Below are 144,179 nucleotides of genomic sequence, written 5' to 3'. Positions count from 1 at the left end.
TAGTAATTCTTTTCATGTCAACCAAGGTTTATAGATTCCATATTTGTCCCAATTATTTTATAAATACTGTATTATTATTGTTGTTGTTATCATTATTTCTTCTCAGATTTCAAAGCTGTCCAAAGAGTTCTCATTTATTCTCAGAAAAGACTCCAAAGTAAGTAGGCTGAAAATAGTACAGATAGCTCTCGACTTACAGTATGACCACAAATGAGACCAACATTTATGTTGCTAAACAAGATAGTTGTTAATTTTGCCCCATTTTACAACCTTTCTTGCCTTAATTGTTAATAACACAGTTCTTAAGTAAATCTGGCTTCCCCCTTTGCTGCAGAAGGTCTCAAAAAGTGATCACATGACACCAGGACATTGCAAACATCACAAATGCATGACAGCTGCCAAGTATCTGAATTTTGATTGACCATGGGGATGTTGCAACATCGTAAATGTGAAAAACAACCATAAGCCACTTTTTTCAATGCTGTTGTAACTTCAAACAGTCATTAAATAAATGGTTGTAAAAAGAGTTTTACTTGTAATTTAACCATGATATTCATGGGTGAAAAGAGCTCTGATCTTTAGCTTTTATAACTTAAGTCTAACATTATAAATTGCTGTCTAATATTAACATTTGTCATCTCACATCAATAAAATGTGTGCATGGAATAATTTTAAGGTGTGGTTGACTGAAAAGAATTAATGATTCCAGATTAAGCCAATGGAAATGTCAGAAATTATTCATTTTAGTGCAATATTACTCATACCAAATTTCCATGGTTTGTTTCATTTTGGCTTTATATGTTCTCTGGACTCAGCCATTGTGATTTGGCAATCATGGAGTGTCCCTTAGTACAACATGTGAAGTCTGTCATTTAGTGAGATACTGTTAGCCGGTCTTTCGGATGTTCGTATTCCCGAGATACAAACCAACAAACATTGAGGTATGCAGTCATTTATTTCTACAAGTAACACACACCCCACCCAGCGATAACAGCTTGAATTCCAATCTAGGTTAGCGCTGGGGAGAATTTGCCTTCCAGCTATCTTTATAGCATCACCCCACCCCTCTAATCGCAGCTACCTCCTGCAGACCACCCTATTCTAATCACCCATGTATTCAACATTTCCTAATATGGCTAATTAGTTACTTAGTCTGTATTCCCGTACCATAGCCTAGTACCCTCCCTATCACTGATCCCCTCTACTTCTATGAACACCCCGTAACACCCGATGTATAAATCTATGAACACCCCATAACACCCAATGTATAGGTCCTCCCCTCACTAAAGTTTCATATATCGGAGCACCGCAGCCACACCATGGGAATTCCCATTCAGTCTTCCACTCCCAGGTAGCAGTGTGAGGCAGCATCATAGGGAATCTGCTTCATAGATTCAGTTCTTCATAGATTCAATTCATAGATTCAATTCATTCAATTCTGCATCATAGGCATCTGCTTCCCGCTGAACGGGACCGGCATTGCTTGTTGGAGAGATCCACGATTAGCATCTTGAATTACTGGCGGACATAGTTGAATATGGAGCTAGACAGGCTGCCCCCTCTACCACAGGTCTACCTGGAGAAGAGAGACAGATTGGTGAGAATACAATATTACTACTGTCCCCTACCTTCATAGGATATTTCCAGTGAAATTGGCTGCAGAGCTGAGGGGCATTCACATTGGTATGAACCACCAATGAGGCCTCCACGAGGGGATATCCTTTCTATCACACCAAATATTGCAACACATCCTTATGCTTCCGGGAGTCCAGAATGTCAGCAACCTCATAATGATCATTTCGTACTGGCCCCGGTGGTGCAATTCAGTTATCTGGTCGTTCTTTATTATCAGGTTTGATCAAACTAACATGAAAAATGGGATGCACCCATTTAAATTGTGAAGGTAATTTTAGCTGCAGAATGACAGGATTAATCACCTTCAATACCAGAAATGGGCCGATATACTTTGGACCAAGTTTTTTTACAGGGTAGTCCCATGTTTAAATATTTGGTAGACAGGTACACAAGATCCCTCCCTTAAAGGATTTAGTTTCTGCTCTCTTTTTATCCACCTGTTTCTTGTATGCCAAAAGTCTTGTAAGGATTTTTGTACTGTGTTCCATGTCTCTTTTATTTTTTTCTGACCATTTAGTCATAGTTGTGGGTTCCAGACTGTCATGTGGCTATTCTGGAATTGGGATAAATTCCATTCTGTTTACTATTCTGAATGGGGTCTGTCCGGTACTACTATGGGTGGTGTTGTTATACACCACCTCAGCAAATGGCAGTAATTCAGGCCAATCATTTTGCTAATTCAGGCCAATCATTTTGCAAATACCTCTCAATTGCTACATTAGTCATTCAGCAGCTCTGTTTGTGCTTGGGTGGTAAGCAGTACTTAAACCTTGGGACGAACCTATCAGTCGGATGAACTCCCGTCAAAACCGAGCAGTGAACTGCACTCCTCGATCTGATATGATCCTTCTCAGTACCCTGTGTAATTAATATATGTGTTTCAAGAAAAGGATAGCTAACTTCCGGCAGACGGAAGTCCGGCACATGGTATAAAGTGCACCTGTTTTGTGAAAAGATCAATGACTGTCAATATCACTGTATATCCATGGCTATTGGGTAGCTCCACTATAAAGTCCATGGCTATATCTTGCCATGGTCTATTAGGGTTTGACATTGTCTGTAATAAACATAAGAGCTTTCCAGGCCAGGATTTTGTAGTCACACATATTGTACCCTTTCACATTTTGTTCAATGTCTGACCTCATTGACGGCCACCAGAATTGGTGTTTGGCGAGGTGGAGTGTTTTAAAAAACCATAGTGCCCAGCCTGTTTAACATCGTGGCATCTTTGAAGCACCCTTTCTCTTAACATTGCTGGTATGTAGAGTTTTGTTCCTCTCCAAGCCACTCCATTCCTGATATCACACTGGGTTTGATTGGTTGCCTCGATTGAGTGGGCCTCTGTGCTGTCCAGCACCTAAATCACTTCGTACTTTTAAATGGCGTAGTCCAGAATCCAACTCAATGACTGAGGCATACCAGTCTTGCAATCGAGCAGGCAAGCCTCGATACAAACAAGCTTGACCTAATTCCCTATCCAACCCTTCCTGTTCAGGCATCCACTTCCCGCTGAACAGGACCAGCGTCGCTTGTTGGAGGGATCCATGATTAGTGTCTTTAATTACTGGCAGGCATAGTTGAATACGGAACCCGGCAGATACATGAACCCACCACTGAGTAGCACCAGTCATTTATGAGTCCTTTCAGCTCTATCTGGAGATGCTGGAAATTGAACCTGGGACCATCTGCATTGAAAATATGTGATCTGCTATTGAGCTACAATCTTCTTCTGGTATGCATAGGATACACCTTGTATGCCTGTGGCAGAGTGCAGATGTAAAATCTCTTAGAGTGACTTGTCATCATGGCACATTTGAAGATTATGGTAATAACCATGGGGAAAGAGCTTTCATGAAAGGCCTTTTGTGCTCATTCGATAACTGGGTTTCTGATTTAATGTATTGTTCTTCCGGTATAATCACATATATACACCAGGAATCTCCAAAATTAAATCTTCACTTTATTTAGCTATTTAAAACATTTATATAACTGCCCACCTTATATTAAAGTCCGGGCAGCTTCCATACATTTTGTACTTCTGAGATTATTTGACAGGGATTCATTTGTGTAGGTGTAAAGGAAGTCAGAAGCTTTCCCAAGCATTGGTATATTGGATTCATTTACTCATGACTTTCCTGTAATGTCTACAGACTGAATTTATTTATACAGACTTATTTTATTTTAAATTTTTTAGCCTTCTGAGGATTAATATTTAAAATGTGCTTATTGTGACCAAAAATAAAGCTAAAACAGTTTGTGTTACCTATTGTCACTAGAAAATCACCTATACGGACTCTGCTTTGGGAATATAGCATCCCCACTGGAAAATGTTGATTCTGTTCATATGATACACTTTCCCTTGATTAACCATGACCCTTTTGGAGGTTTCCATGGTTCACTAAACTATAAATTAACTGACTAAATTTGCCCAAGATTCTAGGGTAAAATGTGGCTCGTTAATTAATGCATCATATGAACAATCTTTGAATTCCATAGCAAATGTAAGGTCTCGGTCTTTCCCTTAAAAAGGTAAAAGAAAAAGAAAAACATGGAGTTTGGCAAAGTACTTCAGGAGGACAAGGGAGACATGTCTCTCCTGCCAGATCTGACGGGACAGGTAGTGTACATGGAAGCAGAGAGAGGGAGTTCTTCAAATAAATGAAATAATTCCCCAGTACCATAGTTGGGACCTATGAAAATAATTCCACATGTTCAATCAATAGGTAAAGAGGAAAATAAGGATCTTTTTTTTATCTCATCTTATTGTCAAGAATTAACTGAACCAAATTTTATTTTTCTATCATTGGATTCCCATCATACATCACTCTGCAAAAAAAGCAATAGACAAACATGATGCCTTAAACATTTATCATAAACATTCCAAAATGAAGTTATTAGTCCATAAGTCTGCAGTCGGGCAAAGTATCACTTTGTTCACCTAACTAACATTTGATTCATTCTTCCTTCAGATTCTGGTTTAAAATTCACGTATTCAAAGTTGCATCTGAAATAATCTCCTAATTAAACCAAATTCTATATATCTGAAAAAATGGCATATTTGTCTAATTATATTTACAGTCCACTCTCTTCTACTTTTAATCTATTCTCAGAACATAATCACTTTGGATCAGAAATCTCTCAGATCTCTGTCTTGCCAAATGCCAGTAGTGCAGGTGATAAAACTTCCTGCCTAGACTAAAAACAAGCCTTTTTATTGAAGCTCATAATTACCTTGTTTTTTTTTTTCTGCTTTGTATCAGTTATTTCTGCAGTGTCCCCTTTTTCTCTTCAAAATAGGAATTATTCCACTAGTGAAACAAAAAAACAAATAGTTGCATGGTAGTATAGGTAGTCCTCAATTTATAACAGTTCATTTAGTGACCGTTCAAATTTACGACGATACTGAAAAAAGTGACATGATGATTTTTTCAGACTTACAACCGTTCCAGCATCCCCATGATCGAAATTCAGGCGTTTGGTGATTGACTCATATTTATGACGGTTTCAGTGTCTTTGGGTCACATGATCTCCCTTTCCAACCTTCTGACAGGTAAAGTCAATGGGGAAGCCAGATTCACTTAATAACTGTGTTACTAATTTAACAACTGTAGTGATTCCCCAACTGTGGCAAAAAAAAAAGTCATAAAATGGGGCAAAAAGCACTTAACAACTGTTCTGTTTAGCAACAGAAATTTTGGGCTCAGTTGTGGTCATAAGTCAAGGACTACCTGTCATGCATGATAGTAATATAACTTGTCACATGTGGAGTGTAAGTTTGCTCTAGAAATGATTAGATGTTCCATAAATGTATCTTTTTAAAAATCATTACCTCTAAAGTTGAACACTAGGTGTCACATTTAGATAACCAGTTAACACAATGAACTTACCTAGGGTTATTCAGGAAGACATCTTGATAAACATTTACCAAGCAAGGAGTCACATAACTATTCGTTCCTGTTGCCTGCATATATTTATTTACAGATTTTGAGTTTCTGATGGATAATATCTACTCAATGTATAATTGCTATAAAAATACATTAAAATAATGACCATATTGCCAGTATCATGAGATCTTTATATCAGTGATCACACGTTATATATGTATATGTTGTATTCCTCAAAAAGGACAGATGCCTAAATTAGTGACTGACAAAGTTCAGCCTGTTACAGAGAAAGGCTGTAATATTTAGGGATTTCCCCCATAAAAATCAAATGAGCATTTTTTGGGGGAGATGCCAATAGAGGCATATAAAGTAATGTATGAACTTGAAAAATCAGATATGGAAAAAACATTTTCATAACACCAGAACCCAATGTAATTCATTTGATTGGCAGGGGATTTCAGAACAGATAAAAAGGAAGTACTTCATATGCTTAACTTGTGAAATGCACTACCACCACCAGATGGCCATCTACTGGGACACATTTTCAATGAGCAAATTCATTAGGAACAAAACTATCAGTCATCATTATTATTATTAATTATTGTGGCCACATGTTACTCTCAGTATCATAGACTTTATGTTCCTCAATACTGAGTATTGAAAAAAGAAGCTGCCACATTCCTACATTTGTCTGCTACTTAAGGGCAATCAAAATGATCCCATAGTCATTTTTATCTTAAACTGGCTTGAAATATGCATCTTATTGTGATTCTACTAAGTGCTTGCTAAATTTAAAGTCAATAGATGGCACTCTGTCCTTGAACTAGTAAGCTGTGACCTTATTAGCATTGTCTTCTTATATGAGAATTATTCTTTTTATAAGAAATGCTAAAGACATTTTTTGGTTTGGATGTATCACTTCTTATTGTGGCTAGTATATGTCAGAGTATATTCAGGAACTGGAATAGAGCTTGGTAACAAGGTCAGCCAATGAATAGGCATAGCAACTAAGTCAGCCAATGAGGACTGTTTGGAAACTGAAACTAGAATTAGCCTAGGCTGGAAACTGAAACTAAAAGTAGCCTAGGCCTGGCTCTATGTTAAGCTCTGAAGCTATGTTAAGCTCTGAGTCTGTCTATTGAAAATGAAACTGCTTCTCTCCTCTGCTTGCCTGCTGAACTAAAGTGAAACTGATGTGTTTCTGAGCTGCTGGAGTTACTGCTGAAACTCTGCACTTGTAACATGTCTACTGTTTGAGTTTGCTCCATGTTGGAGAAATCTACAACTGGATTGTAAAATCTGCTTATTATATTTATAAATATGTTAAATGAAGCATCAGCCATCTGTGTTTATTTTTCTGCCGCTGAATTAATGCTGCAAAACTCTGAATAGTGTAGAATACAAAGCAGAAGGGAACTACTTTTAAATCAGATGTGGTTTTTTTGCCAGTGAATTATTTAACTGAATTGCAAATTGAGGAAATGTAAAATGAAGCCAATACTTTTTAAGGTTAACTCTCTGGGTAAGTTTGGAATCTTATAAACCCTTCTCTGAGACAAATCCCTCTGAACATAACAGAATTTACTTCTGAGTAGACTGAGGTAGACTTGCCCAATACATCTGAATCTTCTAGCCTAAGAATTCACATTCAGCTACCTTGAACTTATTTTTTACTTTCAGATTCAGCATGAGGGTGATTTTTTTAGTTCTGTCCATCTAAAGCCCAATTGTGAAGTACAAAATATATCAACATAATTTATTAACCCCACAACTGAGCAATCCTTTAGTGAACACAGTGTGGGATTCAAAAAATTGTTTTACTACCGGTTCTGTGGGCGTGGCTTGATGGGCATGACATGGCTTGTGGGCATGGCTTGGTGGGTGTGGCAGGGGAAGGATACTATAAAATCCCCATTCCCTCCCCACCCCACTAACCTGCTTTCCAGCTACATTCTCCTGTGCAGGGCAACAAAAGAAGACCCAGCCAATCAGCTGGGACTCGGGAGGCAGAGAATAGATGGGGGCGGGGCCAGTCAGGTGGTATTTGCCAGTTCTCCAGAACTGGTCAGAACCTGCTGAATAGCACCTCTGAAGTGCCATCAAGGAAATACATCACAGCCTGAACATTGTTGCTCTAAGGATGGAACAACAACTCTCTGACAACTAATTTACCTGTCATTTGAAGATGTGCAGCATTTTCATAAGGTTTATTTATATAAGTATTCATTTTCCTACATGTCTCCAATACTTAAGGTGAAAAATATCAGGGTGAACCCATTCAAGTGCAAAATGTCCTTTTAATTCTCTAGTGTATGAGTGTCTTCATGCACATGTACCTTCAAATCACTCTTGAATTTTGGCAACTACCTGGACAACCCATGTAATTTTCTTGGAAGGATTATTAGAAGGAGTTAGCCCTTGGCTAACTGGGGCTGAGAGGCACAGAGCCAATCCACTGGGTTCATGTTTAAAGCATGGCTAGAACTCACAGTCTCCTGGTTTCCAGTCTGTTTCCTTTAACCACTAAACTAGCCTGGATCACTTTCTCTCTCTCCAGCATTTAAAATTAGTAAGTACTTAAAGGATTATTTCCATGGAGGCCTTCAAATAGGTAGTTCTCGACTTACAATCATTCGTTTAGTGGCCATTCAAAGTTACAGTGGTACTGAAAAAAAGAGACATGACCAGTTTTCACATAACTATTACAGCATCTACACATGGTCACGTGTTCAAATAACTATTACAGCATCTACACATGGTCACGTGATCAAATTTGGGCACTTGGCAACTGGCATGAGCAGGTAGTCCTCGACTTTTACTGATTGTTTGAAGTTTCAACATCACTGAAAAAAATAACTTAATGACCATTTTTCACAGTTACAACTATGGCAGCATCCTGTAATCACATCTTCAAAATTCAAAATATGCTTGGCAATTGGTGGTTCATATTCTGATGGTTACAGAGCCCCAGGGTCATATGATTACTTTTTGTGACCTACTGACAAGCAAAGTCAATGGGGAAGCCAGATTCACTCAGCAACCATGTTACTAACTGAACAACTGCAGCAATTCACTTAACAACTGTGGCAAGAAAGGCTGTAACATGGGGCAAAACTAACTTAACAAATGTCTCACTTAACAACAAATGTTGGGGTCAACAGTGGTCATAAGTTGAGGACTACTTATATTTATGACTGTTGCACTGTCCTGGAGTCATGTGACCATCATTTGTAACCTTCCCAACTGGCTACTAACTAGCAAAATCAATGGGAAAAGCCAGATTTACTTACTGACTGCATGAGTCACTTAACACCTGCAGTGATTCGCTTATCAATGGTGGCAATCAAAATTGAGTGGCTCAGCTCTAGTTCCTGCAATTACTTTTGTTTGAATGGTTAAAGAGCAGTTGGGATGTGGAAGTGCTGTGACAGTCCTTAAAGAAGGCAAATTTAATAATATTTATCGAAGTTTTTAAAAAGACAGTAATAAAAGAAACGACAAACAAAATTCAGAAAAGAGAGAACAGAAATTCCAGGAAAAGGAGGAGGGGTGGAAGAGAAAGGAAGAAGCAGTGAAAAATAAGCGAGCAAATCATTAACATTTTCATTCCTGGTTCATAAAGAGTTCTCAGAATTCTATAGAAACGTGTCTTATTTTAGCATTGGTCAAATAAACCAACATTGTACTTTTTCCTTTTGCTTCCAGGAATATTAATGTTTATTTCATTCAGATATTGTCGTAGGATTTGATCTCTCTTCACATTTTTTTTTCCATCTCAGAAGCTTCCTCAAGGCTCTAACAAACTTCTTTTGTAAAACGAATAAGGAATCACTATCCAGGTCATTTTCTTGGCTTATCATTTGTATTTCCACTTTAACTATCATCTCTGCCTCATAATCCACATTTTTTTCATATTCTAGTATTTATATTCTAAGCCTGGTCCAGTGGTGGGATTCAATTTTTTTTACTACCAGTTCCGTGGGTGTGGCTTGGTGGGCGTGGCAGGGGAAGGATACTGTAAAATCTCCAGTCAGAGGTGGTATTTGCTGGTTCTCCAAGCTACTCAAAATTTCCGCTGCTGGTTCTCCAGAACTGGTCAGAACCTGCTGAATACCACCTCTGTCCTGGCCCCCCATGTATGGCTTTAAAGTTAAAAACCATTACTATTCAACAGTCTTGTAAAGAAACATGACAAAATCATGAGATTAAATATTCCTTTTTTATAAGAATCCTACTACCTCTGGAAAGCTAGCTTATCAAGCAAAAAGATGATAGCCCAAGCTACTTCCTGAGGACTCTGTTTCCTTTCCTATTTCTAAAGATTCTGATTTTGCTTTTAAAAAAAGTTAGAGCTGCCTGGTATAAAATAAATATGTGCTATATTTATTCACAATCATCTTAATCATTATGGAGAAAAGGTACACTTAAAAAACCCTGTGTTAAGTATCCCTAATTCAGTCTCTATTCTTTCTGCTCCATTTATCCCACATGTGATTCAGGAAAATGCTCTTCCATTCAACAATGCAAGTTAAGCAAATTGTGCTTAAAAAAACACCTTTAAACTTGTTTTCTCCTTTTGTATATTTTTGGGAAATGCTACAGACTGAAGAGTTCTTCTGATGTGCACCTATGTGATTGTTCTGTCTGAGAGCCTATAACTGCTTTGAAGTTGATTATTCAATATGTAAGTGAAAGTGAACTAACTTTAAAGTGGTGGCAGCTCACTGGACTATCAGGAAGATAAAACTACTTTTAGTAGTCATTCTTGCATACCCCATAGTCTTGACTATATGAAATATATTTTTAGATTATATAATTTGTATTTATTTCATTTATATTCCACCTTTCCATCCAATACACACACACACACACACACACGTATGACCACAATACAAATATATCAATATTAAAATTAAACCAAAACATATCTAAATCCCCAGCTAAACAGGTAAAATTTAACTAATTTCCTAAAAGAAAGGTAAATGAAGTAAACTGAGGACCCAGATTGTTGGGGGCAATATGCTAACAATATGCTCCCAGAGAGTGCTGTAAACACTATGGAGCGGTATATAAGTTTAAGTGTTATTGCTATTGTTACTGTTAACAGAGTTTAGAAATATCACAAGAATATGTTTTATAATTTGGAGAGAAGGCAGGTGAAATCTGTCTACCATGTACTTAAGAAAAGACCTTTGAAAATGCAGATAGATAGGTAAATAAATACTTCACTGAGTATTTAAGTGCCCAGACAAGATAAAAATTGGAGAAGTAGTCTATCAGCTAGTCAATCCCTACACAATCTAAATTCTAAAGGCTACAATCCTGTGATTTGTACTAAGACAGCAATGAGAAACCAAAGCAGATTTTTCATCATAGCATGATTGGATCTCATCACTTTCATTTGATTGTTGACTTTGAGTTATCTAAAATTCCTGTACTTTCATCAAAGCAAGTCCTATGTGGAGTGAATTGTGATAGTCTATCAATGGAAACAGCTAAAACTCTAAATATAGTTTTCAAAATGTACTTCATGGTATCACCATCATCTGGAGATCCAGAAATAGTTGCAGTTCAAGGGTTATGTATAGACCATAGTCAACTATCCATTCATTTAGTAATGAATTTTAAAAGCATTTCAGTCAATGCTGCTCTAAATCAACAATTTAATAGCACACAAAACAGAAATGCACAATAAAGTTATGGTAAAAATTACAAGTTTATACTATTCCTGCAACTGGGAGTTCTACCGTACCTAAAGCCCAAAAACTTTCTTCAATAGCCATGTATTAACAAGTTCCTAGCAGGCCAGTTGGGTGGCCACTTGTTTCAAAGCAAGGGAGTCTCCATACAGAATGTCTTCTTTTGGCTCCCTCATATCATATCTCCTGATAGGTGAGGACCTTCAGCAATCATCTGTCCTTTGACAAATGCATCATCTATGTGTTACAGAAGGACTTGCAGTTAGATCTTCAAGAGGCTTTCTAGGGCTGAGCCATATACTATAAGGCTTTATAGGTGATATCTAGCACTGTCAATTTCTCTTTTCAGGGAAGTAGATCTTGATAGGGAATAATCTGAATTTATAGACCCATGGTTTCTTTCCAATAGTTTTCAGTGTTGTCTGAATTGCATTTCAGTTTTTCAATCTAATTGGAGCTTCTGGAAGGTTCAGACTAGAAAAATTAATAAGAAATTACTGAATGGTAACATATGTAACTCTGGCTTAAAATTATCACGAAACCCCTCTTTCTTTCTAAACATAAATTTATTTCTTTATATTTATGTACACTTTAATGAATACTGAGAACGGTGTTTCAACTGTGTGTCGGAAATGTGGAGGGGCTGACCCATCTCTCTCTTTCTCATTGTTTATATTCTTAAGCAAGTAGCATTTTGCAGATACGGGCATCTGACTTCCAAAACAAGGCTCTGTATTTGGAACATTGTGTTTGTTTTGATGACATTCCACCCATTGAATTATAAATTTCACCCTATGAAATCCATCATAAAGATACAATACTTGAGGAATTTCTTTTCCTTTGGTTTATTTTTCCAAACATTTTGAGAAAATGAGATGGCTATCTGCCGTTTCCTTATTTTTTTGCAGGAAAGCTAAGGGTTGTTGACTTCCTCTCCCCTCCCTTCCTTCCTTCTTTCTGAAGGTACAGAACTCATCTGAGAAAAGAAGAAAAAAAACAGAATGAAGTGATTGTTCCTGTTCTCTTTTTCTTAAGTCATTTGGAACACTGTCCCTCCACGTTTTCTAAATGCACTGCAGCTGGCACACGAGAAGTGACAACTTTGCCAATTAGGGAGCAATTACAAGCATTGGGTCACTACCACTGTCGGGTCAGCACCTGGTAAGTTAACCTTCCAAAATTTCTTAAGGCAGCATGTAAACTACTAACAAATGAAAGTTGAAAGATAAAATACATGCTTCTTTGTAGGTCCCAAGCAATTCAATTTGGCAGGAACTTAGTATGTGTGTTTATGTATGCATGTGTGTGCATTCTACAATTAACTATGCAGTACTCCATTTTCTAGATGCCAGATGAAACAGTCTGAAATTTAAGAAAGAGGTGACAATTTTTACAACTCCAGTAAACATTTTTAGTGCATTCTAAAAGCTGCAACCCTTTTGGTTTTAGTGCATTTCCCGATGCGAATGACATACTTCAGATCCTCATGAAATCGATGAATAATAATTCATCAAATTATAATAATTCATCTGAGAAATGCACTTACATGTGGTCCTGTAGCCAATTCATTTAGCCTAGGCTGCACAGGGGCTGGCCTGAATGATCTCTTTAAAATCTCCTATTTTTTAAGCAGAAGGTGGAGGCTATAATTATATGAACAATGCCATGTGTATAAAATGTTAATATCTTAAGTGCTTTCTTTCCTGAAAGTGTACAATACCAATGGACCAACCACTTTGCATTATAAGCAGCAAAAGATTCTGGGAGCTGTTTTATAAGCAAATACACCAAAATCTAGGCAACATTTCTGTTAAAGTAAATTCCAGTTACAAGGTTTGTTCTGCTCAGTCATGTATTGTGTCCTCCCAGTATCTTGTTGACTACAATTTTAGCTGTATTTTAAATTTTAGTTATACGCCAAGACACCTAGGAGTAAGCCTTGCTTTCACACTAAAGTGCCGTTTCCCTTCCCTTCCCTTTCCTTTCCTTCTGCAGGCAGAGCAATGTTGGTACTTAGAGGTTTAAATATGAAGTGTTCACAGCATATCAAAGACCCTGTTTTCTCACATCGAAGCTGTCTGGAAATTATATAATAGTGAGACATTTTAGAAATGTGTTCCATTGTACAAAATTGGTGTCATTTCTCAATAGGGACATGTTGTCACCAGCTTCAATATTTTAAGTGGAGAGACTCAAGCTCCAATCCTGTCCAGGCTTAGCATTGTTGAACCAATTGCAACAGTTCTGAAGAAACATACATAGAATTGTACTATGTACTATGATATTTGGGGATATCAGAATTGGGCTGCAAAAGTCTGAATCGCCACTAAACAAAGGGATACAAGCAAACTAACTGTACACTACTACTTAGTGATTGTCTAGATTTTTGCAGCCCAGACTTTCTGGCCTTAACTAAACCTGTGCTACTAAAATGAGTCCTTTTCCAGAATGCTTTTCATATTTTGTTGCTTGAAGTTTATCAAGCATTCATAACTGCCAATTTTAAAGACTTTGAAAATATTTTATTCACAACAAGAACACATCTCATTGTTCTGACTGAGATTTTATCTGAACTGTGACTTCTGTGCATTTTTAACAAGAGCTTTGCTGGGTGTTTGTTTTAATGTTAGTTTTGTTTGTAATTCTTTGTTTCTTTTATTTCATACACCATGGAAGAATTTTGCTCTTCCATGAGCAAATATAGAAATATTTTAAATAAATAAATAACACACCCCCGCCCCCAATTTTTTTTTTTTTAAATTTTGGACTTAATTTCAAGTCCATGGCAAAGTAGAGGGTTTTTTCACATATGACATTATATGCAACTTTCTATTATCTACAATACTTTAAGATATTTGTTGGAATTTTTAAAGGTATGTATGCCGATATAATTGATGGGCTTATTGGCTGTCTTTCTAATGAAATTTCCTCTGGTTGAGGTAAGCGATACAGGAGAAGCTAACATTCTCAGAAATATTATGACCTGAAGCATAATTCAAAATAACAGTAATCTTTGGAAAAGTTCATATATGGGTCAGTTAAGTACACAGTACTGAACCTATTAAGAATAATGTTAATTTTTAGATCATATTTTATATTTCTCATATTTAAATATAAAGTAAAAAATATTATAGCTAGTGCTTCAAGTGATTCATTCTGAAGGTTGTTTTAGAGTGAGAATTGACGATTTAATAGCAATCAAAATAGAAGTAAAAAAAACATTCCATTATTATGTTATAAGGAAAAAAATTAACTTCTTCAGGCAGACAGTTTGGTGTCTTTTTTGCTTAAACATGTACTATCATGTCTTTGTTCCTAAACTACAAAATTAGAAATTAAATAATGAACAAACATTGGAAACTATTAAATGAACAAAATGGTTCAGTACATAAATATTAGTTAAGATAAAGTCCAAAATACTAAGTCATGTGAAATAGCAGAGAGAGAGAGAATGTTCAGTATTATATGCAATATTTAAACGTTCAGTGAATGGAAAGGCTCTTTGAAACAATGTTGTCTTGCAGTTAATTCATACTAATTTTTAAAGATAGTGCTTGGATTTGCACATTGTAGTTAATGCTGCTTGAATAGTTTGGTCTTTACACATTGGATGAACCCAGCTGATTAAAACTTATTCAGTAAATTAGTCTTAAGCAAAATATAGTTTAGTATAATGTATAAGCCAGAGCAGTGGCAATCCCCAGTGTTCTTGATTATAGTTATTTATCATGTATTCCTTGTTAACAAGTCATAAGGAAATGAATAGTTTAATAATATGATAAAGCATTCTTAAAATTATTACAAGAAGATGATGGTTATAGTTCTCTGGAAACTTACACTGTTCATGATAAAATCTCTAACAATCCCATTTAAAATCATGATCAGCTAGTGTTATATATTGGACCTATGCAGAACTGTAGTAGAGAGTCTATTTTAAATAATTTGGCCTTGAGTCAACCCTGAAATGAATCCATTAAACAGAAAGAAGAAGATAGTGCTTAAAGGAAGAGGAAGATAAACCAAGAACTAGATGAGTTTTCATTAAAGTGAGAACCACATTTGGGGTTAAATTGGCAGATGTTTTAGGAAATTCTCTAAAGATCCATGTAAGTAATTACCTTCCCCTGAATTAGTCATGTTGGTAAGCAATAGATCTGCATCAGAGTATGAAGAGACTATGTCATTATGTCATTGCAGTCTTCTTTAGTGTTACCAAATCTGGACTGCAAAAATTCAGACAAATCCTGATTGTGAATAATATTTAAGAGGTGGAACTTTTTTAAACATTGGCAATGATGATATCTGGAGATCACAAATGCCATTGCATATGGAGACCAGGCAATCACAGCTATAATCAGTGATTGAATGATGGAGAGAAGTGATATATATGGTCTATGTGAGAAGGAGTAGTCATATAATAAACCTGGCCACAGGGCCAACCTCCGCATCCATGTGTTGACATAGCTGGCACTATGCCACAGCAAGAGGAAAAATACTGTTTTCATATTGGACTGCCTCAGGTAGGCTTTGGTGCACCCTGAGTGCCTAGCTGGTACAAGATGACCACTGCAGTGTGAAGTACAGTCATGCTTTCCATGAATATTAAGTGAGCTGTCCTTATGCCACAGCAGAATGGTTTTGTGGATTTTGCGTTAGTCTTCCTCAGAGTCTCCCAAGTTGCTACATAAATCTGAAAATTACGTCAGGCAGTACACAAGGTCCTTATAGAAATGGAACGTATGCTGTAAAACTCAGGCAAAAATCTTCCATACAAAAGGGAGACCGGGTGGGTAAATAATGAATATTCCTGTTTACTGCCTGTTTATGATTGTTAGTTTTCCTGTCATGGTTTTATACTTTTTTAAATGTGGAATTTTCCTGATTTTCTGCATAGCATTTTCTAAAAAGTAACTCTTTCCATCCCCTTAGCCGGAATAATACTTGCAAGCAACTCAATGGGGATCATGTCCTTAATATATGATATTGCAGTGTCAAACGAGGACAGTACCTTTTGTCCTTACTCTGAATTGTCTTTGTAACAATGGCTATATTAGGATAGGATGAAGTTGGTTGAGAGTGAGAGCAGTAATTTTCCATCTCTTGAACTTGGCTATATGGAATCGTCACAAAAACAAATTCTACTTCAAGGGAACAGTAGAAACATTCCTTTGCTTTGAATTGTTGTTTGAGATGAATCATTTCTGTGTCTGCCTATAACTCATTCTCCATAGATGACCAAAATACATTGTTTTGCGAGTTGTCTAAAAACGCTGAAAAAAGCCACATCATAGCTCAGCATGGCCTAGAGATGTCTGAAACATTATAGATTGTGGCTGGTAAATTCACTTTGTGTCAGTAGCTGTCCTTTCTAGAAGCAGTAAGGCTTGTATATCTTGAATATGGGTGATAGTTTTGCTCTTCTGCATATGGACCCAATGATGAACATCAGGGTGGTACAAAACTTCAGAACTGAAGACAGAAAGCTTCTGCATCTCTTAAACCAAGCTCACATTTTCCTATGAATAGGAAGCACTCTATTTGTTGAAGGTCACCAGGCAATTCCAGCAAAAGATGCAAGCAATTTAAAGAGTTGCAGACAGATGGTCCGGGAGCCCTAATATGCTCAGTATGTTCTAAAACAGTGGCCCTCAACCTTTTGAGCATCAGGGACCAGTTCTGTGGAAATAGGTTTTTCTCAGGGCCAGAGGAAGCATGGTATCCTGTGCTTTGCTTGTTTCCATGGCCAGGTTTCTGGCATGCAGGTCCACAGACCCAGGGTTGGGAACCCCTGTTCTAAAACACCCTTTTCCCTCTAAATTTAAAGCTCTGCAGAGCCCAAATTCATGTGATCATTGAATTGCCAAAGTAGTTATACATCTGATATAAATTTGACCATGTTCTATGTCAAACTTTAAAAGTTCTCAGATCTTCGCTTCCACTTTAGTAACTTATATATAAAGTAAAAGAAAAAGGGAAATGATTTATGCTGGGAAAATACTTTATGCTATAGCATGAATCAATACTTGAAGGTAATTTCCCATAGAGAACTGAGATGTTAGCTTTCCTATGTGCACATCTAAGATATGGCTGAGAGGTGGACTCCGTTGCTATTTCCAATTCATTTAAGATAATGATTATTGGCAGCAATCTACCAGCTTTTAAAGCAAAGGAGTCGAAGTAAGGTCATAAGCATACCAACTGTTTCACTTGGTAACTGCTTTGCTTAACAATAAAATTTCCAATCCTATTTATGGTCGCTGAATAAGGACTACCTGTAGTTTAAGACAATACAGACTAAGTTGCTGTGGGGGCTCAAATATGCTTATAACGCTTCATGTAAATATTTTTCAGTGATTTAGAAACATTGTTGAGTTATTACTTTGTCCATTTTTCCTGTCTTGTTATAAGATCCATGTATGCATTAAAGTACAAAATACCGTATAAAGTGAGAGGCAGTGATAAGGCCCATGTCCTCCACAGATGTTCATACACTGGGTGCAAATTCACCTGAGACTTTGTCATAATCAGGAACCCCAATGTAATCAGGTTTGTCATAATAAAGGATGCTTGGTCAACTGACTTATGGAGCCATTAGGATTACAGGTCCTCATTTAGCAACTGCCTTGTTTAGTGACTTTCACAATTATGATGGTGATGAAAAAATAATTTTATGATGAATCTTTGCTGTTACAACTTTTGTAGTTTTATAAAGCAAAGGCAAGCTGAAATAAAATTATAAGTACAATCATGGTTTCTCTTAAACATTGCCCCATTTAATGACTGAGTTGCTAGTCCCAATTAGGGTAACTAAAAAAAGATTGCCTATACAACCCCTCCTTCTGAATTTTCAGCCCTTATGTACAGTAGCTAAATGGCTAAAAATAGTTAAGTTTCTGATAAATCAGATTTAGAATTACTTCCTAGGAAGAATTCAGTATAGCTGTCTTCTAATGATATTTCTTATCCAAGAGCAGTAAGTGACTGGTGCCAATATTTTTATGGCTGCTAATGCAGAACACACTTCAATATGATAACACATACCTAATGAATGTGCATATCTGCAATTATTCTTATTTCTTTAGGGAAAATAGTATCTTTGCTGTCATCTTTACCAACTAGCCCTTGCTGGAAGAATTTTCTATTTTTTTTAAAAAAAAGGCTCAGGACAACACCTGGCTAACTTGGCCTGTATTGTGAAGCAAAGCAGCTTCAGACTTGGTTAATATTAAGGTGGGAAGACATCAGGAATTCTAACACTGCGCTATAGTCAGAAGTTGGAGAACATGAGCAAACCACATCTGAATTATTGAAAAGAAAATAAGAGTTCTTACGTTCATATATTCTCAGGCTGACTTGAGGTCAAATCAAGAACACAATTTTTAATTTGTTTAAATGGATGTAGGATATATCCATTCAGGATTACAGGTTCTGTGGTGGAATTTCAGACGAGGGACAGTGTAAAGCAGGGATGTCCAACCTTGGCAACTTTAAGACTTGTGGACTTCAACTCCCAGAATTCCTCAGCCAGCTTTGCTGAATTCTGGGAGTTGAAGTCCACAAGTCTTAAAGTTGCCAAGGTTGGACACCCCTGGTGTAAAGAGACAGTTTGTTGCTCCATGGGAGGAAGTGACAGAGGCCAGACTCTTGAAGCCTTTATCTGCCTGTTGCCGAGAGAATGCAGTTAGCCTGGTGAGATTCTTGTAAATAAATAACAATAAAGAAACTTCTTCGGCCTATTCACTGAGGTGTTTTAGTTCTTTGCACCTGACAGGTTCTTATTAGCAGTACCATATTACCATTAATTTCTGTAAACCTAGAACTCCTGACAAAAGTTCCAGGGGCTGTGGCCTGGGGAGGTGGGGTGAGAGTGGACATTACTTTGAAAATGAATGGAGATAGCTAGCTACTGTCCCAGTTCGAATTCTGGAGCTATTTTGCTCATACAGTTAGGGTGTTAACATCATTTGTCCGTAGCTTGCACAAAATGACTGAGAGTCTCTTTGGAGACTGGCAGAGACATTTTCAAAATTGAAAAGGATTTCCAAATAAAAGATAAAATTGGAGATGTCCCATATCTCAGAATGAAGGATGGGGGTACAAAAAGTCAAGATGGCATCTGTGACCACATGATCAAAGCTGTATTCCTTTACATGATTGATTGCGCATAGTGCCACAACATTAGCCATCTTCATCCCCTCATCAGACTCTTCCTTGTTCCATTCCATTCTGCTGGGAAAGGGATTAACAATTTCTCTTATGAAACAATGCTACCAATATCAAGCTACTCTTTATCGCTGCCACTTTGGTCGTGTTACTTTCCCTTGTTCAACATGCTTTCCTTGTTCATCAGTTTACAATGCAAATTTGGTTTTTTAAGGAAGCGTATGTTAGGAACAGTGCCATTAGTTTTGTGAAAATAGATGAGATAGGGAGAAAAAGATTAGGGTTTTGCTTTAATTTTGTATATTTCTCAGATTTGAATATTTTGAATTAAGCAAAATGTTATTTTAATAATGTACAAAATTATGATATTTATTACTTAATAATTAAGGATGCATTTTCTTATTCCTGGAAATTTGAGAGAGAGACAGAAAGGCTCCATTCCCTGTATAGCAGCTATTTATTTTGAATTATGTATTTAGTTCATGATTTAATCTGTTTCGAAACAACAACCGCAGAAAGAAGATAGAGGATGTGTGTTATTTTATGCAATGTCAGATACAAATGAATAGAGAATGTTAAGTTGAGCAACAGAAATAAGAGCATGAATATTCACATTCAGATCTGTTTCACCCCCTACTGAACCATAATGTAGTTTATTTGTAGGAGTCAATCAGTCTTGACTCCTAGCAACTGCCTCGATAAGGCCCTGTAATTTTCTTGGCAAGATTTTCTGAAACAGTTCGCTATTGCCTGCTTGCAAGCGCTAACAATATGTGAATAGCCAAGATTACCCAGCTGGCTTTGTGCTTAAGTCACGACAAGAACTCACGGTTTCCTGGTTTCTAGCCTGGTACGCGACACCAAACTAGCTCTTTTTATTTGTCTTCTTTTTTATATTAAACAAATGTAGAGATTGTGGTAGCATACACTTAATGTTATTTGTGCAATGCATTTCTATTCTGCTGTTTGTCTGGAAGTTCAAGGTAGCACAAAGAAGAGCTTGCTCAAGATCCTCACCATCAATTACCCTTAAGACAGCCTCAAAAAAATGTCACAGTTGCAGGACCAAATCTGTGTCCGTCACCGGAACCAGAGGTTTAATCTTTTGAGCTTTCAGACCAGTGGTGGTATTCAATTTTTTTTACTACTGGTTCTGTGGGCGTGGCTTGGTGGGCATGGTGTGGCTTGGTGGGTGTGGTGTGGCTTGGTGGGTGTGGTGTGGCTTGGTAGGCGTGGCTTGGTGGGCATGGCAGGGGAAGGATACTGCAAAATCCCCATTTCCATCTCACTCCAGGGGAAGGATACTGCAAAATCCCCATTTCCTCCCCACCCCACTAACCTACTTTCCAGCTCCGTTCTCCTGTGCAGGGCAACAAAAGGAGACCCAGCTAATCAGCTGGGATTCGGGAGGCAGAGAATAGATGGGGTCGGGGCCAACCAGAGGTGATATTTGCTGGTTCTCCAAACTACTCAAAATTTCCGTTACCAGTTCTCCAGAACCTGTCAGAGCTGGCTGAATACCACCTCTGTTTCGGACTAATGCTGGATCCCATCCTCAGGGACCTTCTCTCTACCAGAATGTGTGTGGCACATTCCGGTAGAGAGAGGTTCTCTGAGGATGGCTCCAGCACAAGTTTGAAAGCTTGCAAAATGAAGCCTCTTGTCCCTGTGACCGATCCAGATTGGGTCCTGCAATGTTATCATGGGACACGTATATTTGCCTTCGTTTGTTAAAGTCACAGTGATTCAGTATTGACTTTGCCTTCGTGTAAATTATTTACTACAATTGATATCTCCTTTATGCTTAGGTTAGGCTCAAGTGCATTGAGTGATGGCTTTAGAATTAAATGACTGAATTTCATGTAAAATGGACAGCAGGATTACTAACATAACATTTGATTTCTCATAGTAGTAAGCAATATAGAAAAAAAGATTCCTCTTCTGTATACTTCAGAAAACCTGAAACAAAAGATCACAGCATAGACTCTTGTATTTTAAATAGTTCTAGTGCAGATCAAGATTTTGGAGTTATGATCTTATCAAGAAGCGTAAGAAAAGCTGTTGTATTGCACTGCTCACTGTTCAAGGTACAGGAAGCTGGTTTTCTCTTGCTATTGCACTTGGCAGCCTATTTAGTATTTAATGCTTACTTCCTACACTTAGAAATAAGAACGTTGTGTACAAAAGGAGAGAATGGAGTTCCAGTCCTCTAAAGATGATAAATAATTACCTTTTCTTTTGAAACAGCATAATGGAACATTAAACTGGCAGCATTGAGGATAACTGGGAATCAGTGTAGGTGTACCAACATTTCCTTCTTGTCATCCAAGGTAAATGTGATTCATGCTGAAGTCAACTTATATTCCCACTTCTGTTGCATTGCTCATAGTTTAAAATGAATTAAAATTTAATTTGGATGATGCTATTGTTCTTTTAAAAGGATGACAAACCACACAAAGTTAAAAACAACTCAAAATTCATAAAAGCCATTCCTTATTTTGCACTTCTCTCTAACAACATACAAATACATAGATAAGCTCTCTATCCTGCAGCCTTGAAGGGCTAAACTATACACTATTAGGGACTTCACTTTGAGTGGAGATCGTCATCTCTTTCTCTCTCTTTCCATCTCAGAAAGCAACCGTAGAAAACATTGATTTGGATGGGGCTGTCAGCCCAAAGGACAGAAATTAAGGGTTTGCCCCAAAGTTAACATGGCAGAGAAAATATGCTAATATAAATACATATCAAACTCACCAAATCCTGGTGACTGCCTGGACAGGTCCTGCCATTTTTTTTGTCAAGATTTTTGGATGTTTTGCCATTGCCCTTTTCCTGGGGTTACCCAAGGACATCTGGCTGGCTTTCTGCCTAAGACAGGACTAAAATTCCAGTCTCCCAGTGTCTATTTTAATGTCTTAACCACTCTCTCTATTTCCTAATACTGTGTAAAGAATCGAATTAATGACAAACCTTGTCCTCCAGCTGTCTGTTGGGGTATATAATAATATAACAAAGAAAATAATATACTCTCTTCTATAAAAGCTCCAATTTATCATGAATAATATACTCTCTTCTATAAAAGCTCCAATTTATCATGAAGTGGAAGCAAATGCAATATCTATTTCAGAAACATGGTACAATAGTGAGAATCTTTGGTTACAGTAGTCACATCAGGTTTGTAATCTCTCTCTCTCTCTCTCCCTCCCTCCCTCCTTCCCTTCCTCTAGCTCAGGGCTGTCCAACCTTGGCCCCTTGAAGCCTGGCGGACTTCAACTCCCAGCTTTGCTGGCTGGGGAATTCTGGGAGTTGAAGTCCGCCAGGCTTCAAGGGGCCAAGGTTGGACAGCCCTGCTCTAGCTAGTTAACTAACTATCTTGAGTTAGGTAGCTATGTATCTCATATGTCTGTCATTTCTAAACAAGTGTCCTGAAATCTTTTTCCCAGTTATGCAGTAAACAAACAGCATGAAACCTTGAATTTGTGTCTCGACGTATTTAAATAATTGTCATTCTTTTCTCTGTGTCTTATGTACAGATGTCTGGAGCTCATGCAGATGCATTTAAAGCCCATTTGGCCCAAAGATGATGATTTAATGTGAGTACAGATGCTGCACTGTTGATCCTTAAAACTAAGGAGTATGTATTTGTTGCACATTTATTCAACAAACATTATAAAACAGGCTAAATAACTAATGGATATAAAGACTTGAATTAATTTGTATAGTACTGAAAGCAATATCCTAATGTTCTAAATTCTGAACACCAGTAGAAGCACATAGCACCAATCTTTCATTGTCTGCTTACTAATTTCTGCAGCTGGTAACAGCATGCAAAATCAATACTTAAGCACATAGGACATTATGTTTCACTGAATTAAGCTTTTGGTACATAAGCTTTATTGTGTCTCCCCAAATCACTAAACTTTAAATGTTACAGTGAGAGAGAAAAATAGAAATAATGACTTACATGGGGAATAAACACATAATACTAATGCCATTCATTTGATAGTATTGTTTCTGCCTGCTCAGTCCAATTTTTTTTTATTTTGGTCATGCATATTATTTGGGACTGTGATCTTCTACTCTTTTACCACTCAAAGACCAAAAGCAACCCACATAATGTGATGGCAGATCTTAAGGGGGTTCCAAGAGAGGTTTTCCCAAGATTTATCTGGAGATTGTAGCCCTTGAAATGTTCTGCATGCAAAACCAACAACTGGCTATGCATGAAACTTAACAGGTTCCAGGATATGCCTTACTTTCTCTGAAACTAGCATTACTGTCTAATCCACCAGCTAGCTACCAGTTAAACAGTTTAGTAATTAAGGCAAATTGCAACTGACCACACTAGGATATTTGAGTGTGATCTCCATCCCCAGAGCTGTGACACATTTTGCCACTGAATACTGAGTTTTAATTGATGGGTTAAGATAAGCTATCAACTTGAACTATATTTAATTAACTTAATTGCAATTGACATTTAATTTAATCAAATTGCCTTTGGACATTTTGTTCACCACAATCTTTCCACCGTGTCCCTAGAATAGTAGTTAGAGCCTAAGGGTGGTTCTTGACCCAAAAGGAATATACAGCATGGATTTGGGAGCAGGATGGTGGCCTAAACAGTTCGTTCCAATTATCTTAATGAACAGGAAGCTGAATATGTATGAACCCTTCTGACGTTGAAAAGCACGTCTAAATGCAGCCATAGTGGAGCAACAGAAATAGCCTTTATCAACCATGGCTTGTCCTCATTTTTAATGCATGGAAGAGTTAGACTGAATCCTTTCATGTGTGGTTACATGGTATACAGCTATAATAAATTCCTTGTCTGTCCAATCACACTTGGCCAATAAAGAATTATATTCTATTCTATTCTATAAACAACTGCATACAGTTGACCAGATTTTTCATTGAAAGCCACAAAGACTGACAAATGTCAGAACCCAAGATTTCTGGCCTAGAAAAGTAAACTTGGGGCTAAAAAGAGAAAGCAGACAAAACAGGATATAACACCATTGGACATTTTGTGTTAAACTGTCATTTAAGAGTTTCCACTCAGTTACACATCGTATCAAATAACAGCAAGCAGGAACAGGATTGGTTTTTTTTTAAAATGTTATTTATTATTTGAAGGAAGCTAGATCATCCAGGAGAACTTCAGTGCAATGAAGAAAGAGGAGACACATTGCAAGATGGACAATGTACAACCCTTTTCCTTTGCTCACTGCTTGGATCCAATTGTAAACACCAATATAGCTTCGCCCCTCAGTGAGGAATTCAGGACACAGCTTGCCCAATTTGGGTACAGCCCTCCCACAGACTTAGAAAACTTCAAAAGCTCTTTGGAAGGGGGGTCTCGTAAACGTAAAAGCATGCCAATGAAAGTGCCTTCCAGTGTCCCTCCAGGAGACCCCACATCTCCATTGGAGAAACCTGAAGAAAATGTTGACGGAGGTTCTCCCAGCCTCCCTTCAATATTTCAGCATGAATCCACACAGCCAAAATACAATGCTCACATGATCGACCTCTGCAACCTTGGCTATCACTTTTACAGGACTCTGGAGCACTTTGGGACACAGCCTATCAAAGAAGAACCAATAAAGCCCAAGGTTCTATGGCCTGGCCCTACCACTTTTCTGCAGACTCCCTATTCATACTATCCCAAAATTCATCCTACTCTAATGTTTCCTTTTATGATGCCCCCAGATTTGCATTTTAGAAATCCTTTCCCATTAAACAGGCCGCTGGAGCCTCCCTTCAAAAGGGTTGAGTTAAATGAGCAAGCTGAAAAGAAGCAAAAAGTGGAAAGAGTAGATGTCAACATTCAGATCGATGACAGCTATTACATTGATGTAGGAGGAGAGCAGAAACGTTGGCAGTGCCCTATGTGTGACAAGTCTTACACATCCAAATACAACTTGGTCACTCACATCTTGGGGCACAGTGGCATCAAGCCCCATGCTTGCTCCCGGTGTGGCAAGCTTTTCAAGCAGCTGAGTCATCTGCATACCCATATGCTGACTCATCAAGGCACACGACCTCACAAGTGCCAAGTGTGTCACAAGGCCTTCACCCAAACTAGTCACCTGAAGAGACACATGATGCAGCACAGTGACATCAAACCTTACAGCTGCAGGATTTGTGGAAGGGGTTTTGCCTATCCTAGTGAGTTGAAAGCTCATGAATCCAAGCACGAGAGCGGCAGAGAAAATATCTGCATTGAGTGTGGCCTTGACTTCCCAACTTTGTCTCAGTTGAAGAGGCACCTAACCACCCACCGAGGTCCTGTTCAATACACTTGCACCGAGTGTGACAAGATATTCCAGTACCCAAGCCAGCTGCAGAATCACATGATGAAGCATAAGGATATTCGCCCATATATTTGCACTGAATGTGGCATGGAATTTGTGCAGCCACATCACCTGAAGCAGCACTCCTTGACTCATAAGGTAAGCCAAGGCCAGGGATTCTCCAATAGTTGTGCTGATGACCTGCTAAAATGCAAATATTTTAAAGCACTTCTAAACTGAAAGTAACACAGAAGTCACTTCCAGATTACTACCATGTTTGCTTCTCCCTAAACTCAGAAATGCTTTCAGTCTCAGTAGCAATGACCCTCACTGTAACCAATCTTTAAATTTCAAGAACACCATGCTTCTTGTTGTTGTCCAATAGATGTCCACTAATTGACATCTGGCCAGGCCAGGTATTCGGCAATTTTTTTTTGAAACACCTGACTCTGCTTTTAATTATTTCATGAAAGGAAGCCATCTAAACTCAATTTATATATATATATATATATATATATATATATATACACACACACACACACACACACATATATATATATATATATATATATATATATATATATATATATATATATATATATATATATATATATATATATATTTGTTTTCTTAAGTTTTCAGGTACTTACATGTATGGTGTTCGCTTGGTTGGGTATTTCCCACGTCATTGTAGTTCTTTTAAAGTTGTAGCAACGTTTCAGCAGAATCTCATCTGCCATCATCAGGCTTCTGTATTGTGTCCGTCTGTGAGTCAGACTTTTACAGTAGTTTCAGATTTGAATTTGGGGCAGCCTATTGCTGTGCCAGAATGGTTTTTCTTCATCCTGATTGGTTGGGGGTCTTGGTCTGTGTTTATTGGTCTCGGAGTTTGCTGTGTTCTGCTTGATTGGTGTCTCTAATATCTTCTGTCTGTTTTTGGCTCTTTTTGTATCTTGATTGGCTGGCAGCATTGTGTTGCTTTAATGGAGGCCTTTAGTGCAGCTTGGCTTCGGGTAAATGGACGGCTATCATTAGTTAGGAAGCTGGGTTTCATCTGGGTGCCTGGTTGGGGTGTGTTTGAGCTGGAGGTATCAGGGGATCTGTTTGTGTCCAGGTGTTTGCCTGGCTTGTGGTGTGGAGATTTTTTTGTTTGTGAGTGCAGGCTTCCAAATGATTGACAGCCTGGTGGAATCATCTCTTCTGTTCATGCTTTCTGGTCTTTTTTCAATCTCTATGGCTTCTCTGATGATTCTGTGATTAGGGTTTTCTATAGTGGCCAGGGTTTTGGTGCCATTGAAGTTGATGCTATGACCTGTGGCTTCCATGTGTTGGACTAGTGAGGAAGTGTGTTCCAGATTTTTGACTGCATTTTTGTGTTCATCAGGCGGGTGCTTATTCTTCTATTGGTCTGTCCAATGTATGTGGCCGGGCATGATGCACAGGGGACTTCGTATATGCCTTGGTTTTCCAGGTCAATTTTATCTAGATGAACACTATACAGAAGCCTGATGATGGCAGTTGAGTTTCTGCTGAAACGTTGCTACAACTTTAAAAGCACAACTACAATGACGTGGGAAAATACCCGAACAAAGCCGAATGCCATATATATATATATGGCACAGCATCACAGCAACATGCTTGCTATGGGGAAAGAAGAGAATAAAGGAGCTCAAAGGTAGATAAAATAAAAGTTCCCTTAAAGGGAAGACATCTGACCCAAAACTCCAAGGTTTGCAAAGATATATTCCTTTTCCACTGTGGTTGAGCCAGTGAACCTCAGCTACCCAACAGAGGAGATGATCTGGCTCACAAACACAGCCAATTCAGGTTTGGCATAAATACCACATGTGGAAGACAGTTGAGGCTACAACTTTGCCCACGTATCTGGTAGGAAGTCTCATAGAAACTACAAGATCTGAACACGTCCCATTAAGATCCAGCAGAGAGGAACATGATTTACAAGTTTCATCTGCAAATACCATGAGTTCAGGTTCTGCCTTGACCATGAAAACCAGCTGGGTGACCTTGAGCCAACCACTCTCTCTTAGCCCATCTCACCTCATAGGTTTTTTGAGAAAAATAGAGGGCGTATTGCATATGTTTGCTCCGTTCAGTTATTTGTAAAAAGAATAAAGGTGGGATATAAATAAATATATAAAATAATAAAGGACCTACTTTTGATAAGTGTCAGGAAGTGGACCTTTTCTGCCTTGATGCCCACCTTATGGAATATTCTCCCTCCCAAAGCTAGGTTAGCTCCATCCCTATTAATGTTCAGGAAGACCCTCAAGGTCACTTCTGGGTGATATGGACAAGAGATGGAGGGGAGGGAGGGAGGAAGGGAGAGGGGGGAGGGAACACTGGAGGTATTATGTAATAATAAAGATAAATATTCATTATAGAAATAGGTAATTGTGAGTGACAATTAAATTGCTACATTTTGGGGTTTATAGAATAATTTTAAGGTAGAATTGATAGATTCATGTGAATTATTATATTATTTTCTAATTCTAGTTAGGTTATGCGTTTTTGAGCCAAAGCAAAAGTTTATTTCTTTGTATTGTATCTTTTGCACTCATAAATATAATAATAATAGCAAACAAAAATGAGCAGAATTTGAACTATTTTAGCCCAAAGATATCTGACACTCTTCCATACCGTGGGGAGTTTTATATCAAAATATATTTATTCCTTTTACTGTCTCCATCTTCACTTAAACATTAACATAATCCATGTTACTGAGATAATTGACAGTCAAGCTGAAATTAAGTTAATCAAGTAAAAATAGCAAAGGATGGTGGGATCTTTTACTCAGATTTCCTTAAACTCCCAAATAATTTATCCAGGTCTAGTACATATATGAAAGGAGAAAGTCTGTAAACACAGAGTTAATTAAAATGGTCTCCCAGAGGAATTGCACGTTCACAAGAATAAACATCATAGATGATATGTACCTACACATACCCACATCCGACAAAGGTCCACCCTAGAATCAGCATGTACACACTTTCACACCCAGAACAAGCTCCCCTATAAAACAACTCTTTTGTACTCCACTTTTCTGCAGCTGCTCTCACCTGTTTGCTTTTGGGAATAAATAATTCTTTTTTCTCACAGTTTTCTGGATTTCATTTTTATTTATTCTTGAGCAACCCCAGCTTAAGTTGGAACCCCAAATTATTCTTCTGAGAATATTCTACTTATTTTTCAGAAACTAAATAAACCAGCACCCATAATAGATAGCAGTCTTACCTGATCTGCCCTCCATAGTTGAATTACAACTCCCAACATCCCTAGCCAACCAGGCATAGTGGCTTTATGTGTATAGGTTCTGTAGTTTAACATTTCTTAAAGGTACCCAGTTTGGAAAAGTTGTTTCATGTTTAAGGATATATACAAATCGTTATAGTCTTGATCTCAAATGATGGCTGGGAAGCATTTTGGATCCATTTCCAAAATAATGCTTCAGGGTAATACAGGACACCAAAATCTATCATCAGAACTAGAAACATGTAAGTAAGAAGTCATGAAAAAGAAGCAATATCTTGATATATGTAATAGAATGAGTTATTAAAGAGTTGGAATTCTACACCAGTCAATTGGCACATCCAATTGACTGGTATAGACATACTTCTTAGTTCGTCAGTCCCCCCAAGTTATTATCATAGCAGACTAAAGAACAATCATTATCACAGAGGTTAAATAAAAAGCAACCTCAGCAAAAACCAAGATCAAATTTAAAATAGAAAAGGAACCAACACTTACCTCATTCTTATGTTTTTCAAGGGTGTGAAAGAGCACAAGTGTGGAATCTGTGGCCGGGAGTTTACGCTACTTGCCAATATGAAAAGACATGTCTTAATTCACACCAATATCAGAGCCTACCAATGCCATCTCTGCTTTAAAAGTTTTGTGCAGAAACAAACCCTCAAAGCTCATATGATTGTCCATTCAGACGTCAAACCTTTCAAGTGTAAGGTGAGTATTTCTTACCCTAGGTACATAGTCAAATGAATGAAAAGATATCAAAATATTTTGTTTAAGTCACTGGTGGAGAAGTAGTTGAGACATTCATTATAAGTTGCATGATAAACAACAAAAACAACTTGTCATAAATATTATGTCTGTGGCTAGCTGACTTTTGCACTAATAGAGATATGTAAATATCAATATTATTGAATTCGGAGCACACAGATGATTTAATAAGACCTCAAAATACCTCTTTTCAAACATCACCATACAAACCAGTATGATTCATTTTCATGATGCCCCATATCTGCTTTCTTACGCTTGCTGGTAAGTTTGACCCTTCTTTAATTTTAAAAGGAAAGAGATAAATTCATGTTTAAGAAAATTAGAGTGAAGACAGTTTGTTGAGCCATATCAAAACAGTATTTCTTTCCAAAAACTCCCAACCGATAAATGCTCCCAACTTTAAATCTAACCGATAAGTGCTCCACTTTGGTGTGAATTTGCAGTTTACAGGAATTACTGTACTTTCAAGTTCAGAGAAAGCTAGCCAATACCAGAACACTAAAAAGGCCAGCCAGTCATTGTTCACTTTTTGTCCATGCCTGAGCATCCTCCCTCCCCAACCACTTCCAGCACTCCCATAATCAACAAATAGACCCTCCCTCTTTTTTCGCAAAAATGAAAACAGATATGCGTTTGGTATATTATGGAGCTATTATTCTAGCAAGCCCTGAAAAATGTTTTCTCCAAGAAAATCATGATTATGGATCAAGCCAGCAAAGCTGCATTTGAAAATCCAAATCAGAGCTAAAGAAGCTTCTTGGATGAGAAGCGAAATGTCTTCAGAGAAAAATCAAAAAGTCCAGTTGCCTCTTGAAAAAGCACCATTGGAACAACCATGACCTGGATGACTGAAAATCTCTATAGACATCTAGTGGTATACTGCATTTGAAATCTTTCCCCAAAATGAATTTACTAAAACAGAATAAGATTAATCTGAAGATGACATTAAAAAGCTTTTTTCCTCTTCACATAGCACTGTGGAAACAGAACTAGAACATTGCAGCAGATCATTGTTAATTTGCTGTTAACATTGTGTGACAGGATAGAGATCTATAAAGCAACAGAAGCAGGAGAAAGTCAGTGCAATGCTTTCCAACCTTAGCAACTGTAAGACTTCAACTTCCAGAATTCCCCATCCAACATGGGACTTCATTTTTCATTATTTACTTATACCAGACCAGGATAATCCACTTGTTGCGGTTGTTGTCATTCAGTGCCAATCCACAGCTAAGGGTCAACAGAACAAGCAGTGGTTTATTTGGGGAATTTGATGAAGTTGCAAACAGCTGACATACATAATTTGACAGGTAAAGCCCCACTCCTATTCTGGACTGTTGCCTGACATTCAAATCTACAATGCAAGAAATGAACCTACATAGACATGGGCCTATACATGGTTATACTATTAATTTGGATTTCCAAAATATATTCATTTCTGGAGTACATGGGCAAAGAGAAAGATTATATACTACTTAGCATGATTAATAGATAGTTAATTTGTTATGTAGTTGATAATTGTTCTTTTTCCTCCTTTTCCAAAGATGAGGTACTTGGGACTGACGAAATAGAGCCATAGTTTCATAGTGTCATTCTTGGACTCTTCAGTTGCTGCACTAAATCAGCTTTCTCCATTCTTGTGCAATGTTGGGTTTGCTGTTCCCAGAATTATAGGCATTAAGGCCATGCTTGCTAGGTATTCTGGGAGCTACAGTTACAATATATTTATCAGATATCAAATAGGAGAAGACGGACTGAATTGAAGAAGCATTATAACTGGAATGTAGACTTTGTCTTCAAATTTGGTCTTATTCTTCATCTTGAGATTGCATTTCATAGCACTTAGTGTAATTGCTAGTCTGCTGATGATAAATATATCTGACATTTGTATTGTACATTTCATTCCAAAGGGAGGTCAAGGATATTTAACAATTTGATATACAGGCTAAACACATGAACCAGTCTGTGCATGTTGCCTTTTTTTAATCAATACAAAATATCAATTATGCCTACACCTAAAGATAGGAAATATATTAGCAACACTAGAGGAGACAATGTCACATTTTAAGTAGGATAATATTAATTGAATTCCAGCATAACTCGCACAACCGTGTCAAAATGAGTCTATTGAAAATGCTATTAACTTTTCAAGGAAATAGCTGAACCACCTGGCAAGCTGCAGAAGAACATAGTCAGTGGGTCCCTGTCTTCATTTTTCATCGTCAGCACCCTCTTGGATGGCAGCTGTTTCTAAAGACCTCTAGTGCCCTCCCCAAGCCCCTATTTATTGAATGAAGCAAAAATCCCTTTTACCTCAACTGTGAGCTCAAATTAAGATTGCTTTACCTTTTTTTCTTTTTTCTTTTTGCTCTTGAGAGGGCACAGGATCAGCACGTGGCTGCAAGAGGAAGTAAATATGAACTAGGGCATTGGTGACTCAATTTCATCATTTCTCTCCCTCAGGGAAAGGGGAAATACATTGCAGGAATGGAATTCTCATCAGGCTTTTGTGAGCAGACCAGACGTTGTCCCATGAAGCCTCCTTTGGCTCCAGAGACAACATTATTTCATGCCATCCTGAGGTGCAACAATCATTTTGTTGGTTCATTTCTGGCTTCTCCTCAGTGTCGTCTGTTGGTGGGAGGCCTCTGGTTTGCTCCTGGAAATGCTTTCTGGGTGAGCCTTTTTAAACTGGACTTGCCTTGGGAGGCCCCAGAAGTGAAGTGAAGATGAGCAAACCAGAACAAAGCAACCTCTAGTGAGTTTTTTAGCATGGTAGCTTTGACAAGTATATTTAATTCAAAACAGTAGGATGTTTTGTGTAGCAAAGTGATACAAAAAATGATAAAAGATATGTGATGATTTAATTGTGCAAATACTGCAATTATATATTTGCACCTGATCCTTACTGTTGCTCTAAAAACACCCATTACTTTTAGTCTTGTCAAAAGAAGTCACTCTTTTAAGTTTTACATAGGGAATCAGGCAATATAATGAATTACTCTTATCATATGTTAACACACCTTCATAACAGAATGGCTATAAGGTTGGGGAGGAGTGAACATTGCTTGCCTACCTCAAAAAATAGGCAGGACCAAGGCAAAATCTAAAGTTTATATGTAAATTAAATTAATTAAACATACAGGATTGATCTTCTCATGCCTAACCAATTCAGGGTATTAAAAATTGTACCATAAATTGGGAAAATAAAACTGTATTCTGCAGTGATCAGGTTCCTTGAATATTATATCCAGTGCTGTGCATCAAAGATAAGAAATGTTCAGGTACACTGGAGAAGGTGCAAAGAAAAGCCATGAAGATGATTAAGGACAGGAAGCAAACTTATGCAGGGAGCAACTGAGATAGGATAATAAAACAGCATTTTTTTTTCCAAACACCATATGGTGTCAGAAGTAATCCATGGCGTGTCTGCTATCATTCTGAAATGGGATAACAATTTTAATTACAGGAGGGCAAATTCAATCTGAATGTGACAGAAAAAAATACTAATAATGAAAAGAAGGGAATAGTGGGCTTTCTTTTGCTGGAGATGTTCAAGGAAAGGCTGAACAGCTGTCTTTAGAGATGATTTAAACCAGATTCCTGTATTAAAATGAGAACTAAAGTTCTACCTAAAGTCCTAAATACCCTTTTCCAAGGTTTTGATTCTATGATAATCACTCACACCTTGCAGGAACTTTAGAAAGCCATATGAAGCTCTGATGTTTGCCTTTGAGGTAGACAGGAAACAGAAAGCACATGATATACTGTAACTCTAGTTTACCGTATTGATAGAGGCAGAGTTTTCAAAGCCTGAACACTAAACAAGGTCATGAGTTTTTTTCTTGCACTTTTCTGTTTTCCTTGTCTGTTACCTACTTTTTTGAGGACATTTCTGTTCTCTGCTACACATGAAGTCACTGGCAATGTCTTAACTATAGAAAAACCAGAAAATAATGAGTATTTTCAATATATCTATATTGTACCAAGTAACTTTGTCAAATAATTAGGAAGGATGGTGGCTTATGCAGAGATAAAATGGATATCCAGTGTTTGGGGGGGGGGGTCAATTTCTGAGGCTCCAAAAACCTTGCACAGTCCATTCATAATACCAACCTGGAATCCACCTGTCTGTGCACTTTAAACAATGCCAGGCAGCTGGGCATAACCACTGCAGCTGTTCCATAGTGGTTTAAAGCAATACTATGGCAGGAATACTTTTAATTGGACTTTTAATTGGAGAGGGATCGAGATAGCCAACATTACTACTGCTATCAAAGTTATCCTTTGTTAGCAAACTCACCATGGTCTACTGGTATGAGAAGATGCCTATTATATCAATATCGATTCTTATCTAGAAGATCCTCAATCCTGGATTTGGAATAATGCTTCTCAAAGTATAATTTTATCACTTTAAAAACAATATTCTTTGTATTACTTCTTATGTAAGGTACTTATATCCTTGTGGAGAATGCACTGGATAAAGTAATCTATGCAGGAGGGAAGAGGGGTGTGATAGCTCAGTGGTTAAGATACTGGGTTTGTTGCTGGAAAGTTGACAGTCCATGTTTGAGACCCGAGCACTGCGCAACAGGGTGACCTCCCATTATGCACCAGCTCCTGCTCACCCAGCAGTTTGAAATCATACACATACGCAAGTAGATAAATACCGGTAGGTACCACTTTGGTGAGAAGGTAACAGTAGTTCCATGCATCTTGACACATAGTCATGCTAGTCATGTGATCCTGGAAGTGTCTTTGGACAGTGCTGACTCCCTTGGCTAAAAAAATGGGGATGAGCACTGCCCCCAGAATCAAGTACAACTGGACCTTTTTGCAGGAGGGAAAAAAGCATGAATCAGCCATCTGATCTTTGTTGCACTGAATGGTCAGAGAAATTAATGGAGATGGAGAGAAATTAAGATAGTCAATAGAAGGAAGGAAATCCAATGGGCTGATTTTAAACCCTGACAGTTTGTTCCTGAAGGGTTTCAACAGGCGGAGGCTGAAACTGGCCACTTGGAGAAGGGGATTGGCCTGCTTGCAAGAACCTCTGGAGAATTGGGGCTGTTTGGCTGGCCTTCAGCAAGTTCAGGCAGTGACCAGATAGCCGCTTTTTGGCACCATGCTCCTCCTGAACAGAAGGAAGGATATCGCTGTATGAGTTGCTTGCTTAACAATGGCTTGCATGTCCCCAGGGAATGGCCTGCAAATAGATTTCATCTTGCTTTCTCTTGTACTTTTCGGAGCTTCCTGTTTTCTCACGGCCCTTTTGGACACTTTGCAGTCTTTCTCCCTCTCCCTCTCTCTCTTACTTTCAGGAAAGGAACACCCTTCTTATTAAACTGTCTTTTAAAAAAGAAGAAAGAAAACAAGGGTAAGAGAGCACAGCAGTGGCCTTTCTACCTCTCTGCAGGCTTAGGCTTTCTTGGACTTGTTTCTCAGCACAAAAACAAAACAGCCTTTTTTCCTATGGAGCTGATCACAAAGACCAGATGTGGCCTGAGGGCAGAATAAAGTCTCTGTTGCTAATATTTCCTCATTACTGGGATTTTTTTTCTCTCCAACGAGCCATGTTATCTGCAGTATCTTATACTAATCCAGCTAGAGATTGCAGTGTTTAGCTTACAAATAATTACATAAATTTTGTTTCCAAGTTCAGCCATGTCGTTATTGCATGAATGTACTGAAACAGCTGTCCCCCATCCATGTCAACACACACACACACACACACACACACACTCATCTTAACTATTGACTCATCTTAACCGTTGTTAACATTTGGGATTCTTTGATTGCTGTTTGCAAAAGAATTATAGTTCCAAAGTATATATACTTTTAATTGGACTTTTAATTGGAGAGGGATCGAGATAGCCAACCTGACTCTTTATTTTATAGTTGCTAGACTATTATTTTTTAAAATAGAGTGCTGAATTATATTCAGCAATGTCCCTCGAATGTACTGAACAACCTGGGACAACTTTTACAATAACCACGGTGTTCCAACATACACTACTAATTTGTCCAAAATGTGCTTGGGTTAGTTTCAATGGTGAAGCAAAGTGAAGACTTCATAGTTTAGCATTTAAGAAGGGCCTCAAATGACCTTTAAGAGAATGGTAAATAATCAGGAAAGTAGCAGAAGATGGTGCCAATATTCACAAAGATATATCAAGTTATACCATGACTGATGTTGCTTGGCACACCATTTTCCCCCTTTCCTCCATTTTAAGCAACATTTCATAGCAATAGGACCAATTAGAATGGGTTGTCTGTAAGGATATTTAGGATGCCTAAAATTACCTAGTTGTACATTGCTTCATTTTGCAAAATGTGTACCAATCTGACAGTTGACTATTGAATTGTTTTAAAAATAATTAAAACACTACTGTTATACCGACAAACCTCTGCTAATCAATTTATCTGCATACCAGAACAACTACACACAAGAACAGTTTTTCCCCAAAAGCCATTACTCTGCTAAACAAATAATTCCCTCAACACTGTTCAACTATTTACAAAGTGTGCACTACTATTACTATTACTGCTAATCTTCTCATCACTCCTTATCCCCCATCCCCTCCCACTTGTGATTGTAGGACTGTAACTTTGTCGCTTGTATCCTTACGATTTATATTTACTGTTTCCTAGTATGATTTGATTGTTGATTGTACCCTATGACTATCATTAAGTGTTGTACGTTATGATTCTTGATTCTTAATGAATGTATCTTTTCTTTATGTATACTGAGAGTATTTACACCAAGACAAATTCCTTGTGTGTCCAATCACACTTGGCCAATAAAGTATTCTATTCTATTCTATTCTATTCTATTCTATTCTATTCTATTCTATTCTATTCTATTCTAGTAGAACAGTCAGTAGAACAGTCAACATATATTTGGGAGGAAATAAAACAAGACTTTAAAATGACAGAATTGCTCTGTCATGCCAGCAATTATGTTTTCTTTTTAAAATGTCTCAAAAGTTAACAAGCAAGCAATTCATATGAAGTATACAGCCTTTGTATGAACTACTCTCAGAATATTCCAACAGAAAAAGCCAAAATGCATTTCAGTGGCCAACTTTCCTCACTGAGCTAAACTGCTTTAGTACAATAATAGTTTTTCTTCTTTCCCTTTCTCCCTTCCCAGTAAATCCAGTTGTTTGCTAGAGAGAACAAAGAATCCATTAAATATTAGCTGGAAAGAAATATGAGCAAATCAAAGATTAAATAAGAAATAGAAACATGCTTGAAGAGGAAATACAGAACTTCCTCTTCATCTGTTTAGTTTTCCTGTAGCATTCCATGCATTTTCCCTTAAACAATAGGAATCCCAATTGTAAACACACACCATCTCCAAGAATGGTTAGCCTAAACTGACACATTCAGATACATTGCATTTCCATCACACCAGGGAATGGCAACTGGGCAGGTTGGAAGTGACAGTCCATTCAACCTTGAAGGAACAACTTCCAAGAAGGTTGTTTTAGAACAAGAGCAATCATGTGTGAATAATAAGCTTGTACAATTTCTCTCTCTCTTTTTTCAATAATTTTTATTGTTGTTTTCAACTTTTATACCTTTTAACATTAATATTAACAGTGCTGTGCCATCATTATTATATAAAGCAGTCTCATGTAAATATCTACATTTATATACATTCATATACATTTATTTATAATTTTCTTATCTCTATTTCTATTGTTATCTTTATTTATATTGTTCAACCATTTATACCAATTGTCCCAAATTAATGATACTCTGACTCTTCTTTATCTTTTAATTTTAATAACAATTTATCCATTTCAGAATTTTTTAAATTACTAATTCCTCTGAGGGCATATTATTTTGTTTCCAGCATTGTGCATATACTATCCTTGTTGCTGTCGATATATGTAGTAAAATGTATTTAATCTTTTCCCTATATTTCCCTTTAATTATTCCCAACAAAAACAACTCATGTTTAAATTCTATTCAATCTTCCACTATTTCTTGTATCCAACCCCATATTTTAGTACAATATTTTTCGGCTTCCAGGCATGACCACCACATATGATAGAAGGTACCTTGATTCTGTTTGCATTTCCAACATGTTGGATTTATGTTAGGGTACCTTTTGGCCAATCTCATTGGTGGCAAATGCCAACAATAAAACATATATTCTCTTTATAGGCCACTCATCTTGTTAATGTGTAATTTTTGTTCCAAATATTTTCCCAATCTGCTAAGTCTATATTATGTCCAATATTTTTTAAGCTTGTACAATTTCTCAAATAGGCCTAAGACAATTCAGAAACTACTCTGCAATAAATGAATTTGTCCTTATATTTACTCAGCCAGCCTCCAATATAAATACTTGCCTGCTATATTTATATTTTTAGGCTATAATTTTATTTCCAGCTCAAAGAATATTCAGTAATTTCTAAGCCCCCTATTCTATCCATTGTAGTGAGTACAATATTAAATTTGAATGAATGAAAGAGAAGCATATACAATTTAGCTATAGAGACATTCCTTTTCCTTGAAGACCTGTCTATTTGTGATGGTTGAATTTCATTCATTGTAGAATGAAATTAACTGAATTGTTTTCCAAATTTTGGATCTATACCCCAAAGTCAGCACTTAGATTCATATCTCAGACTTCATCATTTTTGGCCATGTCAAATCTTTCTTTACTAACACATTGTAAAAAATATACTTTGGAGTAATTTCTGTCAAGCCTCTCAGAACTAGAAGCTTTACAGGCACCAATTCAAGGACATAATTTTTTAATAATTCATTTTATTTCCAGAACTAGAAAATCCTAATCTGACAATTTAGACAGTTGTTCATTGTTTGATTGAGATTAAAAGGAGGCAGTAGAAGAAATGTAGCAGATTTATGATTCAGAAAGGGAAACTGCAGAACTGTGGAGAAGTTGACTCAATGTAAACAGGCTATATCTGAAAAAACAAAACAAAATCTCTTTGAAAAAAAGATGCTTCACTTTTATTCTCATTGGTCTTTCGACAGCTGTGTGGAAAAGAATTTAATCGAATGCATAATTTAATGGGCCACATGCACTTGCATTCTGACAGCAAGCCATTCAAATGCCTCTACTGTCCCAGCAAATTCACTTTGAAGGGGAACCTCACCAGACACATGAAAGTCAAACATGGAGTCATGGAAAGAGGATTTCGTTCTCAAGGTAAAAACTTGTAACTAGGCTTATTTGCATTTCATCCAATAATATAATGACATTATTTTGCATCTAGAAGTTGCTGAAGTTCATTTGTGTAGCAGAATCAGAATTAGTTGAACCAGCATTTGCCAAATAAGAAGAGGCTCCATGGCAGGTGTGTCAAACTCATGTCGTCACATTGTTGTCACGTGACATATTGCGACTTTCCCCCCTTCGCTAAAATGGGGGTCGGCATGGCCAGCGCATGACGCATCTGGCCCACAGGCCACAAGTTTGACACCCCTGCTCTATAGGGTAGCAAAGTCCAAAGTGGGAAGGCAAATCCTATTCACTGGGTTTATTATATTTAGCCATTGTTAGCCTAATCACATTGGTTAAATTGGCTGGTTTCACATACTGTACCAAGTCATAAACCGTGGTTTACAAATTATAATGAAATGGCTTGATTCACACATTGTGCTAAAACAAAACCAACAAAATTCAGTATGACTTAGTGCAGCGGGTTGAATCCAGAAATTGTAACCTGTTGAACAGATGAAAGATGAGTATGATGGAATATTTTGGCTAAGATCCAGGATAGTATTATATCTGAACTGAAAGCAGCTAATGACCTAAAACATGATTTGGTCTGAATTTTCAGATTCCCAGGTGATTTTCAGCGTTGTTGGAAATCAGTGCATGCAACAATTGCCTCATATTCATGATTATTGGAGCTACAAAGACATTAGTTCTAATGAGAAAAAAATAATAATCCTGCTCCATTAAACATGTTGAATCATCGTTCCTAGCAGTCATAGTTACCATGTTTACTAGGTCTCTTATTGGTAGTGAATATTGGGAATTGGAAAGGTAGTCCTGGACTTACGACCACAATTGAACCCAAAATTTCTGCTGCTAAGTGAGACAGTTGTTAGGTGAGTTTTGCCTCATTTTATGAACTTTCTTGCCACAGTTGTCAAGTGAATCACCGCAGTTGATAAGTTGTTAACACAGTTGTAAAGTAAGTCTGGCTTTCCCATTGACTTTGCTTGTCAGAAGGTCACAAAAGGTGAGCACATGACCCCAGGACACTGCAACCGTCATAAATATGAGCCAGTTGCCAAGGGTCTAAATTTTGATCATACGACCATCTTGGGGACCAGTGGTGGAATTCAAATTTTTTTGCTACCGGTTCTGTGGGCGTGGCTTGATGGAAGTGGCAGGAGAAGGATACTGTAAAAGCCCATTCCCTCCCTATCCCACTAACCTGCTTTCCAGCTCCGTTCTCTTGTGCAGGGCAACAAAAGAAGACCCAGCCAATCAGTTGGGATGCAGAAGGCAGAGAATAGATGGGGGAAGGGCCAGTCAGAGGTGGTATTCTGGTTCTCCAAACTACTCAAAATTTCCGCTACTGGTTCTCCAGAACTGGTCAGAACCTGCTGAATACCACCTCTGATGGGGACGTTGCAATGCTGAACAATGGTCATGTCACTTTTTCAGTGCCATGGTAACTTTGAATGATCACTACATGAATGGTTGTAAGTCAAAGACTACCTGTAATTCACTAACATTTGTAATTCACTAACAAATGAATTTTCCAATAATGTTTTCTCCATGAATTGTTGCAGTTATAAAACCAAGCTGTAGGGATATGGGCTATAATATGCAGATACAAATTAGATATGAGCCATAAACCGAGTTGTGTAATTTGATTCTCTTGCTACTTCATCTGAATTTATTTATATATTTACCCATCCATAAAATTACAAAGGATTTTATAAAATTATGATATTGAAACTGATTACAAAGGCCAATTATTTCCGAATGTTTTTTTTTTCCAGATTGTAGAATCATCCTAGATCATCCTGTTAGGGTGGGATTGCAAATATCCAAAATTATCTGAGAGTTAGGAATGTAGCATCTGTGGGCACTTAAGTAGGATTTCTAAAATTCCAAAATTAAATCAGATATACCTACAACTATGCTAAAATATTTGTGAGCTTACTTACTGCATGGTATTTTTGTATTCTTTCATGGAATCTTTTAAGATTTTAGGTTTTTAGATCTTATGAGAACATAAGGATGAGATTGCCAAAACATTGTGAGATTATACAATATATGTTTCTGCCTTTAAAAAATGTGAGTGTCCAATTTATCATGCAATGGTATTTAGCAACTAAAAAGGTAGCCAGCTAATTAAGCAAGGTCACACATGGTGAATGTAACTACCACATAGTCATCCTATTTCTTATATACAATAAAGTCTAAAATATATACAATTATCTAGAATTTCTACAATAGGCCAAACTAATCCAATATTTCTGCAATAAAAACTGTTCAAAATTGCCAAGAATGCCAAGGAACCCCTTTTTATCTTCCCTACCATAAATTGCAAAATAATCATGAGACACAAGTTAAAATATTCTGCACAAAGCTGAAGATCAGAGTTACTGTAATTACAAAACTGACATGGCATGGTAAATGGTAAATGTTAATGCATTTGTCTTCTTCAAAAACATCCTAGGTTTTACAAGGGAACAACTGAGACTATCACAAACAGATGCCTCAAGAAGCCTAGAACAAGAAGAACCTTTTGACCTTTCCCAAAAGAACCACAGGCAAGGACTTTCCTTTCATTCTGACAGGGAGACTGTGAAAGAAAATTCAAGCCATGATGAAGAAGACAATTACCACAGGGCAGAGCAGTATTCTCCTCGCATGCATGACAAGGGCAAGAACCCTAGCAGACTGCAGGATCCTCCAAGTCAAACAGAAAATAAGGTTAAGGGTTTCAGAGAGTCATACTGTGTTGAAAAAGAGAAAAAGTTCAAAAACACCATTGAGGACAAACAAGAAAACAAAAGGGAGCGAAGCCGGGTAGAGAGAGACTTTGTGAATAACAACGAGGAATATCACTTCGAAAATAATAGATTCACTCAGTCTCTATCTGACTATTTGTACTTTCAACATAGAAACAAGAGTTTGAAGGAGCTGCTGGAAAGTAAAATGGAGTCACAAGCTGCTTTTCTGGGGATCTAAATGGACATCATTGAACTTATCTTTGGGGAAATGAAGTGTTTTCAGAGTTTTGTGCTAACACGAACAATAAAATTGTAAGTGACTGGTAAATGATAGAAAAAATAAAAAAACCTAGCAAAAGTAATTTAAGACAAATATTTCCTTGTTCTTTCAGGTTTTCTGTTTTTACACAGTAATATTTTAGAGATTAATTTCTCTTCCCAATACTTTGTCCCAATATTTGGACCAGGTCTACATGTTCAACAGAACAAAGTGGAAGAGTCCTGAGGTAGTAAGTATAATAGATGGCATACAAGATAATCTTTTTTTATGTTTCCCTATGTGATGCGTTTTTTCCCATCACAACTTTTCCCAGGCTACACAATCCTTGCTTTTGTTTGTATAATTATTTTACTTGCAGAAATGAAGCACATGTGAAGCAGCCACCTGAATTGTCTAGTCTCTAACTCAAAATGCCACTATTTGCTTCTGCCAGCTCTGTAGCTCAGTCCAGGCTCTTAATATTCTGTCATACTGTGTGGCAAGGCCAAAAACCAAAAACTTAAGCAGTTCTGCCTGAGCAATAAGAAATGATGAAGAATCCAGTTTCTTATTCCAGACACTGAAAGAATAGGCTTAGCCTTTTTGTGGTGGTATCTGTTCTTGTTTCCTGTTTTTATACAGTAAAATTATAGAGATTAATCTTTCCAAACTCTTTCACCATAACCTGTCCAGGTTAATAACCTCATGCACTCTGCAGATAACCCTTGAAGGGCTACTTTTCATACAAAAGCTGTCATTTATAAAATTGCTCTTTACTAGATCAATATACCCTACCATGGGGGAACAAGAAATAAATTCAGTCTCTTGGTTTCTGGCTTGATGTCTGAACTAATATTACAGAATTCGCTGTGTAGCTTCAATAAATACCTAAATGGATTAGAGTGCCATTTCATATCTTCATAATAGTCAAGTCCATTCAGTGACATACATATCTAGAAAAGCAGCCAAGGATGGAAGAATGCTGTATCATTGCACCAACTGAATATTATATTGTAGTAAAGGTTTTAATTATTTTCTCCTTACTGAAAGATGCATCCCAAAAAATTTTCTTGATAGATTAACAAAAATAAGCATTTTTATGTAATCTTCTGATACAGAGGTGATCTTTATGTTTCCATAGATACTTTTATGTGGAGATCACTACATTGTTCTTTATGTGGGATATGAAGAAGTATCTAAAACATCTTCTAGGTTGAATTGCCCTTTTAATAATTTTAATAGGCTGTTTGCTTTACTTGTAGACTATGCTATATTTTTACTGTTGTTATTAAGGACAATAAAATCTCAGCATGGGTTTAAGTGTCCCATGTTTAAACTACATTAGCTAAAGACCTTATTCTACTCTTCAAAAATATTATCAAGGCAACTATTGACTAGATCTGCATTACAACGTTACAAATCACTGAATGTGCCGTGAGTTTATATGGACTTTATGCTGGACAGTAGAGCTATGTGAAGCATTCAAAACAGACCCTTTGCAGCATCTGAATGTGCAAGCGAAGCACCCTTATTCAAATAATTAAAGGAGGTTTGTCCTCTAGAAAGTTTGCCACAGCTGCATTGAAGACTGTCCTTGATGGTTTGCGTGTACCTGTGCAGACAACTTCTGTGGAACTGTCAGTGAAGGGAAGTGACAGACAACTGTGACAGACATGAAAGCAGCTGCACAGGCCTTCCAAAAGATGCAACTGCCTTAATGCTTTGAGGAGAGATGCATCATACATGCTAGCATACCTTGCAGAGCACAATTTCAAATGGTTTGTACAGCTATACTGGGAAGAATAACTCAGTGAGACAGATAACACACAAACATACACAAGAGCGTTGCCCTATTAAAATAATTTTAAGGGATCTCTGGACAATAAAATTTACTGATCTCATGCTTATTATATGAATGAAGGAAATTCTATCCTTTTTTGGTGACTGATGATTATAAATATCAGATAAGGAGAAACTTGCACACAAATCTCTGTTGAAAGTAGAATTATCACATTCTTTCAAATTGTGCAAAACCTAGCCATAAAAAGGGCAAATGTTCTTTAGCTGAATTAATTCAGATGTAGTAATTAGAAAGTGAAAATAAAACAATGAGCAGATTTTCCCATGTATTTAAACTTCCCATTTTATGAAGGCAATCTTTACCAGTGGCCTTATAATCTCTAAAGTCTCATTTCTCCTCCTTAGTAATAATTCAATCCTGCCACAATATGATCCCCAAGTGGTGGAAATAATGAGGGAATTCAAGAACACTTTCTCTTCTCCTTTACAGCAATTGATTGCATTAGTGTGGAAATATTTTCAACAACAGAAGACTCAGAAATACGGTCCTATAACTAAATGTCTATAACTAAATCCAGGTCACGGTTGTCCCAAATGTGCTTTTTCAGGAGGCAACTGGACTTTCTTGGTTTTTTTTTTTTTTGTTGTTGTTGTTTGTTTTTTCATCTTCAAAAGAAAAAACAAAGTCCAGTTGCCACTTGAAAAAGCAATTTTGGGATATGGTCCTATAAGCTTTTTTTTTTTTTTTTTTTAGAAAATGAAAATGTTGGGCAGAGCATTATTTGGAAGTCTGCCCGTGTGGCTCCTTCTCCAAGATAATTTGGCATAATAAGGTGCAATTTACTGGATGGTATAGAAGAGACGATAGTTCGTGGTACTCTGGTGTTTGTAACTGCTTATATTGCCCATAGCAGCCATCTTAAGAAGTTCCCACGAACAGTATTTTGCAAGACTTCCTGCAACATGATCTTGAAAGGTTGGATAGAGCTGTTGTAGTGATTGCAATTCTAACGCTTCAGCCATTTAGCATTCTCAAGACATTTTATTCATATATTGTTAGCGTAGGCATCTGGGTTAATAGGTAAACCAGAGGAGGACAAGTGACAGACTATGTATTATGTCAGGGTACAAATTCTGCCTCTAAAATACTTATTACATATTACACCACAATGCAAATAGAAAGAATAGAACTTGGAACATGACATCACAGAACACATCATCACTTAGGTGTCACTATGTTTAGGATATTATAGAAGCCTATGGCTATTAGGACTTGGGAAGTAAGTCACACAGGTTCAGTTGACTACTTAGGAAAAACTAGAAATTATGTGGTGCTAATACATTTCCTCTCCATTCAAATATCTTCAGAAAAAAGGATTTCCCTGGTAATGGCAACAGGACAAGGAAAAGTAAATTCATTTCTCTGTTTAACTTGTGAACCTAAAAATCATCAACTCACCCACTCAATTCTGTTTGCATTTTGAAAAATCTATACAGTATTTATTTGTAAAGCTACACGTAGTATCAGGGCTAATTTGGCATTTGCTTCAAAGCACAAAAATGAGAATAATGGTATGCCTTGCAGACATTATGTAAGTATATGTGCATATGATTATGGCCTTAGTTTAGCTTATGGCAATAATATGATTTGCATCTTATTGAATCCTAGTGCTTTGATATTAAAATGAGAACATGTATGTGAAAAGGTCAACAATAAACAGCAGGCATGTTTCTTCTGTTTCATTGCATGCAAGTTTGAAAACTTTATTGTACAGATCTATACTGGCTAAGGGGATGTTCAGACGTAGTGTTCAATTAGGATTGTATTACTTTTTGGACAAGTGGAGATGGTATTTGGCCTTTGGTCATTGTGCCTGGAGATGCGCTCTAATAACAAGCAGAAGACAAATAAAGACCAAAATAAATTTATCATGGTGGTTTATCACTACATATATAATAATTTTCAATAAAGCATTACATTAACATTTCAATTTGGCAGAAAAATCTCAGAGGTTGTACATGGCCCTGGAAGCTCAGCTTAATTCCTCCATTAAGTAATATGGAATCTCACTAGCCTGAAATTAAAGTGTGATAAATTTGCTTACGATTTTATTCATAAAACAAAAACAATCCTCCTGGCTAAATTGCACAAGTTTTCTATACAGACTGACCTCTTGCAAAGAGGTGAGATCTCATCTTATGCTAATTTTCTTGTCATGTTCCTTTTGATCCTTGGTAATTGTAGTTTTTCCATGTATTCTGTAACAGGAGTATATTCACAAATCTATAGTTGCAGCATTCTTTATAGTAAATCTTAAAGGTATCCCTAAAAATTAATATACGTTATTTAAGGACAAGCAGTACCAGTAGTCCCTGAAAAGTTGCTTAATGACCATTCAAAGTTACGAAGGTCTCAGAAAAAGTCATTTGTGATCCATCTTTGACATTTTGACTATGACAGTCACATGATCTTATTTCAGGCACTTGGCAACTGGTTATAGCATCCCGCAGTCACATTGTTTTGTGGTTTGTTTGTTTTTTGCCATTTTCTAGCAAAAAAAAATGCCCATTAGATAAGCTGAATTTGAACTTATGACCACAGGATTGAGTTAATGACTGAAGTGATTTGCTTTACAACTGTCATAAAAATGGTTGTAAATCAAGTCCTGTCACATGATGACTGAACTTAGAACTGCAATGACTAACAACCAAAATTCTGGCTCAACTGTGATTACAATTCAAGGGTTACCTGCATGAGGTACAGGGATTCTGGAGAGCTGTATAGAATTCTGCAAGATGCAGAAGTATATAGCAGGCAAGTGAAAATTTGGAAAGAAATATTGATTGCCTCTCATCATAAGTGGATATAACTAAGACAAGAAACAGCATCAAACAGCATGATGATCAATTAACAAAATGGTATTGGTCTCAAAACAGCAGACCTTGGAGAGCTCAGATATATTCAGAAAGTGGCAAAAAGAGAGTTCCCAGTTAATGCATAATATGAAAGATGGTTCCTATTTTGGTATCTCAAATCTTTTTGGTTGTCTAGCATAAGATTGCAATTTTATTTTCACTATTAAGTATTTAGGGAGAATGGTACCGTAGTGAATTAAATAAGTTAATTAGATTTTGATAGTTATATATCTATATAATTTTTCTCAGCAACCAGGTGATTCCTGTTTCTGCATCCCTTTATTCCGTTGAAATATTTGCCCAGGGATATCATCTCTGACATCTTACTGCTTCATGGTGCTGTTCCATTTTGAGGCTGATGGTGCAAATCCTGAAAGTGTAATTTGAAATATAATATTTATATTAGGCCTATATTATGTTGGATAGAATTCTGCTATTTGTTCACTGTCTTGTGTTTAACTAAGCCAAATAAGGTGTAACATTAACCATTTATATTTTATCTGTGTAACGATTAATGTGATCTTGTAAATAGAATCCAGCCAAAGTTCCAATTTACTCTTGATATCTAATAATTCATTTCAGAATTGCATGTAAAATATATTTTGTTAATTTAAATAAAATAAAAAATAGACATATCAATGTTGAACTGTAATTTCTGTCAAGTAGATACAGAAATATCAGTGATATCTTTCAGATATACCAACAGGTTCAATTATGATGTCCCATATTGCTTTCTTCAAGAAGTAAACAAATTCAGAGGCATCTTTTACTTGCCTTTATCTTTTATCAGTGAAATTAGCACTGGAGATGTAGGAGATTATGACAATCTTTTAGTTCATTTATGAACACATAAACTGGAGGTAGGTGGAGACATGAAGCAGTGCTTCTACAAGCGAGAATTATACTGTCCATCTAAGATCTGTACAGGGAAGTCTGCACCAAAGTTCTCTCTCAGCCTTTCTACAAAAGTTTCTTTTGTTTCTAAAAATGTTCCTATTGTTTTTTTCTGCAAATAGACCCCAAATTGAGCCTTTGCTGTGGGGGTGGAAAAGCAAGAAGGAATGAGTCATCTTCTCCACTATAGCTCTTACATTCCAAGCATTAGAATGACTTAAGAAAATTGTTGACCCACCTATGAATAGAACTGATCATTCTGTCTACATCATTACTCTGTTCAGACGCCAGTATTCTTCTGGGAAAGTTAATCAGTCTCTCTGTGTGTATGCAGACACATGTTTATGAATATTTTTGATGGGATCATTGTAAAGATACACAGATCTGATTAATTTACCACGCTAAGACATTTGTCTAACCACTGTTTGTTAAATGTTAACAGAGGACTGATGAAATATTGAGGGAGCTCCAGTAAAATAAACATGTGCTATAAAATTATAAAAGGCACAAAACTAAAACACACAATACACACACACACATTTTAGTAATATTAATACTTGTCTATATATTGTTATGTTTGTATACATCTCACTTGTTTGTGAGATGGGCAGTCATATAAATATGATGAAATAAATAATAGTCAAATTTGGGTAGAATAATAATTTGCAAACTAGAAATGCTAGGTGTAGAGTAATCTTTGATAAAGGTATATATTAAATCTGGAGAAAGGGGAAGCTGTCAGGAAAAAAAATCAAAATAATCTTGCCTTGATTGTGTTTAGCATAAAAGAAGGTGGAGGAAACTCACAGTTTTCAAGATTCTGTTATAATCTTCTATATCGTCATGGCGTCGTTACATGATGTATCGCAATTTTTTCCCCTTTGCTAAACTGAGCATGAGCGTGGCCAGTGCATGACGCATCTAGCCTGCGGGCCGTGAGTTTGACAGCCCTGCTCTATACTATAGCAGTAAAGCAGCAATTTTGTAATCTCAGCTAAGTATTGGCACATGCTTTATTGACCTGGTTTTCCTAAAAGCAACAAAGATTGAGCTTAAAAAACCAGTGAAAATAAAATGATACTAATATAAATAATGACTGGAACACACATGAAAACAATTTACAACAATAGGACAATTTGGAAGGCAAAGGTTAGAAATTGTAGTTTTGTAAAGTATTCATTTCAGGGAACAACGTGAATGGAGAAAGGTTTTGATTGTGTACTTTGGAAACACTGTAAACTGGTTCAGCATGTGGAGGAAATTCTGTGCCTTTGATAGCTGGGAGGGACCACCATACTCTCATGTGGCTCTTAGCGTTTCCGCTTTACTAGATGCAACAACAAATTTTAAAGAGGTACAAAAGGCTTGACCTTTTTATAATATATTTGTTTCAGCATCTTTGTTGGCAGTTGAACTGAGTTCCTTTTGCATAATAGAGCATCTCTGAAAATTCTATAGTCTAACCATTTGTTTTTCTTTCTTTTTTTTTCCCCCTTTTCCACCCCCCAAAGACGGCGGGGGGGGAATAGTTTTTTTAGGGTTTGGGAGGGGGGACCAACGGAACCCTTGTGGGGGGGTTGGTTTTTTCAAAACTTTAAAAAAAAATCATTTTTGAAGAAGCAGACATGTATACAGAATTGGTTCAAATAATACACTGATATAACATGCTTCTCCACGATGTATTGCATAAATTAAGATTTACACAACATACTAGGATATAACTACACACATTGTTTTTTTGCACTATATATGAACCCCATCCATAGCCATGGGACACTCCTCAGATTGGTACCACCACCGGAGTTTTAATCTGAAAGTTAATTACCTACTGTTAAACTGAAAAATCCTCAAGTACCCAATTTTTCAGAAGTGGCTCTTCACCACCACAAGTAAAAACCTTTGAATGTATCTGTAATGAAAGTGCTGCGAGAAGAAATTATTTGACAACAATAACTGATCTTAAACAACATTGGAGCTTCTGGAGAGAAAAATGACTTTTGCTGTACTAATGCCCTCCAAGCAGAAATATCTATTTTGAGTTTGCACATTGTTCTAAATCATAATGTATGCTATTTTGATTTTGGCTTCATATGTTCTGTGACCTTAACCATTGTGATTTTTAAACAGGAGCATATTGCTCAATATGGTGTGAGAATAATTAATCATATTTCATCCCAGAAATGATGGCTTTGTATCACAATATATCACAATTTTGCATAGTATGCAAAACCTGGTGATAAAACTCTATGGAGGCATATCTGAATGGCTGTATATAGTGTGGCACTTGAACTGGGTTAGAGCAAACATAGATAATGGCTCTTGTTTATTTTCAGCATACTGAATACCTGCACTTAGGATCTGTGGGTGTATATGTGAACATGATTCATGCTAGATACATCTAAGCAACAGAAGAAAAAGGTTAGCTGGAAGTAAACAATGATGATTCCAGCAAGCCAGCATGTGGCAAACAGTTCCAAAGATATTTGAAACTCCCAAACAAAAGTTAAATGGTATAAATTCTAGTAGTTAATTTTGCATTTTTGTTTTCAATGAGCAATTAGAGTGTTGTTTTTCACTGGTATTGATGGAATAATTACTACCAGACATGAGTTACAGCACTCTAATGTCAGAAAAGAAGAGACTATATATTTAATTTTTTTTTCATTTAATTGACTGAGAACTGTATTGCTTATATTTACCAAAAATATAAATACTATTAATATTAAGTGATAAACGAAGATGGTTTCAAGAGAGTCAAAAACATCAACATGGCAATTGCAAACTTATGATCAACCCTGATTGCAGCCATCAACTTGACTTTTATTTTAACCTCACCTAAAGATGCTCTGCCCTTGAAAACATTTTTTATTGGAAAGCACTGAGCTACAGTCACTCACAGCAGATTGGACAGCCACAAGTGGGCAAAACATTAAAGGGGTCAAGAAAGAGACAAGTGTTCATGAGCTTGTAACCTTCTGGATAGGGATGGATACAACAATAACCACCACAAGTGTCATAGCCAATGGATAGGAAAGATATATGGGGGCCCCCAAGTTGAACTGGATCTGGTTCAGCTCTAATAATCTTTTAGCACACATATTTGTCCCCCTTAATTTGCTTTATTTTATTTAGCAGTAAAATACAAGCATAGGTAGCTGAATGAATGACAGATAATGCTATTTTGTAAAACTGAGTCTATGATGTATGTGAGGCCTATACTTAATAATTGGCATCTCTATACTTGTATACTGGAGCATGCAGTCAGAGATCTTTGTTGGATCATTTCCAACTCTGTGGAGATGTTATATCTTAACACAATAAGCTGAAAAAGAAAAATCTTTCTCTATAAAAAAGCATTCTTATTTTGCTATTGACAGGCATCTATGGTATTGATTTTGGTCTAGTGGTTAAGGCCCCAAGCTAGAAAATAGGAGATCATGAGTTCAAATCCTATCTTAGCCATGAAAGCAGCTTGGTGACCTTGGACCAGACATCTCTCTCAGTTCAACTCACCTCACAGCATTTTTGGTGTGGGAAAAATAGGAAGAAGGTGTGTTGGATATGTTCACTGCCTTGAGTTATTTATAAAAATGAGAAATAGCTATTTGGGTCAGAGAAATTGGGTTTGTCTATTGTAGCACCTGAAAAGCTTGGCTAGTACCAATCCTGCCCTTGGGACAAAGCAATGTCATAACCTCACCATCTAATAAAATGATTATAAAAAGAACGAAATCATCCTGTATCATGGTCACTACCATTCTTTTCTTCCCAAGTCTGCATGGGGAGAATGTATTAGTTTGTTTGTTTGTTTGTTTATTTATTTATTTATTATTTGTCAAGCAATTATAAGATAACAGGTATAAGTATAAACATAGTTATGAATACATGAAATGGATACATATAAGAAAAATAAAAAGAAACAATAGGACAGGGATGGCAGGCACGTTGGTGCGCTTATGCACGCCCCCTACAGACCTCTTAGGAAAGGGGTGAGGTCAATAGTAGACAGTCTAAGGTTAAAGTTTTTGGGGTTTGGGGGAAAAAACACAGAATCAGGTAGAGTATTTCAGACATTGACCACTCTGTAGGTGAAGTTGTATTTCCTGCAATCAAGTTTGGTGCGGTTTACCTTGAGTTTGTATCTATTGTGTGCTCTTGTAATGTTATGGTTGAAGCTGAAGTAATCATTGGCAGGTAGAACATTGCAAAGTATGATTTTATATACTATACTTAGATAGGACCGAAGGCGGCGTTTTCTAGGTCTAGAATTTCAAATCTGGTGGCATAAGGTATTTTGCAACGACTAGAGGAGTGGAGAACTCTTCTTGTGAAATATTTCTGGACTTTCTCAACTGTGTTACTATCAGATACGTAATGTGGGTTCCAGACTGATGAGCTGTATTCAAGTATTGGTCTAGCAAATGTTTTATATGCTCAAGTTAGTTGTGTGATATTACCAGAGAAAAAGCTATGTAAGATTAGGTTAACAACTCTTAATGTCTTTTTGGCTATGTAGTTACAGTGAGCTGTAGCACTTAGATCATTAGAGATGAGTACTCCAAGGTCCTTGACAGAGTTTGGATCATCAACAAGGTCTTGACTATTCAGCTTGTATTTTATTTTCTGATTTTGCCAATATGTAAGACAGAGCATTTATTTGTTGAGATTGGAAGTTGCCATTTATTTGACCATTCTGATACATAGTCAAGGTCTTTTTGAAGGGTAGCAGTATTGTCTGTGGTGTTGAATAGCTTTACATCATCAGCAAAGAGAACACAGTTGCTCTTAATATGATCACAGAGGTCATTTATGTAGAGTATGAAGAGAGTTGGACCTAGAACACTGCCTTGGGGGACACCAATGTTGACAGGTACAGAATTTGACAGGATGCTCCCAATTTTGGCCATTTGTTGTTTGTTTGACAGGAATGCTTCTATCCAGTCATGCAGGTGTCCAGAGATACCATAAGATTTTAGTTTTAGGAGTAGCTTGTCGTGTACCACTGAATCAAAGGCTTTACAGAAGTCTATGTAGATTGCATCTATTGCTTTGCCCCGATCGAGTTGTGTAGTCCATATGTTTTTGCAGTGTAAGAGTTGCAGATTGCAGGATAGTTTTTTCTGAAACCAAATTGTTTATTAGAGAGTAGGTTGTTTGTCTCTAAATGGAGGATAATGGATTGGTTAATAATTGATTCCATGACTTTACAGGTGACGCAGCATAAAGAGATTGTTAATTTTCAACTAGGCTGGGGTCTCCCTTTTTGAAGATGGGGATGACCGTGGCTTGTGACCATAGGTTAGGCAAGGAGCTGGTCCTGAAAGATTTTTCAAAGATTATGCTTAAAGGTTCGGCTATGGCAGTGGATAGCTTTTTTAAGAAGTAGGCACATATTCCGTCCAGTCCAATAGATAGAGATGGTTTTAGATTGTGTAGTGCTTTTTCAACATTGTCTTCTGTAAGCATCCCCAACCCCCCCATTTGTGTACCAGCATTGGTCTGCGGCATCCCAGCAACCGAGTCACACAAACAAGTGAAGTCCCATCTCTGGGATACAGGTAGCAAATGAAATCACACTCCCTCCGGGCAGCGGAAAAACCTCTCTCCATGGAACCAGTCCCTGGTGGTTAGGGTCCACTGAATTAAAGTATATGATTTGGAGAGAGTTCATCTGCATTTCTTGGTGTCTTAATTTAATACACCGGCAGATTGAAAGATGATTGCAGAAAGGCAGTTTGTTCTAATGTCTGGGTCACTTCCAATTAGAATACAACCCCATTGGGACTCAAAATTTATTTTGCTGGATGGAGCTAATGGAACTGGAATCTAACAGCTGAAGTGTTTTAGGGTGCTCACCTCTGGGATGGACAAAACTGGACAAGACAGAGAAATATCCTGAGCAACAGAAAGCGGCTTCCTTTGTTTCTCTTATCTACACCCTGTCTGCTTCCTTGTGTAACTTCCCCTCACAGTAATTTCTAGCTTTGTGATCTGAAATTTTATAAGAAAGTTTTAACATCCTTCAGTTTAAGGGCAGAGGAGTAACTAAATTCCAGGACACGATTGTCTTATTAGTTATGGAACGGGATGCACCTAAACAAGGTGACTTGAGACCCTTGAACCTGGAATGATCTATTAACTGTCAGATAATAAAAAGACAATCAAATGTGTTGTGTGACATATTTCCGTCAGGTCTGTTCTCCTCATCCCACAGTTGGGCAGGTGACAACCAAACCACAGTTGTAGAGTTCTAGTTATAGACACACTTCAATACTTAAATGTTGAGTGGCAAACAGCCAATTTGCTACCAGTTGAGTTATTCACACTGCAATAGGAAGCAATTTTTATGATGTACAAACTTCCTTCTTTTTTTTTTTGAAGCCAGGCAACAATCATATGTATCTATGAATATTATATAGTAAAAGAAACTCCACTTTAGAAATAGAAAATGTCCATTGTAGAAAGCTCAAGTGGGTTCTAATCTTTTATTACATTACTCTGAGAAATTAGGACAGGAAATTCTAGACAGCATTTATGATCTTCCCAACTCACTAATATTAGGGTTTATAAAGCTAAAAGAGAGTCAGGAAGATGAAACTGCTTATTTCCCTCAACTGCATAAGACTGAATATTTCAAAACTACTATTTTAAATTGTGTGTCTGCCAGTGGTTTTAGCAAGAGATACCTGCTAAAATCTGAAACAGATTTTCCTAAACTGGGATATTTATTTAAGACTGTTACTGGCATTTGTTAAACAATTTCTGGTACTTTATTGTTAAAAATGTTTATTTTCCACACTTGATAAAAAATGAGCACTTACTTGGCTGCTCCATTTGTATCTCTCCCTTTCTTTTCCTTTCTCTGTGATGTCTATGGATATGAATATAAAACAATGCCTTAATCCCTCAATAAACAAAAGTAGAACTTCAGAAAACTGGCCTAAAGAGATTATCTATCTAGACTAGCATTGTCTTGTACTTGATTGTTCCTCCAAGATGTAGGTTGTACAAGTGTTAGAAATTATGTTTATACAGCCCTACAGAACAAACAAAGTGCACAGTAACCATGTGCTTTTCTGCTTAACTGTAGGGCTATATAAACAGAATTTCTAACAAGTTATGGGCCAGGCATAGCTGGCTTCAGCAAATAAGTGCAGCACATGGGTGTCTGTGTCTCTCTGTGGGTGTACATGCACACAAATGTATAAACACAAAGATATATACACATATATCTATGCTATATACAGAATTTCTAAGAACAATTGCAATTGCATTGCAAGACATTGCTAATGTCCCCTATAGATCCAAACAAATATCATGATATGGTTTCCATGAATCATTCAGAGGGCTGCTTCAGTTCTTGATTTCTAAAAACTTGGTAAACTTAGTTATTGAAATGCTTGCAGGTTTAAAGCAGATGCAAAATATAATATAAATCCTCAAATAAGCATAATTACAATTTACAAAGGAGGTCTCAAAAATTCTGCTCCATTCACCAAAGGCTTGTCTATTTCTGCTACTGTTAAGATGCTGTTGCCAGATTGTGATATTCATATGTATTATATAGCTTGGTAGCTAAATTGTGATGTTTGCTGGTTGTAAATCACTTTTTCATGCCATTGTAATTTTGAATGATTGCTAAACAAATAGTTTTAAGTTGAGCACTACCTGTAAATATCTTAAATCAGATTTCAGCCAATGCAAATCAAACACAGTTGGTTATCTCAGTTGGAATAATCCAGAGACATCACCCTTTACAAGTTTCCTATATGTGCATGTGGTGGAACAAGTGCAACAAAAGGGTAACCTTGTCTACAATTTCTGCATCATACTAAAAAGGATTATACTAAAACTTTGCTAAATCAGAGCCCTGGTGGTTGTGGAATGCCAATATCTATGGGCCCATTTGGGATGACTGTGGCATATGAAAGGTTGATATCATTACAAACAACACCAGAACAAAATAAAACAAAAAAGAAATTGATCTTTTTTTTTTCAGACACAGAATCAGCAATTTTTAGGTTAGTTTGGGATATCATTTAAATTTAAGTACAATTGTCAGAAAAGTTAGAAAATAATATAAATGAAAACTTCGAATGTTCATGCTAGAAATCATACTTTGAATGATAGATCTGTAATTAATTTTGAAAATCAGAATTAATCTTCCAAAGATCTAATATATTCATTTACAGGATTTAGCTACATTCTTAAAATTGCGAATGATATGTTATATTATTGGAGAATAGAAATTCAGAAAGGCTGTGAAGGGGAACAGACAGGATCCCCAGTGAATGGAATAAAAATTATAAGGGAATCTGACTGCTCCCTTGTAGCAACATATAAGAGATCTTTTGAAAATGGGATTATCTGTATCCCGTTGTGTGAGCTATTATCCAAATTGCCCTTATTAGATGTAGATATTAAGATATGACAGCCACTTTGACTACTAAAAGCATTACTTTCAACAATTAATCTTGCACAATTTTGATCTATGAAAGAACATCAAATCTCCAACAATATTAAATCATTTAGCATTGTATTATCATAATGAAATAGAAGCACTGGCTTCTTTGGATATAGAAAAAGTATTTGGCATACCACAACATAGGTTATAAACAAACTGAATTTCCATCACATTTTATTTTTTGAATGAAAAGGGAATATTTCATATTAAAACTTGGCAAGGATGTTCCTTATCTCTTAATATTTAGTACGGTGCTGGAAACATTGGTATATTTAAGAAGATACCATGGACTATTCTGGATATTTGGGCCTCAGCAACTGAATTTAAGATATTGCTATCAGTAATGTTTTGGAATGAAAATAATATTGAAAACATACTGTTACGAGCCCAGGGAGTTATTACTTGGCATCTTTGAAATCCTGGCAAATACTTTAACATTATATGAAAGTACAACTAAATTTGTTGCACTTGAGAGACTTATACATGTTGAAGCCTTATTGCTAAGAAATTAAAATTTATCTATAGTTTTCATAAGAAATTGATGCTTTAGAAGAGCTCTTATTTAAAATTGGATACGAGAAGGGGTGCGAGTTGTCAGTGGAATGAGTAAAATATTGGATAATCACTGTTAATCAGTTAGTTATAAATGCCATCTTTACAATTTCTGAATGAGTGCAAATAAAATATAAATAAATGAATGGTTATACATACAGTTAAAGTATATTACTATGTTCCTTGTTTGGATCAGATGTTTTGAAAGTACTGAAAAAAGCATTTATAAGCCCAAATCAACAATCACACATAATTGACAATTAGAACACTTTACATAGATAAATTTGAATAACATGCATGATATTTGGAAAATTGGAGTATCCTATATTATAAAACCTATGTCTCATTGTAAATGGATAATGTTGGTGTCAAGTTGGTGTGAACTATATTTTCTTTCTATATTTTCTCAAACCTTTTATTGGCTTCCCATTTCTTACTTTTTTTTCCTACAGTTTGCATAACATTGCTCACTCTGAGAGGGGCCAGCAAATAGCATATTCTTATGTTTTCATGGGTATTTATATGTATGGTATTTAGGTTTCTTCGGGTATTTTCCCACGTCTTAATATTTGTGCTTTTATTATAGCGACGCTTCAGCAGAATCTCATCTGCCACCCTCAGGCTTGTGTCTTGGGGTGCTTTTTAATCTTGTGTGTCAGGCTTGGCAGCCATTTTTTGTTTAACCAAAAAGCGGCTGCGAAGCCTGACATACAAGATTAAAAAGAACCCAATACACAAGCCTGAGGATGGCAGATGAGATTCTGCTGAAATGTCGCTATAATGAAAGCACAAATATTAAGACGTGGGAAAATACCCAAAGAAACCTAAATACCATACATACATACATACATACATACATACATACATACATACATACATACATGAACAACCTTGATAAATGAATTAAATAAGCTTTCCTTGCTTACCCCAATAATATTTAATTATAATAGCTCTTCCCCCAGGGGAACCTTATTAAAGTAAACTTCCAGAAAAAGCAGATGGCAATATATTAAATTAGGCCTAAGAATAAGCTCTAGTGCATCCCATGTAGCCAAATAAATTTACATTTGAAATTATTAAAGTCTTTAAATTTAAGTTATGTTGCATGTCTACATCCCAGAAACTCATTTTTTCAAGATTTCTCTTGCTTGTTCATCTTTGCACCAATAGGACATCTTTGTTCATCTTTGCACCAATAGGACATCTTTGTTCATCTTTGCGCCAATAGGTTGGTGCTACTTTGGAGAGCCTCAGCACCAGGAACAAAACCTGAAACAATTGCAGAGAAAAAGATTACACAGTCTGCCTCTGTTATACAGTAGATGGTGGGTGAGAGGTATCAGCCTGAGGTCAGGAATTTCAAATAACAGTCAGAGTTAGTTCAGTGGGTGAAGTTAGCTTAACTCCAAACAATGTGGGGACTGTTTCTAATAAAATCTAAAAGCCTTGGTGGGTTTTGTGGACACCGTCACTTAGCTCCATTTTGGAGTTCAATGACACATTTGTCTCACATCCAAGACTCAGTTAAGCATGTTGTATGAATGGTCCCTGTATTAGTAAGTCTTTTATCAGTTGAACTAGGTTGCCGAATTCTGGTTATCTCTCTCTCTCTTTTAACTCTGAAGGCTGTTGGACTATTTCTCTAAAGACTGAAAGAAAAGGGAAACATCTGATTATGATGTCAAAATAAGACAACATTTTTCAGAACTTTCATGTTGTTGGCTTCCCTGAAAGACACTCAAAATGAATAGGAAAGAATTTCCTGGGGAAAACGCTGGAATGCTTAGATAAAAAAGAGGAAATGACTGAAACAAATCGTGGCCTCTCCAGTAATGGTGAGCCTGCGATTATTGTCTCTTGGTACAAAGTTCCAAAATGGTTACAAATAAAGGTATTCAGTGTGACCCGTGTGCATAGGTCAATATATGCATAACTATACTATTGAAATAATAGTGATTTATGCTGTTACACTATTAAACTCAATGGCATACTGACATGCAGGCCCGCAATTCAAACTGTAGGCCAAATTGTGATCCGGATATTTGCAGGTCTCCTGAAATTTTACAAATGAACTTTTGCTGGCCTTAAAAAAATGGTACAGGGCACCCAGAAATAAAAATGCCAGAAACATCTCTTGATAAATACAGCAAAGGGGAGCTGTTCTCACTCCATGCAGTGAGCATGCTCAGAACAGTCTCGTTTCTGCAACATGCACAAGCCAGCCATCCACCAAATCAAATATTCCCATAACATAGATTCATAATAACTGAGTCAAAAGTCATTGGTTTGGGACCTACTGAGATCTCACCTACTTTTTCAGAAACTGAAGTTTATCCCTTGCATTAAATGTTACTGTCAGGATATCATTGATCACTTTCCATCATTCAGAGAGGCAGGAGGAGCAGGAGCTTGGCTACTGCAGTTAACACCTGTTAGGTTGGGAAGCCTCGTCTAAACTTTTTTATTTTAGAGATTTTTGTTTGTTTGTACGTTTGCTTGTTTGCTTTAGTGGAAAGGCATGCTCTGTGGGAGAGCAATACTTTTCTCTCTTTTTAAAAAATGTTGCTATAAACATTGGATTGATTCACAGGGTTCAAACATTCCCATAAATGATTAACTGAACAGGGTTAATTTACTTGGTGTATGATTGAGAGTTTTCTGGGCTAATTCAGGAATCTCAAATTCAAAATTATTATGACTGCTACATGGGGATCCAGTTCAATAGCTGGGCAGAAGCATACTCTACTTTCTTTGGATCTCTTCTTAGGTGCTTCCCCTTCTTCTCCTTTCCATGCCATACTTGCTTTCCATCATTGTCCCTTGTCATCCAGGTGCTAATGATGGGATGCCTCTTCCTTCTCTTCTTCCTAGAACACTTCCACCTTTGTAGTCTATTCTCCCTTGTTCCTGTTCCTGCTCAGTCTGCTTGTCACTATCTTGAAGCTGGATCTGCCATGAAGCATGACAATGAATTGGCGTTTCTACAGAGCAGGACTACTTGGCACAATTGCCCAGCTCAGCCAACCAGGACTATCATGTGCCAGGAGACACATTAGGTTGGGCTAGTATTGTGGCCCAGTCTGCGCATCTATGTTGCAGGGAAAATCCTAACATTACTAGGCAGTGTCCTACAGCCCAGAAAGTTCTTTTAAGGCCACTATAAATGTCTTGAGGAGTGTCCATGGGCTGCTTGTTTGGGGTTTCCAGACTAAATGTGGTAAGATACTTGACTGGTTTAACTGATTTCTTTTTGGTGCTTCTACAACCCTTGTCTCTTGCCTCTACTTCCAAATGACCAAGCCGAACATGTTAGGAAAACAGGGTTAATGCAAAATGGTTTTTAAAGGGTAGAGAAACAATAACGGTGCTCTTCTAATCCCCACACAGCCTGGGGAGTCTGCTCATACTTATTAAGCAGGTCACACATCTGTAAACAAACCAGATTAATATTTTGACATTTGTTCAGTTCCAAAATCTACACCTTCATCCTACATTTATAACTTTCCTTTCCTCATTTATTTCTACTCTACACATATAATTCTTAATACACTTCTCTAAAATACCCCAACATTTCCTCACTTCAGTTTCATCCTCAATCATTTTATCAGTTTTATTTTTAAACCTATTACTCTCCTGGAGGCCTTGTTTAATTTTCTTTGCTCACTTCTAAAACAATTTCTCTTTCTATCAAAACTCTTCTGCAGATTTCCCTCTCCCAACCCCAACCCACACCCCCCCCTGGTTTTAATTTTCATGGTTCCTTGTCCTCTTTGACTATATTACTTTAAAATGTCTTTTTCTCATGACTGGAAACCACTTGTGGACTTTTTGTCTAAAAGAAAAAAAACATGATATATGGTTTTGATGATTAAATAAGATAGATTATACAATGTCATGATGTAACTTTAGAGAAAGATACATTTGTAATAGTGCTTATAACTATTGTAAAGATGAGAAGCCATCTCTTTCTACCTTCCTTTGTTATTTTATAATTTTCTATTATTTTTCTTTTTTGCACTTTTAGCTCCCTGATTTTTTTTACCCTGCATTAATTTGTATTAATTTTTACCTTTGATTTTAAAACTTTTAATAAAATTATATATAAGAAAATATAATTTTCTCTCCACAAACATTATATACCATCTTTTTTCATCCCCGTTCTTGTAGCACTTTATAAATGCATATTTTTTTTATTCACACAATCTCTTTCACTTCAACATTTCACCAAACATCGTTTTTCATACTTCCCATTGGCATAACAGAATTTTTTTTCCATAAGGCTTTAGGCAGGTTTCACATCCTTTTTTTTTCTTACATCCACTTTCTGTTCATTCTCTTGGGAAATCAATCTACTTGACACTTTTTCAAACAATACTCAAATTTTCTATTCCTGAACTCAAGACACTTTCACTCCTGTTGGTTTCATTTTTTAAGTTTTCTTCCCTGTCCATTTCCCTTCAAGGTCCACTCTTGGTGCTGTTCCAAAATCAGAACTTCCAATTTCACTCATATCCTTTACTAAGGAATTAAAGTAACTTTGTTTTCAGATATAGTATATCCATTTCTTTGCTGTGTTTACACATACATACACACACACACACACACACACGCAGCATATGTATGTATGTATGTATGTATGTATGTATGTATGTATGTATGTATGGTATTCAGCTTTGTTTGGGTATTTTCCCACGTCATTATAGTTGTGCTTTTAAAGTTGTAGCAACGTTTCGGCAGAATCTCATCTGCCATCATCAGGCTTCTGTACCACAGGCAGAACACAGTACAGAAGCCTGATGATGGCAGATGATCTGCCAGCTGTAAATAAAGCACAACTATAATGACGTGGGAAAATACCCAAACAAAGCTGAATATCATATATGTAAGTACCGCGAAAACTTAAGAAAATATATATATATATATACACACACATATATATACATATACATATACACACACATATATATACATATACATTTCATATACATATACATATAGATATACATATACATATACATAGGCAATACATTACATACATAAGTCATCATACATACATCATCATACATACATACATACATACATATATATATATATATATATATATATATACTCTGAGATTCTAGATATATATATGGTATTCAGCTTTGTTCGGTTATTTTCCCACTTCATTATAGTTGTGCTTTTAAACTTGTAGCAACGTTTCGGCAGAATCTCATCTGCCATCATCAGGCTTCTGTATTGTGTTCGTCTGTGAGTCAGACTTTCATAGCCATTTCAGTTTTAAATTTGGGGCTAGCCTACTGCTGTGCCAGAATGTTTTTTTCTTCATCCTGATTGGTTGGGAGTCTTGGTCTGTGTTTATTGGTCTTGGAGTTTGCTGTGTTCTGCTTGATTGGTGTTTCTAATATCTTCTGTCTGTTTTGTGGCTTTTTTTGTCTTGATTGGCTGGCAACATTGTGTTCCTGTATGGAGATTTTTAGAGCAGCTTGGCTCCGAGTAAATGGACGGCTATCATTTATTAGGAAGCTAGGTTTCATCTGGGTGCCTGGTTGGGGTGTGTTTGAGCTGGAGGTATCAGGGGGAGTCTGTTTGTGCCCAGGTGTTTGCCTGGCTCATGGTGTGGAGATTTTTTTGTTTGTGAGTGCAGGCTTCCAAATAATTGACAGTCTGGTGGAATCATCTCTTCTATTAATGCTTTCAGGTCTTTTTTCAATCTCTATGGCTTCTCTGATAATTCTGTGGCTGGGGTTTTCTATAGTGGCTAGGGTTTTGGTGCCATTGAAGTTGATGCTATGACCTGTGGCTTTCATGTGTTGGACTAGTGAGGAAGTGTGTTCCAGCTTTTTTACTGCATTTTTGTGTTCATCCAGGCGGGTACTTATTCTTCTATTGGTCTGTCCAATGTATGTGGCAGGGCATGATGCACAGGGGACTTCATATATGCCTTGGTTTTCCAGGTCAATTTTATCTTTGGGGTTTCTTAGGATGGCTGCTATTTTTCTGTCTGTTTTGAAGGCAGTCTTGATGTGATGCCTGTGTAGTATCTTACTGATTTTGTCTGTAGTACCTCTTATGTAGGGCAGGACAGCTGTTCCATAGGTCTGTTCATCTTCTAGGTCTCCATTATGTCTGTGTGTTTTTGTGGATCAAAACTGTGATTTTGCTTTTGTGGAAGCCGTTAGCTTCAGCATGGGGCTGTAGCTGTTTTGCTAAGTGTTTAGCTAGGTTTTGTAGTGGTGCTCCTCTGGAGCTGACTATGGGTCTGAGATGTATGCCTTCTTTGTGTATTTTTGGGAGGCCGTATAGTTTGGGGCATCTGGAAGATTTTTCTCTTGGGATAATCGTCTGTTGGATCTCTTTGCTCATGTGGCTGATTATAATTTTCTTCTTGGTTATTTTTTCCAGATATGTGGTTGGGTCCATGTTTATGGGTTTGTATGTGGAGTCTTGGAGTAGGTCTGTCAATTTTGTTTCGTAGTCTTTTCTATCCATTATTACTGTGGCATTACCTTTATCTGCTGGAAGTATGATTATGCTGCTGTCGTTTTTTAGGGGTTGCAGGGCTTTTAGTTCCTCTTTATGTGTATGTATGTGTGTGTGTGTGTGTGTGTGTGTGTGTATAAATTTAAATCTGAAACCACTATAAAAGTCTGACTCACAGATGAACACTATACAGAAGCCTGATGATGGCAGATGAGATTCTGCCGAAACGTTGCTACAACTTTAAAAGCACAACTACAATGACGTGGGAAAATACCCGAACAAAGCTGAATACCATATATGCAAGTACCCGTGAAAACTTAAGAATATATATATATATATATATATTTGTTTTCTGAGGTTCTCGCGGGTATTTGTATGTGGATCTTTGGTTATTCGGGTTTTCTCCCGCGTAAAATTGGAAGTATCTAGGCGACGTTTCGATGAAGTCTCATTCATCGTGTCTTTGTCTCTTTGTCTTTGTCTTCTCGGAGTAATGTGAGCTTGCAGCTGCTTCTTCCTTTTAACTGCTAGTGGGGTGTGACTTGATTGGGTGGGGGCTTGGCTGTGTTCTGATTGGGTGGGGGTTTTCTCATTGGTTGGGGGTTTGGCTGTGTTATGATTGGTTGGGGGTTGGCTGTGTTCTGATTGGCTGGGGGTGTGTTCTGTTCAGGTGGGGGCTTGGTTGTGCTCAGGTTAGTCTTAGTTGCTGGGGGATTTGAGCTGGTGAGCTGTGATCCTGCTGTTTGGCTTCGCGTTTGTGGTCGTGCCGCATCTTCATGGTGGGTGTCAGTTCACTTCATGTATGGGTCGGAGGGGTTTGAAGCGGGTAGTGATGCAGCTGTGGTACGGCTTCTGGTCTGTGGTCGTGTCTCATCTTCTGTGTGGGTGTGAGTCTGCTTTCTACATGGAAGTGTGGTGGTAGCATCTTGTGTGGCCCTCGTGGGTGTGGGTCTGGTGTCATTCTTCATGTTAGGTACTCGTTTGTTCATGATGGCGGGTTTCCAAATGGCTGGTAGGCGGAAGGGATCATCTCGTTTATTCATGCTGTGTGGGAATTTTTCTATCTCTATGGCTTCTCTGATTATTCTGTTGTTGAAGTGTTCAGTTTTGGCAATAGTTTTGGTATCAATCTCATGTCCTGTCAATCTCATGTCCTGTGGCTTTGAGGTGTTACCAATGAGAACACACCCCCACCCAATCAGAACACAGCCAAGCCCCCACCCAATCAAGTCACACCCCCACTAGCAGTTAAAAGGAAGAAGCAGCTGCAAGCTCACATTACTCCGAGAAGCACAAAGCCGAAGACACAAGCCTGAAGATGATGAATGAGACTTTATCGAAACATCGCCTAGATACTTCCAATTTTACGCAGGAGAAAACCCGAATAACCAAAGATCCACATACAAATACCCGCGAAAACCTCAGAATATATATATATTCTTAAATTACATACTTAAAACAAATATATCTGTTTCTCAGCAAGCACCACTCATCACTGCCATTAACCTTACACTCCAATCACTTTTTCTGTATTTTTTCCGTCTCATTCCAATCCATCCATTGAAGTCACAGCAGAAAAACTGTATTAGTTCAAAATGATCCACAATTATCCATCAAATTCACATCTGGTTCTTTCATTATGATCATACAATGTCAACTAAAAAGCTTTTACACATAATGTTTGAATTATCTGTTATATCTATTTGATATATTGTAATGTCACAAAGTCATGATGCATAATAGATAGGAAACAGTGACAGTCAATAACTCTATGGAGAATGCTGGTGTTATAAAAACAACCAAAATTATGGATTAGACCATTTCATTATGAGAAAGTCTGGATTTTCTTAAGTCTCTATCTTGCAAAGTCCAAAAGTCTTTACATTCTAATTAAATTGAAGATAAAACTTTTCCTTTTAGAATTAATGGATAAATACTAGTTAGAAAAGAAGCATGGAAATTTTTTTATATAAATCCAGCAAGATTATTATATGCCCCTTTACTAGGAAACAAAATTAGTTATTTCCTAATGGCACTCAATTAGCCATATATTGAAACGGAAAGCAGAGCTTGGTGTTAGCTACATACATTTGTATTGCAATTTATTTTAAATATCAATATGCTGGTCTTGGAAATATGATTAACCTTCTATTTAAATGTCTAGGTAGGCCAGTTTAGCTATAATTATTTCTGCCTACTGCTTTGCTGTCTAGATAAATTTCATGCAGTGTTTTTTTTTGTGTGTGTGTGCAAAATATGCTACTGGTTTCACCTATTTCATTGAATGAAGTTCCTGAAAATGTGCCAGCTAAATGTCATGTCACTCACTGTATCTTATTAAAAGATCTGACCTTTATGGTACAAAAAAATAGAAATATCCATTTGTGAAACACAAATGGATGTTTCCTTGTTTGATTCAGATTTCATTATTGATTGTGTGTTTATGAAAGTCTTTCTGATCTGCTTTATTCATATTCAAAGAACATCTTTATTTTTGCTTAGTACTAGTGTATAATTTTGGCAACAGTTTTAAAACCCTGGTTTTTCATGCTGTGTAAATTCAACCACTCCGCTCAGTGATCTTACTATGCAAAAGGAAATGATCACCATATGTCAATGTTTCTATGATAGGGTAACAGAAGATTAAGTCAGGGTTTTGTCACTATGAGGTATTGAATAAGGCATAATAACCTAGGTTCACACAATATCTTAAGCCTTGGTTTACAGAGCATGGGTGTCAAAGCAATGTGGGCCGGATGCGTCACACACTGCCACGCCCACCCCTGGTTTAGCGAAGGGGAACAAAGTCATGTGATGAGATGATGCCATGAGTTTGACACCCCTGGTTTGGAAACTATACAGTAATGCAGGCATGATATTCCCCTCTGAAAAAAAAATCGGGGCCGGCCAAAAGAGACCCCCCACCGCGCGCCAAGAAAGCTGCCCCTTTCGCACCGCCCAGCTCGCCTTCGCACGCCGCCGCCCGCCCGCCCGCCCGCCAGCCGCTCGCACCGCCGGCCTCCGCCGCCCGCTCACACCGCCGCCACCCGCCCGCACCCCGGCCGCCGCTCGCACTGCACGCATTGCCTCGGGAAGGGAAAGGCAAAACCAGGAGCTGCTGCTGCCGTTGCAAGCGCCGCGGCTCTTCCTTTTGCCTTTCCCTTCCTGAGGCAACGCGGGACTGGAGCCATGCAGAGCCGCGCCGGCGGTAGCAACTCCTGACTCGGGGCCTCGAGGGAGGGGAAGGAGGAGAAGAAGGGGGGGAAAGGGGGGGGCGATTCCCAAAAAAATCGGAATTCCGATTTTAATCGGAAGAATATCATGTCTGGTAATGATTGGATTCCTATGACACTATTAAATAGTGGCTTTTAATTTGTATAAAGAAAATTTCCTTCATCATTTTGAATAAGCAGTTAGTTTTACTTTGACTCAAGACCTATTTAATCTTAGCTCTTAAATCCTAATACTTAAAGTTCTACTTTCATTTGGAGATATTTGAAATACACAGAATATTGGAGCTGAATGCATTTGCTGTCATTGTTAAATCTAAATATGACTGCAATGGCCTACTATGAATTATCCGAATCAGGGGGGCTGGGGACAATTCTGGCCAGGCTGCTGTATAACATCTTTATAAATTTATTTCAGCAGTATTTAAGGCATTTTTTCATACAAGTCATGAGTTAACATTTACAAATACACTGTTTCAAACATTAAAGATGGTAAAAGCATTAGTAAGTTAGGACACAGGACTTAAATCTAGGTATTGATGTATGTTTTCATTTGAGGTTGGCTCACCTTTAAAAAAAGGGCTTTTAAATTGAAAAAGTAACAAATTTGTCATGAACATGTCAACTGCTAATTCCTTATTGGTTAGATATAAATGCTAAAAGTAAGCCAGTTCTTGGAGAAAAATTGGGACTCTCTGAGTTTATGAAAATCATTAAGTATATCATGGTTGAACTATTGAGAAAAGGTGATTTCTTCTAGAAGGATATTTATGTATTGTAAGAGATTTTAAAAATAGGTTTAGTGAAATTTGTCACCTCTTAGCAGAGGTGGTATTCAGCAGGTTCTGACCAATTCTGGAGAACCAGTAGTGGAAATTTTGAGTAGTTTGGAGAACTGGCAAATACCACCTCTGACTGGAAATTTTACACTATCCTTCCCCTGCCAGGCCCACCAAGACACATCCACAGAACCAGTAGTAAAAAAAATTGAATCCCACCACTGCCTCTTAGCCCGTTTTGAAGAAGACAAGATTCAACAGTGTGACTCAATATGGTTCAAATAAAATTTTAATGATTTCAATTAATTTAAAATTATCAAAGTGCAGAATAGTAATATAATTAATATATTTGAATAATTTGCTATTTTAATTAATAGGATTTTAAATGTTACTTTTCCTTTTTTGGCTTTTTCATCTGTTTTTTTGTTTTGTTTAGAATAATAATTTGTTTGCTTGAGACTTTTACATTTTTTAAATTACTTTGTTTGTAAACATAATCTATTATCTAATAATTATGAGAGACAGTGCGGTATAATAGTTAAGGTGTTGCATTAGGAATGGGAAGGACTTAGGTTCTAGTTCTTCCTTTGTCATGGAAGATGGTTGGATGCCTTTGGACCAGTCTCTCTCAACCCTACATTGGGAAGTCAAAAAACATCTGTCTCCCAACCTATACAGAACTAGTGTGGTAGACTATGGTCTCATAATTTTCAGTGAAGAAGCCTTTATTTTACAGTGTATTAATTCAGACTGATTATGCACATAACTTCATTATACATTACTGTTATTAATATGTAACCCATTTTAAGAAAAATTAAATGTAATTTAATTACAATTAGTTGTAATTAAATTTTATTACAATTAATAAAAACAATAATTTACTATTTAATAATCAATTAATTTTATTACAATTAATTACAATTGTAATTAGATTACAATTAAATTTTTAAAAATTAAAATTAATTTTTAAAAATGAAATTAAAATAACAAAAATACCAGTTCGTCTTAGATTTGTATGTCTAAGCTTGTCCCTATTTGTCTAAGCAGTAACAGCACCAAACCAATCTTGGATGATCTGCAGGTTAGTATTTGGAGGGAACCCATCCAAGGTTATAAGCTAGACTAGGAAATCAACTCCTCCTACTCCCAATTTTGGAAGAATATTAAACTACATCTGTATTGTTGTCAAGAAATGGGGTTACAAAATATTCTTGCGCCTTTTTTTGACATTAAAAGAACAAATCTTTTTTCAATCTTCAGAAAAACCTGAGACTCCAAACCCACAATCTATCTTCATTGCTAATCCAGGTTCCTCTCTAAAAGGTAGTAAAAGTACAAGAAAACAGATTCTGTGGTTTAAATTTCCCCTGAAACTGCTTAACCGCAGAGAGGATTTTATACAGGCATCAGTCTTTTCTATTCCAGTTCTCTCTTTTTTGGACATTCTGAAATGAGAACTATTCCCAAAGAATGGGCTACTTTTATTTCTCTTCCTCCCCAAAAAGGCAATTATTTTTAGAACTGCAAAATGAAGTTTCTGTAAAATTTATGTATTTGTGCTCTACTCCATTAATCCATCATTTCCAACCGTCCAAATATGTTGGATGGCGGCTCTTAGAACTCCAACTAGAGTAGTTCTTGACCTATGACCACAACTGAGCTCCAAATTTCTGTTGCTGAGACAATTTGTAGTGAGTTTTGCCCCATTTTATGACCTTTCTTGCCACAATTAAGTGAATCACTGCAGTTGTTGAGTTGGTAACACAGTGAATCTGGCTTCCCCATTGACTTTGCTTGACAGAAGTTTGCAAAAGGTGATCATATGACCCTGGGATATTGCAACTTGTGTGTGTGTGTTGTGTGTGTGTGTGTGTGTGAGAGAGAGAGAGAGAGAGAGAGAGAGATGCCAAGTTTCTGAATTTTGATCATGTGACCATGATGATGCAAAGGTCATAAGTATGAAAAATGGTCATACATCACTTCTTTCAGGGCCGTAGTAACTTTTACCAGTCACTAAACAGTTGTAAGTCAAAGACTACCTGCATTTGATCCATTATCTCTTGCAATTTGGGGAAGATTTGACATGCAATGGTAGAATAATCTAGGAATCTACTTCATATCATTTATCTACTTCAGTACTGTCTCCAGTGATTGACAGCAACTTGCCAGTCTTGAATAAAGAAGGTAGTTCATAACCTTAAGTGGATGTGCCTAGATAAGCCAGGGATGTATTTGCAGATTTTAAGGAGTTTTTCAGTTTACCTCTACCCTTTTCTTCTCCTTCCAATAAAGCATTTCCATTTGTACATGAATAAAAAAATGTTCTTGGGTCAAGCTTGATTCCTAATGATAGCATCCATGCAGAGTTTTTTTTAAAACAATGCTAAGAAATAATTGGTTTAGCTTCCCAGTACTTGGCTAGTATTATAAACAAATATATAAGCCCCTGGGTTGTTGCAGTAGGCGTGTCTGCTCATTAGTGTCCCCCTAAACAGAGCCATGCAGCCTAAGCAAGCTGAGGAATGGAGTGGCCTGCTCTCAATGTAAACTCTGGGGCTGTACAGTACAGAAGGTAAGTGAATGATCGGTGATGGAGGGTGGAGAGAGGGTATGCAACTGTGTGGGTTGGGAAGCAGGCCCAAAGGCTGCAGAGAGCTAGTGGGGTGGGAAAGCAGGCCCAAGGCGTGTAGGGAGGGACCCAGCAATATGGAATGAGGAAGATTGAGGGGGACGCTGCTGTAGCTTCTCTGTGGCTGGTCGAAAGGGTGAACCCACCCAAATTTTGTGCAGGTAACGATTTTCCACAATTTCAAAACTGGATTGTAAGTTGCTTTTGGGGAATCAGGTAAAACTGCAGTTAAAATAAACTAAGCCTGGGTGATAAGGAAGGTCTTCATTCTCTCTTAAAAGTGGGAAATTGAGACTAAATCTAGTTTTTGAGGGAATGCATTATTCCTCAGTTTGCAGGTAATGTGGCAAGTCCAAAAGACCTATCAGATAGCACACCAAAGTTATTATTTGCCTGAAAATGTGGTTTCCCATGTGAAATTCAGAATCATTCCACACCTAGAAATACACTCAGTGTATTTCTAATTTTATATTTAACTAATTTTATAACACAAAAGGTAATACATTTTTAAAATTGCCTCCAATATAATTTGCATTCACCATTCAAATCAGACGGATTGTTTTACAAAGAATGAATACTACACCCTCTACTGTCTGTTTCAGTATTTTGACAAGACATTGAAAAATAAAAAATTCAGTTCCTACATTATCTCTTTTTCTAAAGTCAGTTTTAAAACATTATTTGAAGATAGAAGAACATAGAAATATGTTTTGTTGCTATATACAAATCTATCTAAAGCAAATTAATAAAATCTTGTTGATTTGTGTCTGATACAGACATTACACACATATAGTTTAGACTGACCCCAACTACTCTTAGTTCAACAGTACTTATTTCCACCTCAGAGTGTTTAGGATTTCAGCTTCCTGGATATTTCCATGTTTGGCATCATATTTATATCTACCACTCTGTCAGTATAGTATATCTATTTCCCTAGAAAATGACTCCTTACTAAGATATTATGAAATATGTTTCCCAAGTAATACTGAGGCAATTCTGAATTTTGGTAAACACACTCGGATGAAAGTAACAATGCATATGTGCTTAAAAAATAAGGAACTCTCAATCCAAGTCAGCAAGACAAATTGAAATCAGGCCGGACTATGGAAGAATTTGTTATAAATTGGTAGGCTCAGGGAACAGGTGGAGGGAGGTAACAGCAGAGAGGACAGGTATTTTAGAATAGAATAACAGAGTTGGAAGGGACCTTGCCTGCCTACACCACTTCAGACAAATGGTTATCCAACATCTTTTTAAAAACTTCCAGTGTTGGAGCATTCACAACTTCTGGAGGCAAGTTGTTCCACTGATTAATTGTTCTGACTGTCAGGAAATGTCCTTAGTTCTAAGTTGCTTCTCTCCTTGATTAGTTTCCATCCATTGCTTCTTGTCCTGCCTTCAGGTGCTTTGGAGAATAGCTTGACTCCCTCTTCTTTGTGGCAACCCCTGAGATACTGGAACACTGCTATCATGTCTCCCCAGTCCTTCTTTTCATTAGACTAGACATATCCAATTCCGGCAAACATTCTTTATATGTTTTAGCCTCCAGTCCCCTGATTATCTTTGTTGCTCTTCTCTCCAGTCCTTCTACAGCCTCAACATCTTCTTTACATCATGGCAACCAAAACTGAATACAGTATTCCAATATAGTATGTGGCCTTACCAAGGCACTATAAAGTGATATTAACACTTCACATGATCTTGATAAGGGCTTCCCAAATCTTTTACAGAACTTTGGATCAGAAGTTTCCAAAAGGTTTGCTTGAAACCATACAAAGCCCATACCAAAATTAACTAATTATGACTATCTGAATGAGTCCAATGGACTGTGCTCCCACTACACGATGAACCACAAATTAACAATATAAACTATGTATTGCAGCATTACGCCATATCATGAGCCAGTTTGCTATACAGGTAGTATTTGACTTATAATTGTTCATTTAATGATAGTTTGAAGCTGTGGCAGCCTTGCTAAAAGTGAGCTAGGTCCTACCCTCAACACTGTGAATGCCACAACATCCCCATGGTCACGTGATCACAATTAGAGAACTTAGCAACCAGCTTGCATTTACTATGGTTGCAGCAACTTATGTGCATGTAATCATGATTTGTGACTTTCCCAGCTGGCTTCTGACAAACAAAGTTAATTGGTGAAATCAGATTGGCTTAACACCCACATTTTTCATTTAACAACAACCACTGTGGTAAAATGATTTTAAAATTGGGTTCGGTCATGCAATGATTTGCTTTACAACCATATCAATTTATGATAAATTCTGGTAAGATGCTGCTCTACAAACCAGTAGACTGAATTGTAGGCCTCTCTTAGCTGGTTGACTGTGGGCCAGGCACTCTCTCTCAGTACAATTCACCTCATAAGGTGGCTATCAAGGGAAAAATTACAGATGGGGTATTAGACATGTTCACTACAGAGGCAGAGAGATAAACGTAGGATAAAAATATAATAATAATTCACAAACTAATTCCATTTTGGCAGACCAATTTGGTGAACTCAATCCAAATGTGCCTTATTTGACTTTGACTTAATAGTTGTACAAATCTAGCCTCTATGGTTATAGTTTGGCATATTGAATAAATCTAGTCCATTTGGTTACTAGCCCAATCATGCTTAAGTGACCAAGGGTGAATGTGATATGTTAATAGCCCCAAAAAGCCCAATGAACTTTGAGGTTAAGTGTAGACTTGAACCTAGCCCAACACTATGTAACACTATCTAACTGAGGTTCTTCCCTTTAGTGAATTGCTCAAAAGAACAGAACAAGGGAAAGTCATTTCTCTCTTCTCCATATCACTTTCTCTCTAATAGAAACCAATGAACATGGTAATATGGAATCCAGAAAAGCCTTGATTAGCTTGGCAAACCCTAATTTTCTCTGCAGATTGTTTTAACTGGTTCTGCAGAACGCCTACTATGAAGTTATGTCTTTACATTATTTACTTGGCAATATACCAGCAAAACCATTCATATAATTTATGAATATCAGTATTCCTCCAAAAAAACCCACACTAAATGAAAATCTTGTAAAAGAGGCAGGTGGATTCTAGGACAGAATTCCTGATGGAGAAAGTGCATTCAATCACTTAGTAGAAACGACTGAAGAGGCTGTAAAGTTCGTTGACTCCGTTTTGTTTCTTTCAACAGCTGCATTTTGTACCCTTTGGGATGTGGTACCTCACACAACAGGTCATCCAGAGTCAGTTCATTTATCTGTCCTGAGACTTTTAATTTGGTGACAATTTCTTCAAACTGAATAATGAAGTCTGGATCGAGTTCTAGTTTTTCCCTGACAGCGATGATCTGTAAGATTACAACAAACCAACAAACCATGATCAATAAAGAACTGTTCTTTTCTATGCCAAAGCATGATAAATTTTGATCAAATTTACCCTAAGACCCTAATCCAATTCCTCTTGCCGATTTGTTATGAAGGTGCACTACACCTGTGGAACTTATATTTATCTGCAGCTCTATGCATCAATGCTTAACTTGTGCAGTTGAAATCTACAAGCTGGAGATGTTTTAAACTTGTGAATTGTTAGACGTATCCCAAAATATTTGTTAATAGGGACTAATTAGATGAAAAAATATTCCTACGGGTAACCAAATTCAGCAAGCTCTATCAATATGTTAAGAGGCTGCTTAAACGAATGGTTATTTCAAGATAATTATTGGCAATTTTTTTCAGATTTATTTATTTATAAATAACAGTGATCAATGATTCTCACTATTTACAGTGTAATTTACCTTGATCTGAAAAATCAGGAACAGGGGTGTGTTCTATTGAACGAGTAATGCTTGCAGCGGATATAAAGCATATAAAGTAGTACAAATAATCTAGCAAATTTCAGCGAGATGTCAGAGAAACAACTGAGATATCCACAACAGCATGGGTACATTCATTCCTGGTATAAAATGCTTTCCAATTTATTCCTTTGAGCTGCATTTGGGGTGACATTTCAGCTGCTACAGAAACAGCTCAAGAGAGAAATTAGCAATAGATTTCATAGTACTCTCGGCATGCAGCAAAAAAAGGCTACAAAAGTGTTGAGTGCACTTATATATGCATCAAGACAGCCCCCCCCTCTTCCTGAAAGAGAAAAAGAGAGAGCTATACTTCTAGCTGTGAAAAAAGCCTGCTTCTATCAAATAATTTTCACTTACCACATCCTTACAGAAGTTAGGTTTTCTCACAAAATATGTATTGATTTTTGAAGCTTTTTCCAGTGTTTGCAAAAGATTCTTTAGATTTCCAAAGGCAGCCAAAAGAAGAATCTTCAATACAAACATAACAAAAGAATAATGCTTTCACAAATTCTGGATTGTGTCAGAAGAAAAACCTGCCAAGCAGGCAGGTCAAGAGTCTTTGTACCAGTAGCCCTGATGATCATCAACCAAATGCACTGTTTGTAAAAGATAGAGAATGTGGTACCCTTAAGGATTCTATAGCTATTGCTGATCATCGATTGTGGCAAATTCCAGGTACAGTATACATTTTTCAGTATCAAACTCTTCATTATAAAAATTACAATAAAACTTGTGATACAGAACCTTTCTGTTTCTTTAATCATTTTATTCACAGTAACAGATACAACTAAGGGAAAGGACGTGTTGGGATTGAAACTTCAAAGCAACCTTCTTTATGTTGACAATCTCCTCCCAGGAGATGCAGCCCCAAAATAGTGGTGCTAAAATGGGCTGCTTAGGAACATTCTTGCTATGACTATAGAAATCATCACTGCCTTCAAGTCCAACTCATTACAACAAACCAATAAAATTGGTGTGAATGAGGAACGGGGAAAATATCTGAAGAAAAAATTGTTTTGTTCCTAAATAAGCATTAGATTACTGATTGTCCTGTATCTGCCGTCCCTCCCTCCACTTGCCCCTCTTTTCCTATCACTCCCATATAGATTTTTGTATCTTCAATTTTAAATAAAGATATTTTGATATAGTGGTTATGGCATTGAAACCACTAGAAATTGGGATATTGAGAGTCATACATGATTAAATAGAAAAAAATGGAATACTAATTGCTCCTGTTTTTAATGGCACATCTTCTCTGAGATTATCTTTGCTTGCCCACTTTTCACTGTTCTTTCAACATCGTGTGAGTTATTTACTCCTACATTTGCTGCCATAGAAATTTTTATTAACAAAAGATTTTAAGAAGATTCCTTAGGATCATATCATTGATGTGAATCATAGAAATGTTGGCACATTTCAATAATTTAACTTTTGATTATTTAAATATACAGTTGATGAACAGCAAATGAATAACTGCTTATGTTTTTCCAGCGTTGATCTGACATAAAGCAAATCGAAACGCTTGAAAAATTAAGGGCATAAAGAAAACAGTATAAGGCAGAAATGTTTTTAATTAGCATTATAATAGAGCAGGCTAGATTGCCATATGTTGTTTAAGACAAGGGATATCTTCTCTCTTAAAATATATCATCAGATTACACGATCATTAGAACACACAAATTAAGCGTACCGTATTTTTCAGTGCATAAGACACACCTCCTCCCCCAAAAGTGGGTGGAAATGTCTGTGCGTCTTATACAGCGAATGATACTGAAGCCCCGCCCACCCACCGGCCCCCACCCTTCAGCCTCTGCCTCCCAACAATTTGCCTCCTTGCAGCAAACAGCAAACAGCCTGGTCAGCTTCAGCACAGCCTGATTTAGCATGAGCAGCTGATTGTCGGTTGGAATAGCCTCCCAGAATACCGATGACCAGCTGTTTCAGTCAGCAGGTATCGCCACCACCTATCCTTCCGTGAAGGCCAAAAATGGGGCGCCCAGAGGCGGCAATAGGTGATGGCGCTTTTCTTGTTTTCCTCCCCAAAAGCTAGGTGCATCTTATACTGTGGAGTGTCTTATAGTCCGAAAAATATTTACCTTTAAATTGTCATATATTATACTTTCAGTGGGCTGCAACTGTGAAAAATAGTACTGGGCCTTCAAAAAATCATTCTGTAGAAGGAAACAAAAATAGTAATACTTTTAAATATTGTCTAACATTTTATTTAAATCCTAACAATTGGCTCTCACAACCTCTCAATAATAAATAGACCTACCAAAAACACATTATTCTAAATCAGGTAGGTCTGCCCTTGAAATCCATGTGGAAGCTACAGCTGTTTCAGAATGGGCATACTACAATATTCCACAAAGTACACTAGTCACCAGTTGGCTTCTGAGTGTAGTTCGAGGTGCTAGTTACTGTCTAAAAAGCCTTTCATAGCATAAGGGCCTAGTTAAAGGGACAGCCTATCTCCAACTATTTCTATGTATCTGGTGAGACTGAAGAGTAGGTGCGCTTTGAGTCTCCTCAATAAAACTATGTCATCTATGGGACTTAGGAAGTGTAACTTCTTTAGTTAATGCCTGTCTGGGGCAACACCCCTGGTGTAACCCATATGCCCTCCACCCTGATGATGTTCAGAAGGTTGTTGAAAATCTGTCTGTCCTGCAGGCGTGGGAGGTAGGATGTGATGAAACTCCTGTAGGATGTTTTATTTGTTGAAGAGATTTTGCCCGTTGGGTTCTTATAATTTGTTTCCTTAGGTTTTTGTTTTACTGTTAATCCCTTTTAAATAGCATAGCAATAGTACTTAAGACTTATATATCGCTTCACAGTGCTTTACAGCCTTCTCTAAATGGTTTACAAAATCAGCATATTGCCCCCAACAATCTGGGTCCTCATTTTACTGACCCTGGAAGGATAGAAGGCTGAGTCAACCTTGAGCCAGAGAGAATGGAACTGTCAAATTACTGGCAGCCGGCATTGAAGTTACAGTACAAACATACATCCAAGGATACAGAACATCAAACTGCACTGATAGTAGAAATAAATAATGCTGTACCTGTTTCAGACCAAGTGCTACTATAAAATATTGTGTTCTTCTTGAAAGCTCATGTCCACGGAGACGCTTATCTTCAAGTAATGTATTAACGATTTTCCAAGATTCTGGGCTGTTCTGCAGGATGCAAGATTTTTTAATATTTATATGTAAATTGCAATGCAGACTACAATGGAGAGATGGCAGGACTTTACTGAATTTTAAATGCTTGGGTTATGAAAATTGCTCAAAATTCTCTTAAAATTTTGTGCAAAAAACCCATTCACAAATTATAAAAGCAAAACAAAACTGAAAACAGGACATTTATAAACTCCCGTGAAAAGTGGAGCTCAATCTGTTTTAACTAATTTGTGAACACCTCAGGTAAGCTAATATTTGATACTTCTCTAATGGATTTCTAGAAATCAATAGGTAGCAAACTTCAGAAAGTCTCTGTGTCAGGTACAAGTAAAAGAAGAAGCAAACCTCCTCCACACCCTCACACAGATATATTATTTCCAAGCTATCAAACTATTGTTTCTTGAAGGAGGAAGAGAGCCAGATGGAGAAAGAATACTGTATGTACTTTTCTTCATAGAAAGCAAGCTTAATTTATTAACAAGATATTATGGAATTTTTTTATATAGGTCAAATGACTGATTCACATCTGTTTTGGTATATCCTCTACAACAGGGGTCCCCAACCGCCGGTCCGTGGACCGGTACCGGTCCACGGAACAAGTCTTACCGGGCTGCTGGTTGCTGGGCGCCGCCATCTTTTTTTGGTAAAAAGTGCTTCCGGTGAGCTTTTCCGGGTAGAAAGCTCACCGGAAGCACTTTTTCATCAAAAAGATGGCGGCGCTCAGCTCGGTGAGCTTTTCCGGTAGAAAGCCATTTCTACCTGAAAAAGCTCACCGAAGCGCTGGAGCCGCCATCTTTTTGACGAAAAGTGCTTCCGGTGAGGTCACCGGAAGCACTTTTTCGTCAAAAAAGATGGCGGCGCCCAGTTGATGCCGTACCGGGCCGCGGCGCCCAGCTGATGCCGGTACCGGGCCGCGGCGTCAAAAAGGTTGGGGATCACTGCTCTACAAAGACTACTGCAGTATTTTGTATTACTGCCTATATCTGCTTTTGTGTATCATATTTTTATTGCAATTATTGATGGCTATGATGTATTTATACAATGTGTAGCTGTTCTATGGTATTCACAGCTCATGTGGCAATTTAAATGGGGACTAAAGAGAGATATTCTTGATTCATCTATGACTATATGCAAAACATGTAATTTTCCACTTCAATAGCTATAAAACACCATCTGTTTAACTCCAGGGAAATCACCAAGACAGAGAGAAAAAGAATGCAGCTATTCAATGATATTCCTTTTACCATAGGTTTAGTCATAAGAAAAACAAAGACTAAACAAACAACATCTAAATTAAAGAGAAACGTAGACACAAAATCATATTAAACACCATTTAAATAATATATATCATTACCAGTTTGTAGCATATTGCAAATGCGAGCAAGTAAGTGTCTTGGCTGAATCTGACATTTTCTCTGTCCATTTCTAATAGCACATTCAGAGCATCTGTGGAATATAATTTTAATTTTAAGCATTACTTCAGTATTTGTAGATAATCACATATCCCAACTGCTAATTTATAATACTTGCAACTGAAATAAATTATTTATTAAAAACACTTGGGGGAATAAATTATATACCACTAGATTCTTTCAGGGTTCCCTGGTGTTCTCTGAACTTGGTTGTTTCATTGTAGATGTTTAATAACCAAAACTAGGTAACATCACACTATCAGATGATATTACCTATTTTCAGTAATGAAACATCTGCAACAAAACAACCAAGCTCAGAGAGCACCAAGGACTCCTAATTTCAATCCTGAGCTACAAATTTTCTCCTCTATCAGTACTAGATTTTTTTATGTTAACTCAAGTATTCTCAACTCTTTAGGCAAAAGGTTCTTTTGGGACATATGAATGCCTGTCATACACACTCACACACAAAAATCTGCCACAGTAAGAAGTTGATTTATGCAATGCTTGTCACGGTGGGTGGGGCAGTCAAAAATAACAATTTAGCAGGAAGCAAACTTGTGAAGTTCTTCATCTAGTTATCTTTTCCCCATCTTTGAATAGACAAGAACATTTCCAGAAGAATCATTGGGATATATCTGCTTACCACTTTTACTTTCCAAGAATGCCTCTGGGATTCAAATGCATTCTTGTAAGCCAAGATTATACCACAGGTTACTGCAATGCAATTAAAGAATGTATTAAAAATTACACTGGGTGGAGCAGGAACCTGGTAGGTGCCAAGGAATACAGTTATGAACAATGTAGCCAATATTCTCCATGTTGGGGATGCAATTGGAAATAATTTATACCTAAATTCTAAGGTCGCAATAGTTCAGTGGAAACCATGTATCATAATAGTAAAACAATATGCTATGTGATAGCAAAAAACTAGATGTATCATTCTGCACCTGCGTCAGGGCTCTTTCAAAACTGAATGTTAAAAATATTTCCAGAGAACCAGAGTCATTACAAAATCCTCAATAATTAAAAGGTATAATCCAAAATTTAAAACATTAAAAGTGATAGACATCTTCCAAAACCTCATGGCAACTTGTCTTGAGATTTGGGATTCTTTTAAAAAAAGAATTTTAATTCCATTCTGGAGGTCTGTGAAGTACTGTGGTAATTTCAGTTTTAAATGTCATAAAGCTGAAGTACTATGCACAGTTTCTTGGAATTAAATCTTATTGTCTACGATGTCTCTTCCTTTCTAATAGACATTCAATGTCATGTGCCATGGCAACGTTAATGTTGTGGTCTGACAAAATTCAATCTTGTCAAAGTTTGAAATTTTCCAAGCTCCCACTACCCAAAAAAGTAATTTTTAAAACTTCAAAAAACTCCTAAAAAGTACCAAGTATCATCAACATTCACTGAATGAAAACAAACATCTAATGAACAGACTTAAGAAAGTTATAATTATTTTTAAGAGATGTTATAACTCTGTAACATTCAAAAGTAATCATGCAAAATTTATTAGATCAAATTATTCAGTGGCAATTATATTGTATTACATTATGTGATTAACATTATCTTTCCTTTACCTTCAAAATGACCCTTTTCAAATAACATGTCCATTAATATATTGAATGATGTATAATCTCCAAAGAAGCCATTTAGAGTCTGAAAAGAACAGAAAATATAGCTGTATTGGCTGTTTTTTCATCTAAATAACTGTTTCTATGGAAATAACTTTATTCATAATGCTTGACAAACACTTGGATAAAAATTCAGGGCTTTAAATTTCAGGATCATCCTCTCAAGCTGCAAATAAGAGATACATAATTATCAAAATACATTTATTACTACAGTGTTTCTGAAAATAAATTATCCAATGGTGATTTGGTTAAAAGATGATTTATTAGAAGACTGTTTAAAAAATTCTTGGAAATGCAGATCATGGAATGTGTTCCTTTGGATTTTAATCATGGACTAGAGGAGACTGTGCTCAAACCTTGGAGTAATCCCCAGGGAAACAAGACTTATTTCCAAGAGTTGAATCCCTTGTATCTGGCAAGACCAAGGATTAAGAAATAACTAGGATTTCAGGAAGGTATCTTTAATGCTAATCTGATATAAGTACAGAATCTTGAAAACTCTTAAGAATTTCTCAACCTTAAGTTACAGTGAATTGATTAATTTTCTTGAAATGCTTGTTCTTGTATCTATCAGCTGGTGGATGAACTTCCAATTATGAGGTGAATATTCATCCATCTTCTTCTCTGCCTTTCAACTATCCCTCACTCCAAGTGTAGCACAGGATAATCTCCAAACTTTTGTCAGCTTCATTTGTATAACTTGAGGTTCAAGATTCCAGGTATTTCAGGAATTTAAATGGAGCCCAAATGTTCCAAACTAAATCGATGGGCCTTAAAAAGCTGCACTGATTTTAATACGGTTGCAAAGGAAAAATAAATTGCCCTATGGGTTGAATTTCATGATTGGAATGATAGAAACTGAAAATAATACAAAGATAGTCCTGAATTTTACCTGGTCTTTGATGAGTTCCAGTGCAACTGCTTCAAGGTCTAGTTCATAACATAACCTCATAAATATGGGTCCAAATCTGAACTCCCCAAAGGCCCTGTTTCTGTTCTCTTCGTGATACCTGAGTAGAAGATAGTTTTTGTTACGATGATGATTTAAGCCTGAAGATCAGACAGACAGGACAGAGTATATTCATACTCAATCTTCCACAAGACAGGATCCAAGGTATTGGGAAATTTTATAGTTACTTGCCTAGAGTTTCCAGAAAACCAATGGCACTCAATACCATTCAACAAAAAATAGTGACAACCGCTCCCCATTCAAAAAGAGAAGAGTTTATATAATAGTCTCCCTAAAGTAGCTCTTTTCTATCAAATGAATTTTGTATGCTGGTAAAAGATTCTATATATTTTTTCCTTTTACTATGTTGTGGTTTGCATTATTTCAAAAGAATGAAATGTGAACATTATTTTACTAATGAACAATATTGTTCTGAAAAAGACAAAAATAAACCAAACATAAAATTAAGAATAGTCTCATGATAAAACTTCCTTATTGTAACATGATCAGAAACAGACCAAACATAATACAAATGAATATTCACATTACTGAATGACTCTTACCTGTATATGGTTCTTTTGACTAATTCCATTTCATTTTTGGATTGACATAGATATAGTAGATTTATTAATTCAGTTTTGAGGATAAGGGTATTATTTGCTAACTTTTTTTCAACAGTTCTGAAAAACTCATCTGAAATCGGAAAAAAGAGTGAATTGTTTATATTGTATTCAATTGTATTTATAATTAGCTTACACAGAATATTGCAGAATTGATAAAATAAAATGAAGCTGAATGTTGTTTTGGTTTATACCTAGGATTTTGTAACTTTCTACTTTTTCTGAAACAGTCCCCTTTGTGGGGAGGTATCCTATATATCAGACACATTCCCAGGGGTGGGATTCAAAAATCCCAGCAACTGGTTCGCTGACCGGTTGCTGGGTAGGCGTGGCCATGGTGGGCATGGCCTACTGAGACTTCCTGTTTCTAGCTTCTGGTAGGTCTTCAGAGCCCGGGGGGGCTGTTTTCGCCCTCCCAAGGGTCCAGGGGCCTCTGGGAGGGCGAAAACAGCCTCCCCTGGGCTCTAGAGGCCCACCGGAAGCCGGAAACAGGCCCATTTTGCCACTTCCGTTTTTTCCTGGAAGGCCGTTTTTCGCCCTCCTAAGGGTCCACATGCCTCCCCCGGGCTCTGGAGGCCCTCTGGAAGCTAGAAACAGGCCTGTTTCCGGACTTCCAGAAGGCCCGGTTTTCCCCCTCCCAGAGCCTCTGCACGGACCCTGCACTTACCTCCCTCGAAAATGGGCCGTGTGGAGACTCCTGGGAGGGGAGGGGCAGAAAGGACAGAGCCAGCTGGTTGGTTGAAATACTGGTTCGGTGAACCAGTTATAACTTTAATCCGGTTCACCCGAACTGGTCCGAACCGGTAGAATCCCACCCCTGCACATTCCCCAAACCAGAAAAATATTCTGGTTTCCAGAGTTTGGCCCAGTTCAGCAGCAACAATAGCACTAACACCCAGAAGCTCAAGTTTGCTAGAGCAACAGCAGGCTCATCTGAGTCACAGAAAAGGAAACTGCAACTCTGTTCCCTGATCATGATGATGAGGGCTACCAAATCTGGACTACCAGAACCCTCTGGATGTCAACAAGGACTTTGAGTTTCTACTTCTGCCTCTTTGTGATTTACCTAGATTTCTGCAACTTCTGAAACACTTGGAGATATAAATGAATTCAGGTAGTCCTTATTTAACAACAATCTGAGACAGGCAACCCCATCACTAAATGATAAAGTTGTTAAGCAAGACATCAAGTGACTATGATATGCAATTTTACTGCTGGCTTCCTTGTTGACTTTGCTTGTTGGAAGCCAGCAGTGAAGGTCGCAAATAACGATCATGTAACTGTGGGAGGCTGTGATGGTCATAAATGCATGCTGGTTGCAAAGCACTGAAATTTTGGACACATGTCAATGGAAATGTTGTGACGATTATAAGTGCAAGGATCAGTTGTAAAATTATCTTTTCAACCCTACTGTAACTTCTAACTATTGCAAAACAGGACAATCTTTAAATATAAACCCAAGAACTTTAAAAAGAACTGCCTTTAAATATATAACTCTATAAATTTAATGTGTGCTCTGGGAAATCTAGTCACCTGATTCATTGAAAGGCAAAACTTGTTCTGCCAGAATTTCAATTCACATCATATAATAAATTCATGTGGCAATTTGCTTCTTTCTGCTATGTGAATGGAATACTTTAGTTTGAATGTTTGAATTATTCTTTACTTGTTCTATAAACCCATAATCTGCTTAGAATCAACTTGTAGGTGAGATGGGCAGCATCAAAATTTAATAAATAAATATATACTGTTAAACAATACTTAGACAAGTCTAGGAATGCTCTGGATCCCAGAAATGATCATTTACCGGCCAGACTGGAGTTGCCATTTCAAAGTATACACTGAGTTAAAATGAAAACTAAAAAAGAGTTTGAAGTTTTCAGATGGTCTCTTGACTTATGATTTCAACATATGGAATTGTTTGTAAAAAAAAATGAAGGCATTAAATGAAAGTATCCCAGTTCAGACTTTTGATCTGAAATCTTTCTGGAAACAACTGATATTAAAATATTTTAGTAGTAACTACCATATCAAAAGATTTCTCCAAATGTACTGTACTGTATTTGCGAGCATCAGGATTTTGACAGTTCCTAAAGCTAATGCTCTATATAGAATAGCACCTGTGTACCCACATCTAAAAAGTCCCATTAAGGACAATACCTATCACAAGGTGCCTCCTGGTTATCAATTAACAAACTTTTGTGTCAGAATTGAGTCTGGCTGTGGTTTCAAAAGAACCATGATATTTCTTCTGTGGTTTGATTGCAGTTGGGACTTATCCACTTGATAGTACAAGATCTGATACCTACAAGAGCTATCATGCTTCAAAAAATAATATAAAAAAGTGCTTTGAACCTAGGGTAAATATAATACTTTTCTGCTACTCATTAAAACATTTATTTCTTTTTTTCAGGTTTCTATATAACCCAAAAAGAGAAACAGATGCTTTAAGAATCCCATTCACTGAAATCGCCTCACTGTTTTTTCAAGCTTTTTATAGAAGACAAATCTGCTTTAATATTTAACAGAGGTATTTGAAGCATATTTTATGAATCACTTTTGAATAGTGCATATCTAGTGCATATCTCTGACACTTACCTAATAAAAACTCCCAAAGTTTATTGATATTTGAACACAAGAGATGGGCAGTATATAAATTTATTAATAAATACATTTATTCTTAGCAAGAAAATACAGGTAGTGTTGACCTACGACCATAATTGAGTCTAAAATTTATGTTGCTAAGGGAGACATTTGTTAAGTGAGTTTTGTCTCATTTTATGACTTTTCTTGCCACCGTTAAGTGAGTCATGTGGTTAGTAACATGGTTGTTAAGTGAATCTGTCTTCTCTGTTGACTTTGCTTTCCCAAAGGTTGCAAAAGGGATCACATGACCCAGAGATGCTACAACACGTCATAAATATGAGTCACTTGAAAAGCATCTGAATTTTCATCACATGAACATGAGGGCGCCACAATGATTGTAAGTGTGAAAAAGGTTCGTAAGTCATTTTTTTCAATGCTGTTGTATCTTTTATTGATCACTAAATGAACTGTTGTAGGTTGACGACTATCTGTATGACATTGCATTGCATATAAATACTATTTGGGTGGTAGATGTTTAAAGAGACAGGAGTTCCTTAGCTATCATAGTGTATAGATAACCAAAATCATAGCTTGTACATCAGAGATTAAAATTATGCTGCTTAATTTTAATTTGCAAATGATTATTTGGTGTAAATACCTTTTTGTCCATATATTTTATATTCATTTTCCAATTTCTTTTCTTGAAATTTATGTAACTGCAGAACATCTTCTGTTAATAAATAACGTTTTGCTGAAATTGGAACAAGAAAATACAGTAGTTTATTTATCTTAAAAATAATTAGTTTTAACCTTAAACAAATAACCATTATTTCCAACTAGAAAAATGACACAAGATCTCAGAGACTTTTTCCTTTATGCAATTAATAATAATCTGATATGTCATGATTATAAGCATTTTATTGTAATACTTAAATAAGTTTCCACTATGATCACTTCTACTGTAACAGTAAAAGATTTTGCAAAATAAATGTGAATAAGTTCATTTCTTCAAAAACAATGAGTGTCAAGTCTCAATCATAACAAACTCATCATTCTGATTTCTGATGCTCTCTACCGGCTTCCCACAAGGATCTCAATGGGGAAGCCAGCAGAAAGTCAGAAGTCATTCCCGCTCCCCCTGCTTTTTGTCCACCCAGGGTCATTCTGTTTCTCTATTTAGGTAAGGAAATATCTCTGAAAGGATGACCCAACAAGTCACAGGCTGTCTAATAACTGCTGAAAATCATCACCATACATTCCTACCATTTTAAAGAATGAAATATGCATTAGGGATGAGACAATCACTTCAATAAGCTTATTATAGTTTTAAAAACAGAGACAAAATATAGAAAGGTAGAAAAGATAAATGTAAAAAATAAAACATTATGGTCTTATCTATGTGTGACTTGGTCTTATCCACTTTTCAGTATTGGCCTGCTAATTATAGTCTTGAACCCGTTGGTTCTTTTTACTCCTGGGCATTAATACTGTCCACCCTATCACAATAATGGATCCAATTTAAATCTGAACTGGGTCAATATAATCTATGAAATCTGTTTACACATTCCTTCCTTTATTCTTATTCATTGATTCCCATTCATACGGTACATACTTGCCTAGTACTGTTAAAATTGTTTCTTGTATTGTTTGACTTTTTGGCAACACATTATATAAACACAAAACATCTTCTCTTTGTACTTGTGGAGTTGTCTTCCCTAATCTGGCTCTCTCTGGATGTTGTTGGAAAAAATGGTCAAGAGAACATTGTCAAAGTTCTAGTCCCAAATAATAATTAGTAAATAATTAATATCCTCCCTCTCCTAAGCTATATTTCCAGAATACACTGTGTGCCAAATTGGGAGTAGCATGAATGCTACCTTGAGCTCTTGAACAAAAGGCGAGATAAAAATCAACCAAATAAACACACTATTTGTACTAACCCAGAATTAGGTACTGACGTTGGTGTTCTTATGCAACAATTTAAAACGCAACTGATTTATTTCTGGTTTAGTTGCAGTACATATGAATTCACAGAAAGGGCAAACTTTTCATTGGCAGTAACAATGAAATCCCCAATAGTGGAAATGTTTGCCTCTTCTGACCTCAGGGGTTTCAATTGATGCAGCCTACTCTTCACAAGTCCTACAGGGGAAAGGTGGCTTGACCGCTTGATTGGTTCCTTGATTGTACAGCAACTGCTCAGCTTTCTTTCTTGCTCATGATCAACTGAGTGCACATTTGGTTGATTCTGCTGATTCTACTTTTGATTCTATTTCAAAACAGCAGGCAGGATTGATCAGGATTATTCTGCCTCTAGATTTTTACAACTGCTCCCATGCATATGGTAGCTTCTGGGGTGCAATGGAGTCTGGAATGAAATTGACACGAATGTTTTTTTGCAGAACTGCTATCTCCTGACGGACTTTGCTGTTAATAGCTGGCATAGACAGATATCAGGCAAGAGGGGTCCAGCAACATCCTCCTTAAATTCAAGATGTGTCCATTTGTCTAAAAGGATGATCTAGTACAGGGGTCTCCGACCACCCAGTCTGCAGCCCAGTACCAGTCTGTGGCCCATTAGGAACTGGGCTGTGCAAGCAGTGGGAGAGTGTGTAAAGCTTTATTTGCACATGCACGGGATTAGGATGTGCACAACCATCCCCTCCTCTTGCCACCACTGCTCCTTGCTGTTGCTGGTCCGTGGGCCCAAAAATGTTAGGGACTGCTGATCTAGCCAAATCTAGACTTTTCTTGCTGATTTACCTGATCATTGCAATTATCTAGGGTTTCCCCCCCACCCCCAAAGGAATTGTTGTAAACTGGATAAATGAAAGTGACAACTGTATATATTTGGCTTAGCATCAACTAAGTATCAGCAGAAGTTAAATTCTTTAATATTTGAAGCATGCTAACTTTTACTGTAACTGTCACCTGCATATAATTATAATTTCCTTAAAAAACCAATTAGAATTAATCACAATGTACATATTTCATGTGTGTTTAAAGCCTATATTATATAAAATATGGCCTTTCAGTTGAATGAAGTTGTATAATTTAGAACTGCATATGTGGATCTAACTGGGTAAGTTGTAGTAACCACTACATCTATTTTTTACTCTATTTCATTAGTAGCCCTATACGCATACTTCGCTACGAAACTATGTGATCAGGCTTGGTTTTTGGGGAGGAAAATATAGGGAAAAAATTGTGCCTCTGCCTACCAGCATCCATTGGTTAGCATCCTGTCAGTGTGTGAGAGAATTGAGGGCTTTTTGGAAACTGAAACATGGAAACTGAAACAGAATTTGCTGTGCAAGCAAGGAGACAGCAAGGAGCCTGGGTGTGGCTTAGCTCAACTGTTCTGTACTTAAAGCTGCTTGCTGCTGTGAAACTAAAACTGAAACTCCTCTCCTCTGCTTGTGTTTTGCATTTGAAACATATTTTTCAGGTGGGGAGTGGGGAGTAGAACTCCTTAGCATCAGAGTGTGTTTATAATAATATATGAAATACTAATGGTCTGATGGTCATTTCGAAAAATCCTTTCTTAGTGAGCACCTAGACCAAGAGGAACATATGTGCCAAATTTCAAGTTGTAGGCTTTACTGTTTTGGAGATTTTGTGATGATGCGTGAGTGTTATTTCACTTTTATATATATATAGATGTAAAGTCTTATTATTGTTTTGCATGTTGTATATTGATATGGCTCCTGATTAATCAATACTTATTATTACTGTTATGTGGAATTTCAATATTAGCATTTTAAAAATAACATTGGCATTTTAACATGAAAATCTAGGTCTCTTTTTTAACTTTAGGAAAACGTTGCTAAATTAGCTAAGGCCATTTCTTTTGGTATGTGAGCACTAAACAACAGAGCATACTCTGAAAGCACTTGCAAATTTTAAGAAAGTTACAAACCCAACTGGGAAGCTTGTGAAATGTTACCTAGAATGAATGTTTTACATGCAATTAATATCTTTTATTTTTTGATCACTTGATTTCTGATGTATCACATATATCCAATGTATGTATAATCTTATTCTGGGCCCTATAAAAAGACTTCACTCTCCTCCCGCTTTAATAAATGATTTTTGCTTGCTTGAATTACTTGCAAAGGTAAGTGTCTCTCCCAAAGTCAGGGATCAAAGTCTTAGCAGCTCCACGTCCAACTCGGGGTGCCTGACTTTCGAAGCCACAATTTGGAGGCTCGCAGCCCTCGGGGCTCGGATTGACTTGCTTCAATCACAAAACATGCCTGCCGGCACAGGGCAACTTCACGCACGCGTCTTCCCAAGGAGGCAACATTACTTATAAGACCTGTATGTATCCACCTTAAAAAACAACTTTGGGCACCTTAAAAAAAATTGTGGTTGTTGTTATTGAAGATTATACATTAGAAACCCCAGAGCTGGATTTAATCCATTTATTCGATCGCTTTTTAAAGAGGGACCTAGAATTTCCAACCCCCTTTCTTTTCTTAACACCAGATCCAATGTACCTCCTTGTAAACAGTTCCAACAGCCAACTCTGTCCGCAACCAGCCGACCAGCCGCGGGACATTCGGCTGCCTTTCGCAGGAGTCGACCGGACGTTCCAACCACCAGCGCAGCCATCTTACCGCCGAGACATACGAAGAACCGCTACAGGGAGAGAGGCGCTAAAGGACCGCCAAGAAGTGTGCCCTTCTTTCCCTTAGCACTCTATGGTCACCTATGCTTTCGTTTAGCGGGGGTGGGGAAAACTGTGGACCTTTTATGACATGTGGACTTCAACTCCCAGAATTCCTGAAACCAGCTACGGTGGCTCAGGAATTCTGGGAGTTGTAGTCCACATGTCATAAAAGGGCCATAGTTCCCCATCTCTGGCTTAGTGCCTTTTAAGCAGCTGGTCTCAACCGCAGCAGCAAAAAGGCGTTTCTTCCCTCTTACTGCTCCTCCCATCTGGATCATAGATGTGGTACGCGCCAAAATGGCAGCGTTCATATTTCAGCGTGGGTTACTGCAGAGCCGGACTACCGTGAAAAATTGGGCGGCGACAGGTGGGTCGCTTCAGATGGAAGGAAAATAGGAGTCTTCCTCAGAGAATCTGTCCGTTTTTTTACGATTCTTAGTTCTGGAGGTGTTTTTTTTTTTTCAGTTGAAGGTTTTACTGATTTTTTGGAATCAGTGATTTGATAGCCAGTGACGATTTTTATAGATCATTTATTTAGGCTAACTAGTTCAGGAGTCTTTATACCTAACTAAAAATCTTTGCATAGAATGAAGCTGCACGTCAGGATGTGCTCTTCTCTTTAATATCCATGTGGAATTGATAAGGTTATAAGACCATGGCCAGCTTAGCCTTTTGATTTTCTTATGTGTTGTTGCCTAGCCGCCTTATTTCAATAGAAAATATGTCACTCCCCATCAAAGTCAAATGTCTGTCAGATTACACAACAATGCTAGATTAGTGTCAGTAAGAAGAAAGGGCCATGTTATGGTAATTCATTCTTTTGTTTTAATTCCAGTTTGTTGAATATTCTATTGTGTGGTCCAAACATTGCTTGAAGACATGATTTAGAATCCTCAATGCTGGATTCACATATTAAGTTAAACTAAAGTGTAGTTTTTGAAGTGGCTTTAATAAAGTATGAAAGAAATATATTTTCTTTCAGGCTATAAATCAAAGTGTTTCAATCAGTGATCTTTATTGTTAAATGCTAAAATGTAAAACAAGACTACCAGAAAGTTAAATGAGGTTTAAGATTGACTTTGGTGTCTTAATAAACCTTTTGGAGCAAAAAGCAGTTTACACTATTCCTCCATTTGAGTAGTCATGAATGTAGTGAAACTTCTGAAAAATGTTTCTTGGGCTAATTACATAAAATACTTTATTTTAAAATTTATATGGCTTCCTTTAAGTCTCTCAATATAATATACAATATATTGACCTATTTCATGTACACTGAAGAAACATAGTGTAATTCTTCAGAAATATTCAGAAACTAGTTTTTTTCATAGAGAGAATATGATCTGGGGAAATTTTCACCAATTTGCGTAGGATATTGATTTCAAGCAGCTCAGTGGGCTGAATAGTTTATAGTGCTCTCACAATAAAAGAGTTAGGATCACACAGAGAATTGATCTATTTCCCTCATTATCCTCTACATCACAGGTGGAAACCTTTGGAGCAAGTGGCCACATTTGAAAGATTAAAAGTCACATGAAACAGCCGTTGTGAATAATCTTGTCAATTCAGAAAAAAAATCACTATAACAACCCTATGATCTATAAAGTACACTCTGCTCTTCTTTATCATTGTAATCCATCATTTCTGTAATTTGTCTTTTTTGTTTTCTAACAATTGTATGCACACCATCTATGGGTCCCAAAGGTTTTCTGGGAAACAATGATGCAAGATGGTGCCTTGCTTTACAGCCTGTTAGCTTTCACCAGTATTGTTAATACCTGAACAAAAGTCAAGTGGGTAGAAGCTAGATGTACACATAGTCTGACTTGTAACCACAATTGAGCCCAAAATTTCTGTTGCTAAGTGAGACATTTGTTAAATGAGTTTTGCCCTGTGACCTTTCTTACCACAGTTGCTAATTAAATCACTGCAGTTGGAAGTATTGGCATTGCACTCTTAACCGTATGATTTTTGATGAATGTATCTTTACTTTTTATGTACACTGAGAGCATATGCACCAAGACAAATTCCTTGTGTGTCTAATCACACTTGGCCAATAAAACATTCATTCATTCATTCATTCATTCATTCATTCATTCATTCAACAATTCCTGTGCTGTGTTCATACTGTTTTCCAAACAGTTGGGAGGAACATAGATTAGGCTATTGCAAGATTGCTTTTGGAAACCTTTCATGGACTTCACTTGGCAAAGGTTAAAATAAGATTTAGATACATGTACATAATAAAGAGACCATTGGGATGTGGGAGGAACTGTTACTCAGGTTTTCAGCATATTAAGTCTTGCCTACTCAAAACCATTGAGAATGTTATTTCAGAACTTTCCATCTCTGCTTTCTGAATCCTCACCAGGGTGCTTCTCAAAACTAGACTTTCACTTTAGGGGTTAGGATTTTTAGAATTTTTATCATGTTAATATTTATTCTAAAGAAATATTGGGAACATTATTGGAAAGTTAGTTTCTATATAAGGAGTTAGTGGGTCAATGTTTTGCATTTATTAGAACTCTAGAAGTAAGCTATGCATTTCTTTATAACTTTTTGCACTTTTTTCCTATTGATGTGTTTGTTCTTATAATTCATATTTTCTATGTTTTTCTTCTGTACATTAGAATAAAAGATGGGAATTGTATGTCATTCAGAGTTTACTTAAAATGGAGTAATTTGTAAATCTATAAATAAAAAAGCTTTTGTACCAATATAAGATGTAGTAGGGAATTGCTATTTTGATTAGAATTAGAATTCTTTATTGGCCAAGGAATTTGTCTTGGTGCAAATGCTCTCAATATACATAAAAGAAAAGATACATTCCTCAAGAGTCAAGAATCATAAGGTACAACAATAATAGTCATAAGGTACAATAAGCAATCAAATCATACTAGGAAACAATATAGATTGTAAGAATACAAGCAACAAAGTTACAGTCATACAGTCACAAGTGGGAGGGGATGGGGTCATAAGGAGTGATGAGAAGGTTAATAGTAATAGTAGTGCAGACTTTGTAAATAGTTGGACAGTGTTGTGGGAATTATTTGTTTAGCAGAATGATGGCATTTGGGAAAAAACTATTATTGTGTCTAGTTGTTCTGGTGTGCAGTGCTCTATAGCGTCGTTTTGAGGGAAGGAGTTGAAACAGTTTTATGTCCGTGATGTGAGGAGTATGTAAATATTTTCACAGCCCTCTTTTTGACTCGTAAAGTATACAGGTCCTTGATTGAAGGCAGGTTGGTAGTAATTGTTTAACTCTGCAGTCCTAATTGTCCTCTGAAGCCTGTTGGGTTGCAGAACCAAACCAGACAGTTATAGAGGTGCAGATGATAGACTCAATAATTCCTCTATAGAACTATATCAGCAGCTTCTTGGGCAGTTTGAGCTTTCTGAGTTGGCGCAGAAAGAACATTCTTTGTTGTGCTTTTTTGATGACGTTTTTGATGTTAGGTGTCCATTTTAGGTCATGTGATATAATAGAACCTAGAAATTTGAAGGTCTCTACTGTTGATACTATGTTGTCTAGTATTGTAAAAGGTGGTAGTATGATTAATTGAACAGAATAGCCTTTCAAGTTTTAATTAACTTTTTTAATGGAAAATGCTATATAGTTATCATTGGACCATCTGAATAAATCATTTATTGGGTAAGATCTATTGAATTTTATATAAATATAATCTGAGGTGAAGTTGAGATATTTTAAAGCTATAAATAGAGTCGACAGAAACACTATCAGGGCTCCAAATTTATAGAATCTGAATCCCAAAGGATGGTAAAAATTAAATGATTCCTAAAACAATAATTGCTACTATAGCAATTATTACCTGGGGCATTTAATGTAATTAATATAATGCATAAAAATAAGTGACTAATGCTTTTTCAATGTGAAAATCTTCTAAAGGACTTTCTTTGACCTCTTTTATTAGGTAAAAGAGGTATTCTTTCAGCAGCATACGTGGACAGTACAATATGGGAACAAAGAAAAAAGGAAGAACACAGCCTGGGTAAGGAAATGAATGTGTCTTTTTTTAATCTTGGGTTTACAGGAGCTAACATAATGGTGAACTATGATCTAGACTTAAATTTACTAGTATTCCACATGCTGATTTCTCAAAGCAAGAGTGCCTGCTTGACTTTTTTAATGTGGGGCTAAATACTTGAGAAAGCAATGATGACAATACAGTATGTGACAAATTTTAATAATGTTCATTTCGTTCAGCAATATTTTAGTTGTGATAAAAACCATATGAGACACAGGAATTCATGGCAGCTTCTTTCCCTTATATGTTGAATATGTTATCATGTCTTTTTGCTTCTCTTTTTATCTGTGGTCCATATCCTTGGCTATCTCTTTCAGGGTAGAGGAAGCATACAACTTCCTGATACTGGGAAACAAGTTAATTGTTTTTCACATTACCAAGATGACATTTATAGACAGCAGTATTGTGTCTTCTAGCTAGCAGCAGTTTTCTATCATCCATCATCTCAACAGCTCCAATGTGGAGCTGCTGTCGCTTCTGTTTACAGTTCAGTAGTGTACAGGACTGTAGCCGTGTCATTAGAGGCTAACCAATTCATTGTGGCAGAACTTGCATAAAATTCTTAAATATACCAAAATATAACACTGAAAGCAAAATAGGATGAAATATTAGGGGAAAAGCAGCCAAGTTAGGACATTCAGAGTTGTGCAGTGTCTTTTACTTGAACGCAAGATGGCGCTGTGTCTTTGTGAGTGGTAGCATTTCTCAGTCAAAGAGAATTACAATTTGTACAACAATGGTCAGTCAGACTACCTTTGCAGGGACTAGCTCTCTGCAACAAAAAAAAATCATGTGTGAAAAATCAAACAAGAAAACTAAGTTGTCAACAAAAACTACTATGAAGAGGAAAGAACCAGTGATGAGGATGCTTTCCCGTAAGCTATGGAGGTGCGCTCTTATCCAGAGACAAAAGTTGTAAATTTCTGATTGTCTTTTAAAAAATGTGCTATTCTATCCTCATACATCAAAGTGATCAGCACATCAGTTTGTAATCCAGTCAATCTCAACATGGTACTTATATGCTTATTCCATCTCTGTAATGGAAGTGTCCCTAGAGGCAACGTTATAAGCAAAAGGTCACATTTGGAAATGGAGGGTGAGAATAAGCAGATTCCCGAAAGCAATGTTCTGTAATAAGCTTATATTCTTCCAGAGTGGCTGCTCTACTGGATTTTTCCTCCTTCATACTTCTGAACTGTGAAGGGTTTGGCATGTTCCAGCAGGGCTGGTCTGCAGATTCTACATTTGGAACTTGATATATATCTGTATTGGAAAGAAAACACTTGGTATATGAGGTGCTTCTAACTTTCCTCATATACCTTTTGTTCATGGCCATAATAATTTAAACATAGGTTTTGTTACTCTTTTACAAATTAAAATGTATAGTTAACATGAAACACTTTTATGATGTATAACGCAGCAGGTTCATTGAGAGGAGGAGGAAGAGGAAAATGGTGTTTGGGCTTTTCATTGATTAAAAAAGTAGGATGTGCTAAAAAAAAACCATAGTAAAGGAGAACAAAAATGATTTTTGAAAACAAATCATATTTGGATTTTTAGCCCAGAAAAAGACACATGGAAGCACTTCATACAATTATAGATGATGACAAACCAAACAGTTATTTTTCTCTCTCCTTGCTGTTCTCATTATGAATTCAGAACAAAGAAAAAGATTACCGTGGCACATAATTAAAATAAATATAGGTTATAATGATGACTTCCAACATAGCTTTAAAAAGGGATAAGACAGTTTAGTGAAGGATAAGCCTGTCAGTGGTCATTAGCACACAATGGATCTTGCTGGCTCAAAGATCAGATGCAGCACACGGTGAATACTGGTTCTGGAGAAACAGCTGAATGAGAAAACTACATTGTCTTTTAAGTCCAAGATCCTGGACTTTGTAATCCTTGCCAGTTCAGACCAAGGACTGCCCTGATATTCTTAATCTGGTGAAGCAGGAAAGCTGCTGTATCTTCCAAGGTTTATATTTGGAAGATTCAGCAAAACACATTGAAAAGTATGGCATATTGAATTCTAATGAATTCAAATTACTTTTATGGATATTCTTTGTTTAAGGAGCAAAATGAATTTTCTGCTCTAAAGTGTCTTAAATACTGTAACACTTATGCAGACTTTATCCTACCCTTTCATTCATGGCATCCTTACAGAAATTACTTGCACACTGTTTTATGCTGATGCAGTTCCATTAAAAATGCACTAACAGCACTGATCTATTTTGAAGAATATGCCAGCAGCTATTATATAGTAAGCCTTTATTGACTGGTGCTGCCTGAAGTTAGCTTTGAACCAGCAATTTTTGGGAAGTGAAACATTTTTATCTCCTGTTACTAGTCCCTTGAGTCACCAATTTGTAAGAGCAGGAATCTTCTATGACAGCTTTAAGGTGAATTTAATCAATAGGCAATTTTAGATTTCATTATTTTAGGAGGTAATAGTTAACTATTGAATGGATGCCATTTAGAGCTGGTTACGATTTTCTTTAGTTGATTCACGAGATTTCCATATTACATTCCATCATTTAAGAAATAGGCCATGCCGAGTTTTATACTTCATGAAGAGGTTGAACTATTAAATAGTATTAAGCAGTTTTCCAGAACAGTTCCACAGATTTAAAACTTTTTCTTTTTTAGCTAGATTTTTTTTTAAGAATACAAAATGAAATGCTGTTTTCTATATTAATTGGGTTGACAGATAAATTTGATCTTTGTACATGGCTTGTTATCTGATCCTTCATCTCTTGAATTATTACGTTAATGGAACTGACCTGTCTTCAGTTGTCTTTGAATATTACAACACCGTTTCTGGAAGTTTAACTGTATCAGAATACAGATACAATGTCATATATTTCAATAGGTGCTTCAAGAATTAATGTTAATGTTTGAAGTTAACTGTTGCCACATTGGCAAGCGAGAGACTGTGAGTTCAAGTTCTGCCTAAGCCATGAAAGCTGGCTGGGTGGTCACTCTCTCTCAGCCCAACCCACCTCACAGACGTAATTTTATTTAGCGACTGCTTTGCTTAATGACCAAGCAACCTCTTGTGGCCCACTGCCATTTGTTCTCTTAAAAAACACAATAAATTCACTACTGCTAAACGTTGGCACTGCCAGAAGGATATACTGTCGCCATTGCCCCAACAGATACTCTGCCAGATACCTCCAGGCCTCACCTACCTCACCAACTCCAATGCTGCTGCTGCTGCTGCTGCTGCTGCTGCTCTGCTAGCCATCTAACAGCTAATGTTGCTTTGTGGCTCGTGCAAATTTTTAATTTAACAATGTGACCCTTCCCCCTCACCTCCATGAGTTCTGCCTGTGTTTATTCTGAGGCTTAGATGACACTTTATTGCCTTGTAAAGATGTAGGAATGTAGGAAGATGTTTGGAATGTTTGGAATGACTGTACTTCGTTTTCATTTCTTGTTTTTTCATCCAGTAACTCTAATGAGTAAAAACTAAAGATGCTGTTTTTCCCTGCAGCCGATTTAGCCAATTTGATGGACAGAACCTATGAAAAAAAACTACCGGTCAGCTCTTTAACATTATCTCGGGTAAGGACATGACATCCAATTCAACAAAAATAAACCAGATAAAATAAACATCTTGGTATTTTAAACTAGTATTTTAGTTGAATTGCATGCATATAATTCTTTCTGCATATACTGGGATAGTTATTTAAAACCTTGGGAGAACTAGTTAGCTACTTTGACTTGTTATGACTTATTGTCTCATGGCTCCTTGGATATGTATATAGGGCAAGCTCCATTTCCTCATTCCCTAAAACCTATAAATAGAATTATTGTGCAAAGCATTGCTAGTGTATAAGAGTCATGTGAATCAAAGCAATTACTAAATTGTTTTTTTTCCTAAAGGAAAAATAAGTTTTTCTGGGCCACAGGGGACATGCAATTAAGAATATATTTGTGTAGTGTTTAGTATGAACAGTTATAGGTGTGCCAGAACATGCCTATATAACATTTCTGCTACATGAATTGCACCCTGGTTATCAATAGGCTTCTGAGTACAATTCAAGATGTCAGTTGTCCTCCATAAAGCTCTACATGGAATGGGACCATGTTATTTGAGTGACTCTCTTCAGATTTTGCTACCTATTTCCCACACTTTTATCATCTTCTTATTCCAATTCCAATTAAATTATTTGAATGCCACATTTTATGTAGCCAATATTAGGCACAAAAAATCAGGACCACATATAAAGTTGCAGTTCAGAAGATTTGTTGCTGAAGTTTATATACGAAAACCTAGTCAACAAACATTTTATACAAAATTGCTGCCTAATAAGGCTCAACAGAATTCATGAAGGATGGACTTAGTTTTGGGGACCATAATGGCTCTAGGCTGATGATTCTCTTAGTTCCCCTCCCCCACAGCTCTGCCTTTTCTCCCTCCTACAGTCTAAAAGTACCAAGCTACATACCAGAAGGTACCAGTAAAAGTAAAAACGAATGAAGGTGAATATATGTGTCCCAGGATAATGTTGCAGAGTGCAATCTGGATCAGTCACCACTCTGCTAGGATGGTTTCTAGCATGAATCCAAAAGCTTGGAAGACTAAACCTCTGGTTCCAGAGACTGATCCAGATTGGATCCTGCAAAAGTAAAAACATTTTTTTTCTTTCCAAGTGAAGGCATTTTTATGAACAGTATAATAAAATCTGGTTATCTTCAATGGTAGCAGATTGATTACTGATTGCTGAGGACAAAAAACTTAAGAAAACCACCCGTGAGAGGAAATAGAACAAAATGTTAGAAAACTGGTACAATATTATTTTATTGTGTACCAATTTGTTCCATTTAGTCTTTGCCTTTAAATCCTAAATCCCCAATTTCTGGAGGCTCCTGACTTTGTTCCTAATAATACTGTCATATTGGTACTATGCTGCTATATATAGTAATTATAAGTCTAATGATATTAATAATTATCATCATATATACTTAAAAGGAACATGTTCCTTATTTCAAGACTACTTCCTCATAAAAAGGAAGATTAAATACAAAAAGTAATCTTTAGTCTGGTTTTTAATCTTCTTTCGGGTAAAGGTAATAATTGCAAATTAAGTGAAAGTGCTATAGTGATAATTTTATCCATATGCCACTTTAAAGTGATTTTTTTTCTATATTGCAGTTATATCTGACCATGCAATGTTCAGCCATATCTGAGAGACTGTCGATGATTTATCTGGAAGATCATCTCTAAACTATTTTTCCCTTAGTTTATAGATACCATTTCTTCACGTGAGCATGTGGATCAAACTGAATATTATCTATACAAGTAAGCCGCTCTTTTAGTTTTATAACAAAATCATATATTTTCATTGCACACTTTGTTCTCAGCTCTTGGCTTCAATTAGTTAAATCACACATTGCTTGAGAATCAACTTCTGGTCATTATTCTGGATAGCATTGATGTCTAGAGACCCATAATACAGTCATTAGTTGCCTGTTAGGAAGTATAATTTTGCTGCTATAATTGTGATCATGGAAATAATCTTCTCACTGCGGTGATTTCAGAACGAGAGAATGTCAGTGGTATTCTCTAAAGCAGCGGTCCTTTTCCAGCTTTGGGGAGCAGTGGTTGGAGAGAGGAGGTGGTTTCACACACGTGCCCCTTGTGCAAATGCAGCTTTGCACGCTTGCCTGCCTTTCCCACAGCTCAATTCCTAACAGGCCACACCCAATACCGGGCCATGGACTGGAGGTTGGGGTCCTCTGCTCCGAAGCAACACTGAGCCTAGGTGGCATTTAAACAGCGATGACTGTAGAGGAAGCCAACTATTCGTGCCCCAGAGTAATGCTGGGTCTCAAGGCTTATGATCATATTGCTAGAGATTCCTCTCACCACTCTCTGGAAAATGTAAAAAAAAAGAAAAGAAAAGTTTGGGCTGCCTCCCAGCCAGCTGAAATATATTAACTGTTACTATGTAACAGTCTATTTGGCGTGTCATATTCCTTCAAGTGTTTGGGGCCTCAACTTTGGGGCTGATTTATTGCTAAGTATACATGTGGCATATTTGTCAAATGTGGAATCACTGATATTTCAGTTTGATATGACAAAATTGAGCGTAAATGTGACAAATTTCAAGAGAGGCAATGTGATGTGTTAAATGTGTTTAAAGTATTGGACTAAATCTTGGGAGACCCAGGTTCAAATATACTCTTATCCATGGATAATTTTAGATATTTTTCAGGGCTTATAAACTGCTCCAATCTCAAACAGCTCTCAGCATCCCTACATTCTTTCTCCCCCTTTCTGTTTTTTTAGAGATTTTAAAAGTGCAACCAAGAAAAAAGAAATCAAGAAATAAGGGAGCGAAAACAGAAGAGATTCATAAAAATGAATAACAATGTTCAAACACATGCTTGTATATATACATATATAAAATGAATATATATCAATTTGGCAATTTAAAATTATGAGAATAAATCAATCAGTAATTAACAAAATCAGCCAATAAGAATTATCAATTGGAATGAACAATTAAGACAATTTCATCAGAGAAAGCCTGTCTTTATTACAACAAATTAGACTAAATTTGACATTTTAAGAGATCCCAACTTAGGTGTTGTGCAAGTTCAAGTATAGAATTATAGTCCAGAAATGTTCTCAGATTACATTTAATTCAGTGTCAGCCTTGTTTAACAATAGTATATTTTAAAAAATAGATTGATGTCTATCCCATATCTAAGTCTGTAGTACTTCTAAAGAAGGAATTATATGCAATTTTCAGTATGAAGCATGAGAATCCAGCAGCTACTATCATATGCAAAACCTACTCTGTATACTTGACAGGAATATAAAGCTTTGTAATCCTTAAGTATTGGCAAAAGGAAATGTTAATATTAGTTTAACTATAAATGAAATCATCTTCAAGAATTGTTGAGCCATTGCCACCAAGTCTCCCAAAAGGATCCAAAATGGTCATTGTATTTCCAGCAGTTTTTGAATATGAATACAAGTAGTCGTCAACTTATGTCCATTCTTCAGCTCTTGTTCAAAGTTATTGTGGTGCTGAAAAAGGAACTTACTACCTGTCCTCAAAGTTTTGGCCATTTCAGTGTCCCCATGGTTAAGTAATCACAATCTGGGCAATTGGATACCCAGCTTATGCTTGTGCTTATTGCAGCAAACTGCATCACATAATCACCATTTGCAACTTTCCTTGTTGGTTTCCCACGAGCAAAGTAAATAGGAAATAAATGAGTCTGAAAAGCTGCAATTTCCAGTGTGTTGTCCTCTTGCTGCATATAGCACATAGGCGATTCCTTACTTGGGAAGTCTCTGGCTCCTTCCTCTAAGTAAAGTTGTCCAACATGAGGGAACCAGCTCTATTGTGTGCCTAGAAAGTGAGCTGAATCACAGCCAGCATCATAAAAGGGTGTGTGTGTGTGGGTGGGGGGTATGTTTATTCAGGCCTGATAAGGATAATTCCAGCAGACACTTCCTCCATAGGCTCCTCTTTGCCATCCTCTGTCTCTGTCATCTCCCTTCACCTTCTTTCCAGCCCCTACATTGACCTTTTCTTCAGAACAGGCTTTGTGCTTAGTAAGCACTGAGTTTGCAGGCACTTACAGTGTAGAACACTGGGGTTTACTCCCGAGGAGGCTAGTATTTCCCTTTACCACAAATACTACATTTCTATAACAACCCACCCTTTTTTTGTTTTTGCTTTTCTTCTTTTTCTTGCTTGTTTGTTTTTTAAAAAAATAATAATTAATTTTTAAAAAACCAAATAAACCCTGTGATATATTTCCAGTACTCTTTTTTTCCATTCTCAAATATCATGGCTCTTTACAAACTCGGTTTCTATAAAAACAAGAGGTTTAACTCTAGGAAAAGATTATGACGTGCAACAGTGACTGAATAATCAGCTATTCAACACTAAAGTCCTCAGAGACCCCTGCCATTTGCATATCTTCTCGGCATCAGAAACTTTTAATTATTGCTTTGTTATTAGCTAGCTTGCCTATGTAGTAACAGCTGGTAAATGGAGTTTAGAAATTATAGAAAGGTCAGCAGGAGCTGAAAATTACAGATGGCAGCCAACGTGCTATGGTAAACAGTTCTGGCGATCTGCCTGCAACATGTATTGGGAGATGTCTCTGATTTTAATATATGCAGACACCAAAATAATATACAAGTGATCTGTGCATATGTTTTTTTAAAAAAAGTCAAATGTTTTCTTATTTTTTTCTCCTTTGTGAGGCCTGCAATGTCATGAGGAAATTTAGGATTTTGTAATTACTCTCCTGCATTATTACATGTGAAGTGACAGGAGGTATAGGATGGTTCTGATGGGCCCAAACTCATATCAGTTTAGTCCACACAACTTAGAGATGCCAGTGTTGAGAAGCACCAGATAAATGAAATGGTTGTGGCAAGACGTGGTCTTGTATGGATAAGAGTTTACAAGGCAATCCCCAAAGGATATCTTATTGTCCATTACATCCAGTGTTTTGATAATGTGCCTGCTTAGAAGAGTAAATATCCTGTTTCCCGCAAAATAAGACCCAGTCCTTTTTTTTTTTTGGCCTCCCAAAAGGCATTAGGTCTCATTTTCCGGGATGTCTTTTCCACTGCCTCACCTCGCCGCTGCAGCACCAACCCCATGTGCTCGCTGCTGGCCCACTTCTGCAACTGCTTGTTGCTGCTTGCGTGCAGTGCCCCCCGGCCTCCATTTTGCTATCAGAGGCCTTCAGGAAAGGTCTTTGCAGCCAAGAAAGAAGCTCTTTCCAAAGACCTGTGACTGTGAAACGGAGGCTGGGGGGGCACCATGTGTGTCAATCCGGAGCTTGTTTCTCAGCTGCAGAGGTCTTTCCTAAAAGTCTCTGATGGCGAAACAGAGGCTGGGGGTGATGCGAGCAAGCAGCAGCAAACAGCTCGCAGAAGAAGTGGGCTGAAAAGGCGAGGCAGGTGTCAGGGCATGGGAGGCCTGGCTGCAACTGACCTAAGGTAAGCGGGTGCAGGGCACGTGGAGCAGCTCCACCCACCATTCCCTCCCTAGCTTGATAGTTACTGGTACGCATGCAATGGAGTAGGCAGGGTCTTAATTAGGGCTTATTTTGGGGGCAGGGATTATATTGGGTGTACATGTAAATTCAAGCTAGGGCTTATTTTTGGGTTAGGTCTTATTTTCAGGGAAACAAGGCAATTTGTACAATGCATTACATTTATGAAACTCAGTTTTTCACTTCTACATCTATGACTGTTCGTAAAAATGATTGTGAAGTGTAAGAAAGATGATTTTTTAAAAAAACCTATTTGTGTTGCAATGCCCATAAATGGGAACAGTGTTGGTGGCTGATATACTGAATGGGGATTGTGACTTTGATTTTTCATAGGGGATGATGGAATTGAACTGTGGCCTGCTGTTCTTCAACAAAACGTTGGCAGCTGAAATATGGATGTTTCTTTGACTTCTAAGCTCCTAGGATTCTTTTCTTATTCCCCTCCCGCCCCCCAAAAAAAAAAAACTGAAAAATGTAAATAGTAATGAAGGCTACCTCATAGTCAGATTCTATCAGGCATTCTGCAGGACTGAGTAGCATTTGGAAGGCCAAGGATTGCATTCTGGGATGGGGCCATGCAAAGCCATCTGGTCACTCTGTCATATCACCTGAAAGCATGGTGCTCATGGATATTTGCGGGGGGGGGGGAGGCTTAGAGTGGGAATGGGAACAGGAAGTTTCTAAGAAACAATCCCCATCCTTACCCTTAAGAGCCCCCAACTTAACAAATTGATCTGAAGATTCTGGAAGGGCATGTGCTGGTTTTGTTAGGCTATATGCCAGAAGTCCCCAAACTTGGCAACTTTAAGACTTGTGGACTTCAACTCTTAGAATTCTGGGAGTTGAAATCCACAAGTCTTTAAGTTGCCAAGTTTGGAGACCTCTGCTATATGCGATATTCCCTTCCTGAGCCTAAGTTAATCTTGGCTCTTTTAATTTAAAAAATGTATTTGGACCTCAGTGAAGGCAAACAAAATGCTTGCCACTCTTGCTGCCAAGGCCCATGACTCACGTTCAGGGATAACTTCATTCAACCAAGCTCCTTTCTAATCTATTCTGTTCTAAAATTGGTATGTTTTTGTCCATCTAGATAACTGCTCGCTGTAGTATAAAGAAATAATGCAACTTTTTTGTCTTCCTCCTTGTGCTCAGAAAGGTATTCTTTTACTGTACTCTTTTTCATTCACTATTCTTTTTTTTTTTTTTGTAGGCTGACTGCTTTCTTTCTTTGTATTGTGAAAGTGGACCACTCTGTGGTGTTTCATCTTAAGCCACAGGAAAAAAAAAATGTCAGTGGCTTTAATAACCAAAGAAGGCAGATGGGGTTAATTGTACCACAATTTATAGTTAGAGTCACTGCATCTCTTGGGTACAATCTAAGCAGAAAAACATGGCTTAGTACAGTAAGGCTTTTAAAATTAATTACATATTCATGAAATGTGGGCAATGTGACTATGGTACTGAGTTGCAGCACAGCTGGATGGTAGCCATCTTGGGTGCATCATTAATCAGAGAGGGTGATTTAGATAATGTATTCATGCTGTGTTTCCAAGAGAGGGCTGTTCTTTCCCCCCCTCCCTTGTCCCCCCCCCCCCCTGTGTGGGAAATGAAACATCACAAGCCTGGTCCATGTGTTCTTAATCTGTGTTTGAAATGTAAAAGAGGATGCCATGAATTGTCACCAATATGTGTTTTTAATCCAAGGCTGCCCTTTAGTTTTCTTGACATTTCATCCCCTCCATTATATTTCTGACATTTTACATTTGGTGCTATGCTGGGGGCAGGCATACATTAGAGAATATGGTTGTCATAGTGAAGAATTGGGAGATCAAATGGTTAAACGTGAGGAGTGCAGCAGCAGCTGTCTTGCCTCACATTAATGAAGGAGGGAAGATGGGAAAAATTGCACTAATGTGGTTTAAACCTTGGGTATATTTTGGATTAATGGCAATGGCAATGTCTCCTATATGCAGTGCCAAAGAGTTGTTTTTATTTATGAAAAACTTAAAATTTTCTAGGTGGTGTAGAAAGTCCCCTCCCCACCCCCCAAAAAAACACCCATGGCTGATGCAGCCAAATTCAACACTGTAAATAATAAAAGGGATAGAATGAGCCAACAACCCAGCACATTGAAGCATTTCATAAGGGTTTCCATAAATCTGAATGTGTTCTAATCTTAAATGGTAGAGTACAAAGAAGTAAGTGATTAAACATATAGTTCTTACACATGTAGAAATAGAGCATTTGATCTCAGTATCTTTTGATGGTTGTGATATTAAATATCAAAGTGGGTTAAAAATGTAACTTTAATATTTTTTTAAAAAAATACTAAGATTTAGAATTGATGGAAATAATTCCATATGCGTATATACTTTGTATAAATATTAAGAACATGTTTCAAGATTTCTCATTCACTTATTCTTGCACTTTTACATAAACTATCCAATTATCCAATTTTCAAAGGCCTCTAAATATTTGTGACGTGCTGGTTAATGCCTCATAACATGTTTGCAATGTGAATCTTTGATTCTGTAGGTTGATGTAAGGATTAAATTTGTTTTGGTTATGAGCAGAAGTGCTTATTCATATTTAAGGGCAGCAACACAAAATGTTTATCATAGCGAAGAACTGGTTAAGATAAGTATGGCTCCATATACTGGCTGGTAAACCATAACCCAACACTCCCCTACCTTTGTAGCTTGGTGGACCAGCTTGGTGGGGAGGGGAACTGAGTGCGAGCAAGGGGCCAATGCCCGCCCACAGTCCTTGCACAAGTGGCGGGCTACCACACAAATGCATGCAGCCCTTGCACAAGCAGCAGGCTGGCGTGCATGTGCCTGAATGGCCACTGGCCTGCCACTTGTGGAAATTGAGCTGTGCACACGTGCGCTCTGGCCAACCATTCACGTGGCCCAATTCTGAATAGACTATAGCCTGATAGTGGGCCATGGCTGACGGGTTGGGTACCCCTGCCATAACCATCTTGATTGCTTTTAAGGCTTATAGATATTAACTAAAACATTCTTATAGCTTCACCAGTAATACAAATTTCTGTCATGGCTTGTGAAATTGTTGATATTGTGTTATTAATGTTACGATTTCATATACTATATATTAACAAGTAGGCATTTAAATATCCTGAATAATTTGGTTGCAATGTGACAGCAACAGGTTGCATTCTGTGGCTTATGGAATTTTTCCAACCTCTTTACTAGCAATGGCCCTAGAAGGCATCTATAATTTTTTCCATCCTTGGTCTGTGTCTAAGTGTGCTTCTTGTTTCCACTTGTGTTGCATCTGTATTTGTGTTTGTGTATTTGTGCCCTAGAAAGCATGGGACTCATACGCATGCTCGGCTCTGGACCATGGGGGCCAAGAGGAAGTTGGGGGAGGGCTTAGAATGGAGCAGCTGGCAGCGTTCCAAGACCCGACTCCGCTAGTTGTCCCATTGGGATGTGTTGGGATTTTTTTCTATAATGTTTGTCTCCACCTGCCCAGAGTGATCCAGCTCATTTTCTACCTCACTCTTTGTTGTTTTCTCCCACCATACAGTAGAAAATTTGTTCAGTTTTCTGAGAGCTATCCTGCTGATGGACAGACAGACAATATCTCCAATAATCTCATTTTACAAAAATTCTTTCCAAATTTCTATTGAGTTGTAAAGAGAAGAGGAAAAAAAGCTTGTTATAATAATAATAATAAAATTGTCTTGCTGGAATGTTGCTTTAAAGTTACTGTACTGTGGTCATGCTGGGAATATCTCTTGCAAGGTTGTTATAGCAACAGATCACCCCACTGTTCTCTAGTGCTTTTCTTGGTCTATTATAGTGCACATTTTAATACTAGGTTATTACAGGGCTTTTTTTCCTCAAATCCAGTCAATTTCGATTAAATGGCATCAATAGTGGAAATCTTCATTCACTTTTTTTTTTAACTATCAATAGATTTGTTTAAACCTAAATACTTCCCACTTTACTTTTGTAAAGCATTTCATCTTCAAGAAATTTCCCACTATTTTCATTTTCTTTGTATTTTATGTTTTGATATTTTTTAAAAAATTTGGAATCGAAAGAAATATATCATGATGACTATCATGATGAGGCAGGGGAAGGAGAAAAAGTTGCTTTTTTATTTGCCCTTTAAAAAGAACACACACAATGTTTGGGATTCCTTGTTTCCTCTTTCCTGCCTCTGATTTCATAGCTGATTGCTGGAGGGAAACACTTTCTATTTCTCTCTGTTTGAAGCATCTCACTAACATGCCTTTAAAAAAAAGATACGTTATATGTGGGGCTTATTTGCCTAAATATAACTGGATTATTTTTAAATAAATCCAGAATATGTTTCCTTTTCATATTTTGTAGAGTTTAGTTACCCAGGTTAACAAGTGTAGGGAGTTTTTGTAAGAGCTCATGGGTTGCAGAGACAAAGGTTTGAAAAGAAGTATAGGCACGTACATGCACGCCATACAAATGGGATGCAGGGTTGACATAGGCTAAGTGACAAAAGGAAAGCTTCCTTTAGTTATGCAGGATTAAAAAAAGGAACCATCAAGGAGCAACCAGCTTTGTGATGCAGTTTTCTTTGATGGAGATGCATGATCAGTAAGTGCCTCTAGGCTTTCTCCTACCGCTTAGAGCTTGCAGTGGCAGACAAAGAAGATTTCTTGGTGACATCCTTCCAAATCCTCCGAGTTAAGCCCGCCTAGATTCTATTTGATCATTAAGCTTTGTACCTAAAAATATGCATGGAAGAAAGAATTGTAGCATTTTAATGTGCCGCTTTGAATTGCCTTTGGAAAGGGAGGCAAATCTGAATTGTTCCAAGAGGCCGGCTTATTTTTAGTTGTTTGAAATAGATTTTTGTTTCCTTGTTTCTGCTCAAATCATTTTACACTCTGAAACAAACAAAAATGCTTTTTATGAAAGTAAATGAAATTAACCAGGACTATGGAAAAGTACAGAAAGCCATGCATTTAGTACATTAACAAAGTGCCCCTCCTCACAGCATGGAGACAGCTGTAACAATCTGCATCCATGGAAGGATCAGCACAGCTGCTTCAACCATTGCCTAGACTGTGTGTGCGCACAGACAGCAATGCTGTCGAGAATGCTAGCAAAACAGTTGTGCATTGAAACCCATGTGGAGGCTGGGAAAGCCTTCCCAAAAGTCACGTATGGCTTTCTGACATAGCTGCTTGAGTGCTTCAAACAAGAGCATTTTGTTTGCACTAGCTGCTTTGAAAAATCACTTCTCCAAATGCTTCACATATGCATGAGCATTCAAAGACTCATAGTGAGCATAAATTGGAGTGATTCTACTGATTTATATTTCACCTTGGATATATCTCACTCATATATTTTCTGGATTCGACCAGACCAGAACATGAACACAGCACATGTATGTTCTCAATCTGTAATATGTCATTAGATTTTTTTTTTAAAAAAGTCTCTCCTTCTTTAATTTCAGTTAATTCATGCAACATCTAGGAATGGAAAGAAAATAGTAAAATCAGAAGGAGAACACATGTATTCCTGTACATAATGTTGAAATTGATGCTACATGAACAGTTGTAATTTGAGCATATCAGTACAAAAAATGACCACATGGTGGCACTGAACAAAACTTTTGAGATGCATGCAATAGAAACATAATTTTGTTGTAATACTGAAGAAATCATTTCTCCGTAATTAAATCTGCTAATATTAGTTGAATTTACTTCTGAAAATAACACTTTTGGGTCAGGTAAATGGCTATATTGATCCCTGATTTCATAAAGTATTTCGTTTAAGAATTGGTAACCAAACATTTAAAAAAAAAAAAACCCAAGTTGCTTTAGTACTTAATTTCAGGTTACTTATTGCTTAGATTTAAAATTGCTGAATGATCAATAGTAAGTTTCGTAGCTTTCACCTTCCATTAAGATTGCACCATCTTAACATGGTTGATCTAGATAATTATTTTCTTTGGATCACTCAACTGGTAGTATATCGACATCTTTTTCCTAAATTAAATAATAGGAAATGACTATCATTTTTCTCCTCTTTGATCATCCTCTGTATCACATTCCCCAACCGGGACAGTCTTCAATTGTGTGATCTAATTTTCAAAACTCCTCACTCAGTAAACCTATTGCTAAGAATTGTGGGAAATTAAGTCTAATGAATGTTTATGGATTGAAGAAAACTTCTCTATGTTAGTATCATAAGTAATTGAACGTAAAAAAGAATAAGATCTTTCTTGTCTCCCCTTGCTTCCACTTTACACAACTTTGTTCCTCATTGTCGGTTATCATACTGTCTCTCTTCATCAGTGCTGTCGGGTGCCTTTCTTGTCTTCTTTCACTTCAGTTGTTGTCCCTTACACTTTCTTCTCCTTCTAGTCACATTGTGCATAGCCATCTGGGGGTGGAGCATCCTTTTCTCCTTCCCAATAAAGAATCTAATGAAAATATAGCTAAATAGCTGATGGCATTCTTTCTGGGAACATTTCCATTAAAAGTCATGCTTGGAGAAGATGAAATTGAAATGGGTTCTTCCTGAAAGTTCCTTAGGTAGTTCCTTCCAAAGCCCAAAGGGAGTTGCAGTTTTGCTTTTTCCAAGTATTCCTACCAGTGGAAAAAAGCAGTAGGAATTCTGGGAATGCTATCTATTGTATCAGTTGGAAAATGCTTCAAGGATCCTCTGGCATGCGTATGGTTTACAGCCGTCGGTGGAGAGAAGTGACGTAATTGTACTTCTTGAACCACAGTGGCTCACGAGGTTAGCACACAGGACTGCAGATCGGCAGGCCCGTGTTTCAGACCCATTGCTGCTGTGGGGCAGGGTTTGCTCCTGTCACACGCTCCAGTTTCTGCCAACCCAGAAGTTCAAAAGGGAACAACTGAATAGATTAATGGGTACCACTTCAGTGGGCAACTTCATGGGAGACCTGAACTGGACGTCCCCTGGGCAACAGTGATATCACTAGCAAATCTTTTCACAACAGATGCATTTCAGTGCTTCAGAGACTGGGGGGGGGGGACTTCATGTTTTCGTATTGCAATCTTCCTTTCTCAGCATCTAAAGAGTTAGCAGCGGCAAGTGATTACTGTATGCCTATTTTAGTCATTTATTCAGTCTCATTCAAAGAGCCAGATTGATCTAGTGATTAAGACATTAGGCTAGAAACCAGGAGACTGTGAGTTACAATCCCATTTTAGGCATGAAAGCCAGCAGAGTGAAAATAGGAGGAAGGATTTTAATATATGTTCACTACCTTCAATTATTTATAAAAAATAGAACAAGTGGGATATAAATGAATAAATGTTCTTTCCATTTTGATAACAGTGAATTTGTTGGAATATCTTCCCCTAATAATGCTCAGGAATTATTACACAGGAATGGGCTTCAGTACCTTGGATAGTTCTAAGCAAATAACGGGTGTCTGAAATTCAGTTACAGGTAGTCCTCTAATTACAATCATAATTGGGATCAGAGTTTCTGTTGTTTAGCCAGTGGTGCCCAATTTTGTGATCTTTTGGGCCAAGTTGTTAAGCAAATTGTTGCAGTTATGAAGTGAATCATGTTGTTCCGTGGCTTCTCCCATTGACCTTGCTTGTCAGAAGCCAACAGGGAAAGTCAAATATGGCAATCACATGGCATCAGGATACTGCAGCTGCTATAAATACATGTTGGTTGCCTAGTGCCCAACTTTTGAAGGGGATGCTCTGATAGTTGTAAGTGCAAAGACCAGTCATAAGTCGCTTTTTTGAGTGTGGTTGTAACTTTGAACGGTCTTTAAATGAATGATTAGTAAGTCAAGGACTATTTGTACTGTATACTTTTTGCCTTGCTTGAGATACACTACCTTTCCAAGGTTCTCTTCTCTTCCATAAGAGTAGGGAGCTTTATAAATATAGTTATCTGAAGTTTTTATATCTCATCATATATGAACCTCAAAAGTTGCACTATAATATGTGTGATGAATGTCATTTAATTGTATTCCCTGCTGAATAAGGAATTTAGAAAACAATCATTTTGATGGTTCTGAGATGTAATGTATTGGTTTGCTGGGTGTTAGTATTAAAATATGCTTGATCTTCTAACAATAGATTATTAGAAATTAGAGGGGTACAAATAGCAGAAAGCCACAGGGAAAGCTCCTGATTGTCCCATTCAGCATATAAAATGTGATAGAGGCTGCCTTTTCATCCCATCTATGTTTACTCTTTGCCTTGATTCATAAACGTAAGGTACATTCTATATTCCTAGTTATTATAGATTGAATGCTTCTTTCTCCTGACTTGGGGCCCTGAACACAACCTAATTATACCCTATTCAAGGAGCAGAGAGACACTTTAATTATATCCTGTTTTGGAAGGGAACAGGGAGACACTTAATACCTTGTCAGCTGATTCTGCATTTATGTGCATGCAAATGTGTGTGCAAAATATCTTAACAGAGCAGTTACTGAATGTTGTTTACATGAAATCAAGATAAAATAGAAAACTTTTCAGAAATTGTAATATGTGGGAATGACCTTGGGGGACCGAGTGAAGAAAGGGTATCTAGGGAATGGTAAGGTAAGTGGGAGCTTGGAATATGGCTGCATAATGAGCAGAACAAGAGGCTAAGAGAGGACCTTCCTTAAGTTATCAGGCTGTGAAGATGATGGTGAGAGAATTGTACATTCAGACTTCCAAGATTCTGTTAATATATCTTTACAATAAAGTAGAATTAGCTTATCTGTCTGTGTTTCTTGTATCTAGTCTACCTGGTAAGGCTGAAAGAAACTCACCCTGAATTGAGTATTGGTTCTTTAAAGAAGACTGCACATCCTGAGAGTCATATTATTAGTAATCTGGACCCAGTAATGTATAACAGCTTGATCCTCTCCAGCTTGATCCTATCCCAATGTGTTATACCAGTTTATCACTGAATTTTGCCAACCTGGTACCCTCAAGGATCATGGATCTTGCCATCAAAATGTGCGGGCAAAATAGCAGTTTTCAGAATAAATATTTTTTTTCACCAACACTTGAAACCATTTTGACAAATCTTTCCTCAAGAATCACCCAGATCACTACTTTAATGCCCACCTGCCAAATCCAGAAATAGAAAGGAAAATAAATATAGTCTCAGGCTGGATTAAATTTGCCCAATCCTGAATTATATCTTTCTTCCTTACCCTCAGACGACATAGTATTTATACCGATTGGCAAAGTTGGATCTGTATTTCAACAGATCTGTGAAGCGCCAATTGAGGGGAAGCGTCTTTATGATAAATAAACAGATTTCTCTTTCAGCTTTGCTTATGTGGAACCAAGTTGAGAGGAATACTCTTGATCCAGACAGCTAGTGGGAAGATTGGAATTACGAAGCACTATTCATCACACACAAACTCTCAGCTATTTACCAGAATCCCTCTTCTTACATCTTATTTATAATTGTAATTGATTTTATATCTAACTAGGTAGTGATACAAATTTGTTTTAAAAAGAGAAAAATTCTTACCAAATGCTTCAAAATGACTGGAATTGTGTTATGTAACATACTTTGTAAAAAAATTACCAGAGAAATGCACAGTGCAATGGACAGTGTAAATATTATATGCTGTATAAATATTTCAAATAGTTAAACATATTTAATATTAAATAATAAAAATCAATGAAATATAATTATTTAAATGTTATATTCAAAGGAATTTGACTTTTTGCTTTGAAATTATTCACATTACACTACTTGAAAAGGTGGTGATCCAGTAAAAGGCACACCTCTTACATTATTTAAATGCCAGAATTGATGCGTTGAAAGGAATCATACAGCAGCAAAAGGATAAACAAAGGCTTGAAAGAGTTGACTCTTAATATTTTCTTTTTCAGTGTCCAAATTGGCTTTTTTAAAATAGGAAATTATGAATAGTCCAACAATTTAATCTTAAATAAATCAATATAGTGAATGGTTTGTTTTATGTGTATGCATACATACATACATATGTTATACATTTTTAATCATTGCATATGCATACATGCATATGTATGGTTTGTTTTACGTGTATACATACATACATATGTTATACATTTTTAATCATTGCATATACATACATACAGTTGTATCCATGCCAATAATTTAATTAGCTATGACGTCTCTTCTTGTACCTGATCCTGTAGTCCAATTGAGATTATGATGTGTAAATTTACCATCTCCTACATAACATCTTTGTGTTCTCCAGTGACTTTTGGGATCATAATATCCTTTCTGCTTTATCACTGGATTCAGTTATTCATATTTCAATCAGGCTGTGTAACTAGCAACTCAGTACCAATTAGGTAACTGATTCATCAAATCATAATTAGTTTGATGGTATATAACTGATGTTTCCTGCAAGCAATTTTTAAACGGTCCTCTAATAAAAACAAATATAGAATCTTTTTTGTTCTTAATATCAGAGTTCAACTGGAAGTGTGTCAAGCAATTAAATCGACCAAATGGATCTTTATAACTTGATTTTGAGAGAGCTTTTTTTATCATAAAATTAATTTGAAAAGAAGGAAGCAACAGCCATTCTCTTAAGAAACTATGCACACACAATTTCGTTGTCAGTGCTTTCACGTCATAGCTTCCTTTCTTGGGAACAGAAGAAAACATCTTGGCTATGTATCCAATCACTCTATTCACTGAACAACATACCTTTTCTCCCCTTGGTAATATATATAGCCTTCAGCCATAAGGGACAATTCAGAGAAATTCGCTTGACAGTAGTGAAAAGGGATGGTGGCTATAATAATCTGATAAATGTTCTGGAAAGCATGCTCATTCAGATGGAAGAATCTTTCTTGCTGTTAAATAGTGCCGCAGTTTGGCTTCAGGCTGCTTTAGCATCTGTGGATTAGTACTGTTCATTCATCCTGATGTTCTGCAAAAAAGGGATATGGGCTAAGGCTCTCTGTCATATAGATGCAGGGATTCCTTGTCATTTGTAGATTATATTGATCTTAGAACAACAGCAGAAAAAGTTTTAGTTTATAGGATTATTCTGACTTTTACTAGACTCTGTGGATCCATCATAGCTGGACACACGTAGAATTAAAGAAATTTGAAGTCACAGATTAGTTCTAAGTAACAAAGATGAAAGAATATTAGACCTTCTGGCTAATGCCCCACCATTACTATTTTTTTTCCATTGTGCAATGTAACTAAAAGTAAATGAAGTGAAATTTTTATTGCTGCTTTAGAACAACCAAAATTCAGAAATCCTGGTTGAGTCAGCTACTTGGAAATTAATCAATTAATTCTGATTTATTTTAAATTTAAATCAGTTCTGATTTAAAGGCTTCGGTCAATGGGTCAGACAGTCATAAGATATGGTTAGGAATTTTCTTTCCTGCTATTACAATTGGTTTTTTTATATATATAATTGGATGTTTCCTATTTTTAAACTGTTGTCTGCCCTGAAAACCTTATGATACAGGTAGAGAATGAATAGGGATACACTCTAGATCAGGGGTCTCCAACCTTGGCAAGAAGCTAACTGAGGAATTCTGGGAGTTGAAGTGCACAAGTCTTAAAAGTTGCCAAGGTTGGAGACCCCTGCTGTAGATCACGGGTGTCAAACTTGCTGTGTCACGTTGCCATCACATGACTTTTCATGATGTTTTCCCCATTCGTGGAGCTGGGGTGGGTATGGCCGGCATGTGACGCATCCAGCCTGCGGGCCCCCAGTTTGATACCCCTGCTCTAAATAGTTAACCATATTTTTCTAGTTTTAGGATTATGGAAATGATAAAATCATGTCCTTTAGGAATGTAATATGAGCATGAGAGTTTATGAAGAAGATTTAGGACATTTAAGATAATTGTATGTTTTTGACTTCCTTTTCATAATCCAAGTTTGCAAACCACTGGTATTCATTGTAAAATAGTTCTGTAGCCTTAAACTGTTGTGGTATTTCATCAGTTCAGACAGTGGTGTTTTTCTTTTGGTTAACTTTTAGCAATAAGTTAAGACTTCCTCTGAGAAAAAAGTTCATTTTTCTAGATTATATCCCAGGAAATTTTATCCTTTGAGCTTGTTTCAAATGGTTTATACTGAACAAATTCAGACTATCCATATTTGGATGCTTTTATCAAAAAAAAAAATATGATTTCATTCTTGGAACCTATTTTACAGAGCAAGTATTATCATCATTTTCTTTAGAATTGTCTTCAGTGTTTTTATTGATCCTTGGTTGTGTAGGGGAAATGTTTTGCAGCCATTCCATATCCTGAATATGAATTTTAGATCGGTCATTTACTTTGCCATGTACAATTGAAGCCACTTTAAACAAAGTACATAACTTTAATTCACTTTTTACTCTCCAAATCTCACAAATTAGTTTGAAGCTGACTCAATTGTATTCATTTCTGCTGCCCTCAAAATACTGAGAATGAGTAGGAAACACTACAAGCCTCCCAGTTTGCTATCTGGATGACTGACAGGAAAGTTCAACAATTCAGCCATCCTACCCCACTAACAAAAATTCCGATCTTCCCAGAAAAATAAACCATATATAAGTATACATGATCTTTCCCCTGTTGAAAAGCTGCCATTACAACCGTTTCTGTTTAAAACCATCAGCTTTCTTTGGCTGGAAGGACAGCATGATATTTTTGCAGCCAGGCAAAAATATACCCATAGGCATAGTTTTAGAAGTTACCACAAAGGCTGCAAAATTGTAAAACAATTGTAGAGGATGAATATAAGGACTCAGTGATCAGGTTGCCTGTGTTTCTTCTTTAGCATAGGTAGGTTGCTGCAGATGCTGAACTCGGGCATTGCCTGCCCACAAGAACTGGAAGGAGTGAGGAAACAAAAACAAAGCCAGTAGGAAAACATGGCCCATGGGCCCTCTTACAAGTAGTCCTCAGCCTATGACCCCAATTGAGCCTAACATTTTGGTTGCTAAGTGAAACCATTGCTAAGTGATTTTTTGCTCCATTTTACAACCTTTCCTGTCACCATTGTTAAGTGAATCGCTGAATCGTTGTTAAGCTAGCAGCACGGTTGTTAAGTGAATCTGGCCTCCCCGTTGACTTCATTTGTCAGAAGGTCGCAAAAGGTGAACATATATGACCCTGGGACAGTGCAACTGTTATAAATATGAGCCAATTGCCGAGTATCTGGATTTTGATCACGTGACCATGGCAATGCTGCAACCATCAATAAGTGAAAAAAAAAGTCATGTTTTTTCAGTGCCATTGTAACTTTGAATAAACTGTGGTAAATCAAAGACTACCTCTATTGGGGGGAAAAAGTCTGGCTAATTATCAGATTTAATGTGCAGACACATACAAAAAGCAAACAAGGACCCAAAAGACTGGGAGGTCCAGGGCCAAGCTATGAGCAGCTCAAAGCATATACTTTATGCAGAGTGAGTGCAAACACTGCCTGCATGTTATAATTCATATCTGGACGCTCGGTTCTTCTTCCCAAGATATAATCAGCCATGGACAATATAAAATAAAGAGACAGTTGAATTCTATGTTGCTTGATTTTGCGGGAGGAAGTGGTTGAGCAAGATATTTTCAGTTGGCTTGTTTTCTTAGTGTATCAATTTTTGCTACGGCTTATTAGTTTGCATTCCACTAGGATCAGTTTCCACAAGTCCTTAGAAGCAGAAGAAAACACCTGTTTCCTTGCTCTTCTCACTATTAATATTTTTCAATGGAAGCAGCAATCACAAGAAGGAGAAAATAGCAAACTACAGACTGGGCAAAGAGGAGACTGGCAGTGGATCCTTCCTTGAACAGGAAACCGCTCTAGCAACTGCTCCCAAATGTCATCTCTGTATAGCTAATGAAATCAATAGGCAAAACAGTAGCTTGGTTTTTGTGGTGCATTTTCACCGGCTAATCCAATAATATTTGATGAGGTAGCCTATTTATTTTTCTTCCAATTTTGGTGGTTTTGCCCGGCTTTTAGTTTCTCAGGTTATAATTGAAATTCTTAGCCATCTAGCTTCTTACCAATCTCTTTGTGCAGTTGATAAAGCTGATTTTAGAGCTGCTTTTGCATTTCCAGGACAGCTTACTGGAGAGCATTTTTCTACTTGGGAAGAGAGTCCCTGGGGGCTTCTGGTCAAGCAGAAGTTCCTCTAATGATCATACATTACAGAGAACTAATTATTTCAGGGCGGATCCTTCTGCAACCATAACAACATCCATCTATCACATTAGGATGTTTGCAGAACATTCTCTCTCTCCCTCTCTCTCTCTCTGTCTCTCTCTGTCTCTGTCTCTGTCTCTTGCATTTTGATAACTGTCAAGTTCCATGTAGCTGAACAAATCAAAAGCTAAGAACATACATTTCAGAAACACATTCTTTCTGCCAGCCGGTGGTAAAAGCATAATCTTGAAAATTGGAAAAATATCACTTCCAGGCTGACTTATGCAAGCTAATTAAACATTTGAAATATTTGCTCTCCATGTCTGGGCTATGCTGCTTCATCTGACACAAGTAAATTCCACCTGCTTGTCACAATGGGGAATAAAAAACAATTCCCAGCCATTCAATACTGTCCAGTGAGGATTAAGCAATTATGAAGGCTTCTGGTACAAAGTAAAATTAAATGGAATATTTCAGATGGAGGTATAACAATTGTTTGTTAGAAACAATTTATTTTTGAAATATTTCATGTTTTTCAATTTCATTGAACTGAAAAAAATAACTGCAGAGGGTGATTGTTTTAATATGAATAATAGTTGGTTCTGGTGGTAAGTCCCTGAGGAAGAAAAATGCTTTGAATCTAGCTTGCTTTTACATGTTTTTTTTTCCTGCAGTTTTTTTCTGGTGACTAATTGTGCTTTTCTATTACATTGTAACTGATTATTCTGTTCATTTACATTTTAGAATTTAAACAGTTCTTCATCTGAAATTTAAAGAGAGAATGTGACAAAAGATGTTTTGAATTGCATGTCTCTCAAATACTGTAATTTTCTTGATGGGCAGAATCGATTGTGATTGCCAGTTGACAGCTGGAGCAATTGGATTGTGATGTATGAAAGGCCCCAAGTAATTAAAACTTTAAAATTAGGAATTTGCAAAATCTCATTTAAATATTTCAAATCCAATTGACTTACATTTGGAATAAAGTAGCTGTTTCAGCATTTAACTGAGAATTATATGCCTTTAAAAATTAAAAACATTGGCTGTATTGAACTGAACAGTTATGGGTAATAGGTATCACAATGGACTTAATTATCTCATAACTAATTGGTACTCTTTAAGTATCAATAAATCTTCATTTTCATACTACTTATGTATAATTAATGTACTACACCTTGCAGTAAATATACCTTGCAATTCAGCATTAATCTCCATAATTCTAGACGTTTCTGTCATCTTTTAGGTTTCGTCACAGCCCTAATTGCTTTTATTTAAGAGACTGGATCATCCACAGCTGGATAAGGAAGTGCCTTAAGTTTGGTGCACAGGATAAAGCTTTGTATACTGTACAAAACAAGGTTTTTAAATTTTATTATATTTTATTTTGTATGTAAAAAAGGAAACTAACAAAAGAGAGAAAAACAAATGTCTTTACAAAATCATACTTTGCTCATGTACTCATCAAAACTAACGTTACATGGGAAATTCTTGACACGTTACACTATTAAATTATTAATTTTTAAACCAGTCTTCTTAGCATGCATAAAAATGGAAAAGGAAAAAAGGAAAATGTAAACATTATGTCAATCCATAATTTGCAGGGATTCCTGGTGAGAAAAATTCTAATTCAATCAGAGCAAAAATTACGTTGATCAGACCATTATATAATAGATGTGAGAACGGATGTTCTTGTATCATAAACTTTTTATGATCATAAATGCATGATTTCTATTCCCATTTTCCACTTGATTCTTTCCGAACCATTAATATTTAATTCAAAAGATCCAGAATATCTACAAAAGAGAATAATTCTTTTTGAACAGTGTTAATATATGAAATAACCTAAATAGTTTAATAGAAGGGACCCTCTAGCATAGAGCCACATCAGGTGAGTATCATATCAAGCCAAAATGTCTTGAGTACCACATCTGCAATAATGATCTGCACCCCTCTAGTTCTTTCTTTGATTTATTTTAAATGTATCCAAATGTCCAATGGACACAAAATAATCATTTTTGATTTAAATATAACTTTAGAACTAGAGAACTGACATATAAATACCCAATTGGTCTTCCATTCACATTTGAATGCTGAACACTATAATTCCTTACTTCATTTCTCTTTTATGCTTTTAAATTTCTTAGTATATTCTAACAAAGATTCATAAATAGTTATTGTAGGCTTTATTTGTGAAGACATATTAATCTTTTAACATAAAGAAGGGGGCACATTCTGTAGCACTTAAGCTACATATCTGGATGTCAGAAAATATTGTTATTGAAAAAAATGCTAATACTTAGATTGCAACTATTCAAATAATGAGCATGTGTGATTTCATCTTATTAATGAATGTATTAATATATTCCACACTGCATCTGGGTTCCTCAATAAAAGGATTACCTTGCTATTTTAAAATTTAAAGTAAGAGTTATTTTTACTTGTCTTTTTATAAAGGACATTTATTAGTTATGCTGAAATCCTGAACAAATAGAGTTCATTTTATGTTCCTTTTTAACATATTATGGATATGATCTGGCCCAAGTAAAGAAATATTGTCTTGATTTCAAAAAGGGTAATTTAACCCCTGCTTATGTGTCTCCCACTGAAATCCATCAGTGAATACCTTTAACTCTTGCCTAGATTGCGATCAATTTGTTTATTAAGGGATTTGATAAATAGCTTGATTTATTTAATCAGACTGCACACACTGCAGTAAGCATTTAAAGGAATGACTTTTATTTAACTGAGAACTATTTTGAACAAAAGCAGAAATATCTGTCTGAGCCATTTTCCTGTGCTCCGAGAGCCACATTCCTTGAAGTATTTACTGCCTTATGTTTTTGCCTGGCACTCAAGTTAGATTTTTGAGGTCTCCTGCATCAGCGGTACAAAGATAACTTTAATGTCAATGTGCAGTTAAAGGAAATGGTTCTTATTGCTAAAAGTTTTGAAGGCTTGGATGAAAGGATACAAAAACATGTTCTTCTTTTCTGGTGTGCCAAAGTTTAGCAGGAAACAAAATGAAATGGCAGAAATTTCAGAATACCATCTCTCCTTGGCTTGGAATGCTAAGGCCATTTATGTAGTGCGTGTTGGAGAATATAATACGTGTCCCTGTGAGAGGTCATGCTTGTGTTTAATGAAAAATAACAGTACTAATTTCCCTGTAAAAGTTCACAAGTAGAAAGTGGCTGGGTACATTCACGTAGCCAGATGGTTATGTGCCCTAATCGCTGCTGATGAAAAGAAAACATAACATGAGGTCTGCTGAATGTATAGTTCAGCCTCTCTTCTTGATTAAAAGATTAGCCTAATGGAAGGGAGGTGGGAAAGCTGTCATGGATTTCCTGAAGCATAAGTCAATTAATGCTGCCTCAGCTGAAGTAGCATTTTTCAAACTTGGTAACTTTAAAGATGTGTGGGCTTCAGTCCCAGAATGCCAAGAGCTGAAATGTATGAAAATTTAACAGTGATCTAAAGCCTGTGCTAGCCAATGGGTACAACAACTGTTTTCTTCTAGCACAAGCTGCTCTGCAAATTCTTTATGTTCCCATGTCCATCTATGAAAGCCAAAACAGAAGTGGAATGCTTACTGATAGACATCTCTTTAGTTTTGCTCAGCCATATCATGCATTCAGGCCACTATTCAGAATTACTAGAAGTACGGCATTAACATAACTTTGTTCTCTGCTCTTTTTTATTTTCCAGGTACAGTTTGGAATAATTCCAGATAGTTTTACCTTCAATATATTATTGGATTCTTTTATAAAAGATGAGAACTATGAAAGTAAGGAACACATATTTATTAAGCATTAGGTATTATGTATATATTAAGTATTTCACCCTTAATATGCATTGTGCGTTTCTGAATTTCTGGACGTGGCCATTTTTGAGCCTATTTCTTTTTAACTAATTTGCCATGATTTCAGGAATAATTTTTTTTTTTAAAGGAAAGGGATAATAGACATAAAGCAGGTGGCAAGATTGATGCAATGTCACTGAATTCTTCTCATAAAAAGATATATAGGTTGTCCTCAAAATGCAAATATTTGTTTAGTAACTGTTCAAAGTTACAACACTGAAAACTCACAACTGATTTTTTGCACTTAATGACTGTTGTAGCATCCCTGCAATTACATGATTAAAATTTGGGCAAGAAACTTAGGGATATTAAATTAAACCAGAATAATAGTGGTGCAAGTTCATTTCATATGTTATCAGTGTCTCCCCATTATTTCACACTTCCAAAATAATGAAATTGACCCAAATATTACCCAAAGAATTAGATCAAATTGTGAAGTCAGCAGATATTTGAATAGGATATTCTACTATTCTGCAGTTTGGCAAATTCCCTTTGCCAAACCAGCTTTGTTTTTTTCAGGTTGTGGGAAGACCATAGTATCATGATTAGGAAACTAAATTGATTTTTCATTCCAATATCTTCCATGCTAGCAACAGTATAATAATGAGTACATGGGACTTCTCTTGGAGGGAGTTACATGATCAGTTTATAATGAATTTTGGATGTGATCACCTGGATTCTAACGTGTTTCTCATATAATAAGGCCAGGTCTTATTTTTTTTTGAGCCCTGAAAAAATGGCTAGGATGTCTTTTTGGGGGTGAATTAATTTCTCCCCCCCCCCCCCCACCAGCACTGTCTCCAACAACAGCATCTGAGTCTCTCCCGCTTTTCCCCTGTCCCCGTAACAACAGGAAAAAAAAGATTTTGAGGTACCTGGGAGCGCCGCGCGCTGCGTTTTGGTTTAATCCCGAGCAGCTGGGTGGGCGCGAGAAGAGCCGAGTGAGCGTCTCTGCTGCTGCTACCCTTGGTGCTCCAGCCTCGGGCTCTGCAAGTTTGCAAAAGTCCCAGTACGCAGCCCGTTCCTGCATTCCAAGCGCCCAGGCCAAGCTGCAGCTGTCCCTCTCTTGCCAGCACCGTCTCCAACAACAGCAGCAGCAGTGGCGGGAACCGTGGAAGCGTTTCAGCCGCTTCTCGGGTGGGGGAGCCACCTCCGTAACTTCCATGGTTCCCGCCGCTGCTGCCGCTGTTGTTGGAGACGGCACTGGCTTGGAATGCAGGAACGGGCTGTGCACCGGGACTTTTGCAAACTTGCCGAGGGCAAGCCCGAGGCTGGAGCACCAAGGGTAGCAGCAGCAGAGACGCTCGCTCGGTTCTTCTCACGCCCACCCAGCCGCTCGGGATTAAACCAAAACGCAGCGCGCAGCGCTCCCAGGTACCTCAAAATGTTTTTTTTTTCCTGTTGTTACGGGGACGGGGGAAAAGCGGGAGCAACTCAGATGCTGTTGTTGGAGACGGTGCTGGTGAGAGAGGCGCCAGCACCGGTGGGAACCGTGGAAGCTACGGAGGCATGAGAAGTGGCTGAAACGCTGCCGGACATCCACGCCGACGCCGCTCCATCCCTCCATCCCTCCGTGCTCCACCATGATTGGCTGTTAGGAGCGGCTGATGGTGAGGTGTAGCTGCCCATGGGGTACTTCTAATGGCAAGTTCCCCTCCCGCCTTCCCCCCCCAATTTCGCATGTTTTAAACTAGGCCTAAATTTGGGGGTAGGGGCTTAATTTCATTTTATGCCTAGAAAACATGCTGGGTCTTCCTATTGGGGGGGGGCGTATTGTTGGAGAAACACAGTAGAAAAAGAAAAATCAAGATGTAAAGCTGAACAGCAGAAAAATTAAAAACTTTAAAATCAGATGACAATGATAGTTTAGGTAAAGAAAACCAAAATATTTCTCCTTCCTTAATTTATAAATCTAATAAATGGTATTAGTATAGGTATTTAATTTGTATATTAAAATATATGTGAATCCAGTCAAATATATATATCAGTCCTGAAATAATATTAATTTGTACATTGTTTATCTTTCCCCATAATGTCACTGGGATTTTTAATCACTTGTTTATGTCATGTTAATCTGAAATAGTTTGATACGTTCATTTCTATAAATACACTGGTGGGATCATTATTATAATATATTTTAAGCAACCATTTTAATGCTTGTTTTTATTATTTTTAGATGCTATGGCTGCAGTGACTGAGATAACGATACAGGAAGATTTCAGTAAGGTGTCCACCCAACTTCTCTCTCTTTATACTATGTACAAATATTTGGCAACCAAATCAGAACTTACGGTAAGTTACTTGCATAATGAAATGTTTGTGGTTATGGCTAAAGAATAATATGCTCAAATGCTGCATGTCCATACTTTCAAAATATGATTTAAAGCCAAGTTGAAGAGACTTAACATCCTTGGGTGTAATTTAAATTGCCAACCTATTTCAGCTGGTATATGGCCCTTGATTGACCCCATGGTTACTCTTCCTTCTCCCTAAATATCTCCTATTTAAAGAAACTGAAGCATATTTGTAATATAAGCTAGTATAATTATAAATATGGTTAGAATCATTCTGTTGTACTACTACTATTGCTATCAGTATATATGTTACTATATACACTGCTCAAAAAAAATAAAGGGAACACTTAAACAACACAATGTAACTCCAAGTCAATCACACTTCTGTAAAATCAAACTGTCCACTTAGGTAGCAACACTGACTGACAATCAATTTCACATGCTGTTGTGCAAAAGGAATAGACAACCTGTGGAAAGCATAGGCAGTTAGCAAGACATCCCCAATAAAGGAGTGGTTCTGCAGGTGGTGACCACAGACCACTTCTCAGTTCCTATGCTTTCTGGCTGATGGTTTGGTCACTTTTGAATGCTGGCGGTGCTTTCACTCTAGTGGTAGCATGAGACGGAGTCTACAACCCACACAAGTGGCTCAGGTAGTGCAACTCATCCAGGATGGCACATCAGTGTGAGCTGTGGCAAGAAGGTTTGCTGTGTCTGTCAGCGTAGTGTCCAGAGCATGGAGGCGCTACCAGGAGACAGGCCAGTACATCAGGAGACGTGGAGGAGGCCGTAGGAGGGCAACAACCCAGCACCAGGACTGCTACTTCTGCCTTTGTGCAAGGAGGGACAGGAGGAGCACTGCCAAAGCCCTGCAAAATGACCTCCAGTGGGCCACAAATGTGCATGTGGCTGCTCAAACGGTCATAAACAGACTCCATGAGGGTGGTATGAGGGCCAGACGTCCACAGGTGGGGGTTGTGCTTACAGCCCAACACCGTGCAGGATGTTTGGCATTTTCCAGAGAACACCAAGATTGGCAAATTCACCACTGGAGCCCTGTGCTCTTCACAGATGAAAGCACATGCGACAGACGTGACAGGATCTGGAGACGCCATGGATAATGTTCTGCTGCCTGCAACATCCTCCAGCATGACCAGTTTGGCAGTGGGTCAGTAATGGTGTGGGGTGGCATTTCTTTAGGGGGCCACACAGCCCTCCATGTGCTTGCCAGAGGTAGCCTGACTGCCATTAGGTACCGAGATGAGATCCTCAGACCCCTTGGGAGACCATATGCTGGTGCGGTTGGCCCTGGGTTCCTCCTAATGCAAGACAATGCTAGACCTTATGTGGCTGGAGTGTGTCAGCAGTTCCTGCAAGATGAAGGCATTGATGCTATGGACTGGCCCGCCTGTTCCCCAGACCTTAATCCAATTGAGCACATCTGGGACATCATGTCTTGCTCCATCCACCAACGCCACATTGCACCACAGACTGTCCAGGAATTGGGGGATGCTTTAGTCCAGGTGTGGGAGGAGATCCCTCAGGAGACCATCCGCCACCTCATCAGGAGCATGCCCAGGCGTTGTAGGGAGGTCATACAGGCACGTGGAGGCCACACACACTACTGAGCCTCATTTTGACTTGTTTTAAGGACATTACATTAAAGTTGGATCAGCCTGTAGTGTTTTTGTCCACTTTAATTTTGAGTGTAACTCCAAATCCAGACCTCCATGGGTTGCTAAATTTGATTTCCATTGCTAATTTTTGTGTGATTTTGTTGTCAGCACATTCAACTATGTAATGAACAAAGTATTTAATAAGAATATTTCATTCATTCAGATCTAGGATGTCTTATTTTTGTGTTCCCTTTATTTTATTGAGCAGTGTGTATAAACTTGACAAAAAACCCAACAAAAAACGAAAAAACTGAAGTATATCATGGATCTACTATTCACTTTTACAGTTTACTTTCTTCCTCAACTAGGGGTGTCAAATTCGATTTCATTGAGGGCCACATCAAGGTTGTGTTTGATCTCGGGGCCCGGGGTGCATGGCCAGAGGGTGTGGCCAGCACGATGTGTTGGGGGCGCCTGTGGTGACCCAAGCATTCTGCCAGTGAAAATGGGCTCCTGGGCCCTGTTTTAGGCTGTGATGGCCTCCTGCAGCCCTCTGCCAGTAAAAACGGAGCTTGGGGAGGCTATGCGCACCCTTCCCCCAGCTCCGCTTTCACTGGCAGAGGGCTGCAGGAGGCCATCGCGGCTGAAAACGAAGCCTGAAATGGCTGCACATGGTCCTTCCAAGTTCTGTTTTTGCCGGTAGAGGCACCGCAGGTCGTCCTTTGCTGTTTCAAGGACGGCCCTGTGGGCCAGATTTAAGCACCCCATGGGCCAGATTCAGCCCATGGGCCTTGAGTTTGACACCCCTGTCCTAAGCTTAGTGAAGCTCAATTTGTATCTTGAGATTTTTAAGAAATGTTATATTTACATCCACAAGTGAAGGAAGTTGCTGTTTGTGCCTGTTGCTGTTTTCACATTGCTGTCCCCTTTCTCTGTGTGTGAGAGGACATGTAGTGCGAGAAAGGGAGGGAAGGAAGGAAAAGAAGGAAAAGAAAAGCTTTCAAGTTGAAGTTAGTTCCTCATTTCATTACATAATGGACATGCCATAAGTTGTCTTAGCAATATTTTAGAAGTGCTTTGACGTGAGTTCTTTTTTGAACTTCAGAGCAGGGATGTCCAACTGACAACTTTATGACTGTGGACTTCATCTCCCAGAATTCCCCAGGCAGGCATGCTGGCTGGGGAATACTGGGAGTTGAAGTTCATAAGTCTTAAAGCTGCCAAAGTTTGTCAGCCCTGCTTTAGAGTCTAGTTTGCAGCCCTGATATTCCCTACCCAATTATTAATGAAGCCCAAGTCTGTTTGGAGTGCAGCGAGCCCTAAAATGAGATCTAAAGAAGGGCTTGTTGAAGCACATTACAGATAGGGTGTAACTCTGTTCTGCTGTCACATTTTTCAAGCAATATTTCCTGTTTTCAGTGGGAAGAAGAGAAAAATCTTGGAGCATCTCTGTTCTTAGTGGGCCTCAAGCAGACTAACACTGTAGGGTTTAGTTCTCAGCTATGTGGCCTTGCCCTTCTTGGTAAGTTTTAACAACATTTTAATTGAAATAATACTTCTGTATTGCTTTATTGATTAATTTGGAATAAATGGAATTTCTTCTATTAAATACTAACATGCCTTGACACAATACAAAATTAAAACTAAATCAAATCATATTGGCATTCAGTCTACATAGTGCAAAATTCACCTGGCTGGCCAAAGTTCCATTGAATATTTGAAGAGCCCAAAAGGTAGCATCTATCTTTCTGTTGTCTTCTCAATCATCTTCCCACAAAATATTCATCTGAGAAAGGGGATAAATGGTAACAAGTAAGCATTATTTCTTAGGGTATATATGAGGAAGTCCCTGGCTATTTTCTAACTAGAGCCCCAAGATTAAAGATTTTCTATGTAGCATTATAGATTCCTTTGCTGTATCCTCCAAGCGAACTTACTAGGAACATTAGTAGGTGTTGGTTTAAAGCTGAATAGGACTTGGACCCAACTTGAACTGGGGCCGGACTGTTCAGAGAAAGATACGTTTGAAATGTCCTCCTTGTAGCCCTGTTTTTTTTTTTTTTTTATAATGCTACTTGTATGTATGGGAAACTTTTTATCTGAAATCAGTTATTATTTAGTATGTATTAGAAACCATAAATTAACATTTAAAGAGGAGAGAATGTTCCCTCTGGGATAGTTCCTAATCCCTTCCATTCATTCTGGCATTTATCTTTTGATTAAAATTCAGCATACAATGTCTGAATTCCCTCTGTTTCAGTATCTTTTATATTTTACAACGGCTTTATTGTGTCCATTAAAATTCCCTTGCCCTCCCCTATGAATAGCTGTTAATTGGCATACTACCTTCAGGTAACTATTAAAACGTGTTAGATAGTTATACCCTTTTGCATGCGTTGGTTTCTCAGCTCTGATAAGAGTGAAGATGACACATCAGGATTAGATGCTGATCCTGATCTTACCTTATGGTACAGTTTAAAAAGTGGCAGTAGAGATCAAAATTGTAAGCCAATTAGCATCACATTTTTATCCCACTTCAGCTATCCTTTTGAAAATCTGTCTTTGATTAGCATTTTCAAATCTTTAAAATACATCCCTCCCTGATCAGTTTAAAAAGGAATTGGCTTTAGCAAATCACTTTACTTCTGTAGACAAAAGATTCACCTGAACGCTCTGATGGTCAGAAGCTATTTTCTATTGTGCTATATGCATTTTGCAATTATGCCAGATCTAATGGAATATATTTGTATAAAGAATAAAAGATGCTCATTCATTTATGAAATTTATATGCTGCCCATTTCACCGTCAAGCAACATTCACACTCCAGGCATCAGGTTGGCCTTCACCCATAAAGTCCTGGTTACAGGTGGAGACCCTTTGAGAGCTGTATGCAACAAAATTTCATTTGAATGTATGCTGATTAGTGTACATTCAAAGTGACAATAAAGTTAGTCTAAGTCCAAGTCTTAGCCTGGTTTATAATATTACTGTATATTTACATTTTTCCAATATTTGTATTTGTTTTTACTTTATTTTAAATCTGTTTACCACCCAAAGTCACTAGTTGCGATGCAACTGTATCAATCAAATAAATAAACAAGAGTATCGAATTTAATCTCAACTAGGCCAAGAAATACTTATTGAAACCAGACACTCTTCTCCGAGAAGAACTATACAGATGTTGTTTCAACACTGTAGAGCAGAGGTCTCCAAACTTGGCAACTTTAAGACTTGTGGACTTCAACTCCCATAGCTGGCTGGAGAATTATGGGAATTGAAGTCCACCAGTCTTAAAATTGCCAAATGTGAGGACCCCTGTTGTAGAGAATTATAAAAGCAAAGGGAGAAACTGAAAAGCATCCTGAATGGATTTCTTAACATCCCTCTGGGAATTTTGTACAGCAGGGGTCCCCAACCCCCGAGCTGCGGATTGGTACCGGTACACAGCCTATTGGGAACCAGGGTGTGCAAACGGCAGGTGAATGCACACAGTTTCATTTGTGCATGGCCGGAACCTAGATTGCATGCAAAAGCATACCCTCCCACTCTTCCTTGCCGCTGCTGCCACCGCCGCTGCCACCGCCACCAGTCTGAAAGGTTGGGGACAGCTGATATATATAGTACCTGCTTTCTGCTTTGAATGTAACTGCAATAATAGAGGAGGAGATTTTGTTGTTATTATGGCCTACGTAAAAGAAGGTGTTAAACTATTCCTTTCCATATCCTATAATCTTAGTTAAAATTTTCTTCCAACCCCCTAGAACTCCATATTCATTTTTAAAGAAAATGCTGACATAGTTTCTAGTGTCATATTCATCACCACTTCTCTTTGACCCCCCACGCATTAGCTGTGTTTTCTGGTTTAAACAATGGCATCAACAGCTGTTAAATCACAGGTAAAGTGGAGCTACAGAAAGGATTGCGAGCTGTTTACCACCTAATGCCGCTCATGTGGACCCCGGGATATCTGAACAGAGCCTTGAAAGTAATGGAGGATGTGGCCTTACTTCCTGAAGATGTGAAGCTTTGCCAGGAAGCAGTAAGTGAAAACTCATTTAAGCCAATGTGGCCTGGTCTATTTGTGACTCAGCAGCTGGGTTGCTACTATTCTCGGCACTATTTTATATAGCTTTGTTTTATATATGCACTGGAGTATTTCTTGAATACTGCTGGCATGGGGGACAAGAGTGTCATACAATCTTGTGGGTGTGGGAGGTTGAAAGTACTCCCTTTGCTTTTTCAGCTTTTCAATTGTTCTTTTAAACTCTGTTTTAATTCTGTTTACTTGTTGTTTTTAGTTATGGGTTTTGTATAACTTTATCATTTTTTTCTTTGTAAATCGTTTGAGTCATGTAAGAATGATGGGTGGTATAGAAAATTGATTGATTAATAAATAAATAAAATCTTCCCCTTAGGGAAATTTTTTTTCCAGAAAGCCAAGACAAATGATTTCTTTGCCCTTACCTCGTTGCTGATTCTGATTCTGACAGTTATTGATAATGCAGCTGATCTTTCCTGTTCCTTGAGTCTAGGAACTCTTCCCGCAGTGCTGAGGAATAGCAACTTCTGGAAAACCCATTCAAAAAACTCATAATACAGAGTAGCTCAAATTTCCATTCAGACAGCCTTTTCGTTTACCTGTTATCAAAGAAAGGGTACAGGTACAGGATTCTGTTGAAAATCATAGACAACATGATCAGTTGCTTTTTCTTTCCAAAACAGGGATTCAGATAGAAATTATATAACATAATACATTATAATCTCTTCTTGTAATTGTTACAATGGTTCAAACTATTATCAGCAAAGAGCATCTGTGACTTATTTGGAGTCAAAATCGGTAGTGATTTCAGAAAGGCCTGGTCTGTTCATCAAATAGCAGTCTTCAACCAACATACAAACATGAAAAAACCAACCTAAAAATTCTTAATATTTTCAGTCTTTTAAAACTCTTTTGGTCTTTAAATAGTTTGTTATATATTGCATTTCATATTTTCAGTTTACAATACATGCTTTCCATAAAGTTAAGCCCTTTTCTGCACTTAAAACCATGAGTTTTGGAAAAAAACAAAAACAAAAAATTAAGGTAATGTATCCTATTTTCAAACCACTCTGTTGTTCAGATTTAATTCCTAAGTTTTGTTTGGCTTTTAATTTTAATGTTTTGTTCTCAAAATGTTAAGGAAGATGCACAAACTGTGAAAAATATTCGCACACATGACACTTTTTAATGTTGTTTTAAGACATCCATGGCATTTTTGCTTTTTTGCTGCAAAGGTTGATGTTCTGGGAGACATTTTGCACCTAGCACCTGAGCCCAAGGTTTCTCCAGAAGATTCCAAGGATTCAGAAGAAGCACCAAAGCAGACACCACCAGAAGAAAATGAGGTGCTTCGACTGCCTGAATATCTAAAGCATTTTAAGGTATGCAGTTTCCTTCCATTTCTGTTTTTCCCCCTCTTCCTGAGGAAATAAGACTCCATTGCTACCTCACTAGTAATGGCACCAGGTTCTTGGGTACAGAGCTACATTCTTACTGTTTCAGACAGGAATTTTACTGGAGGAAAACATGTTCAGTGTCATTTTCCTACTACCTGGTCGCTGAGAATTTGTTTTTACTTTTCATACATCTGCCTTAATCAGCGAAACTCCTAATAATTAAAATGAAATGTCACTCCTAGCCTCTTGTCCTTTGCATCATATATCTGTCGGAAAGTTTTCCTGTGATTCTGAGTTCATGTCGGACATAGAAAATGTGTATCACAGCATCATATTTATTCTTTTTAGATCCTCATCACCTCAAAAGCTTTAGATTTATTAGCTTCCTTCCTTTGACTAGTTATTAAATGATGTCTTTATGTAAGTGATTACATGGCACTGATATAGCTTAATGATTAGAATGTTGGACCACACCTGTTAGATAAAGACCCAAGTTGAAGTTCATTGTTTGCTAAAGCACTTAAAAATGTCATCTCAATCTAATTTCCTTATACAGTAGTTTCTGTATGGTTTCTCCTATGTATACTGTCACCTCCCAAGAAAAAGCTAGATGTACAATATTCTCTATATATTTTAAGGCAGGGGTATCAAACTTGATTTGATTGAGGGCTGTATCAGGGTTGTGTTTGGCTTTGGGGGGCTGGGGTGGGATGCGTGCTGGTGTGCCTGTGGCCAGCTCAACATCACTCCGTTTTCGGCTGTGGCAGCCTCTTGCAGCCTGCTGCCAGCTAAAACGGAGTCCATGCACACGGCCTCCCCAAGCTCCATTTTTGCTGTCAGATGACTGCAGGATGCCATCATGGCTGAAAATGGAGCCTGGGAGGCCCATGTGTAGCTCTCCCGATCTCAGTTTTTGCTGGCAAAGGCACCACAGGCCGGTCCTTTGTTGTTCCCAGGGTGGCCCTGTGGGCCAGATTTGGCCCACGGGCCTTGAGTTTGACACCCCCATTTTAAATGCTCAATTGAAATCTAAATAATCAGAAATCACCAGGATTGAGAAAGAATTATAAAATAGTGAATGTTTTATCAGTGACCTAAAATATCTGCTCCCACCCCCTGATCTTCCATAAGGGCCTGAAAACATGACTCTGCCAGTTGGCTTGGGGTCCCAGTAGGGGAGTGTCATGCTGGAGGTGGTTAGTAGATAAATAGCAAATCCCACCTTACCCACTGTATACCTTGTTTCCTCCCTCCCCATCTTTTTACCATAGCTTATAATCTTATTGCTATATGTATATTTGTATTGTTTTATTGGTTTTAACTTTGCAGGTCATTCAGAATTGCCTTGCGATGTGATGGGCAGCAAATAAGTTTAATAAATAAAATAAAATAAATTAATGTCAGAATTAGCCTAGTGCCTTGCTGACATTTCAAAAGCTATGAAACCTTAATAAATGTTTAACAAAACCCGAGAAGAAAGTGTTTGACAGTCATCTTGCCTATCTCACTATTATGGCTCATGAGCCCTGGTGGCGCAGTGGTTAGAATGCAGTATTGCAAGCTAACTTTGCCTACAGCCTGAAGTTTGATCCTGATGGGCTGATCCTGACTCAGCCTTCTGTCCTTTCGGGGTTGATAAAATGAGAGCGCAATATGCTGACATAGTAAACTGCTCAGAGAGTGCTGTAAAGCACTATGGAGCTGTATATAAGTCTTAAGAGCTATTGCTGTTGCTTGCCATTAGGGCATTAAATTAAACCAAAAGGGTGAGGTTGGGAAAAGTCCAAGACCTAATATCCATCCAAATATTAAGACAAAGAAAGCAAAACACAAAGGAGAAGAGGAGACTAGAACAAGCTTTACACAATACCAAGCGTCAGTAGAGCAAAATGCTGATATTTCTGCACTAATACATGATTATGAAAGAAATAAGGAGAACTAGAGATCCTAATTCAGGAAAACAAAGACAAATATAAAGTGATGGGTATCACTGAAACGTATCGGGATGATACTCAGGATTGGCACATAGCCATGACAGTCTAATTTATTCAAAAGGAACCAGGGTAGCCTCAAACAGTCCCCACAAGAAAGAAAAACAGGAATTATCTAAAGAGGCCAACATTGAATACATGCAGAGTTCTCTAAAACATTAAAGGAAAAAGGGGGGGGAATGGAAGGAGAGGGACATACCTAAAGAAGACTACGTCAGAGTTCCAATCAAACTATCTCAATTCAGTGCTCAGAGACAAAGTCCATCCAAGTAAGACTTTATTAGAGAAGTCATATTGGCACATCTGGGAAAACCCAAATCTGAATTCCCGGGTTTTCCCCTGCTAAATTAGACTCACACCCAGCCTCCTTTTCTGATGACCCTCAAATCACACTCTCCAACCCACCTGCATTTTGAACTCCCGCCAAGTCCAGTCACTCCCCTCCAAACTCGGCCTTGAGCTCAGGCGAAAGAATGTTGTTGTGGCTGTCCTCCCTTCTCACTTTACTTTCATTCCCACGATCACCCCTCCTCCCTTGGGACACTCCCAAATCCGATTCAATATGGATGGGGGCTGACAACTGCAAGGTGGTCTTCTAAAATTGTAGGAACTCTTATTAGAATAGCTAAATTTCAGAATGAGCTAAAGCTTGCAGGAGATATAAAAACAATGAGTGTTCTTGGGTATGCAGAACTACTTGACTCCTGTTTTTGTGACTGTCTTCCATCAAAAGGGAAATGGGGCCTTAGCAGTGGTGGTATTCAGCCATTTTGCCAGATCGGGCGAACCGGTAACAAGGATTTAGCGTGGGTCGCCAAACCGGTAGTAAGTTCTGGCTGGCCACACCCCTGACCTGGTCGCCCAGTCACTGCTGGCTCCCTTGACCCGCCCACCCGATGTTCGCTCACCCCACCCGCCTGATGCTTGCCCCTTAATGTATTTCTTTTTTTCCCCTCTCAACAATCAGTTGTTCATACAATCAACTGTGCCGGGATTCCCCTTGCTGAGGCCCAGGAAGGCAAAAAAATGGAGGGAGGGGCTCAGCTCCCCCCTCCATTTTTTGCCTTCCTGAGCCCCAGAGGAGCCTTCTGGGAGCAAAAATACCCCCCCCCAGAGGCTCTTCTGAGGCCAGGAAGATCCCAGAATGGAACTGGGGTGGTGGTGCTGTGTGCCCCCTCCAGGCTCCATTTTGTTTTCTTCCTGAGCCCCAGAGGAACCTTCTGGGGCCAAAAACGTTCCCCCTAGAGGTTCCTGTGAGGCCCAGAAGGCCCCCAAAAACGGGTGGAGAGTAGCAAAAAAAAAGCCATGCCCACTCAGTCACATGGCCACACCCACCTAGCCACGCCCACAAAGCAGTAGTTTAAAAAAATCCCATCACGGCCTTAGGTAGTCATCATTATGCCCCCAAATAAACTAAATTAAACCAGGGCCAGATAGATTATTGAAAATACTAAGCAGACATCATTTCAGAGTCATTGTACTAATATTTGAGAACTCTTGGACTAAAATTTTAGAAGCTGGGAGGAGAGCAAATGTCATCCTCATCTTCCAAAAAAGGAACTATAAACTACCAGCCTCCAGTCCGTCTGAATCAATGAGAGTTTTGTACCCGTTATATTTTGGTGATTCAAATATTATCTTGAACTCCTGGCAGAATTAAAGGTTCATGTATTAACTGAATGATAGAAAATGATTAATAATACATTTCTGCACAGAATTTAAGAGAGTCCTTTATTCAGTAGGCTGTGGCCTAAGAAATTTAGAAGTCCGGTTTACTGTGCGTCTTATTTGACCGTATTTGTTTAGTTAGCTGGTTATTAGTTAGTTTAGTTAGTTTTTGATTAGTCCATAGCCCATATCAAAATACAGAGTCCAAACAAAATTATTAATAAAATTCTGTAAAAACAATTTAAAATGAAATCAGAGTAAAATACAATAGTTTGATATATAGATAGGTAACATAAAATAAAATATTTCAGTATCACCCCTAAAATCTACTGACCTTATTAAAAATCAATGCTGGCTAATCCTTAGGTTTATAAATTATATTAATTCATTTACTGTAAGTAACTTTTTTTGGAAAAATAATACATAGAAATTTAAAATGGCTAGTGTTCAAATTTTCTGAGATAGTTTTCTTCTCATTCTCCGGGGTGTTTCTCTTTCAAGGCAATTAAGTTGCCTTCTGAACCTTAAGCTGTCCTATAAAATAGCCCTAATCACAAATGACCCTGCATCTTAAAGCACTTAAGTGGATTTTTTTTATTTATTCATCACTGCAGTGTGTTGCAAGAAATACTGATGATGGAACGTCCTGTTTGGCCAAGGTCCCTCCTTGCAGCCCAACCTTGTATATACCCCAGAGGCAGGATGAAAGCATTTTCAACAGCTGCTTAGCCAGAGCTGAGCATAACTTCAAAAACACCTTTAGAAAAAAGCCATCTAGGAATCTATTGTGCAAAAGCATAAAGAAGAGGGGATCTTTTTATTAGACAATTAATACTTTAATTATTCCCACCTGTTAGCTGTAAGGTTGGCTGAAGCAACTTGGCATAAGTCTTTGCCTCAGCAGGGAGCCTCAGGGCGGGACCAGAGATCTCTAAAACGTTGGGATGGTTGGGAAGCCATTTGTCAATTTTAGGGCAATGAGCTTTTGTTAAGCTTTATTAATGCTTTTAGAAGCTCAGCCTACTTCAGCACTTAACCAAACTAAAAACTAATATATGTTGTCTTTGCATTGTTATCATTAAATAATATATTTTGTTTTTGCCAAAAAACCTAGCTTATGCATGTATGTGTATATGTTTATGTATATTTTTATGTTTGTGTATTTATTTATTGGATTTATGGGGCTGCCCAATTCAAACAATGTGAACCTAGGAGGGCAGATTACAGCAAAAACAAAGACTAAAACAAAAACAACAATACCTCTCCACATAATGCTAAAAAAAACTATACAATATCTGAAATATAAACCATTGCGTGGATTTGTTTAGTTTTTCCTTTTGGGAAAGGCTGAATGCTCATTTATTATGGCCAGGGCAATTTTCCAAGAATAAATGTGAATCAGCTGTAATAGGCCTACTTGTAGAATGTCAAATTCCAGGTTCAAAGGAAGGAAGAATTATATGAGCCAGACCAGTCTATGTTGATGTAGTGAAACTGATTAACTGTTTTTTTCTTTTTTTTTCTCTCTCTTATGCTAACCATGACAGGAGCTGAATTCTAAACTCCACTCTCTTGGCAAGGTGGAATCTAGGAAGCTGTTAACTCTGACTACTCAACTTGTTGAGGAAAAGCTACAGGCATCTGAAGAGGAAGACATTGCAAAATACAAAGAGAAACTTGAGGAGTGGGAAAAAGAGCGAACAATGCTGATTGAAAGGGAGCAAGAAATGAAAGAAAAAGCTAAGGAAATGATGGAAATGAAAAAAACAGCAAATGCAGCCACATGATGCTTTTGCTGATAGACTTCCATTATGCCTTAGGTTGTCTTGGCAATAAACAGAAGCTCATCCTGTCTAGTACCTTCTACAGACTTGGCTCTCCACGCATTAAATCTTTACACAATCCAGGCTATATGTCATCCCCTTCTCTAAAATCTATTATTATTGCTGTTCTTCTGAAAGTATATATTACCTCTGTTGTGTCTGAGAACAAAAGTCTGTCATTTAATCAAATGGTTCCTTTAAAAAATGTTGGGGTGAGATAGTACATTTAGAAGAACCATTGTCATCGTCAGCACATGCTGTTTTTCATGACAGTTACTGTCAAGAATTGCTGGTAGTTTTGAAATCAGAGAAAACAATAAATAAATGTAATTTGAATGTGTCCATGTGTTCATACGTGTTTTGTTGTTTCTTGATCAAAGCACAGTTTCCAAACTTTCCAACTTGGGAGTTAAAGTGTAGTTCAGAGAATCAGAAATAAATCTATTCTGCCGTGATCTGTGAATATTAATCTGGATCAGCTCTTCTCAATCCTTGAAATAGGTCAGATTACAGCTCCTATTACTAACGAATGTGAGAGAAAGAGGCTGACCTAGACTCTACCTAGGAAGGCACTATATACCTTTTTAATAAAATACAGTAAAATCTCAATAAAATAAATCTCTTCATTTTGTTTTGTCAAACTTCTTGCCAAAGTTGATGTTTAAATATAAAACTAAAAACGCCATCAGGAGCTAATTCACCTAGAACAGGGGTGGGCAAACTACGGCCCGGGGGCCACATCCGGCCCGTTGGTCTGTCCAATGCGGCCCGCCCTGAAAAAAAATAACTGCCATTGGTCTGTCCAATCCGGCCCGCCCCTGAAAAAAAATCGCTGGGTGTGGCGTATTGCCCTGTGTCGCGTGTGGCCCCCAAAGCTGCAAAACAGTGCGGAGCGATCTAGGGGTAGGAAAGAAAAGAAATTTGCAAAGGCCTCGGCTGGGAGTTCGAAATCACCTTCAAGTGCGACCTCTCCGAAGGTGAGTCCCGCCGATCCCCTTTTTTCCCGGGGCTTCCAGGCTTAAACTTTGCAAAGGCAAAGCTTGCAGGCTGGGCGTCTTCCGCCGAGGAGCGGGAAAGGTTCCACCCGGCGGGCGGGGCGGGCTGCTTGGAGCCACCTAAAGCTAGGCCGCTGCTGGTGGAGCCTTGCCCTGCCTTGGTGCCCGTTCCCGGCTCGGCGGTCCTGCTCGGGCGGCACTTTAAAAAGCCTGCTCCCAGCACCCGAGCAACTTCCCAGCAACTTTAACTCGCGGGCACTCGCGCCTCACCCCGAGCCACACAGCAGCCCACTCCAAGCAGCCCGCCCGCCCGCCGGGCGGAACCTTCCGCTCCTCGGCGGGAAGACACTCCCGCCTGCAAACTTTGCCTTTGCAAAGCCCTGGAAGCCCTGGAAACTCCCGAGCAACTTCCCAGCAACTTTCGGCTTCCTTTAACTCGCCGGGCGCGCGCGCCTGGCCCCAAGCGCGCGGAGCGGAGGAAGCCCAGCGGGCGGGCGGACTGCTTGAGGAGGCTCCGGGCTCCCCTCCGCCAGGCATGAGCCTGCAAAGTTAAAAGGAAGTCGAAAGTTGCTGGGAAGTTGCTTGGGTTTCGGAGGCTTCAGGCTTAAACTTTGCAAAGGCAAAGTTTGCAGGCTGGAGCGTCTTCCCGCCGAGGAGCAGGAAGGGCTGCTTAAACTTTGCTCGGGCGGCACTTTAAAAGCCTGCTCCCAGCACCCGAGCAACTTCCCAGCAACTTTCGGCTTCCTTTTAACTCATGCGGGCGCTCGCGCCTGGCCCCGAGCGCGCGACAGAGGGAAGCCCGGCGGGCGGGCGAGCTGCTTGGAGGAGGTGACCCAGCGGTGCTCCGCAGCAGCAACAGGCAGTTTCGCCCGGGCTCCGCTCAGGTGTCTGGCTGGGGCTGTGAGGAGTTGCTACCGCCAGCGCAGCTCCAGTGCGGCTCCAGTCCCGCGTTGCCTTGGGAAGGAAAAGGCAAAACCAGGAGCCGCTGAGCCTGAGCCTCCGGTGCCGCTGCTCCCGTTGCAAAGCACCGCCGCGGCTCTTCCTTTTTGCCTTTCCTTCCCGAGGCAACGCGGGACTGGAGCTGGAGCCGCGCCGGGCGGTAGCAACTCCTGACTCAGGGGCCTCCGAGGAGGGGAAGGAGGAGAAGGGGGAAGGGTGGGGGCGATTCCCAAAAATCTTGTGCTGACCCGGCCCGTCTGTCAAATTTTAAAAGTCAATGCGGCCCCGAGCCAAAAAGTTTGCCCACCCCTGACCTAGAAGAATGCAATAAATTTAGTTCCTGTTCGCTGATTAGTTGGTTTATGTTTGTTTTTAGTTGGCATTTTGTATTTCGCTTTTATACCTTTGTTTACTGTATTACTGTATGCCACACAGATCTGCTGTCAGGGCTCCAACAAATCCACCCTCAATCAAAGCAAAAGTCTCTAGCCACATCTCCGAAAAATTTCGGTTTATTAGAAATTGCCATGTTGGCACGTAGCTGGGTGCAGCCGATACTAAATCACATCATACATTTCCCCCTTGACCCTGGTCTTTCCCCTACCCCCTGGATATGACTTCTCCAATAGGACACATCAGTCTCCAAGAGTCATCCATCATGCTCTCCAATAACCTTCTTATGCTCCGACAACTTTGGGCTGCCGAGTTGATTATCTAGGCATTTCAAGAATGCCTTGTTTTCCCCCATTCCCTTTTTCTGGCAACTAAAAAGACCAAAGGAGTATCTTTTTAGTTGACATCCTCGTTGTTCAAATTGGGCAGCTATTTATAAACTTTAAGTATACAGGGAGACCTCTACTTACGACCACAATTGAACCTAAAGTTTCTGTTGCTAAGCAAGGCACTTGTTCATTGAGTTTTGTTCCATTTTACTTTTCTTGCCACTCTTGTTAAGTGAATCGCTGCAGGTGTTAAGTTAGTAACACAACTGTTAAGCGATTCTAGCTTCCCCATTGACTTTGCTTGTCAGCAGGTCGCAAATGGGGATCACGTGACATTAGGGCATTGCAACTGTCATAAAAGTGAGCCAGTTACCAACTGTCTGAATTTGATCATATGGCCATGGGGATGCTGAAAACAGCCGTAAGTATGAAAAACAGCTGTAAGTCACTTTCTTCAGTGTATTGTAACTTTGAACGGTCACTAAATGAACACTTGTAAGTCAAGGACTACCTGTATTATAATACAGGTAGCTCTCGGCTTACATCCATTCATTCAGTGACCCTTTGAACCTCTGTTAGCCCTAATGAATATTTTCAATCAGTGGTTGAAGTTCCAGTTATCATGGCATCCCTGTGAACATGTGATCATGATTTGTGATCTTTCCGGTTCCCATAAGTGAAGTCAGAGAAGAAGCCATCAGTATGTCAGAGGTTGTAACCATGGGAGGTCTTTGCTTATCATCCCGCATGGTCCTTTCCTAATTGCAGCAATAAAACCGTCAGAACTTATTTGTTTATTAAATGTTTATAGTCCCCATTTCACTTATATAGCGGTTTATGAGTGGTTTATGATATGATAAAAAAGGAAAAAGTACTACAGGATGATTAAAATTAGAAGGGTTAAATAAAAAAGTTAAAAACCAAGATGGTTCGGTGGGGGGAGGCGCCTGGAAGTGGGAATCTTCTCTATCAAGTCAGATGTCCTCTTCGGCGACAAACCAAAATCTGTGATTGTGCAGTTTCGATCTGTGCTCGCCGCTGGAGCGCCCTGAGCTGGCTGGTTTTGGGGCTAAGCCACCCTGTAGAAGTGGTGAAGAGGGGGGAGACTGCCAGCAGCGTCAAGGAGAGCCACATCTCTCCTCCCCAGCTGGCCATTACTCCCTTTCCTGAAGGCGGTTGCAGCGGTGGTCAGAAATGGCCACCTCAAAGAAGAACTCGACCGGAAAAGAATGTGCAGGAGGAAGATAAGAAAAGAAGGTTTTTGGCTGACTGGGTCGAACTGGAAAAACAACAATACAAGGTACCCTGGAATTTGAATTATAAAGAACAACATTGTTCCCAAAGAAGTCTTTGAAGCTGCAAATGAGAGAGGGAAGGGAAAGGATTTGGTTTGTTTTTTTTTTCTTCCCTATATTGACAACTAAGAGATTTCAGCAAGAAATCAGCAAAAATCCACTTTGACAGTAACAGGTATTTAAGCTGAAAATAAAATGTCAAAGGGATAATAAAGATTTCTGGAAAAAGGGAGGAGACCACCTGGAAGTGAAAGGAATTAACAGTGAAACTTTAACAAGATTCCTAAAAGATACATTTTAACTGAAACTTTATAACAAGATAAGAGAACCCCAGGAAGAGAAATTGGAAAAAAGAAGCAAGAAGAAACAGTTTTGGATTATTTGGATTACTTGGTGATTTTTGGATTTTTGTCTATTGGATCTAAAGGACTAAAATTAATCAGGTGGTTGTTTAAAAAGTTTTAAAATGGTATCACTCTTGGAAGAATTGAGAATGGAACTTAAAAAACAGAAGATGCACAAGAAGGAAGAGGTTCTTTTGGCTTCGTATTTCAATTTTTAGAAATGGGGATCCTGAACTATGAGAAACAACAAGAAATGCCTGTAGAAGAACGGCAGGAAAAAGAAGAAGCCATCTTCAATGACCAAGTATTTCTGTGGGGAAAAGAAAGGAAAGGGGGGAAAGAGAGTGAAAAATTTAAGATCCGAAAAAACAACCCCAAAAAAGAATAGTTTGAAAAGTAATTATAACATTAGGAAGAAACAGAAGAGAGGATTACAGAAGAGAGAATCAGAATTAGAGAGAGAAGGGGTCAAAAAGGGAAGAGAGAAGAGGGAGAAGAGGGAAAGGAAAAGAAATTATAAAGGACAGAACCAGGACATAGAGAAACAAGGAAAATGTACAAGACACAGAGATAATGGGTGAAAACTTAATTGAAAGGGGGATTCACTTGCTTTCCTCATTCCAGATTTTCTAGAAATCTCTATCAAATTCTTTATTTAGTTTTTCCTTTTCCCCTCCATTTGCTATTTCTTGGTCAAACGATTAGGCAAGCATGCTAAAACATAACTTTTAATCTAGTGAAAAAGAACCTGTTTAGGGTAATAGTTAAGATACCAGGCTAGAAACCAGGAGACTGAATTCTAGTTCCACTTTCAGCATAAAGCCAGCTGAGCATTCCTCGATAACTCACTCTCAGCCCTAGGAAGGAGGCTCTGGCAAGAAACCATGTCTGAAAATCTTGCCAAGAAAACTGCAGGATCTAATATAGGCTGTCACCAAGAATCAACACTGACTGGAAGGTGTGTATGTACTGGATACGCCTCTGCGTTTTTTGGAAATGATGTCCTCCATAAACTGAAAATTCAATTTGACATTTGTCTTGCTTATAAGTGAGTGAGAATATGAGTGTGCCACATCATTTGTCAAGCAAATGACTAAAAGAAGATGTTACTTGCAAGCAGGGGTGGGATTCAAACTTTTTAACAACTGGTTCTGTGGGCATGGCTTAGTTGGTGGGCTTGCCTTGGTGGTCATGTGACTGGGTGGACGTGGCTTGGTGGTCATGTTATATTGGCTGGGCGTGGCCAACTCAATATCACTCACATTGAGGCACACATCTCCTCACTTGGCCTCTCATGACTGTGGGGATGCTGCAACAGTCGTAAGTGTGAAAAATGGTCAAGACACTTTTTTCAGTGCCATTGTAACTTTGAATGGTCACTCCACACAAGCAAAGTACCAGCAAAGGAGGGGGGGAAACTCCAGAGAAGTTCCTGAGACAGGAAGTCTAGTCCTGCCAAGAATGTAATAAGGATTAATGGAGAGGCAGTTTCTGTAAGCAACACCAGAATGTTTCCTTCCTGCCTTCCTTACAGGATTAGGCCAGTAATTTCTTCTAACAGCCAGTTCTCTGAACTGCTTAGAATGTTAACAACCGGTTCTAGCAAATAGGTGCAAACTGGTTGAATCCCATGCCTGCCTGCAAGATTTATGATCTGTGACCTTATGATCAGTGATCACTTTGTTTGCTCTTCAGGATTTCCAGCAGTGGTTATGAGCTGCATAAATGCTAATTGCCATAAAACCCCCAATTCTGTCAGCAAAGTTCTAATTGCATTTCACATGAGCTAATCTTGTCTCTCAACTGTTAAAAACTAGTGTGTATATTTTTCATGTCAGGTTAATAAGTAGAACACTCAATAAGATTAGCCATTGTTGCACTGCAGACCTTAGCACTTCTTATAGTACGATATTCCAGAATATAATTCCTGTTTCAATTTTACATATATAAATGGTTTCATGTTTATGCAGTATTTTATGGTCTAAAATCTGTATCAGAAACAAATGCATTGGTTGTGATGGCATGTGCAGTTATGTCCAATGAGTAATCCCCCTGATGTGTATAGGATTGCCATTTGAATTTATCAATTCTTAATTATCATTTTTTTAAAAATAATATAAGCACCCCTTTTTTGAAGAGATGTAATTTTTTCATTCCTGAATTGCAGATACAAAGAGCACATCATTGAATGTCTTATGTGGACAATATCTCTGTTCTTACTGTACTTTGCTTATAATACAAGACTGTTTTAAAAAGTGAAAGCACATCTTTACGTATATATGTTCAGCATTCTGTCTTCAACCAAAGTCTTTTGCTTTGACTTTGCATGCCTAGTTACACATTCAGAAAATGTAAGATCATTTGCCTATTTATTAATTTGATATGCAGTTTACCATTTCCAATTGCCATTTCCAATTCACAGTTTACTTAAATACTTCAATGAACAGGAAAGCATATACACTTTCAGTCTATTAAAGAAATCCAGTGTCCATATTTAAAAGAAGGAAATTAGTGATTCTATTTATAAGGTGGCTTAAGTAGCAGTGACTTTTTGGTCGGAAGACATATGTGGCCTTTCAGAAGACTTTCTTTAAAAAAGTCTTTGAATTGAGATTGAACATACAATGTGGGAACCTACAGGAAAAATCTTTACAATAAATAATTTCTGCTACTTTTTTTTTTTTAAAAAATGTGTTTTATTCTAAAGAATTTTGCCTTATATAATCCAAAAACTGGGATCAAGAATTTATAGTTCTTCCGATGGTATTGTCAGCCTTCAAGATTTTCTCCCTTTGCTTTGCATCTTTCGGCTGTCATAAGTAACGGGGAGGAGGGGGATTTGGTTCTGGGAAGTGAGCTGGAGGTGTTACAAACCAGAACTGTATAAGCTGGGGGGGGGGGGTGTAGATTCTTGCTTAGGTTTCTATCCTATGCTATGCGCAGCTGCAACCCTTTATCAAATATGTCAAGGTCAATGGACAGAGGCCTCATCACCACCTGAAGATGTCCACATGATGATATACACAACTTTTATTTGGATGAGCCAATTGAACTATTGGGGGTGGGAACATTGCCATTACTTTGTATATGTGATTTACGCACCCATTTTCTCAGATTCAGAATTCTTTTGTTGCTACCACTTGATTTCCAGTAAAAGATATCTTTTCTCTGATTAATGGAGTCTAAGTATTTCTTTCTTGGATTTGAATGGAGCACCAGCTGACAGGGATAATCTGCTATTGCTTACTGATCTAACTATAGAAGAGACCTTTCAGCGCTAGTTGAAATACAAACTTGCTAAAATTGAAATTGTGTTTCTTCACTGTCAAACAATACAAAGTGAGAATCTAGTAACTTTGCTAAACTGGTTTAGGAGCAAATATCCCATATCCCATTTTCCTGACAACACTTTGTTGGCAAGCAAGCTGTTTAATGCAATAACTAATTGTTCATTAATTTTAATACAATTTCCCCATAACATCTATAGATTTTGCCAAAATGAATACAAATTGCTAATAATATATTGTTGGTGTAATCTTTGAGTCATATTGGGGTTTCTCATTGCTAAAGCATTCAATTGTTTAATAGTTCACGCTGGTGAGAATTGATAATACTGCTTCAGTAAGAACCTTAAATTACAATAGTTTAACTCCACCTTCAAAGCAAGGGAAGCACTGAGTTTTTAGTCAGTCAACCTAGCCAATAGAAAGAGGTGCTGGGAAATTGTAGTTTGGGAAATGCTGGACAGCTGCAGGTGAAAAGGATTAGAATTCCAAAATTAACACTCCACAAGCACCCCATTGAAATAGGAAAGTCTGAGAGCATATCTGTAATTGCATGGTCATGGTTGTGATTTTTTTAATAGAAATTGCATCTTTAATTTACAAATGAAAGAAAAGAAAACCCAACAACACTTGAACTATTTTAATTTTTTTTATTGTGGAACTGAGCTTATTTCCTTTACATCAAATATCCTCAATGGAAGAGGGGATATTGCACACAAATATCATAAAAGCACTACATATTACTTTCACTGGAAACTAATTTTCTACTTTAGATATGACTTGATAGGATAGAGGTGATGAAGGATTATAAGACATAAAACCATACACAGCTGCAGACTGACACAAACAAGACCATTCAGAACAAGAGAGAGGAGTGAGGTGCTTCTCAGCCACGACAAGACTTTCTCTCCATGGTTTGGAAGAATCAGATGGCTGCAGGCCATCGTGTGAAAGCATCCTGGATTTTTAGAACTGTGCTTTTTCTGGTGTGATTACAGCCCAGCCTTGTATGAATAGAACAGTCGCTCTGGGCAACTAGAGCTCCTAAACTAATTTAGTGCAGAGAAACAATTCCCCCCCAAATGTTCAAGGTTTTGATGCTGCTTTCTTATTTTGTTATTTTTATAAGATCACAACAAATATTTTTGTTTAAAAAATGAAGCAAACATCCTTAACAAGGCAAGCAATGCAGTTTCCAAATGTACATAAATAATTAGACCAATTTTTGTGGTTTCTTCTACTATCAAGGAGCACTTACAATTTTTTTTGGTAAGCTTAAATATAACATTTCCCCATTACTAATATTTCTAGACTACAAAAAAATTCTATTATCTCTGAGCTAGAACTTATGCATGGAGAAAAAGGCTATGGCCATTGCCCCACTAGTGAGTGTCTTAAGAATGTTTTCATAGCATCATTCACTTATCACTGAAGTGATGTAAAATCTGTCCTCATTATTGTTAACCTGGTACATCAATGTTGGGATGATTCTAGAAGATGCTTACTAGTGGAGAAAGGACCCATGATGTAGAAAATGCAGAATTAACTCCTTGTAGCAAAGCTGGAAGTTCTTGGAATGTTTTCCTTAACACCAACAGCTTCTTAGTTCTGTGTTGCAAGGTTCCTAAACCGCTTAATCTATTGAAGACAGCTAAATATACTTGTATACACATTTGGATTCATTCACTACTGTATGTGAAGTCAAACACAAATTATGAAGAATTAAAGATTAATTAAAAATGTAGTAGTTGCAGAAATTAGACCCACCATAGGAAAATGTAAAGGCATGCAAAAAGATCTGTTTTAAGTTTGAATGTGACCTCAACTAAACTGCTGTCACTAAATTTTATTCAGTGGGAAAGTACTATCATAACAGCACAATGAGGGGAATGTTACCAATGATAAAATTTTCTGGAATGCATATAGCACTCTACTTTTGTTTCATTAATTAATATTGAATTATTAATTTAATTGATATTGAACCATGCTTCTAGTAACCTGTGCTGAGTAACAGAGCACAATAACAGTATTTATGGTACTTCAGATTGACTGTCACTATACTATGCAGGGCTGTGACTAACACAACTATTAGTTCCATTTAGTTTAGTCTAGAGGAGCTTCCTAAAACAACAGT

The 144,179-nt window shown here is 37.7% G+C and overlaps 3 protein-coding genes across 5 annotated transcripts; 2 read left to right on the top strand and 1 right to left on the bottom strand.

The window, feature by feature from the left end:
* The first annotated feature begins 12,150 nt into the window (after window positions 1-12,150).
* Window positions 12,151-44,475, top strand: ZNF366 (zinc finger protein 366). 2 transcript variants are annotated; one of them, XM_026670638.2, is made up of 7 exons: window positions 12,153-12,379; window positions 21,629-21,711; window positions 22,918-22,977; window positions 24,518-25,833; window positions 29,461-29,652; window positions 38,722-38,896; window positions 41,394-44,475. In XM_026670638.2, the coding sequence occupies exons 4-7, from the start codon at window positions 24,550-24,552 to the stop codon at window positions 41,906-41,908; spliced, it is 2,166 nt and encodes a 721-aa protein (XP_026526423.1). In that variant the 5' UTR covers window positions 12,153-12,379; window positions 21,629-21,711; window positions 22,918-22,977; window positions 24,518-24,549; the 3' UTR covers window positions 41,909-44,475. The 2 variants fall into 2 exon arrangements, with proteins under 2 accessions (XP_087814385.1, XP_026526423.1); XM_087958259.1 differs by lacking the exon at window positions 21,629-21,711 and having other exon boundaries at window positions 12,151-12,379; window positions 24,522-25,833.
* Window positions 44,476-71,599: 27,124 nt separating this feature from the next.
* On the bottom strand, window positions 71,600-88,525 carry PTCD2 (pentatricopeptide repeat domain 2). The gene is made up of 10 exons (XM_026670643.2): window positions 88,393-88,525; window positions 84,552-84,644; window positions 81,251-81,380; window positions 80,631-80,748; window positions 79,685-79,763; window positions 78,041-78,132; window positions 76,570-76,683; window positions 75,602-75,676; window positions 73,863-73,973; window positions 71,600-72,998 (listed from the first exon to the last, which is right to left on the bottom strand). The coding sequence occupies exons 1-10, from the start codon at window positions 88,505-88,507 to the stop codon at window positions 72,774-72,776; spliced, it is 1,152 nt and encodes a 383-aa protein (XP_026526428.1). The 5' UTR covers window positions 88,508-88,525; the 3' UTR covers window positions 71,600-72,773.
* Window positions 88,526-88,583: 58 nt separating this feature from the next.
* On the top strand, window positions 88,584-134,806 carry MRPS27 (mitochondrial ribosomal protein S27). Of its 2 annotated transcripts, none has more exons than XM_026670645.2 (11): window positions 88,584-88,932; window positions 92,495-92,572; window positions 96,108-96,178; window positions 97,861-97,919; window positions 117,020-117,134; window positions 119,485-119,563; window positions 121,815-121,930; window positions 124,968-125,070; window positions 127,445-127,587; window positions 128,823-128,969; window positions 134,191-134,806. In XM_026670645.2, the coding sequence occupies exons 1-11, from the start codon at window positions 88,863-88,865 to the stop codon at window positions 134,428-134,430; spliced, it is 1,221 nt and encodes a 406-aa protein (XP_026526430.1). In that variant the 5' UTR covers window positions 88,584-88,862; the 3' UTR covers window positions 134,431-134,806. The 2 variants fall into 2 exon arrangements, with proteins under 2 accessions (XP_026526430.1, XP_087814383.1); XM_087958257.1 differs by having other exon boundaries at window positions 88,701-88,932; window positions 96,064-96,178.
* Window positions 134,807-144,179: the final 9,373 nt, after the last annotated feature.

The sequence above is a fragment of the Notechis scutatus genome, chromosome 2 (assembly GCF_049901735.1).
Source record: "Notechis scutatus isolate UNSWTSFEM ecotype Mainland chromosome 2, rNotScu1.2, whole genome shotgun sequence".
NCBI classification, from domain to species: Eukaryota; Metazoa; Chordata; class Lepidosauria; order Squamata; family Elapidae; genus Notechis; species Notechis scutatus.
Note: the sequence above shows the minus strand (reverse complement) of the source record. Positions and strands in the feature narration are given on the sequence as shown.

Excerpts from the sequence above, each read along its gene's own strand:
- ZNF366 (XM_087958259.1), top strand. The coding sequence starts at position 24,550 with ATGAAGAAAGAGGAGACACATTGCAAGATGGACAATGTACAACCCTTT. Across the intron at positions 25,834-29,460 it reads AGCACTCCTTGACTCATAAG|GGTGTGAAAGAGCACAAGTG; the intron begins GTAAGCCAAGGC and ends ATGTTTTTCAAG. Across the intron at positions 29,653-38,721 it reads TCAAACCTTTCAAGTGTAAG|CTGTGTGGAAAAGAATTTAA; the intron begins GTGAGTATTTCT and ends GTCTTTCGACAG.
- PTCD2 (XM_026670643.2), bottom strand. The coding sequence starts at position 88,507 with ATGGCTGCGCTGGTGGTTGGAACGTCCGGTCGACTCCTGCGAAAGGCA. Across the intron at positions 79,764-80,630 it reads TGGAACTCATCAAAGACCAG|ACTCTAAATGGCTTCTTTGG; the intron begins GTAAAATTCAGG and ends TGTTCTTTTCAG. Across the intron at positions 76,684-78,040 it reads TTGCAATATGCTACAAACTG|AACAGCCCAGAATCTTGGAA; the intron begins GTAATGATATAT and ends TGCATCCTGCAG.
- MRPS27 (XM_026670645.2), top strand. The coding sequence starts at position 88,863 with ATGGCAGCGTTCATATTTCAGCGTGGGTTACTGCAGAGCCGGACTACC. Across the intron at positions 117,135-119,484 it reads TGTATACTGTACAAAACAAG|GTACAGTTTGGAATAATTCC; the intron begins GTTTTTAAATTT and ends TTTATTTTCCAG. Across the intron at positions 127,588-128,822 it reads TGAAGCTTTGCCAGGAAGCA|GTTGATGTTCTGGGAGACAT; the intron begins GTAAGTGAAAAC and ends TTTGCTGCAAAG.